Raw genomic sequence first — 127,512 nt, 5'->3', positions numbered from 1 at the left:
ACCGTTAACCCGGTCGATGCCAAACTTTGCACACACACTCCCTGGATGCCAACGATGAACCTCTGCCCCACATTTTCCAGAACGGCCTGTTATAGCGCCACCATGAGGCAGCTTTTTTTTGAGTGGTGTAAACCACTCCTACAACTGGCTTTTGTGTGCAGAAAAAAATGAGCATGGTTGCTATGTTCAAAATAATTTCTGACGTAATTAAATCACACCCGGGTGAACTGGATGACCGTAGCAACCATGGTCATTTTCTCTGCACAAAAAAAGCCAGTTGTGAAATCACATCCAGGTGTGATTTCATTACGTCAGATCAGAGCTGATCAGGCTATATAATACCTTACCTTATATAATACCTCACATCGGACAAAAACTCCAGCTGAATCAACTTCATGGTCACAAATCATCACATCAGAAGACGAGTCTACCTAGCCAAAGATCTTTAACGTCAGACATTACGTCAGACCACAGCTGATCATGCTATATAAAACCTTACACCACTCAGTTCACACGGGTGTGATTTTTTTAAATTACCTGAAACTGCACCGATCTGCGTGAAACGTTGCATGCACACTCCCTAGAGGCCAAGGACAAACCTTTGACCTGCATTTTCAGCATCTGCCTGTTATAGCGCCACCAGGAGGCCGACTTTTGTAAAACACATTTTTTGATATTACTCCTCCAGATTCTGTCCAAAAATCTCACAAATCGTTACACAGTATCTCTATGGTCATGTGCTCAAGTCGGATCTGTCCGATATTTCATATTCCATCCTAATTGGCTATAATTGGCTTTCACAGTTTGCAAGATTGCCCCGTTTTCAACAAAAGCCTCAAATCATGAACGCAGCATGGTGAAAACTTTCACACATTTTCTTACTAGGCTGAGGAATATATCCCACCCTTTTCACATTGGCCTGTTATAGCGCCACCAACAGGTTGATTTTTGCAAAACACATTTTTGGAGCAAAATGCCTCAAATCATCCAATTGCCATCAAAGGCGTATGAAGAAATGGCACCCTTTTCACATTGGCCTATTATAGCGCCACCAGGAGGCCACAACCTGACCTGCCCTGGTGGAGACCTGTGCCCCGAGGGGCACTTTTTCTAGTTTCTATTGTTTTACTTTCTTCCTTTACCAGCAAGAACATCCAAATCAGAAAGTTAATGGAGTCTTATGGAGAGTTGGGTTGGATGAACTGTTGGGCAAGGCACTGATCCCTGACTGACTTGCAAATAACAACCAGTATCATGTTTTTTCACCTCCCCCAGCAAGACCACCCTGCTGTCCCACTGGAGGAGCCCCTCCCTCAGCCTGTCAGTGTCGACCCCCGACCCCCCATCTCCAAATGTGGGGACCTGGTCATCTCCCTGGAGTATCGCCCTGACACAGAGAAACTCCTGGTCACCGTCATCACTGCGAGGGACATCCCTGACAAGGGCCGCAGCGGGATGGACTCGTGGCAGGTGCACGCCGTCCTGCTTCCCGCCAAAAAACAACGGCATAAAACCTCCTTGCAGCGGGGGGCGATGCCCCACTTCAACGAGACGTTCCGCTTCTCACGCCTGGATCCGTCAGATTTGGCCTTGTCGGCACTCAGGTTCCGTCTCTATGCGCTGGGTGGAAGAATGTCCCGCGAACGCATGATGGGGGAGAAGGTGCTCCGACTCGGCGGACTCGACCCCGATGGGGGAACGACAGAGATGATGTTGGTGCTGGAGCCACGCAGCAACCTGAAGGTGAGAGGCTCCACTCTCAGAATAACACTGGACACTCACTGGCTTGTGAGATAGTTAGTCAATTTACAGTTTTTGGCATTTAGCAGATACTCTTATCCAGAGTGTCTTACAACGTGCAAGGTCAGAGTAAGTGCCATCAAGAAGAAGGACTATTTGTCACTCACATGTTCAAGTATATGCTTAAAACACCAAAAGGGGTTCCCGCCCAGAATGTGTTAAAGTCCATCTTTCTGTGTCCATCAGAGTGTGGGCTCCCAGCTGAGCCTGTCTGCGGTGTCCCAGAGCGACAGTGCCTCCTCCACCCAGTCTCTGACCCATGGAGGAGTTCCTGAGCTGCTGGTGGGTCTCTCCTACAACGCCACAACAGGACGTATGTCTGTGGAGATCATAAAGGGAAGCCATTTCCGAAACCTGGCCATCAACAGACCACCAGGTCAGGAAAAAAAAGTACCAGTTGACAACTGACACATGTTTCTGCATCTCTTCTGCAAATGTATACACACAAGCACGTGTATGTGTTTGTGCATGCATTGGTTTGTGTGTGAGTGACCCTCATGAGTAGGGCTGCATGAAATTATATATGAAATGATATGGACAAAATGTCATATATCGGTACTTATGCCAAATATTGCGATATCGACCCCTCACTTCACATACATAGGCTATAGCCCAGACTATATTAATTGCAGACTTTTATTATTATTTATTTATATATTTTTGAGTGGTGCAAACCACTCCAACAACCAGCTTTGTTTGTATCCGTGTTTGTGTGTACCTGTACGTGGGGCCCAAAAGAATGAGCACGGTTACTATGGTCACTGACATTACGTCAGACCACAGCTGATCAGGCTATATAAGACCTTGCACCACTCAGTTCACACGGGTGTGATTTTTTTAATTCTGCATAGATATATTTCGTTTAGATATATTTTTGAGGGGCGCTAGGAGGGTCTGTCTGTCTGTCTGTCTGTCTGTCTGTCCGTTTGAGCACGGAATGTGCTCAGCTGATTGGCTGATCACGGAATGTGATATATGATGATAAGAGCGCCCCTCACTTCACACAAGTGTGTTTTTTTTAATTACAGGGAACAAATGAATTGAGACAGAGCCTTGATGCCAAAATATGCTTATAGATACTTATGCTCAATAAATATTATATTTATATATTTATGCTCAATAAATATATTTATTTCGATCCAAGAGTTGTCTGACTGAACTAGAATTTGTCTTGCTCTTATTTCCCATCCCTGCAGACACCTATGGCAGGCTCACCCTTCTCAACTCCGTGGGCCAGGAGATTTCTCGGTGTAAGACATCAGTGCGTCGGGGCCAGCCCAACCCTGTCTACAAGGAGACCTTCGTCTTCCAGGTGGCTCTGTTCCAGCTCTCAGACGTCACGCTCATGGTGTCCATCTACAACCGGCGCAGTATGAAGCGCAAGGAGATGGTGGGGTGGGTGGCGCTGGGACAGAACAGCAGCGGCGAAGAGGAGCAGCTCCACTGGCAGGACATGAAGGATGGCCGCGGGCAGCAGGTCTGCCGCTGGCACGTCCTCCTGGAGGGTTAGGGGAGGAGCTGGCAGTAATGCATAGGGGGCGGAGAGGTCGGAGGGGTTGTGTCCAGACCTATGATGCTAGAGGATGGAGGGATTGTTGGGATGTTAGTTTTAACGGCGCAGTTGTTCAGAAGTCTGTGGCAAATATTCTTAGAGACAGAGGATCGATTGTTGTGATTGAGTTGATATAACGATGGGGTATTATTATGACTTAATTCGGCCGTAAAAGGGAGGAACAGATCTGAAGTGAATCTTCAAACGGGCCTCTCGAAACAGGCTGTTCTCACTTCCTCTGATGACTTGTCTCCTTTGGCCAGGGTGTGCAGAAGCTGGACCCAAGCCAGATACAGGCTTCTATACTGTCACATGTACGAAATGAAGGCTTTATGTCTCAGACATAGAATAGTAAGTTCAGGATGCTGTTGAACTGTGTACATAAATGTACGTTTGAAAGAACAAAATGTAAGGAATGGGTGATTCCATGACAGTGCTCTATTGAAACTGACTGTTGTCATGTCCTTATATGCCTTGTTTCCTTTTGCCAAAGTCATGCTGTGGCCAGTCTGTGACCAAGATTTTGCCAGGCGCTCTGGGTCAAACCAGTTTCAACCTGGACAGTAGGTTTGGGTGATCACTGATCCTCCAAAATTGGTTGTGTGAAAAATAAAGGATAATGATAACAAATATTGTGGAGCTCCACTCGTCTTCACGTCATGGAGTAATTATTCCGTTATGTCCTATACCAAGACACTTTGCCGTACATTATAGCTTACATATCGGCCCAAGCTTACTGGACGGACCAGGCCAAAGCTGGATACAAGCTAGCCTAAAAGGAAAACTGTTTACTCCAAGTACAAAAAGTCAAGTCAAATTGATTTCTGAAGCACATTTAACAACAACTGTTGTTGACCAAAGTGCTGTAGAGAACAGGAGGTAGTTAAATCACATATAATGGGATTTAATGTGATGGCACAAATAATGTAATATGAACACCCCTGTAAATGCACACGGGCGTTTCAAACTCGGCTCCTGCAGAATGGTGGGTTAGGCTACAGTCAAGTGGTCCCTATGTATTCTACTTACTAGCCGTCTAAAGGCTGTTTACTTGAGCCAGTCAGATGGGCCACTTTTGGAACAATCTGATTGGGTCCATTGTGAATTAATCCTAGACAAGTCAGTAGATCTATGTTAAATAGTAGATATCGTGGCCGGTTTCCTCTCTGTTGGGGGTGTACGTGCTGTTCCACTTCCAATTACAGACCTGTCTCTATCTGCACCAGGTTAGATCAGTCATTTTCATAGCAAAAGATAATTCTGTCTCGTACACTGTAGTCATGAAAGTCACAGCAGGTCACATGATCTGTGTTCTTACAATGCCTGAGAGCTTTTCCCCACCTTGTCCTAATGCAAAAAGACATTGTTTACATTCTCAAGCAGGACAAGAAGTTCATGACACAGCAACAAAATACTAGGAACAAAGTGCTTCTATATGCAAAATCAAAACAGTTATTACTGGAGAAATGCACAGTATTCTATTGTTCTCACCATAAGTCTTTCAAATTTAATTTCTTTGTGAAAGGTATATTCATATCTGAGAAGAACCCAGTAAAGATTTATAATTTTTTACAAGCAACAGTTACATGGTTCTTTCTAGAACCACCTGTGCCAACAAGGTTCTCTAATTTTCGGTTTACACTCTTAAAGCATGCACTTTGACTACGCATTGTGCCTACGGAATGCATATTATTATAAAATCAATATAACTATTACGCTGAAATGTGTCAAGTCATAGCAAAGAGGATTATATTGAACCTGTTTGCATACAGTTTGAAAACAGATGAGCTGGCGGGAAATAGGAAATGTTTGTTTCTTATGTATACTGTACCAGCTCCAGCATTTTGTGAAAAATGTATTGTAATGATCATCCAGGGATATTGCCACTTGTTTCACTTTCTGTAGGATTCATGGTGCATCTGAGCACAGTTTCATACTCTCTGTAAATTAAGTTTTTTCAATGAGCTAAATCAACACCTACTAAGTCCCATATCAACACACACACCTATGTGGAAACGAGGCTTTTTAAACGATAGCTTTTAGAAAACAAACAAAACATGATTAGAAGGTTAGTCTAGACGAGGGACCTCATCATCACCATCACATTATCATCATCATCACTGCAGTCATCCCCTTAAGGAATTATGACTCACTTCACAGAACCGAGCGACAGCCCCTTGAGCAAATTCCACTAATCAGCTCGGTTACACATATTTCATATCTCTTCGTAACGAATATTACATTGAAAGTTAATATAGCTTTCTCGGAAGCCGAGAATGGTCCCCTTGGAACTGAAACGACGTGGACAGCATAAGAGTTAAACGTTTACAGTTTGTATAGTAACATGTTGACCTCGGAACCAGTTACAGAGAATTATAATGAACAAGGTTGTTAATGGAAGATTCAGGGAAGTGTGCACATGGCATGGCACAGCACTAACTTGAACCAAATCAAAGATGAATTATATGCTACACACATAAAGGAAGATGTTGTATACTATATGTATTTTGGCCAATGCAAATACATTTTCTCCCACACATTATTGAATATATTTTTGGCCTTTATTTGTATAGATAGATAGCCTATTGTATAAATTTCTTTTCATTATCTGATGATAGGATGAAGTGATGCTTTTAGCTGATCTGTGGAAGAAGCCTGGGAAACAGGTGGATGTAACATGTTGTGTATTTCTCATGTTTATATTGCAAATAATGTAAAGAGTTAAGTTCAAGTATTTATGAAGTTATTATGTGAGGAATAAGAATGTTGATTAGTTGTGAAATAATATAACTGCTATCATCCTATGAAGATGCTTTTTCTACCGCTATTTTAATTTTTGAGTTACGGACACTCAAGATGGGAATAAGGTTTTCCTCTTACATGGAGGAATGGCTGATAGAAATCTTTAAATGTATTCATGTACTGGCATTATACATAAGGAATTAAGAAATATATATAACACAAGTAGCCTATATTAAAAACAACATTAAATATACAGTATATCCCATTTATGAGATGACGGAAACTCATAAAAATAGATTGCAACCCATGGCATGATTGGATGTTTACCTCCTTGACACCTGAAAGACATGCAGGACTCAGTCAATGCTCCCATTCTACAAACTATACTTATGGCACCACGCACCAGACTATTATGTTTTCCTTCCCTTGCACAGTTTGTGATATAGTATTTTATGCATGTCTAGAGAGTCACTGTACATAATCTATAATATCTACTCTATATTTTTTAAAGATTATAAATGGTTAGTTTGACATCTAATAACTTAGTTCTATATACTTCTATGGTTGCATGCTCAATTAATTGTTCTGGGTTGCAATTTCTCTGACAAAGTGCCTGTAATGTACTGTATTGCCTCTACTGGGGAACAAGACGCACCTGCGTGAATAAAGTTTCCCAAATTGCATGAATCTATCAGATGTACTTGTGAATACAGTTGTAGGACTTAATTGTATGCATGTAGTGCAGTAATATCCTCAGTGGTCATCTATCCATTTGTAACCAAATGTGTCAATACATGTGTATACTGTACATTTGGTTACATTTTGTACATTCTCGGAGTGAAAATAACTGTGTAGCCCATGTCAGGCTGTTCAACTGTCAGTGTAAGCCATGCATGCTATAACACCATGGCATCAACGGAGCACTTTTTGTACCAAGTTTTGTCCTTGCCAATAAAAAAAGAAAAGAAATACAGGCCCCTGTTGTGTTTACGTCTGTCTGCCATCTGTTTTCCTCAGCCTTCCCTCGTGGGCTGCCTGTACACAACGTTAAGATATCTTAATTTCTGAGGTTGGGGAGGCCCCCGATACGAACATTCAGCTACAACAAAGAACAGCAACAACACAGCTTGTCCTCTGTGGCAGATCTAGATTTTTAATACCTTGGCCAACATACTCTTAGGAAATCATGCTGTGTAGATTAGAATGGATTAGAGAGTGTATCAGTGTTTGGGGATGGGATTGCACTTTGGAGACATTATTGAGTGAGTTGGTGAGGTGTTTTAGTTGGAACTAAATGTGAATTCTAGATTGCTCTCTTTGGCCTGCAGAGTACACCTTCGAGGTGTCACTTATAGTGATCACATGACCCTAGGTTCTAGACCTCCAGTTCTAGGCTAAACAGAAGGTGGGGTGACTTTTTATTATTTCCATACAACAACTCAGACTCTATTAATGACATAGTTCAATGTTGAAAATGAGTGGTATTCCCCTTTAATGTCCTGATGTCTTATCAATATGCAATTGATACAACTCAAAGCAAATAGAGCAGTGGGTGTGGTTTTCTGGACCCATTGAAAAATATGCCATTCATTTTTCCCATAGAGATTTACAAAAATATCTATATCAATTATTTTAATTTTTAGCCTAGAATCCAGCCATCCAGGATCCTGGTGAATCATGGCCATAGAACCTTTGATTCTGTGTAATATAAATGTTTGAATACTAATTTATATGACATGCCAGTAAGATGCCCATGAGGGCGAGAAGCGACGCACACATCCGCCTGGGTGACGGCGGATTGCTGGGCGAGCGCTGGTGCTTCGGCATGGGGGGTCAGATCAACATATGGAATGAATTCTGTACTGGCCATATATGGAGCGTGTCTTGAGTGTACAGGGTTTGATGAGGTCAGATTAACATATGGAATGTCAACAGATCAGCTCCATATATGGAGATCTAAGGGTGGCAGCGGGTGCAGTGTCTTGAGTGTACATGGTTTGATGAGGTCTGGCCATATATGGAGTGTGTCTTGAGTGTACAGGGTTTGATGAGGTAAGATCAACATATGGAATGTCAGAACAAGTCAGCTCCATATTTGGAGATCTAAGGGTGGCAGTGGGGGCAGTGTCTGTTTTGAGTATATACACGATTTGATGAGAGCCTGTTGAGAACTCTAGTTTTTGCCGGCTGCCAGGCACGTCTAGAGTTTGAATCGATGCAGGTATTAGTCAAAAGGGAGACATCGAAGAGGAAGGACGGATGGGGAAGGATCAAGTTCAACATATGGAATGTCAGAACAGGTCAGCTCCATGTATGAAGATCTAAGGGTTTGAGGTCAGATAGTTGCTGGCCGGCTCCATATGCAGATCTAGGTGATGATCCAGTCTTCTCCATGTAGCCTATGACTATCCAGGGTTTGATGAGGTCCGTGTCGTGATCTTCATATATGGAGACGGCCATATATGGATCATGTCACGAGGCGTGATGGACTGACGGTCATATATGGTGGCGTTATGTGTCACGAGGCGTGATGACTGATGTGGTAGGCGTGATAATATGGTAATATGCGACCTAGCCCCTCCTATAGGTTTAATGTTTGTCTTTAGTTCAAAGTTTGTTTAGTAAACGCATTGACAATGAAGGGAACATTTACTCATATGTGTCGTTTATGTCATATTGTCTCTTTATTGTTAATGGCGTTTAATGTTTGTGTTTGCATCGTTTGTTTTAAATTACCATTACATCACCTAATCAACATGAGTTAGACTTTAATATATTATAGCGCCCCTCACTTCACACAGGTGTGATTTTTTTATATCCAATTATATCAATTTTACTGTTGTGAATTTAGTTGACCGTCTAGTCTCCCTCAGGGGGGGCACGGACATCATGCAGCCTATCACATTATTATCATACAAGTTCTAAAGTGTAATTTTTATAGAGCAGCCTATAGGCTATCCATGTATAGATATGAGAAATGGAAAAGAGTTGGAATTATAAAACAACACATGCGTCTGATAAAGCAGTTGATTGATGCCATGTGGCACAAGTGTATTCTCAGCATGTACCAGAGCAGCACCATGGCCGTGCTGCTCAGTGCTCTATCCCGTAGCAGATAAGAGTGAATAAACAATAGTGTTTACTGTTTAGTGGTCAAGGTGTCAAGCAGATAAATGTCAGTCTGACACAGTCCTACTCCTAATCATAACACTTGCTGTTATTTACAGTAAATAGTTGACTTGACCCAGACAGAGTACGGATTATAGCAGGTGGTCTAGATGGAAAGCAGGCAGCAGTGCAGCACCATCCAGGGGGGCAGGACCAGGCAGGAGAAAAAGAATGAGAGCGTTGAGGAGAGTGATGGAGCGTCATCATCGTCGCTTAGTGACTCTCCTAGCAACAGGAAACATCTGCTTCTGGCGAAGACCAATGAGGTCGGACTGAGAACGATGTTTGTTGCTTGTTGCACTGAAAGGGATATTTTAAGACCCGGGGAGGAGTGTGTGTGGGGTGTAGCCTACTCCGAACGGATTATTGTAAACGGTGATACGGCGTCTGGGTGGGTGTGAACTCAAGTGTGGATCGCATCATCGCAAATAGTAAAACTTCACGGTCAAGCAACCAGTAACAGGGTGGATCGGCACAGACGGTACATGTTGCACGGAGATACTGTCAATATATTCGGAATATTAGCCTACTAGATGCATGCATCGCGACTTCACTCCAAGAGCATTTGGGAAGCGTTCCAACTCCTGGACGTTGTCATCAGGTAAGATAAGTTGATGCAGTACATTTTAACTAACATTATAACAAAAAACACCGCATGGATGCACCTGGGACGTATCCTCAGTGATATTTAGACCATTCATTGCATCTTAAATAGCCTAACACCCATTGCACTTTTTATTTTTATTATTATATGGTAAGTGTAAAAATAGCAAGACACCGACATCTTCTTCTTCTTCTTCTTCTTCTTCTATTTTTTCATAAATCAGTGCTGCGTTGTGCAAGGATTGCAAACACAATCTCGCTCCAACACAAACCAGGCACGGCAGGCAGCACGCATAAACACATCTTACAGATAGCCTGTACTTGCGTCCCACGCACCTAGGCTACTCAAATCAAATTCAATATGCGATGCATCATCTTCCCACAGAACGAGCGCTGCAGTTAAATCAAGTCAGTCAAGTCAGAGTGGACTGGAGCACAATTAAAGCCACTTTATTTATGCTTTTAGTGGTTGAGCTATATGTTTGTGATTCAATTTTATTCTTATTATTATTTTCCTCTTTACCATTACATATTTTTTTCTTTATTTTTCTTTCACCACTTCCTCTCTTTATGTTCCTTTCTCCCTCCCTCGAATGGGAATTAATTCATTCTCTCTCTCTCTCTCATTCACTCACTCACTCACTCACTCACACTCTGTCTCTCTCTCTCTCTCTCTCTCTCTCTCCTTTTTTTCCCTGTCTTTCTTGGTGCTTCTATTTCTACCTCACCGCCTCTCTTTTCTTGCAATGCCCCCTACGCTCGGCTCATTCATTTTCCTTCATCTTTCTCCATCTGTCTCTCTCCTCCTCTGTACTTCATTCTTCCCTGCTGTCTCCCTCATCTTGATGATCCAGCAGAGAGCCCTGAGGGTGATGTGTGAGGCTGGGAACAGAGTCGACCCACTAATCAACAGCCTGGTCAGAGAGCTCATTGGCCGTTGTGGGCTGACAGCATCAGGTAATACACTTCTAAGCTCTGTTTACAAGGCCAGTGCTGTCTCATTTTGAGCTCTTATGTAATTTACTGTCACCCAACTTTGTGGGTGCTCCAATATCTTTCCACACCTACCGGTATATCATAGAGCAGGGCTGGGATGAGGTTCTCTTGTAATTCAACGGAAGCACCTGCACAGAAACTGCAGTGATTGCTATATTCAGAGTCACAGTCTTGTCTGAATCAGACAGCTGTTTCTTAATGGCAGCTCATTCATTCTGACTCACATAATACACAATCTTCTGAGACCAGAGTTTTCACTGTAACGGAAATGTGAAGGGAATTGATTTCCTGAATTGACTGGATCGAAGACAATTGATCCTGTTTTTTGCGTAACCATGGGTTCTTGTCAATATACCATAGACACTTTTACCAATTACATTTTAAAATAGCCTAGTACATTGATAATAGAAGCTATAACAATTCCTTCATATTTAAATATAATAATGTGTGGGTGTTGTTTTATTATTATTATTTTTTTTAAATGTTTTTATTTTATTATTTTTTGGTTTGATTGTTGGTTTGGTTATACTCAATTTATGATTCAAAACAAACACAACTTTTTCCTGATTTGGTTTTCAGCGCTTGCTTCCCTGTGAGCGCAGATCAACCCATTCAACAACGTCGAAAGTTGCTTACTTCAAGAGGAAGTATGCGGAAGAGGAGGATTTACATGGACACCGATATTTTCAAAAAGTAAAACAACAAAAGCTTGCATTTCCATTTTGTGCATGTGTTCCATCCACCCCATAAATTCACTTGTTTGTTTATCTGCCATCTATCCATCATCAATTCTTTGCACCCACCATAGGAAATTCTAGTCTAATTTGCGCTTTGATGACTAAAGCTTAGCCAGTGATTATTCAGCTGTGGACCAGGTTCTAATACGCAACCTCTTCCACTTATACGATTAGATGTACAGTATTCTATCGATCTCAATGATATATTCATATTAATATTTAGTGAATGTCCTCTGCAGCTCTCAATATTATTTATTCACAAATGGGTGACCACTTAATTTCCTTTGCAGATTTTTCATCATCAGTATTTCCACCTCTTTCTGTCCTCTCTGTGCTGCCACTTTCTCTTCACCTACTCCCTGTCCCATCTCATCCCGCAAATGTTACATTATCTCAGAGTTACAAATGCATAACAATTTTACTGTTTATTTTGCATTCCCTCAATTCCCCTGGGCCCCTTCCCTACTTCCTTCACAGGTGTTACCGATGATACTATAGGCTCTGTTCCATTCTGTCAAACAGAGGGTGTGCTGCTATTGTGCATGTCGGCTCACTGGAAACACTCTGCTAACCAGTGTGTTTCAAAGTGTTCTTGAATGGGTTCCAAATGGCCCTGTGCGGACGTGTAACTCTGAGAGTGTACAAATGGAACTAAATGGACCCGTAAGGATGGACCCGTAAGGGTAGATAGACTCTTATTTTTGTGTCATGCACCAGAGGTGCCCAGCCCACATGGACTTATAGGACATATAAATCACTGCATCAGCATAGTTGCACAATAAAATAAAATAAAACTGTTTTTCAAACTCCATTTCAACAAACAGAACATTCTGCCTTTTTTCCCATGCCCTACCTAGGAAATCTGCTAAAGCGAAAGTACCTTTACTGAAACATAATTCAGTTTTTCATAATCATCTAACGAAATTTTACAAAATAATAGCACAGTGGACAGTAAAACAAAAAATGAATTTCATTTTCGATTTCTTCCAAATCACACAATGAACAAATTCTGTCCTCCTTGGGAATCTGTATACCTGTTTCTAAAGCTAATGGTAAGGTCCCAGAATGCATCTGTGCACAAAAAAATCTTTGACTTGGATACATTTTGTGTGACATAAGGTTCAGGGCCATAATTATTAAGACTGTATGTTCTTATTTTTGGTTTGTGCCATAAGTCAACAGCCCACAGCTCCCTTTATATATTAGAAACATATGATTCTGCATTTCACGAATATTACAGCATAATCAATTAAAATAAATTATGAATTATTCATAAAAAATTTAGATTTTACTTCATTGGCCCATGGGTAACCATTAGAAATGTCCCAGTTAAAAATGTTTTTGGTTAGTCTGTCATCGGTCATACTAACAAGCCTATTCCAAAGTCTCAACATCTCACCTTTGTGTCTGATATTTATGGGCATCCATCCCATATCTCCAGACTGTCCGCCCTGAGACTGGGAGGTCGGGTGTTCGATCCCCAACCGGGTCATACCAAAGACTTTAAAAATGGGACCCAATGCCTCCCTGCTTGGCACTCAGCATCAAGGGTTGGATTGGGGGTAAGTCCCTGCGACATACTAGCGCCATGTCCAGGGGGTGTACTTGTGCATCAAAGCTGCCTCACGCTACAGAAACAGGAGATAGGCTCCTGCCCTATGGGCCTCATGGCTCGACCGGGCCTCATGACATCATGGCTTGGCAAGGCTTACTTACTTACATCCCATATCTCCACTAATAGCCAAAATTGACGTAAGCTTATTCTCTTATCTTATGGACTCTCAGAGTTATGGGGGTCCTTGAAATTAAAAACGTTTGAGAACCACTGTACACTAAATGGAACAGAGCCTTAATTAGTATCATTGGTAACACCTGTGAAGGAAGTATAGGGAAGCAGCCCGGAAGTAAGAAGAGTTATTCTGTGTGCATATAGCCCATTGTAATTGTGTGACTGTTAAAGTCTGTCTCTCTCAGCACCTGATCCTGCAGGAGGACCGTAGCTGCATCCTGAAGCTGTCCCTGGAGAAACTGAGGTTCCTGGAGGACCCCGAGGCCTACCTCCGCCGCTCTGTCCTCATCAACAACTTGCTGAGGAAGATACACCATGAGGAAGAGGAGGAGCCAGAAGCAGAGGAGCGGGAAGAAGAAGAAGAGGAAGAAGAGCTGGATTTGGAGGAAGAGGGTGGCAGGAGGCAGATAGGGAGAGGAGGAGGAGGAGGAGGGACAAGGGGAACTGTGGTGGTGAGAAGGGGTTCATCATCTGGGGGACGACCGCAGAGGCTGATTTACTCGGACCGGAAGCGGGTGAAGGTGTTGGTTGCGGACTGTTGCTCACAGCCGTTTGGACTGGAGGAGTTGCCACGCTACCGCCTGGTGCCCTACTACCCTTCAACCACCTGCCTCTACAGCCTGGGCTCCTGCCCTGGCCTACCTCCCAATCACACACACCAGGTCCTGCTTTATAACCTTGATGACAATGGCTGACTGCGGGACGTCTCGAGTGTCTTTCGTCAAAGAACCGGTGAAAAGGATATTTGATGCACAGGCATGTGGATCAAGTATAGTGTCTGAAACTTGTCTGTTCAGGCCAGGGGAGGTAACGTTTTTTTTTTTTTCTTAACCTTCACTTCTTGATTCAAAACCGACGTTGGAAATGCATTATTTTTCTGTAAGAGGCGGGATCCTTTTTCCATCCCAGCCTCAGTGCTAAGATGTGTCAGTGCAGCTGAGCAGTATAGAAACTTCTTTCATAGCTGAAGGACATAATGACTGAGTCCTGGGCAATGGGTCAAAGTCAGGGTCAAATGGCACCTCTGTTGAAGCCTCACTGCCTTTACCAGTTTACTGTATGCTAACATGAGCGGCTCCAGCTATAGGATCTTTGTTTTCATAATGTTGTTTTTATTGTTATTGTCACTCATGGGAACTTTGAGTGCATTCAGGGATACAGACAGACTGTAGGCTATTATTGTGATTATCATCATCATCATTGATGCACATTGCCTTGTGTGGACAGGTCTGGAATGAATTTATGTTGTTGTTTGGTACCTATGCTTCTGTTCTCTTCTACTTAACAAGCTACTGTGTATTATGTGAATTGATAATGTCCATCGCAAGACCTGTTTTAAAACATACTCATTTGGACGTACATGATGCAGACACAGGGGTCGCTTTTATTTTTTCATTTCGTGAAATTAGATGCTGACCATTTGAAAAGGTGACAGCTATGCTGACAAAATGATTGTTAATACAGGAGTTAAATCCAATTTTGATTAGGAAAGTCCCTGGCTGAGAAAATGATGACATTTTTACGTTATATAGATGCACTATATTTAGATCCATTTTTCTGATTTGTTTTTTCCACCCCAAAATTGATATTTAGCATTTTGGAACAGTACTATTGAAAATTGTTTATTTTCCCATTGAACATTGTTTATTTTCCTCTTGGCTGCATTTGATGAGTCAATCTCATCTGTTGTCGCTTTCACTGTCCACAGTACTTTGCTGCCCCCTGTTGGATAGGTTTGAAAATAACAATTGACCTTTGACAAAACCCTGCCCCAAAACGTATGTCCAGTCCAAAGGATGACTACAGAGAGATGATATTGGTCGCATTTTAGAGTGTGTGAGCTTTCTCATTCTTATAGAGCTCTACAAACCTCTACAATCTCCCTCTGAACGACTACTACACAACCAGATGGCTATAGAGTGATACTGATAACACACACTTTGTTCACTGTTTCCGTCGTCAGAAATGGGAAATCTCTGACACCATTTATGTCAAAGCATGTTGATGTAAACAGCTGAGATCTGTGGTAAAAATCACCATTCCAGCACCGTGGGTGGGTTTAAACATGCAGAACTCAAAGCGGAGCTGCATCAGTCCTCTGAGAGAAAAGGTTAAATAAAACGATATTGTTCCACTCTTGTGTATTCTCAAACCACAACCAGTCATCCCCAAAACCCCAGAGTTACATCTATTGACCTCCCCTCAGAGAGAAACGCGATCCGGGTCACTACACCAATGTAACACCCATGATTCGATCTGGGTCTCTCGCGTGGGAAACCAAACGTATTACAGCTACACTTCAGGGCAGGCTAAACTTACACAGGAGCGCTCGTTTTGCTTCTCGTGATAACCTAATCCATCCACTACGTCTTGCCAACTTTGATGACATGCCTGCAGGACATTGAGTGAACCAAAATGAGCGCTCCCTAAAAGAAAATCTGGCTTGGGAATTAACTCCCATTAAACAAATCTGCAGTTTGATGGCCATAGCAGCAGTAACTAAGGTGGATGGGGCTTTTGCAAAAGGTCAATTTGAGAACATACAAGTGGTGTAGTTCTGTAGTGCTGAGTTGGAGAATTAGGCCTCTACAGCATAGGCCATTTTCTGGTTCCACCTTACCCCATACATTTTTCCCATAGAGATTTAAAAAGAATATGTATTATTTTAAGCCTAGAATCAACAGATATTTTTCTTGTGGCCATGCCGCACTCTGATTTATGGTGTGTTACCGTTACCCGTTCAAATCAACATTGTCATAAAGGTGATGGGTCGCACACATCAAGACTACATTTTAGTTTTTATTCTTTACAACATTGAATGACACACGTTTCGGCTATCCAGCCTTCTCAGTGTGTGAACACTGATGAAGGCTAGATAGCCGAAACGTCGATGTAAAAAATAAATACTACAATGCAGTCTTGGTGTGTGTGACACATCACCTTTTTTTTTTACAAGCCTAGAATCAAGCCGTCCAGCCTCTTGGTGAATCATGACCATAATAAAACATCTGATTCTGTGAATATTTGTTTTGGATATAATTATATGATAGCCTACATAAATAGGCCTACCTTTCGTTTTATGGGTTGATTCTATGCTTAAAATAATTGTTTTGTTTTTGGAAATCTCTATGGGACAAATTGATGTGGTCTGGATCGGTTCTGGATCTGTTTTTAAGGAATTTCAAAGCGGTTTTCACTTTCAGACATGAGCCAAATTGTAGTTAAAATAATTAATTAATTTTATAGGGAATATTTAATGTCAGACTGCCCTATAAAGACAACTGACTCATAAATTGTATGTAGGCTATGTCAGGTCTAAATAATGGCTTATCCTTTTATATGGATGTTTGTGTCTTTCTGTATTTGATTGCTCTGTAACTGTAAAGATTTATTTCCTGTGTTGAAACATGTGTATTGATAACAATCACTGTAATGGTTAGAACAACAAACGTGGAAAGAGATAGCTCTAAGCTAAATATTTTACAAGAATTTATATTTTGATGAAAATGGATATTCCCATATTTAAGATGAGCTATTTTGACCATTAACCTTTTTCAGGTGATTGATTATCAAATAAAATGTGAGAATGTTGTCAAGTGTTTTGTAACTTTTGTATAGCATCTATCTATCTATCTATCTATCTATCTATCTATCTATCTATCTATCTATCTATCTATCTATCATGCCTCCATATATGGTCATGCCTCGTGACATTATGTGACATCATGAAGACCCTTAGATCTCCATATATGGTGCCATCCATATATGAAGATCACGACACTGACCTCATCTAACCATGGATAACCATACATGGAGAAGACTGGATCATCACCTAGATCTGCATATATGGAGCCGGCCAGCAACTCTATCAGACCTCAAACCCTTAGATCTCCATATATGGAGCAGACCTGTTCTGACATTCCATATGTTGATCCTACCACACCTGTCCTTCCTGTTCTGACATTCCATATATTGATCTGACCCCATCAAACCCTGTACACTCAAGACACGCTTATATGGCCAGTACCAAATTCATTCCATATGTTGATCTGACCCCCATCCCCATGCCAAAGTGCCAGCGCTCGCCCAGCAGTCTGCCGTCTGCCGTCACGCAGGCGGATGCGTGCACTCAAGGCGTCTTACTGGTAATAATAATAATATTTGTTTGTTTGAAAATTGTATTAGCAGTTTGTAGAATTGATACAGTTCAATGAAAGTACAGGTCAATCTGCTAAGAGGATAAAACCAGGGTCCTCCAGTTTCAATTCATCAGAAAATAATAATAATAATAGTAATAATAATAATAATAATAATAATAATAATAATAATAATAATAATAATAATAATAGCGACCGTATAGGTTGCAATTATTATTATATTATTAGGTCGCAATCAGTACGTCTGCAGTCAGTCTGTCACGCCTTGCCGTGACAAGCTCCATATATGGCTGTCTCCATATATGAAGATCACGACACTGACCTCATCAAACCCTGGATAGTCATACATGGAGAAGACTGGATCATCTAGATCTGCATGGAGCCGGCCAGCAACTCTACATCTGACCTCAAACCTTAAAACCCTTAGATCGCATATGGAGCTGACCAGTTCTGACATTAATGTGACCTCACCTCAGGGCCCTTTACTGATGATGATGATAATAATAGCCTAATAATAATAATAATAATAATAATAGCCTAATAATAATAATAATAATAATAATAATAATAATAATAATAATAATAATAATAATAATAAAGTATGTAAGTAAAACAAATATTAATAGTGATCATGTTCAATAATCGTTTACACAAATGTTATGTACCGGTAAACAGCAAAATTATGTAACTTTATTTATGGAAATAATTTCCTCCTGAAAATCCAAAATATTTCAACCCTCTACGAGTGGTGCGCGACCCCGACTCTAGTCTCCAGTGCGCGTTCCTGCTATCTGTCAGTTTATAACAGAACAGGATACAACCACTACTAGACGACGTAGCGGTTCTGCTGCTGCTGCACGCCTCAACAGTTCTGCCTTTTTGTTCATATTTAAGCAGCAATATATATCATAATATATACCTGGTGGACGGTCTGTGAGCAATACCTTTAAGGAGCGCTGTTTAAATGGGAAATACTGCCATGATGAATGATGATACACTGGTTAGCTATAGCTAACGTTAGCTGGGCTAGCTGGCTTTTCATAGCGTTTTGGGGCAAATAGTGGTTTCGCGTTGCTTGATCGCCGCGAGTCGTGAATCCAATTCCAAACATGGAAAAAACAAGCAGGATTGGAGAAGTGTTCCACTGCCTGCAGGACCCGCACCTCGTCGCTCGCTTTCAGCACATTTGCGGAATACGCGGGACATTTGCGAGTTCGCCAACGGGGAGCAGCGGAGACGGAGACCGGACTCACTCGCACAACAACGGGGCTGCCTGCAACCACCTCACCGGGGAAAGTGACGATGACGGAGGCTGCGGAGATCCGAGTGCAAAAACAACAACCACAGAGCTTCGGCAGAGGACCGTCGCCTCCCCGACATCTATAAGCGATACTCTGAACACGGCCGAGGAAATTAAGGGTCTCCCTCAGAACGGGGCAACGGGCACCACCGCGGCCGCCGGGGGAGCAAAGGTTGACCGCTATGGCATGCCTCGGAACCGGCTCGCCGACGAGACCGGACCGGCGGGGGTAGGTGCCGTGCCCGTTGGGGCCGTTTTGACCAAAGTCAAACCCCTCCGTAAAAACTCCCTGACGGGCGACGCCGGGCAGGAGTTCCTGATAGATAACAGGTTCCTCTACTACCTGTTCACCCTCGGAACCGAGCTGGGCAACGAGATGTTCTACATCTCCTTCTTCCCGTTCGTCACGTGGAACGTGGACCAGTTCGTGGGCAGGAGGCTGATCATGGTGTGGGTGTGGGTCATGTACCTGGGCCAGTGCACCAAGGACATCCTCGGCTGGTCGCGGCCGGCTTCTCCGCCCGTGGTCAAGGTGGAGATGTTTTACAACTCCGAGTACAGCATGCCCTCCACACACGCCATGTCTGGCACCGCCATCCCCGTCTCCCTGTTCTTCCTGACCTATGGTCGTTGGGAGGTAAACTCTTAACTTTTCTACTGAATTTCATGGTTAAAATATATTTTTCGTACATCGTTATATGCACGTAGTGCAAGTGCAACTGCAAACAACTGCGAAATGAAATATTTGCTTGTGTGTTTTAACAATGTACAATACAAATAAGACGCACAAAAGGTCAACACGCAAATTAAGATGATATGACAGTGTACATGTAATCACCATGTATCTGTATCTTAAAATACATCATCCAGACTAGAAGTGCAATATGACATGGCAACAATTAGCCCTAGAATGGCTCTGTTGTTACATACAGTATATACAGTATTTCACATACAGAGCCATAGAACGGTCGCGGTTACTTTCATGTCGGACGTTAACTGGGCGGCCTTAATGTGATAAATGCTCTGTTTGTACTCACCCATTAAATAATTCCAAAGACGTGGAATGAAATATGGTCCTCTAGTTTTATATCCATGTGAAAGTTCTGGCACAAAACGTGTATTTAGTAAATTATCTCCACTTTTTCAAGAGATGCACACGGACTTCTTTCTCTCCGGCGAGGGGGGACTGGAATGATCGATGAACTGATTTTAGACGTCATCACCAATTGACAAGGGAAACACAAAAAGTTTGGGTCACACAATTGGCAGGTGGTGTGATTAATTACCCAGCACCTATCGCAAGGCACCTGCCAATTGTGTGACCCAAACTTTTTGTGTTTCCCTTGTCAATTGGTGATGACGTCTAAAATCAGTTCATCGATCATTCCAGTCCCCCCTCGCCGGAGAGAAAGAAGTCCGTGTGCATCTCTTGAAAAAGTGTAGATAATTTACTAAATACACGTTTTGTGCCAGAACTTTCACATGGATATAAAACTAGAGGACCATATTTCCCTCCACGTTTTTGGAATTATTTAATGGGTGAGTACAAACGGAGCATTTATCACATTCAGGCCGCACACAATTGAAATCTACCAGGGACAGTAGCGACCGTTCTATGCCTATGATACATGAAAATTTACGAAGTTAATTAAATGATCACAGGCATTCTAGGTCTAGGCAACAATATATTGTTTAGGAGAAGTGTGATGGCCTTGAGGGATAGCTCTAAATGTGTTCCTTTGAAATTACTTTGTTGGTCAAAGTTGACAGATGGTGTTTTGATATTTTCTGCGAAACAGGGAAGTGAACAGCTTCCTCCTTTTTTTTTTCTGAGAATGAAGCAGGAAAGTACCTTGAGGGAAATTTCAATTCACTGCTTGCCATGGTAACCGGCATAACCGGAATAGTGGGCACCTGACCTGAGAACTCTGGGCAGTGGGCACCATTTTTCATTTTCAGAAGAACATGGTGCCTGGTAATCCGGAACCTGTATTCCTTGCCATTATCAATTGTGATTTAGCTTGTTTAGTAGTGGCAGTGATTACTCATAACCTTCTGTCCATCGGCTCATCAGTCCTGGAGCTCGTACTGTACATAAACATTCCTATATTGACATGAGCAATTTGGGCATGTGTCTTAACCACTAACCAGTTCATATTGTGTTGAGATCAAATTGTATTTAACCTGGCCACACGTTATTCGGACCAGTTCCTTTCTCCTCCATCAGGCGCCCTGGCCTGATGGAGGTCAGTCAGGTCGGTCAGAGTGTAGCGCCCAGGATTATTATAGGATTATTAGATCATTGACATTGGGTGAAAAAATGGGTTACAAAATCGTGGGATAAAAAAAAAAATCCCAAATAATCCGTAACAGAGCTGTTAAAAGGTAGTGAAATAGAGCCAAAAGAAGATTATGAGTCCTTTCTTACTCATGTTGACCACACGCTACAATATTGGAGTTTTGGCAGTGTCTGTTATGTTGGGGCATGTTTGTACAGTGTGGCCAGCCCAGTGCCACCCATGTTGCGCTCTTCTGCTACTGCTGTAGGTCAAAACCAAGTCAGCTGACGTAGGTCTTAGTTTTTACTCAATTCAACTTGCAAGGTGGATAATAATGAATTTATCTTTTTTGTGTCACACAGTGTGACACAATCTAGTTCCTACAGTGATACTGAGCAAAATAATTAAATCAGTCAAGGAATTCTATTGTCACATGCAGTTACAATACAGCGGTCACTGTGGCAGGCAGTGATAGTCTTATACTTAAAGCCAAGTCTCAAAGTCAAAATAGAAACGACAACAAAAGTACAAATACCAATTGCATCTATAAAATATATATTAAAACATTGGCTTTTTTCTTTTTTTTCCTTTACAAAAATAGTGGTAATGGGAGATTATATCCAAAACAAATTGAGGTAAAGAGTGTAGGCATTCTCATCGTTTTCTGTATTCAGGCCAATGACGATGATGAACTTTGGTTCTAGAACTGGTTCACTTTTAGATTCTTGGAACCTTGGTGCTTTCACAATCATTTTTTGGTTCCAGTTCCGAACCAACTTTTAGTGTTCTGATTCTGAACCAATTCCTTTTCAGTGGAAACACTCTGAAGTCTGAACTGGTTCAATATTAGGTGGACCGAACCGGTTTAACCCTGGGCTTGGTGACAAGATTGGAGAGCGCAATGGTGTTGAATGCTGAACCGTATACAATGAAAGTGTCTGTGCGTGTAATGATAGTGCCGGCTCAACTGGAACTTTAATTACCGTAGAGGAAATAACCTTCTGATTTGAGATTTGTCTGTTTTGTCATCTGTCTAAAAGGTGGAACAAAAAAAAAAAGTACTTCCTTGGCAGTATCAACTATCAAGAAGGAAGTGTACCAGGCAGAGCAGGACAACATAATTATGTGTTGTCCAGTTAAACAAATTTGCACCTAGGGTGCAAACCCTGCTTGTTGCACAATAATCTTATCATCAAAACCTTGTCTTTTGGGCAGCCTACTGATTTGATTGATCCACATAGTTTTGTCAAAGTCTTCCCACCCATTCTCGATTTTGACCTTGTTTGATTGTGACCTTTACTTTTGACCTTTTTACCTCAATGGTTAATAATAATCTCTTGGGGGCAGCATACTGATCATTCTCCCTCCCAAGTTTCATGATCCGTTGTCAAGTTCTCTAACAGACCAGACTGATTCCAAATACCCTAGTGCCACACATTACTGCTGTGGTTAGGTTAATACTACTATAGTAGTTTGGTAAGTAAGTCAGTCAGTTACGCAATGTATTCAGTATTGTAATATTTTATGTATAATGACTGGTGCGTACGCATATACTAATATATAGGTAGGTGCTGCTAATACAGGAACAGTACAGTACAGTACTTTTGAGCCAACTCCTGTGATGTTGCTGAGGTAGTTATTTTTGTCTGTTGGCCAAGTCAGAAACAAGATGGCACAGACTTTGATCTATGCTATGCACAGACTTTGATCCTACCGGTATGCTATGATATCACCAGAAGTCATTGCTGGATGTTAATAATGTAGTCATGGCTACATTAATAACAATCGTTGAATGGAAGAGTCACTCTGGCTCAGTGACAAAGCCAAGGCAATATATTGCGAACAGCGATGTTGACCTATTAAAGACCATAACAATTAGTGTTTGGAAGAAATTAAGCTTGTTTAGATGCCTTTTAATTTCACTGTACTGGGATTTAACTAACTACTGCAGACAAGATGCAGTAGTACATTTTCCAGTTCATGTAACAAAAGTACAGGAGCAAAGCCCGACCTTGCGTGAGATCGGGGGTTTTGTCGACGAGCTCCAAAAAAGGTCCACAATCGAACCAAATATCTTGACGTGTGTAGTAGCCCTTTAAATGACTTGAGGAGTGCAGAAGTGAGATTGATTTAACACATCATGCTGTCTCCCTCTGACCACATATCAGTCCATGGCCAGAAGAAGTGATAAGAGTGCAACCAAATCCCTGAACACAAGATAACCGAGTGACTCGTCTACACTCTCACCCACTTTCTCTCATGCTCACGTTCTCTCCTTTATTTCCCTTGTTCTGTCCCTATCACTTTAGTTTTTCTTTTTAAAATTATATATAAAATGATAAAATTAAATGTAAGAAAAGAAAATAGTATTTTTTTTACTCTAGTCTTGACCCATAAGAAATGGTCTGTGACCTGACCCACAAATGGCTCTTGACCCACTGTTTGGGAAACGGTGCTCTAGTCCAGGGGTTCTCAACGTTTTTGGCCGGGGACCCCCGGAAATGCTTTGGCAATGTCTCGGGACCCCCGCCCCGCCCCCTCCCGCCCCCCAATATAAATTGACTGCTACAATAACCTTAATAATAGAGACGATACACCATTAATAAATACTGAAACCAGATATACATTAGGGAAGGTGTATGCATGTACTATATGTAAACTCTTCATTTCTTTTTTCCAGCCATTCATTTTTTTTTTTTTTTAATAATTTGGGGACCCCCCAAAATAATTTGGCGACCCCCCCCGAGGGGTCGCGACCCACGGGTTGAGAACCCCTGCAGTCTATCTCTCGCGACCCACGGGTTGAGAACCCCTGCAGTCTATCTCTCGCGACCCACGGGTTGAGAACCCCTGCAGTCTATCTCTCTGTCTCCGCCCTCCTGTCGCAGCTTGACACAAGTGGCCGGCAGTGGCATTCATCTACTTGTCAGTGTCACCCTGTCTCATACAGGTTATGGCCTCGGAATTCAGAACCTTTCTTACGCAGTCAGACATATAACAGGTTGTGTCACTCGGGTCACCTCTTGCTTGCCATAGCTTGCAGTCTTGTAAGGGTTGGATGCTTGGATTTGGACTTGGCTGACTCGTCTGAGCAGGCAATAATGTTTAGTTTGGCTGCAATCGGGAATGGTAAGTGTTAAGAGAAGCAACATTTCTCTTAACACTTCCCTCCCTCCTACCTTTCTTTCTCTCTCCCTCCCACCTTCCATCTCCTCCTTCCCATGTTCTACACCTTTTTACAGTCATCTCTCTCTCTCTCTCTCTCTACTCCCACATTTCTTGTTCTCCCAGTATTGCATCACCCTCTTCTGCATCCTAATCCCTCCCAATTCCTCAGTCACCTCACCCAGGCCTCCTGCCTCCTACCTCCTCACCCAGTCCTAACTCCTAACCCACACCAACTCTCTGGAACAGTATCTAGTAGTAGAGACACATTTCTCTCCCGAGGCCCGAGGGGATACTGACAAAAAGAGGAGCGGATAATAGTGGAACAGGAACGATTAGGAAAGGGAGAAAACAGATACAAGGAAATGGGTCTGGACAGCATTGGGAGAAATGTGAAAATGGAGTGGAATGGAGAGAAGGGAGGTTATGAAATAGTGGAGGACGAGGGAGGCAAATGAGTATGACTGTCACAATTATATATACCTAATGTCGTGTTGTAAGCTTGTAGATCTGCTATTTCTGCTTTTTTTTTAAATCTTTTTTCAACATGGACACAATTATGACAAAATAATTGTGACTATTGTGCTATTGGATGATTATGTAATAATTGTGACAACCCTAGTAGGTGATTTAGAGATGATGTAATAGTAGGTAAAGGAGATTACCTTTTATAGTAGATGGAGAGAGGAAGTGGAGAGGATATTAACTTGAACGGGTCAAGAATGAGTGTACAGGAGACGTCGTTAAGGAGCGAAGGAGAAAAGGGTAGGGAAGAGCGTAGGATGAGGGAAATATAAGAAGATATCAAAGCAAGAGGATAAAACGTAGTGACTTAGGGGGAGATGGTAAGGAGAGAAAGGCAGAGGAGATGTGGAGGAGGACTGGATAGAGGGAGAGAAGGAATGCGAGGTAAAGTGAACCAAGTCAGGGAAGAGGGTGAGGACATGAAAGGAAGGAAAGAACAATGAAAGAGTTTGTAGTACATTAGAGAGGAAGGAGTTGAAAGGCTGAGGGGAGGAGAGAAGGTGCCAGAGAGCCAGAGACACTGGCACAGCTAGATCTTTACAGTTTATAACTGAACCCAGTTAGACCTGGAAAGCCTATTCATTGTTATACCATTCAAACCGGGAAACCATCTGTGTCATTTTAGATGTAGCCTGGGATCCACCTATGCTTTCTATGGCATAGGCAGCTCCCGGCAGGATCCACCGGGAGAATCTAGACGCAGCTGCGGGACATGAGACTAATTAATTAGAGCGACAGAGAGAGGAGTGTGTGTGTGTGTGTACGGGTGTGCGTGTGTGTGTCAATTTAACAAACTGATGCACACAACATCCTATCAGGCTTTCGTTAACACTTATCCTTCGCGGGAGTTGCATTCGTGGGTGGTGTTCACTTTCCTGCTGGTGCAGCTACCATACGTCATCTAGACGCGTCAATATAATTGACAGACGGTCCCATCCAATCTCCTGCGAAGTAGCTTGAAAAAAATCACACTTGTGTGAAGTGAGGGGTGTTCTTATAATCATACATCACCACACTCCGTGCTCAGCCAATCAAATCATCACATTCCATGTTACAGACACACACACACACACACACACACACACACACACACACACACACAAAGCTGTGTATAGGAGGGGCTAGCGCCCCTCAAAAAGGGACGGCTTTCTTCAGCGATTGGGCTACAGAGATCCCAGGCGGAAGTACGTTGTGAAACAAATGTGATTGTGAAGCAAGCGTCTCTCCCATTAATTCCGTTAATACTGCAGTGCATAATGTGATAGAAGATGATGAGTGGAAGACGAGAAGAGTTGTGGAGAGAAAGTAGAAGTGACAAGAGGAAGAAAACGAGAAGATTGAGGAAGGGGAAGAATGATCAAATCATAGCAGAGAAAAGACTATAAGAAACGGTAGCAAGGGGGAAATGACAAATGGGAGTGAAGAAGAGGAGTAGGAGAGAGAGAGCAGGCCTGGCCCTCGACTTCTCCAGATAAACACCCTATAGAAATATGACATAATGAGCTAGCTATAGCCAGGGGCTTCAACTCCATATATACTTGGTGGGGCACTTTGTTATTTTTTTCTGAACAGCACAGAACAGAGCACAGTATGGTAAACAGACTTTGTGTAAGACTTCCTCTCTGGAAGAGAGAGGACAAAGCTGCCTATAGTGTTCTTCCTCCAAGCATGATTGAGATCTGCAGTCATATTGCACTCCAAACTAGCTCTCTGTTCCAGTTTTGCATTGTGGTAGTGATGATGGCAGGCATACGTTTTAGAACTTCCAGTGATGTAAATAGGTTTTCAATGTAATGGGTCCCGGTACCCAGGGGTGGTCTTTTAGATGGGTCCCAGGGAGTCCTACTTCAACAACATTAAAGTACAGTCCTGACTACAGTATTGCATCCCAAGAACCCCGGAGGGTGACATGATTGTGTGAATTTGCGTCCTTTCTCAATGTAGTGAGTCTTAAGCCCTAACCACACCAAAGGGTCAAGACGGTTTTAGCGTTGTCCCTGCGGTGTGATATGTCTTGTTGCACGTTGACCCTGGTGATTCAATGCATGGAATGCAATGGCCCAAACCACACCAAAGGGTCGAGACGGTTTTAGCGTTTAACCACGTTTAACCGTTTGGACCCAAGGAGTTGCATGGTGACCCTTTGGTGTGGTTAGGGCTGAAGGATGCAGGCAATTGGCATTATTGTAGTACGCATGGAAAATGATGTGTCCTTGTAATGCAATGGGTGAAGGATGTGCACCACACAGCGCAGTAAAATCATGTGTTGGTGGGATGGACTCAAGTGGATCCATGACAGTTGTATTTCCCTCGTGGGATTAATGGGTCTATCTATTTGCCTAGTGTTTGTGTCCCTCTCTTAAAACTGGATTTTGCTTACTGTAAATTGCTCTGGATTAAGAGCGTCTGCTAAATGCCTAAATTGTACTGTGTACAGTGCACACCAGGTAGAGATAGTTTGAGTCTAGCTTTGTGGCCTTTCTTAAAAAGCCTGCATCTTAACAAATGATTTCCAGTAAATATCTTCAAACCTATGCTCAAGACAAGTATACCCTCTCAGTGTGACTGCGTGTGTAATGTGTATCTGTATGTGTGTCTGTCGCTCTTGTGTGCATTTTTTTTGCATGCATGTGGGGGGAAAATCCACCACAAGATGACAGAGCAGGACCTAGAGTGACCAGCCAATGACCAGTGGTCACACACAAACACAGACAGCATCTCCATAAAACTGCATGTGACGGCCGCCGACTACACCACAGTAGGAGAGTTGTGGCAATGGGCGTGAGGCAAACATGGCTGTGGGGCCCCACTACTGACAGACATTCTGTGTGTGCGTTTACACAAAGCAGAGAGGACACTGTTGGGAGGGACAGCGTTCTTCACTGACGGTATTCTCTGTAACCCCCCTCCCACACACACACACACACACACATACAGATTGATGTTTCCCACATGTTGTTGCTTACTTTGTAGCGTGGCTGATTATGTGTGTGAAAGAGATCTGGGCTTTGTAGCTAAACAACCCCACACTGTCCCAGTTCCACTTACAATGGCCTCATTTACCATATACATTTGTGTCACTTAGATGTTATCTTCGATTGTATTAGTCTGTTGGGGTGGGAGGTTTGTGTTCATCTATAGTTCTAATGGGGAGGTTTGACTCCCTAGCCAATGTGTCTATTGGCTAGGGTTGGGTAGCAAATCACAGTGCCAGTATGGTGCTGGTTCGTATAGGTCTGGTACCTACCGAAGTACAGATTGATGGAAAGGAGATATTGATGGATCTATCTATTGCGGTGTGCTTGTCAATCAATCAGATGTCAACAAGATGTGCGGAATGTGGATGTAATCTGACAAGACGTCAGCAGGTGGAAGCAGATATGCTGTAGTTACACAAAATCGTTCTTAAAAAAACTACTTAAAAATATCAGCGTCGTATGGAAATGCTTTGAATATTTCCAACATGTTGGAAACATAATAAAAAAAAAAGACTTTCTTAGTGCTGTCAAACTATCTAGCTACGGCTCCCGCTGGCCTAATGCCACATATAGGCTCTGGCCTGACAGCGCGTTGTGTGTTCGAGTCCCGTTCATGACGACCTTTGCTGCATGTCTCTCTCCTTCTCTCTCTCCCTCTTTCCTGTCCGTCTTCACTGTAACTATGAAGATACTACTTTTAATGGGTGTGCGTGCGTGCGCGAAAGAGTTCGACGGCATGCTTTGCGGACCACCTGCCTGAATATAACATCAATTTTGTGCCCATCTCTACATAATTTGGTGTTCATATATTCGAACAGATAAAAACTAGTATAATAGATGATTTAGGTAAAATAGCATAGGGTTAAGGCCTATTCATACTCCGGTTTTAGGTGATAAGGTGACCACCGAAACGGTGATTAGTAAAAACAGATAGATGTGTTTGGGTGAGCGGTGAGTCTCTCATCACCGCGGTGTGACGTCATGTTGTAGTTTTCGGTGGTCACCTTATCACCTAAAACTGGAGTTATGAATAGGCCTTTATACTGGACGGGGTGCGGCTTTGGCGGTGGCGATGTTGCCAGTCTGCCCGACGTGGGAACTTGCCTGTAGCCTGGTAGGCTGACTGAAGCAGACTGTGACAGTGTAGGCTGTAGGCACCATAACATAACAATTGCACTGTGTTTCTGCACTACTGCTCTGAACTTCTATCTTTCTAACTTCTATGTTTGATGTTGTAGCCTGTAGGTACTGGAGCTCACTTTCTGACTTGTGCTAATTTATTCCAGATAAGGGCATCAGCTACACGCCTCAAGTGTATCATCTAAAATGTGCTTACCGCTGCTTTCCCAAAACCAGTTTGTACGTCACACAACTGCATTTTTCAGGATGAAAGCCATCATAGCCCTCTCGGACGGCTGACAAGGAGTCTGCTACGCTGCATGTTAATTTTCTTTTGGCTTACGCCTTTGATCACTATGTGCTGCTGCGTAATGTGCAGTTACACCCTGTGTTTGAAGTGTGACCGGTGCTAATCCATTGGGTATACTAAGATCGCAGTCTCATTCCAATATAGCTAAAGTACAGTAGGCTTTTGAAATTGGTGGGGGTTCAATGCATACAATGATCCGCACACTGTTTCTCAGCTACCAGGAGCCTTCCTTTCTCATTGTACGCATTTTTGTTCAGTACCTGTAGAATTGTTTGAGATGTGCGTGCTTCCCTTTTCTGAGATGTACGTGCTTCCCTTTGGGTTCAATGCATACACCAGCACAACCACCATAGCCTTCTGCCACTGGTCACTAGCTAGCTCTACCGTAGTGGTTCAGTGGTTGTGTGCCTTGCTCAAGGGCATTTCAGTTGTACTGGTCACGAATTATGTGTACATCCACCACACAGATTTACAGAGCTGAGTCTTGGGATTCGAACGTTGGACTTTCCGTAAAAATCACACTTGTGTGAAGTGAGGGGCGCTCTTATCATACATGCTCATTGCTCATACATCACATTCACTGCTCAGCCAATTAAACCATCACAAATGTAATTCCGGCCAATCACTTTTGGCGTCTTCACTTTTCTGCCCTCATTTTTTCAATATACTTTGCTCAGCCAATCAAATCATCGCTATGGGGTGATCGGCCAATCATCAGCCAATGTTTGTGTTCACACAGACCCACAAAGCTGGGCATAGGAGGTTCTAGCGCCCCTTTAAAAAAAAGGGGGAAAAAAATAAATATCCACTTTCAGGCTTATTGCTCACCTTAATGGAATTATAAAACATTTACAAATGAGGGCCCTAGTTACATGTCACCCCCATGACATCTCTATCCTGCCTTTGTCCTGTTGAAACACGGTGAATGCCCACAAAATAACATTGAAACAGCACTGATCACCAACCAGTTTATACACTGTGGCCACTGTACACACCCTCCCTCTCTCCACAGCAGAAATGCCTAAAAATAAATCTTTAAAAAAATACTCTTAGTCAGCTGCTTAATGTTGATAAATGAGCTGTATCCATAGAGCAGCCTTATCAGTGTTATGTTAGCATTACTCCTCCTGACTCCATTAAACTGCATGGCTGATGTAATTTCCCCCCAGTTTGAGAGCAATCTGATGAGAGGGATGGAGGCTGGGAAAGTGTGTGTGTCGCACGCACGTACGCACACACGCCATATGTGAGACAGGTACTGTAGCTGATATGAGGGAGAGAGTGTAGGAGGGTGTGTGACTCTGTGTGTTGGGGTAATGTTGGGGGTGCAACACAGTGCTGTGAGAGAGAGGAAATTTGAGCCATCTCCAAACAAGAGCGACAATGAACAGCACAAAAGGCTTTTAGTTAGCATGCAAACATCAGCAGCATTCTTATCTCCCTCTTATCTCTCTCTCTCTCTCTCTCTCACTCACTCACTCACACACACACACACACACACACACACACACACACACACTCTCTCTGGATGTCTTTTTCCATATTTCACACACTCATATTTCTTCATCTATTTCTCTCACACACGCATACTCATTCTCTCTTCCCCCCTCTATATGTCCCCCTCTCTAATACAGGCTAAGTACAATACATCAGATAGTGTGGGAAATAACTTAATTGTTGTAATATTTATGAGGTCATGCATACAGTACACATTAGCAGCAGATAACCATATCCTGTCATCTGAGCCTGTTATCGACAGGCTCAGATGACAGGAAGTCTGCCAACCCAGGCAACGCTGTTTTCTGCTGTCTTCTTCTGGTTGCTTAGTAATAGGAAGGTTCATGGTTTGATTCCCAACTCCTCCTGGCTTTGTATCAAAATTCTAAAGTGTGCTTGAGCAAGACTATTATGGCCTAACTATTTTTAACATTTAAAAATTGTTGAAATAGCCGATCTACATTGACATGTTGTGAGCTTTTAAATCAGTTATTTGAACTATTTTAAAATGTTTTTCAAAATAGTAAAAACGACAAGCAGGATGATACCTTGCACGATTGCCTCCGCCTTCAGTGTTTGAACGGTGTAAAGCGCTATGGATTACATTACATAAATGTACCATTTACCATCTGTTTACCATTTATATTTGAATGGAAAATGATTGAATTAGCTTGTCTTGAAAGTGATTGTTGTGGAAATTAAATATTTCCTCGTGAGAATGAAGAATGCCATAGAATACATTTACATACACATTTAGAATACAAAATATCTTTAGTAGGTTTATTTGATACATCAGATGACAACAACAATATAATGATTGGACACACAAATGAGATGAGAAAAAGATGGAGTATTTCAACTCAAAGTTAGAAATGACTAGATACAAAGTTCCAGGAGGATGCAAAACCAATGCCACAGATACAAAAGCGATATAGACGACCCTGATGCAGTATTTTGGCTGAACAGTCTCCTTCCTCAGTAAACATCATCCAGGTGCCTCCCTTATCTGCCTTCTCCTATCCTGTTTACATTCTCGGCCAGGACACTCCAACCAGACATCATAATACACTGTGCACTAATAATGAACTGATTCAGCTTACAGTCATACAGTACAAGTGATGAAATAGTAATAGAAAGAATCAATCACTAATCAATAGGAATAAAATTAGTATCACTGTACGTGTGGAATATTGGCAGCTCTATTACTCTTATTACTCACTTTTGGACTATAGATGAAAATGTCTTTAGGGAACAACACAACCTGTGTGTACCACAGAATTTGTCAAACTTATTTGCTGCCTGAAGCTAAACTAGATAAAGTGCCCCTCGGGGCACAGGTCTCCACAGGTCAGGTTGTGGCCTCCTGCTGGTGCTAATAGGCAGCAGGTCAATGTGAAAAGGGGGCCATTTCTTCTTAGGCCTTGGATGGCAATTGGATGATTTGAGGCATTTTGTTCAAAAAAATGTGTTTTGCAAAACTCCACCTGTTGGTGGCGCTATAACAGGATAATGTGAAAAGGGTGGGATATATTCCTCAGCTTAGTAGGAAAGTCTGTGAAAGATTTCACATTAATTGCATGCTGCGTTCATGATTTGAGGCTTTTTGTTCAAAGCGGGCCAATCCTGCAAACTTTGAGGTTGAGGTTCATCGTTGGCATCCAGGGAGTGTGTGCGCAACATTTGGCATCGACCGGGTTAACGGTGCCGCAGATTAGCTGGTAACAGACGGACGGAGGGACACACAGGCTCACTCTCACACACACGGACGGAGTGCAAAACATACTCTCTCCCCATGCCTTTGGCGGCAGCCTGGTGGAGACAATAAGTGAATATGCAAAAAATATGGCGGCCGTTGTTGTCCCTCTGACTTCAGCGGCTACCAATGCCAGTTTCTGGGGCCCTTTGATCGAGTCTATTTCAGATCAAGATACATTTTTCTGTTTTTTGTTTTTTGTTTTCTTCTTTTTTTTCCCTTTACAGTACCCATTCCTACTAACTGATGGTGTGTGTCTGTTTTCTTTTTACAGTACCCGTACCCACTGGGTGTCGGCCTGGCTCTGTGCTGGTGTCTGCTGGTCTGTGCCAGCCGCATTTACATGGGAATGCACTCCATACTGGTGAGAACACACGCACACACACACACACACACACACACACACACACACACACACACACACACACACACACACACACACACACACACACACACACACACACACACACACACACACACACACACAGTGTCAGTGTTACAAACTAGATTATTGAGCGTGCCATACCGGCACTGCTGGCAGGAGGGAAAACGTGCAGGGACATTAGTGTGTGGGGGGGGTTCCTATAGGGCAGGCTATACAAATCTAACCAAATGGAAAGAGTACTCAAATTGAATTAACTAACTATGTGCACTGAGTGAGGGTATCTACCCTAGCTCTGGATAAAGACCAGATTGTAAATATAACCCTAATGGACCCCTGAAATCGGTTCTGAGATCAGAGTGGAGCTGAGAAAAAAGAAAGACTCACTTGGATGGCACCCAAACCTAAAATGCTGTTCTACCATGTGCAGTAATCCATGATCACACATGTCACGGTGCACTTTGATTCTGGGGAGGTTTGATGCGCTTTGTGCATGCACTCTCGGCTCTCACTTTAACTGACTAACAACTTTGTTCCCCCATATATTGTGCTGCATATGATCCCTGGTCAGCCAGTCTATCATAGCAGCACTTGATTCTAGCAACAAGACGATGTTGTGTGTTAGTTTGTCTGACACCTAGTTGATCGAGGTGAGAGAGCAACTGCACGTAGCCAGTAATAGAATGGTTATATAATTGTGGCGAGAGGCAAGCATGCAGCCAATACACAACAACGATTGCGCAACACAATCAGTGCCGGTCAACAAAAAAAAAGACCAGCGGTAGATGAGATCGACAAGTCGGCGGCTAAATAGCGGGTGGGACATTCAGGCCCTTCTGATCACCCCCTCCGGCGCCCATGTCATAATAGGCAAGTATTTAGCAAAGAGATTTGGTGTAGAGGAGGGAAAAAGAGGGGACCAAATAGAGAGACCCATGGGGGACCCTGGTCAAAGAAAGATAGGGTTTAGTGATTAAAGGAGACATGTCACACTCTGGTGAATGATGTCAGTCTCAGCAGCGTGCTTTGCTTTGGCCGTCTGTCGTAGAGGCAACAGTTGTCCTGGTAACGCCTGTATCGTGTCACAGTGGTTGATTGATAGGTGCCTTAGGTTCCAGAGCGAGTGACTCAATATGGGCCACGTCATGTAAACATTACACCATGTTGACCAGACCTGGCTGTCAGCCCAGACACATTTAGAAGGCAGTTCCACAGCATATTCTTCTGTTAAATGGATGGTCTTTTTTTAATCCAAGAGAGGTCAGGATCTGACCACACAGTACCAGAACCAGTGTCTTTTAACTCGAGTGTCCGACCACTCCAAGTGTAATTTGACTAGAGGCTGACTGCTGAGTGAAACTATTAGGGAGTAAGAAATATATCATTATTAAAGCACAAAGCAACTGTATGTAATGGAGGCAGCTATTTTATACGATATATCAATGAACTAATTGATTTTATAATTTTTATCCCACGATTTTTGCAACCCATTCTTTTCACCCAGTGTCAATTTTCTAATGTAATCCTGGGCGCTACACTTCCTCTGCCAACCTGGGGGGGCAGCGGACTGACCTCATGTTTCCTTCTATGTGTAGTCCAAGCTGCTTCTTTTCACCTGACAGGGGAGAGTTTCCCTGGCCGGACGTAGCGCGTGGAAGGAACACGTTATTCCGACCAGTTCCTTTCCCCTCCATCAGGCGCCCCGGCTGGCCAGGGGGGAGGTAGTTTAGAGACCAGGAAGTTTAGAGACCAGGATTACTGCATGTTTTATTGTGAGGGTATCTACCCTAGGACACGGGGAGAACATGCAAACTCCACACAGAAGGGCCCTTTCACCAACTCCGCCTCGGGTATGGGCACTGACGCGGAGGAGAGAACACGCCCACAGCGTCCCCAGCGGGAATCGAACCCAGGACCTTCTAGCTGTGAGGCGACAGCACTACAGACTGTGCCACCGTGCCCCCCCCTAAATGGAACTATAGAAAAAGTGCCCTTCTGGGCACAGGTCTCCACCAGGAGGATAGGAGTGTGTGTGTGTGATGTTTGGCATGTTTAGGAACTGTGTGTGTGTGTGTGTGTGTGTGTGTGTGTGTGTGTGTGTGTGTGTGTGTGTGTGTGTGTGTGTGTGTGTGTGTGTGTGTGTGTGTGTGTGTGTGTGTGTGTGTGTGTGTGTGTGTGTGTGTGTGTGTGTGTGTGTGTGTGTGTGTGTGTGTGTGTGTGTGTGTGGCGGCTTGGCCTGTTGTAGCGCCACCATGAGGCTGATTTTAAAACGGTCAAGTGGCATTTCTTCCAAAGCCTAGTGGGAATATGCATGCACAGTTTCACCACAATCGGACGCTGCGTTGAGTAGTTGTGGCGATTTGTACAAAACGGGTACAAAGCGGGCTACTCCTGAAAAGTAATATTAGAAAATGTGTTTTACATATGTCGGCCTCCTGGTGGCGCTATAAAGAGCAGATGTGAAAAATTCCAGGCAAAGGTTTTTCCTTGGCCTCTAGGGAGTTGGCATACAAAGTTATCCACAGATCCGTGCAGTTAGAGGTAAAAACACTTTTCGGCCAGTTATAGCGCCACCATGAGGCTGAGTTGAAAATGTTCATGTGGCATTTCTTCCTCGGCCTAGTGGGAATGTGCGTGCACAATTTCACGGAAATCACACGATGTGTTCATGATTTGCAGCATTTTGTTTGAAACTGAGCACTCTTGCAAACTTTGGAAGCCAATCTTAGCCAATCAGGATGGAGTCTGAGAAATTTGAAAGACCCGTTTCGTTGAATGGCTCTAGAGAGACTGTGTACCAATTTGTGTGATGTTTGGACAAAATCTGTAGGTGTACTGTCCAAAAACTTGTTTTGCACAAAGCGGCATCCTGGTGGCGCTATAACAGGCCGTTCTGGAAATTTTGGGGCAGAGGTTCATCGTTGGCATCCAGGGAGTGTGTGTGCAAAAGTTGGCATCGACCGGGTTAACGGTGCCGGAGATTAGCTGTTCACAGACGGACGGACGGACGGACACACGGACGGACGGACACACGGACGGACGGACGGAGTGCAAAACATACTCTCTCCCCATGCCTTCGGCCTGGTGGAGACAATTATTCCCAGCATCATCTTCTGCATTATGTTCTGGTCAGACAGAACGGACAATATATTATACGCTGGTACCGATATATCTGTGCTAGGCCGACAAAATTTGTGGGACTGAGGGGCTTTAAAGTTTAAGCTGAACAAGCGAGCAAAGCATTTTCCCAAGTAGAACTTCTTTGGCACTGAGCAAGACTGCAGCATTAATTCATCATGCTCTTACAAGGGAGGCTTCTGCAGTGGTGATACTATTAAAAGATGTTGCTACAGAAATGTTTGTAATGTGCAGACAGACCTGAGCTTTACTCAAATTCTGATACTGAAACCAGGCTACTGCAGAGTGGTCTATCTTAACTTCAAAGACATGTAAAATGTGGCAGATAAGTTAAACCAAGACCTCCATATATAATTTCTTCCGCTGCTTGGTGTTTCATTGGGAGTCACTCCATCCAAAAAGACTAGGGCAAAGAGAACAATGAAAAGTTTTGAGTAGAAAAGTTTGGTGCTGATACCTCAGCAGCCTGTGTTCACGTGATCCACCTTTTTATCAAGAAAATGTGAGTCTTTTTTCCTAAAGAACGTACAAAGAAAAAGAAGGGGGCAGGGGTGGTGGCATGATTGACTGACACAGTATTCAATGTAACTATGCTTGGACCTTGCCAAATATTGAAAACATTTATTTTTTCAAATCCATACAAAAATTATAATAGTACTGTAGGTCGTGCAGATATGGAGGTGATCAAGGTTGAAGTAATCAAGGTGAAGCTCCGCCCCCACCACTCTGCAGCTCTAGGTCTGGCAAGCAGCGCTGCTCACAGATCACAGATCACAGATTTGTGTGTGTGTGTGAGTGTGAGATGGTTGTGTGTGTGTGTAAGGTTTGATAGTCAGGGAGGTGCTACCATGCCTGCCAGCCTCATAATGTGTTCTGGAAACCATCACAGCTAATCAAACCACTTCCTCCATTGTTGTTCTACAGGAAATGTTTTGGGACACGAGGCTTTTTCCTACCTGGTATTGATATTGATGCTGACATGAAAAAACTATTATTATTATTATTTTTCTTATCTTTGGACTTAACGTGAAGGCTTGCACAGTCTAGGAATGAAAGCTTACTGTCCACTCTGGATAATGGCGTGCCGTAAAGCAAAATCCTCTAGAATTTGATAAGATTATTGATAAGCTTCAATTTGATAGAGCTTCCAGTTGTTTATCCTGTATACTGTATGAGTTAAAATTAGGTAAATAATCGTCTTTAACTGGCCATATATGCATACAGTGGACATTTTGCTTTTACAGTACATCATACTTGGAGGTGGGAAACCCCACTGAGGTGGTGGTGTTGTTGACCCTGTGTGCAGTGGGAACAATGCAAGAAAATTGATAATTTGATAGTTTTTAACTAAGCCTATACTTTATCTGCAACAGTAGCAATACATTAAAGAATAGGCGGTGGCGTTCCTTCTTCTTTGGCCTTTTATGTGTAGCTTATTAGGAGAAATGACACAAACACGTTTCTGTTTAGATTTTATTCTTGAGCCTTCTTTGTCGTCCTTCTCTGTGTTATTCATCCATATCCTCTGTCACAATTGATCTGGACCGTAAGGTACCACAGTGATTTACCCCATAGTGGTGGGTATTGCCTGCAACCTCACGATAGATATGTATCATTCACGATACAGAGGCCACGATATGATATATATATAGCGATTATACGTTGATTCCAAATAATGACCATTAGGGCTGGGTATTGCCAACAACCTCACGATCGATACGTATCACGATACAGATGGACCACAGATTGCTGATGTTTTGACAAAGTTTCCAAAACAAATTGAAAAACATTTAAACTAAAAGCAAGGAGAAATGGATAATTGCCAAAGATTTATATATCGAAACTGGCAGACAGAAATTGTGATGTATGTTTGTTTTAAAGCCGTGTCACACACAGCATTTCCACCCGTATTCATATGGTACGATACAATTATCGGCAAGGAATACGATACGATTATTACCATATCGATTAATTGAACCCACCCCTACCCCATAGATTTAGACTTTATTTTATAGTAGTTGCCCATTCAAAATGTATACTATTAGTAATGTCCAAACCACTCTCCATTCAATTTTGACATGACTGCCAAGGTCAATATGACCTGATTATATACCCAACAGGTCACCAAGACTGTAACTCTTGCACCATTTACTCTTGACACCATATCACTTTGAAATGTAATCTTATCATCTAGCTAAGTCACATTGGATAATGAGGTCAGCTTTAATGTTTTATTTGATAAACATTGACCTATTCAGAATGATGATGGCAGATTTTCTTGAAGTCTCTAGGGTTCCTTTCTTGGCCATATGAAAGAGTATTGTTAATTGGTCTGTCAGGGTCTGTGCCATGAAGTTTATCTACAATCATTGTATCTACTTGTTCTGATATCTGATCTTATTAAGTTGTTAACCATTTGAGATGAACTGTACATCTGAAAGCGTTTGAGTGTGTTTGACCACCATTCTTCAAATGATCCACAAGCTCATTGAAATTGTGCATGGAGACTTGGGGTGGGTTCTTCTAGTGGTCTTTTACAGCAGAAACTGACACTGTCTGCATCAGGGGTTCTATTCTTTTCTTTGTGTAGTTTAAGGGGTTGAGTGTGACACTACACCTATGCTATTAATTCTAGCCATGTTCTCATTGCATTACCAAATGGCACATATACAGTGCCCTCTGGGCCCTGCAATGCCAGCTTGTCTGCTTTCTAGTTCATTGTTTCACAACTCTCTCTGCTTGGCTCAGTGGAGGATATAACCATTGAAACCGAATACATGTATCAATCAATCCACCATGTATCCTAATCATCCAGAGAGGGGATGAAACATTTCAAAGGCAGCAATAAAGTGAGTAATAAATCTTATAGTTGACTCAGGTGGCAACCTTTGGACCAGTGGGGACACGGGGACTTCATTGACTCGGGGGGCAACCTTTGGACCAGTGGGGACACAGGGACTTCATTGACTCAGGTGGCAACCTTTGGACCAGTGGGGACACGGGGACTTCATTGACTCAGGTGGCAACCTTTGGACCAGTGGGGACACGGGGACTTCATTGACTCAGGGGGCAACCTTTGGACCAGTGGGGACACGGGGACTTCATTGACTCAGGTGGCAACCTTTGGACCAGTGGGGACACGGGGACTTCATTGACTCAGGTGGCAACCTTTGGACCAGTGGGGACACGGGGACTTCATTGACTCGGGTGGCAACCTTTGGACCAGTGGGGACACAGGGACTTCATTGACTCAGGTGGCAACCTTTGGACCAGTGGGGACACGGGGACTTCATTGACTCAGGTGGCAACCTTTGGACCAGTGGGGACACAGGGACTTCATTGACTCAGGTGGCAACCTTTGGACCAGCGGGGAGCAGACACAGGGACTTAAAGAACTCCATAGGCATCCCAAAGCATGGGATACTGGTATCAATGTTTCAGCTAGCCGCTATTTACCGCCTCGCTGTCACAGCTTAGTTTGTTACTTAATGGACCCATTTTTTCATGTCAAGGACCCCCCAAATTGCTATGTATATGGCCATGGACCCCTATTTGAAAATGTTTTGTGTTAGGGACCCCCATAAGATAAGATTTGTTAAAATGTTTCGAAAATAGCAGATCTACATACAAGCTCACAATGCATTGCATCACAACTTGTGACTTTGTAGATGGGCTACATTAATTGGATTTGAGGTTACATTGCTGCGTGCCTATCTAGTTGCAACTGTTCATGACCATGAACTTTCCGATGAATGTCTGATTAACTGGCTTCCGCCCTTCCTCAGGGTTGCTATAGTTTTATGTAACAAAATAAAACAAACAAATAGGCTGCAACTGTATTTTTGTGTTAACCAGTTGTTAGCCAGCATTTTACTGGTAAGATGTGAATGAATATTTTCCCATAATTTACTGTAGGCTTGATAAAATTTACCAATGAAATGAATGCAGTTACAGTACAGTACATATCAGATATCTTCTCTCACCAAGATTCCATGCTTATGTGACTAACAGAAGGTTTTTGTCTTCAACCTCCGTATTCACTTACATGTGTGAGTTAGATATGTTAATAAATAGTATATCAATGATCAGTAGCAGCAGTTTCCTGACTTTGACTGGATTCACTCTTTCAGTTCTGATTATTTCCTGGACCTCTTAACCTTTTCCTTTAGTTGAGTACTAAAGTGATGCTGGTTGTAATACTATTTTAGTCATAATCACATCATCTTTAAATTCTCCACAGAGTCAAATGTGTCCATACAACATGTGTTGGACTGCTGTGGTCAGAACATGTGTTCCCAGTTCAAGAGCATGCCAACACATGACTCCACCACTGGAGGGAAAGTGCGTGTGTGCATGCTTTTGAGGACCAATGAGCTCATAAGGCTACAAACATGAGGGAAATACTGGGAAGTGGAGATAGCCAGCTGGTCGTTTCAAGAGACTATCATAGTCTTAGGTTGTTTTTTTTGTGCTGCGCTAGTGGTAAGCTAAAAACTCTCTCAGACATACACAGGCAAACCCAAATCTATATCCAGTGGACTACTGGGAAGGGAACTATGTGTCATTTTCATTATATTAATGTCTGTGAATGACCCCTACTCTCACGGCATTGTCAGTCCAGAGTTCAGTGCCAGTTAAGGCTTTCCTGTTTCCTGACAACGATGGTGAACTTCTTGTTGAACTTAATCGCCACCATAAAATGAACCAATGAAACAGACCTTTGTGCCCAACTGAAAATGTCACCTGGTTGACCCAAAGTGTCAGTGTGTGTGGGAGAAGGTGAGAGAGAATGAGATTTGATATGTTTATGTGTCTTTGCACTTGCTTTTGTTTATGTTTCTGAGGTTGGTGTGCTGCAATACTAAAGTTATACTAATGTATTGTCTGAGAAATGTGTTAAAGAGGTCTAACAATTAGAGGTACCGTAACCAGATGATATGCTACTATAACTTTAACTAAAAGGTTACAGCATCAGTCCTTGTAATGGCAATGTCCCATTATACACACATACTGTAGTATATAATTCTAATTTGTCCTAAATGTCCTGTTGTCTTGCTCTGCGTCTCCCTCCAGGATGTGATGGCCGGTATCCTGTACAGCACCCTGATCCTCCTCGCCCTCCTGCCGGCCCTGGACTTCATTGACAACTTCAACCTCACCTGTGCCTACGCCCCTCTCATCATCGTCACCTTCCCCTTCCTTCTTGGCCTCTTCTCGTTCACCCTGGACGCCTGGAGCACCTCCCGGGGAGACACCGCTCAGATCCTGGGCGTAGGGGCCGGCGTGGCCTTGGCATCTCACATCAACAACCGCCTGAACATTCTGCCCGATACTCCCCTGGATCAGCTCCCTTACTGTACTCCTGTGCTGGGTATAGGCCTGGTGGCAACAGCCACGTTGAAGCTCTTCATTGGTGTTCTTGTTCTGATGATGACACGAGCCATCATGAAGCTGGTCACGATCGTGGTGGTGTGCCGGGTGGCGGGGATTCCCAGCACAGATGTGAGGAAGGCTAGACAGAACATGGAAGTGGAGCTGCCTTACAGATATATTGTCTATGGGGCCGTAGGCTTCAATGTTCAGTTCCTGGTTCCTCTGCTCTTCAGCTACATGTAGCTCCTATGATTGGACAGACTGGACGAGTGACCACTTTCTAGTTTACGGAACGGAGGGGGTTTGACTTCACTCTGTGCGAGCACTAATTTAAATGCTGTAATTACTTATTCTCCCCCCCCCCCCCCCCCCCCACACACACACACACACACACACACACACCTCTGACCTCTGAGGTCGTGATGGTAGCAAGGGGATGTCACTACCTACAGCACTGGTCTATTTCCTGATATGAGACTTTGCCCTCTTTCTCTCTAAGGTTTGGGGTAGTGGAATCTGATCCCTAACACTCATCTCAGGCTTGTTTAAATCTCAGCCAAAGAGGAAGAACTGTTCGTTTCTCTTCATCTGTGTGAGTTTTAGTCTGGCTGCAGGGGCATTACAATCAACACCAGCCAAGTGGCCCAAAACTTGAACATGACTCTATCCCTCCCTTGTTGGAGTGTTCATGCACACGCATTATGCCCGCGTCATTCAAAACCCTGATAGGGTCGTGTGTAAAGACCCACCCCTGCCTGTCTGTACTGTGCACACTCTGTCCGCTGCTGCGCTGCCGTGTCAATACTCGGGGAGTCTAAAAGTTTGGAGCACCCCGAGTTGTAGATATTTCTCTGCGAGTCTGCCTCAGTAGTGATACATTTAGGCATGCTTAAGTTGTAAAAAGAATTATATGAGTATGGGAGCTTGCTTTTTGTAAATGTCTTTTGCTCAGGCACAATCATAATGTAACCATTATTGTTCATGTTTGGTAGGATTAGTTGGGGTTTGTTATTGAGTTAAATTAGGTTTAGTTTGTTTTGCTTGTTTCTTTGTGTTCCCCATATAGCCTTATTTTATTTAATTAAGAGCCAACACAGAGCGATATCTCACACCACAGACTCGTAATAACCTTGCGTCATTGACTGTGTCACTAGATTTTCCACCTCGGAAGACGGTCTGGACTGTCTGGTAACCACAGAGCAAAGAGGCAGGCGGGGCGGGTCTTTATGCAACCCTATCAGGGCTTTCAATGACGCATTATGCCCTCCCGGCAAAACTCCTCCTCCCTGTCACATGAAAAGAACAAAGTGACTTATATCAGAGGAGGTGTGGTTGTCCCCAGCCCCTCCCCACGACCAGCCACTAGGTGTCAGGAGTACCATGGACTACTTGGGGGTGGTGCTTTAAACTACACAGCCATTATTAGCAACAGAAGCTGTGCGTTTGCCTATAAAGGACTGCATTTTGTAGCGTCATACCACTGATGGCGACATGCCATGACCTGTGTCTTAGTAGTATTATTTTCAATGTCATATGAAGCCTTCAGACAAAGATCCATTACACACATTGTTTAAAGGTTTTATTTGAGTTTCTTCTTAACCAAGACCTTTAACCCTGTCACAGCTTCCTACTGTACACTTTTAAGTACATTTTAAGTGCTCGGGTATATGGGAAGATTACACACTTCATTCCTAATGACTAATGTGGTGTGTAAAGGTTTGAGTAAAGTTGTTTATTTTCATTTAATATTCCATTACAAATAACATGCTAGTCCTCAAGCACTGTAAGTGACTTCTGGACTGACTGAAACATACAATTGCAAGTATGTTGGCATTTCTTATTTGGCACTCAGTCTGAAAGCTTCATTGATGATATTGAAAATATTTGAGCTTCCTATTTTCTCTAAAGGCAATAAGATTCTTGTGATTTTAAAGGATTTGTCCGTGGAGTTTTTTTTTTCTTTATCCTCCAACTGGAGAATCCTACAGGAATTGATGTTGTAACCTTGGACTCCGGACATCTTTTCAGGACTCCGGACACCTTTGCAGGAGATGATTAACTGAACGTTAAGTTGTTGCTTTACATCTATCTCCCCCTGGGGAGTGGACAACCTCCTGCAATGAACATTCATTGTCTGTTTTGTCTCATTGTTTTGTGTTCACTCTCCATTTGAGGGTTTCTTTAAATTGCTGATGTACAGTGTTGTTTCCTCCTAAAGGGCTCTTTGTATCCCTGTGGATATCCCATGTTCAACTGATTCTGTCTTTATGTAGATTAGTCACCCTGTTCTCTGAGATGGATTGGTTTTCCTGTGTTGTGAATGGATAAAAAGCCATGACTGGGCACATAATTATTCTGACGTAAGCAAGAAAGGAACGAAGGAAGTGTCACTTAATTTCACTGTGTTAAATGTATAGAGTTCTTAGAGTTTTTCTATTGTAAATATTTCACTACTCCATTCCTAGGAACATGGAATACTGGTAGTTTTATCTTCTAACAGGGAGCAGTTACATTAACCTGGTGTACCTGTTCTACATTTATATCTGATTATAAGTGGTTAAAGGGCAAGACAACAGTACTGGGTCCCAAGGACTGATGTTGATGGTCACTGTTGGCCTGTGTTGAGTACACCAGTGGTGCATTCACACAAAGCACAGCTGACTTCCTGTTGATAGCAGATGCCTCTGACCGCACAATGGAGTATCTCCTTTCAAGAGAAGATAGGCAGTGGAGATACCAATTGGTCTCAGGAGGGAACAAATGCAGATAAAGTCTTATTGATGATGTCAGTCTTGAACTCCATATTTGGGCAAGAAGATTAATCAGCGGATCTGTGGGACGGTGGATTTGAAATTTCAATTTCACAATATGTGAAAAATAGATTTACTATTTACTATATTTACTGTAGGGCCTACAGTGTGCACAGTGATCTGTGTAGTGATTTGCTAGATTAGCCGGGGGTGTGGACACCCACAAACAAACACGTCTCTAGATGGCTCACCACCAAAGATCCATTCTGTTCCTCTGAGCAGAATGCTGATACAGATGGAGAGAGCACAGAGGAAGGAGGAAGGGGAGAAGAAAGATCGTACTGTATTGTCTTCTTAACATCTGAGGCAACACATGCTATAAGAGGATATGTCAAAATGTAGTCTCCCTATTTTTCAAGATATAGAAATGGTATAAATGTTTCTTCTTCCGAAAGGGTACCCCAAATACTATTTATAAATAATTTGTCCTGATAATATTAGGAACAGTTGCAAAATTGTGTCATACTACTATCTGGTTACATTTATAGTGAAATTAACACATAGGATTTTACAGTGCATTTTTAGACTAACTGGACTCTTCTCCTTTACTTTACTTTTCGTCCCTCTCTTCTCCCTGCCCTACTCTCTCTCCAATGTGTGAGTCATTCTCCACTAACTGGACTCTTCTCCTTTACTTTACTTTTCTTCCCTCTCTTCTCCCCGCCCTACTCTCTCTCCAATGTGTGAGTCATTCTCCACTAACTGGACGCATCTCTTCTCCTTTACTTTACTTTTCTTCCCTCTCTTCTCCCGCCCTACTCTCTCTCTCCAATGTGTGAGTCATACTGCAGTAGTAGAACCAGCACAGGGGACTGAAAGCCCTGTGTTTCTCCCTTGTCTCATATATTTTTATAGAAAGTATTCTATGGGATTGGACCAAGTAGTGAAGCTACAACTAGCCCCCAACAGCATCGTCTGCTTTTATATTTTCGCTGTGACCTATATTATTTTGTAGCCATTAAACTGTAGTTGGTAAAATTGCAAATTGGCTGGTGAAGACAGAAATGTTAAGTTTAGTGCACTGAGTGGAATTTTCATTTTGATGGAGAAGAGATTCTCCTGTTAACATTTGTAAAGTAAGTAAAGTTCGAGTCTAGGTTGAAAGAGGTTTCCTTGTTTTTCGTGGATAGATAAATTACTAAAGGTTTTCTAAGCAGGGTGGAGAACCAACACCAGCCAAAAACTGCTATGTTTTGGCTGAATGGTTCTCTACTCTAAACTCCCAACTCCTGTGGCAGGTAGCCTAACCAACCATTGATTAAACCATCTTTTCTGATCAGGTTAAATGGTAAATGGCTTCTGTTGAATCTGTGGACATCACTGTAGCTTTTGTTTTGTATGATTTTGCGTCTTTTCTTGGCATGCATGCATCCTTGTGAAATGTCAACAAACACTGGAGACACTCATTAATGCAGAGACATACTGTGTGTACAATCTGCCACCATCACTCGTTAGGAGTGATCCACTTGGTTAGATTTCCACTGCAGTTCAAAGTAGTGGGACGTGGGAAGTTAAGAAATTCCCTACAGCTACATTGCTCACAATTTCACAAATTAGTTTTGTAACTGTTGGTATGGTTGCTAATTGCATGTTGGCTTTTGAGTACCTTGTCAGTCAGCTAACCAGTTCATTTTGTTTAGCAAATCTGTTTGTCAGTTAAATGACATGTAGCTGTTGAAATTCAGAATCCACCAGTGGATTAAATAGTTATCTCTTACATCTCATTATGGGTGTCTCCATAGTATGGTTCAAAAACACATATGATGCCTTATTTGCATATTGATCCCATGTGTCTTTTCTGTAAAATGCTGTACTGCATATGTTCTACTTTCCACAAAGCAATAATTGCTATTCTTCCTTGACTGAGGCTAAATGGGTTTTCACTTATGAACTAAAGGACCATGTGAAATCCCATTTGAAATTGATAGACCAATGTGAAACTATTTCAGTCTTAATTGGCATTAAGGCTTTGGCTTCATATGGAAGCCAAGGTAACTTGTAAACGGTACTGGACTCCTAATATCGATGCACTAGTCTGTACCCAGAATGCACTGTTTTTTTCAATGCACTGAGTAAAGCCTGATTCATACTTCATTGCACGATGATGTTGGGGCAAAAATAGGCAGCATACAAGCTCTCAATGTGTGCAACACCGTTGTGTGCCGGACCATCATTTAGGCTTCAATCAGGAGGGAGTTTTTTGGCCCTACAGTAGATGCTGATCACAGGCCAGTTTAGCAGTATCCACAATGAGTGGTTATAAGGACTTGCTGTATGACCAAGCTGCAAAGTTTGACACTATCAATCACTATATTAATTTAACAGCTCATCCACCATCTCATAACATCACAGTGTGATACATTGTGAAGATTGGGATACCTGGGTTTAAGTGGCAAAAGATGTGACAATAAGCCCTACCCTTAGCCTCACTCACCTTAAACTTAACTGAAAAAAACTTTTTCTGTGATGTGGTCAGTTTTTACTTTTACACCTTGGTCAGGTAGCGGAAACCTGGATGGCACACAAAAGAACCAACTTCACTCTGGAGAATTCTAGCCTATGATTGGTCAGTTGGTCTCTGTGGCACTGGCATCTGACTGGAGGAGAATGCGGGCCGGACACGCCAGCTGTGTGTCCGCTGCTCGGGTAGCTCAACATCCTGTGGCCTTGCCTTACGCATGTGCATGTACATGTGTTTTGTCTTTGTTCTGTGTTTCAGTGTGTTGTCTGTGGTTAAAGGAAGGTTGCTGTTATTTTAGCATTTTGTTTATTGGACGATGTGATGCGACACATTTATCATGCCATTCGATGGCATTAAAGCACACCACTACGGCAACCACTAAGGGTTAAAATGGTCACATTTTACTTCATAATGGCCTTGTCCTAGTGCATTGAACTCTATGAGAATTGTGTATATACTGTATAAAATAGTGCTATGTTGCTGCAGCAGTGCAGCCCCTTATCACATCTTCCTAGATGCTGGCCACTGCAGGATGTACAACTTTTCACAAAAGGATGTCCCTGCCTGCAAACAACAAGCCAGTGGGATGTTTATCTTTTGCATTCTAATTCACATGATAGAAGATCCCTTCACAGGCCAAACCTGTGGGCGGTGAATTCCCTTTGCGAATCTTAACCACTTTCCCTGTCCATATCACTGTCATTATGGGTGAACATTTTAAAAAATGTTCAAAACTCAACCGTTTTAAACACTTTCGGGACGTGGCGTGAGCTTGTTTAGCTATTTGTCATACAGCAAAGTATACAGGGGTTAAGTGCTAACGGTTCGCAATTTTTAACCTGACACATATGTCGGGAGCCACGGGTGATTTTTAACCTGCAGCACGGGTTTGTCTGACTAATGACTGTTGGTATGTCTAACCAACGTATGCACCCCCTCACAACATAGTTTTACACACTAGAAATACAGCCATTGTAGAATGATACTGTACGTGTGTCTAAGTTGTTGTGTTGTTTAAAGTGCTGGCTGTGATATTTATATCTGGGCATAGGAAGACCCCTGTGCAGATGGGAGATAGATTGGGGAAATGAGATTGATAAAGGCGGATAAAGCCAAACTTCCTGATGTTGATGAGCTATTGTCCTGCTGTGATGGTCCATAGTGTTCAGGAGAGATGTTTTTTATGTATCACTAAATGGATAAATACCATTTTCAAATGACTGATGAGTGATGACCCAGATTGAACTGTAAAAAGGAAGGAAAAAAGTGTTGGATATTTGGAGTTGGAGATTAATTTGTTGTTGTAAAATTGTATTGTGTGCGTTTTTGTTGTTTGCGAACATATATGTTAAGATTTTGATGTTCCTGTTTTTCCCAATGTTGCTTTCTTTCATGTTGAAATGCTGACTCTCAGAGATAAGACTTTTCTAAGTGGGATGGTGGTGAAATGTTTCACGGGCTCCTGTCGACCAAAATGAGAACGGAGTTAAATGTAGCTGTTAGCTTTACGCTGTGTTCCTCATGCCCTTATAGTGCCTTCTCTTGTTCAGGAACACGAGTTGTGAGGTTACTCGTTTTTTAAATAGCCAGTTCATTTGAAAGTAGTTGGCATGTTCAAAATGTGTTAGTCCTAAACATTTGTCATCCTGTCATGCTGTCTTTGCACGTGTAACTGCATTCAATTCTGACGAGGTGGGAAGTAGTCGGTAGAAGAAGAAAAATATAAATGGTTGTTAAGTTTGTCAACTCTACCAGCCACTTTGGCAGGTGCTTTTGAGGCCTAATAAAGGTATGTTTGGCCTTAGAAAGGCAAACTTCACTAGCTGCTTTTGTGTTTTTCTTAAAGTTTATGAGGAGTTGGACTTGACAAAGTTAGGTTAGGTTACACCCAAAAATGCTACAAAATGTAACACTGGATCTGTACCAATAGCATATTATAGGATTTTTGTATTCAAAGACTTTATAGTGAATGTTTATTTGAGTTCACCCTCCCTGTGGCAGGTAAAGCATAGCTTCCCACCTCGTCTCTCAGTTGTCACTGCTTCAGCTAACATTTGCAATATACTCTCAAGTCACAATACATGTAGATGTAGCTCTTTTATATAGGCCTATATATATATATATATATATATATATACGCTATACCTTAAAATGAAAATAATTTGATTACAAGACATTTTCATTTGCATATGATGCATATTTGCATGATAAAGAAAACAAATCATTGAGTATTTGAGATTTGTCTTTTTCCCAAGACCAAATAAATTCCCTGGACCCAAGAGTTCAAATCGCATTTGAGTGGCTTTGGTAGTAGGCTACAAAACCAAAAAAGAGGATTGGGAACACTTTAATATCCAAGCTGTGATCATAGAATTAGTTCAGCAAACATTACATCAATAAGAAAAGTTTGATTAAACGTTTTGAACTCTTGGGCCCAGGTGATTCATCTTTTTTGTTTTTTATTAGAAAGTTACGTTATAGAAAGTTTATTTCTTGACTATTACACTTGACTTGGATAATTACATCCTCTAAAATGCATTTTTCATGCCAGCTGTCTTTTTCAGAACAGGTTTTAAATATATTATGGTTGATAAAATGTTATATTTGAAATTATACTTTTCAACTCAACGGTCTCCTTCAATGCCATTAAGTTGGTTGTATTCATCTCAGTTAACTGTCATCTGGTGTTTGTGATATTGGACCATAGAGGACCATTTATGCAGTTTTACAGTATTTTTTCTATTTACAAATTGTAATGTTGGATTTGATCTATAAATATATTTCACTCACATTATTTTGTGTGAATTAATTGAAATAATACTGATCACAACTGTTCAATCCATGCACCACCCTCTCCAACTCACTCTCTTTGACCTATAAGAGCAAATCATCTTCACCCAAGGACAAGTGTCCAATTCTGTTTTACTTGTGCACGGCTGTTTGGCAGACAAACATTATTCAGGTAAACATTCCTACCTGCAGCCTTCCACAAAAATTCTACCTGAAGAGTGTAAGGCAAAGCTGTTTGAGTGTTTTGGAGTCTTAAGTACACTTGAAAGAACACATAGTTGCAGCAAGGAATGAATGAAGCCGGGGCCTGTATTGTTTAGCTGTGTGTCTGCAAGAATCTCTCTTTTCATTCCCCAGACAAAAATAATTAAAATGTAATACCCATATTGTACATGCATGATAGAGCACCAGGTGATTTTAACTGACTAAAACCATAACTCTTTTGATGGTGCTTGTTACTCCTGATGTTTACATTGCCCCTCCCTTCAAGTTACAGCAAGATACACACAGATGGTGAACTGGTATATGTCACATTAAACTAAACTGAAGTTTCCAGAGAGCAATGCCAAAGCCTGCTTGGTACCAGGGACGTAGCAGAACTAAGAAAACACACACCAGTCCCTGGCCTGGAGATAAAACACATGTTCTACCCTCTTGGCATGTCAGCAAGTATATATTTAAGTCGGCCTTCTTGATGAATGTTTTTGGAAGAGCAAAACACGGCGCCACATTGTTGAGTCAGAGAATGTAACTAGCAGTTAACGTTATTACTGAGCCACCTGTTACCCCAGGATTTGGTATATGCCAGGGGTAGTAATGGTACTGGGAGAGCCTGAAAATGTATAGTACAGCGTTTTCAGGCAGTGGAATGCCCAGCTGACCTGCTCGTCTTTTACAGGTTGCCAGCCACCTTCGTCCAGAGCCAGACTCATAATGTGTAGTAATAACTGAAGGAATGTAGTGGTTACATCATGTTATTTATCACTTGATGATTCCAGTGAATAATTAAAACAGTTCGTTAGAAACATGCTGTAATCACGTAAAGGTCCCCATTAAAGAGACTTTTTTCTTCTAGACAGAATAGTCTACTTATGGAGAGCTTTGTCTATGGTAGAATGACATGCACGGTGATGCACCTAAAGCTCAATATCAGCCAAACCAGACCGTATCCAACCAACAGTGAAAGTATTATTAATAATAATAATAATAAATCACTGAACGGAAATGTAATACAAGGTATTAATGCAAAAAGTAAGTAAAGTTTGTCACAAAAAGACTGTTTGAGGTGTTCAGTGGCTGGCAACAGCTGGAGTTGCCAGCCACCCCCCCCCCCCCCCCCCCCCCCCCCCCGAGTATTACCAAAACCACAGCTGGAAAAATAAATAAAAATATTTCACCACTAGTCTCCCATTATCCCATACATGCACCACAACCCTCTGTCTCTTTCTTTCACATGCATGCAATCATGCGCACACACACGCACGTACACACACACGCACACACACACACACACACACACATGATGAATTCATGATCTGTTCTGTTCTTTGACTATATTTGTACGTCTCTAAATGTTTTGATGAATTGAACATGGTGGACCCTCTTGTAAACAAGTGTAATGCTTAATTGGGTCGTCCACTCACAGTTAACAGTCTTTGTATTGAGTTTGTGCTTGAAATGTACTGTAATTCTGCAAACTGTTAATAAATATTTCAATCAATCAAAACACACACACACGCGCGCGCAAATTGCAGACAGCAGGTGCTTTGAAAAGGGTAGGCCGCAGTAAAAGGCTACGTGTGTGCAATTCATTCAAAATGTATGTAGACTGGCTTCTCTACTCTCTGAAAATGAAGGGGACGTGGTTGGTTTGTGTGGTTTTGTTTCCAATCCAACGCAGTACGAATTAAGTAGTCTACTCCCACCTGGCGGCGATTGAACAGAACACACTACACACATACATTTTCGTTGTTAACTTCCATATATTGTGCCCCAATATAGCTACGTGTCAGCATCGGAGGTGATAATGAAGCTGAAGTGTATGCGTGTTACCCATTTAGTTATTTTATAATCGTAATGTATTTGACGTGCGCGAGAGTTATGGCTCGTGTTCTTCTCCTGTCCAGCGGAACTATCGAGCGGAAAGATGGGTTCCGAGGGGACTGTAAACACGGTGACGCGGCTGATTTCATCAACGTGCTCAGTTGCTCACTCAGTCAGCGTGATCTAGGGTAAGTGTTGTGTGAGGATTTTGTTTACCGTTACTGGGAGCACATTACCAATATATTAGCAGCGTAGTACAATATTTAGCGTCCCAGCTCGGCCGTGGTTGTTGAGATATCTCGCAAATAGGTCTACGACTCGGTGAGAAGAGAGTGTAATGTTTGTTAAATGTTGAATATTAATTTTCTCCACACAGTCCACCACGAACACCGAGGCTCCAACTTCCGTTAAACTGTTAAATCGAGAACATTGGAAGTTTTAGTCTATGGTTTTAGTTGAGCGTCAGTGTGATATGCTGTCCAACACGTGCATTAGTTCTGTATGCGCACACGAACGAACACGAACGAACACGCAGTGTTTCTAAAAGAAAGAAAAAACTAAACCAACTACTAATATACTTGCCCTTAATTTTCACATTTCCTGAGAATTATATACGCAAAGACGGAAATCTGGCAACAGTACGGATTAGCATGCAGAAAATGTATTTGACAGCCCCAGTCCCCACCTATCTACAGTCTTGTTGTTTTCACAGTGCTGCCATGGAGATGGTGGAGGAGAAACTCAGTGCTCTGTCCATTGCTCGGCGGTCCTGTCCAGAAGAGCCCTCCTACATGCTTGATCTCTCCATGCAGCCCTCTCGTTCTGGCTCAGCCCAAGGCCACCTTCTTGCTGTCTCCTGCTCTGACTTCTCCATCCACCTTCATGACAAGGACACTCTGAAGCTTCTGGGCGATTATAAGGGCCACAGTGGGGCATTGTGTGGTGTCACATTTGCCCACACCTACCCTGACCTGCTCTACTCTGCTTCGGCTGATGGGACAGTGAGGACGTGGGATGTCCGTCGGCCAGATACAGAGGCAGTGCAGGTGTTTAAAAGTGATCCATCGCACCATTACTGTAGCTTTGATTTGAACTGTAGTGATTTGGTGCTGTGTGCCGGTACAGAGCAGGTCAGTGACGAAGACAGTTTCCTGGTGTTCTGGGATTCCCGTGTGAGTGGTAAAATGGGAGCCAGTGGAGGCAGCAGTGATGGTACCCTCCTTGGGGTGTACTCCGAGTCTCACAGTGATGATATCACACAGGTATGTATCATCATTTTTTCTGTTTTCTTTTGAGTTCCCAGTGTATAGCGTATTGGATTTTCTTATTACCAGTGTATGTATATATATATATATATATATTTTGTATGCATATACACGACCACATTTATACATAAAAAAAACCTCACACTTATTCCCATTGTGGTACTTATTACTTAAGAGCTTGTTTCCATTGTGGTCCGTTCAATTTGATTCTTACCTGTATCCTATCCAATTGCTTCCAACATGATCAAATCTTAATCAAATAAGGTTTCTTTACTTAACAAAATAAAAATAAATCACACCCGTGTGGGCGCTCTTATCATCATACATCATCTCATTCTGGCCAATCACAATTTGCGTCCTCACTTTTGTCTTCAATTTTTGTGTTTACACACCCAGCACCCCTCAAAACATTATCAAATGTCCAAGGTTCTATTTGTGTAACAAGACACGTCTTTCTGTCTCCTCAGTCCACAATACTATCCAATAGAATAGAAACACCTTAAAAATAACCATATCAATCAATATAAATGTTTACATGTAATCTGTTCATGTATATACAATTTTCTTTATGCACTAAAAATAATAAATCGAACATCTCAACCAAAGGTACACTTCCACCCACGTGACAAGGACCGCCTGGCATCGGGCTCTACAGATGGCCTAGTGAACGTGTTTGACTTGAGTCTGGGAGGAGAGGATGAAGCCCTGCTGGCGACCTGCAACAGTGGCTCTTCAGTCAGCTCTGTCTGCTGGTCTGGGAAGGACTACACCCAGCTGCTCTGCCTCAGCCACGATGAGGGGCTTCAGCTCTGGGACCTAAGCCAGCTGGACACTGACGAGCCCCTTACCATCTATAGCACTGTAGACGCCCGCAGTCTGAGGCTGTTCTCTGGCAGTGAGGAGTCTGTGGATTACCTGGTAGGGGGGCAGTGGATGGAGGAGGCCCAGAGACTGGTGGTGGTGGCGGGGACAAACAGCGGGGACCTCCACCTATTGGATTGCGATGGTAGGGGGCTCCGTCTGTTGAGGTCCCTGCGGGGGGGCCACACAACCACAGTGCGCTGTTTCCTGTGGGACACCAGCTCAGCAGGAGAAGATAACTTGGTTACCGGAGGAGAGGATGGCCAGCTGCTCCTATGGAAACCTGGAGGGGAGGAGCTTATGCCAGGGAAGACGGAGAGCATGAAGTGTGACTCTGTGCTGAAAGTAAAATCGAGGCTCCACAAAAAACATGACTACCACAGGGATAAGAAAACAACATAGTTTAACATGGAGTTACATTTGTTTTAAAAATAACATAATGAAAATGAACAATACTAGAGTGACAGCTATTGTGCTACAAGAGTCTGCCTGGACTATTCATAAATTAGCCTTCTATAAATGTATCTATTTAATATAAAACCCTGCTTTTTGTAGCCTGTATTTTTTCATGTCAGCATAACTTGCTAATATTGATTTAAGCACTTTTCTTTTTTCGGAATAGAGAAAGCCAATATTAATAATGATCCATTAATTAAGTAGTAGAGAGGTCTTTGCTTAAATTAAGATTGATGATCATTTTAAGCTGGTGTTTTATTCAGCTGAAGACCTGTGGTAAGTTACTCTATAGCCTATTTAGTAGGCTATACATGCCGGGAGGGTTACTACTATATTCCTCTCAGTGGAATAACGGGATTGGCAGTTAAAAGTGTTTGCAGTGAATGGATTTTTTTAATGTTAATTAAATACAAAAAAAAGGTTTTATATTTCGAAAAAACATTTAATCACTTTCCAAGGGTTTGACAGGTAACTGCACTGACAGTACACTGAGTGAGTATATATTCACAATGAATAGCAGGCCTACATGGCAGTTATGTAACTCTGGTGCTACTTCCTGCAAAACGGTAAATTGCCGTGTAAATAAAGCCTAGATACTTGCATACTGGAAAACAGCGTTTCTTTTACATATTAATGCTTTGATTGATGATAAAACAATACGAAAAATGTTGAAACCCCGCGATTTTACCATCTAGACGCGGTTTAAACTGCAAAAGCCAGGGTTGGACCTGGCTCAGGCAGGTTGAGCCTCATTCCACACGGGGATGTTCCATTTGTGTATCCCATAGCCCGGATGGACGACCGGTCGTGCTTTGATTGGTAAATGGTTGTCGAGCAACCGGCATTGTATTTATTTATATTTGACAGTCTATGGTTTAAAGTTTAAAACAACTCAATACAAAACTGTTAACTGTGGATGACACCATAAAGCATTACACTTATGGTCCACCACCATGTTCAATTCATCATACCATTTAGATTTAGAGACTTACAAAAATACACTTCAATCTGGATGAAGTAGCAGCTATAGACTGCTAGCCTATCACCCAACAATCTTTGAGGAAAGTAAAGTATACTTTTATTTTGTCTGAACCGTCTATGGGCTCAACCTATCTGAACAAAATACTCTCATTATTGTAGCCAGTGCTGAGTGCACGCATATTGCACATTTGAGCAGTGTATTAATCAACCGTAATAGTGTTTTGTTTCCTTTCCCCCCTATATTTATGATCATAATTTAATAACCAAATCATGTTTTGGTTGAGGTTGCCTGACAACCAACCAGCCAATCACAGCACCACCATCTCCTCGGACTATGGGAACCAGACTCTACCATTCCACATCGCTTTCTGCCCAATCTCTTTCCTTGTGCCTTTTCCCTCACAACCTATCCCAATGCATTCGTCTCTGGGAAAGCCTCCTCTTGCTTCGTCGGTGATCGACGTGCTTTAGAGTCCAATCATGTGCTGCACAGCCCACTCGGCAACCAATCACCATCGCGTGTTGATCCAAACCCACGAGCAGGTTAGGTGCATCTCTGTTATGTGTGCCATGGTCTCAACCCAGTAATATTGACAATAGGGCAAAAAAAGATATATCCCCAATCAAACACGGTCCAAGGAAAATATACAAATATAAGTGTTTGGATAACGGAAGCAATCGAATCGATATCGGGAATGTAACTGAGTTACCGTAATCGTTTTATACCGTACTTTGTTCTTAATGGGTGTCGGAGGATTATATCGTTAGAAGGTAAAAGGTACTCGTGGGTTTGGCTGTAATAAGGCCAAGATTTTCCTGCTGTCTGGCCGCTGCTTGGGAGGCTCTTTGCAACGAGCTGGAAGTAGCCTAGCTTATACATTTCCTATCATAGGATAAACTCCTTGCCGCCGTCTTCGTTGCTCAGCAGCACACAGAGGATCCAGGTAAAGTAAAACCATAGCAGAGCAGAGCTGCAGCCGCGGCTCGTTCGGGACTCGGGACGGTGTGTCTGTCACAGTGTGTGAAGTGAACGAACGGTAGTTTAGCTCTAGCAGCATTAGCAGTGCCGTTGTATTTACATCTTGGATGATGGGTGATCGGCCAAGCCCGCCCAGGTAACGTTATCTTATTAGCACATATCACGTACAATTAGACATTTACCTGTGCCATGCTGTGATATGACGCTCATCTGTTTTCATTTTCATATGTCCACAGCTAGCTGGCGCTAGCCAGTTAGCCAGACCACTGAACTTGAGCTAACCCGCGCTAGCCGTAGCACTGTCGTTAGCTGGCTGTGTAAAATGTCATTTTATCCAGTGCCTCCTATCAGGTTATATAAAGCATAGCTGTTTCTGTATTAAAATAATATCACGGTGTATTGTGCACTGAAATTTGGTAGCTAACTATCAGTTTACTCTTAAATTCAAGTGTTTTTGTCTCGGCAGATCGGCTAACTAACGCGGCTAGCTGGCTAATGTTAGCGGGTTAGCTTTGACTTGTCAAGTTTTGAATATGTGTTGCTTACTGCCGCCAGGCCCAACATAGATGATCATGATGAAACACAATTTCTATTTGATTGCTGGATTTTAAATCCGTACAGCTAAATTGGCTTCCTAATACGCAGATATAAAAACGTAATAATGAAATAATGGTTACTTTGTTAAATCTGTGGCTTTGGCTTTCTAATAGCTTAGATTCTTCTTGATGCTCATGTTTTATTGGAGTCTGTTCGAGCTGTGATTCAGGTAAATGCTTGTCAAAGCAACGTTATCACAGTTTTGGGTCAGAAAAAGCATTGTCCAAGTCTTATGGAAAAAGTATTGGTTGACAGGGCCTGTGAATCCGGCCACATAGTTACACATACAACTGAATGAGTGGTGATACTCAGATATGAACTTTGACTTGCTTTGCAGCACATTTCTGCAATGTCCAAACGTCTTACTCTAACATGTCATTTGGCCCATTAACTGTTATGTTGGCCAGAATTATTACAGCCCTGTGGAAAAATGCATGAATCTTAATGTTCCTGAAAAAAAAATAGTTATCAGTTATTTTGTATACGTTACAGTAATAAATTGTGACATGATGGGTAGAAAGAAACGGTATGTAAAACAGGGATGCTAAGAAATGCAGCTAGGACTATAGTAACCTTCAGTCATCACTCATCAGTTGTCAATGTTTCAACTATGAGTATTGTCTACTGTCAGTGTATATAGTGTCTAACGTAATGTCTCAAGATATGTTGCCCTGAGCGATTGCGAGTCTGTGTACTTGTCAAATTACGATGACAACTTTTGGTTTTAAAAGGATTTGTTCTTGACTACAGTGTAATTGTGTAGTAATTACTGTGCTGTGCACTGAAATGGAGCAGCCTTTTGCAAACGATATAGAACTAGCTCTTTGGAGGTTTTGAACTTCTTAAACGTATGCACTATGCACAATAGAACTGTATTAATCACAGAGGAATTGATACACATGAATGTAGACAGACAGGTTTTTCCCCCCAAAATCTGTCAGGAGTATGGATAATCTTTGCTGTTGGAACATCTACCCTATCTTTGTGTCCATGCTCCAACATTGCATTGATCTTCATATGACTGTCTAAATTTGGTGGCACAAGGATGCTCAGAATTGTTGCAGAGAATGTTATCAAAGCTATCAAAACACAAGAACAACATTATTGTTATAACATTATTTGCTTGTATACAGTACTACAGTAGTATCGATGACTTTTATAATCGACAAAAGATTGTTCATTAATCATAATCAAGGCAAAGGTTTGAAATAATCGTGATATTCATTTGAAGTGATATCGCTAAGAAGCCTCTCCACTAGAGTCAGTTGAGTGAGTACCTCACCTCTCAATGAGTTTGTTCATCTCACCGAGAGTTCAGTGTTATGTCCCAGGCAGCATCCAAAGTCTCCTGGCGTTTATGATGAGGGTGTGAGGAGGAGGTGCAGCCCGGCTCTCTGATCTCTTTATCAGTACACACAGTGAAATCCTGAGTGTCAATTTAACTCGTGAGTTGCAAATGGAATAAATGAACACTCAGGATTTTACTTTGAAGTGTCTGTTTAGATCCATCAGCTTTTTGTTTGCGTTTGCCTTTATTGATCCAGCTTGGGAAATTCAGTCAATTAGAGTACAATCACCACAGTGTCATTACAGTGTCATCGCAGCATCATAGAGTAACTAATATCAATCGATTGTTTTGTTTAACTTCTCAAGAGTACATTTAGTTTCCATAAAAGTTTAGAACACAATATGCACAAATATTATTTTGTACTTTTAAACACATTGACAAGTAATTATGTGAATGTTTACAGTAGGACTGGGCAATATATTGATATTCGACAGGTATCATGCTGGGAGACTAGATATCATATGTGATTTTTTTGATATCATGAATGATATAGTATGGCATCTTTTCCTGTTTTTAACCACTTTAGCCCTAATCAAAAATAATGTCTGTTGAGGTACTTGGTAAGAAAATATAATGCCATTTGATTTTTTTTTCACCCCATATTGCCTGTCGAGTGCAGAAAATTACCCAGGAAGAGGTTGGTAGAGACTAGAGAGAGTGTACCTGTCATGAGGTTTGTTCAATATAAACTAAGGAGACCATAACTATGAGATACAATGTATTGGAACATTCCTAGGATAATTGAAATATTTGATAAGTTATTAGCTATCATTTGCTCTGTTGGGATTTTTTTTTAATATCAACAGATGTGCTGGCACTATCATACAAGTCAAAGGGTATCACCTATTTGAACCTATTTATTAAAGTAAGTAGGTCGGGAGTGGCTTATTATCGGTATTAGTAGGTATAGTCTGTCCCCGTTACAATGCACTAGACCCTGAGGTGGAGTGTCACACCTACCATCAGTTCCCACTCCCAGTACTTACCGCACAACTTGTGGCACCGTGCTACTCACACGCTGAGTAGGCACTGCTTGGGATCGTACCCATGACTGTGTGGTCCAAAGGCGAGAGCTCTACCGACTGAGCTACCTGGACACAATATTTTATTAGGAATGTTTTATTGTTTTGTTGGTAATCATCAGTCATTGGTCTAATATCACAATCTGCACAGGGGTTGACAGTTGACACTAACGGTTGCCCGACTGCCTGTGGCAATTAAATGAAACATTTGGGCAAGTTAACTAGTTAAGTTTACTTTCAGGTTGCTCGAGAAGGCTTCAGTAAATATTATTGGCTATTCATGAAGAACAATGCAACCTTTTTACAACTATCAGTTGCCCTCATTCTGGTTTTTCAAAGTGACAGAGTTACAACTCTGCAGTTATCCATTGGATTTAACACTCATTTGCCAAAATTCTAATCATTTTATAATGGACAATTTACTTTTCGGGAAAGTAAGCATGGCCTTTGAGTAGAACATGACCTGTGTCGCAAGTGCCTAGGCTCTGAGATCTTAATGCCAACCCCTGAAACAAATCTCATACCAGAGACTATAGTATAGATGTATTTTGAATTCAGACTTTGCCATGTTGGAACACAGACTAGATCCCTGAGCTTTTCCTCTGCCTGCCTCCCTTTCATCTTGTGTATGTGTGTGTGTGTGTGTGTGTGTGTGTGTGTGTGTGTGTGTGGCCTTGTTTTTCCCCGTTTGTTGACTTCCTGTAGAGCGCTCTCTTCCTCCCTTTCCTCTCTTTCTGTTGCCCTCCCTGTTTCTCTCCCCCTCCTCCTGACTTTGCTCTTCTTATGGTTCTCTACCCCCCATTTCTTTACATCCCCCTCTCTCAGACCGTTTCCTATGTTTCTCCTCATTGCTCCCTTTTCTCTATCTTTGTCCTCCCCTTCTTCTCCTTCTCTAATCCTCTGTGTGGATGTCGTCTGTTCTCTTATGTAAGAGAGACTCAGGGAGGGTAATGTGTTTGTGCTGTGTGCCGTATGCCCGGCGAGCCGACAAGCAACCGCGGTGGAACATAGTCGAGCCTCTCACCATTAGCCTGCCTGTCTGTTTGGTCAGCCTGTCAGATTGGCGGAGATAGAGACAGAGAGTCAGAGAGAGCAAGAAAGAGAGAAGTACCAATGGTAATTCTTGGGGATTCCACTCATTCCAGTGCCCCTGTGCACAGGTAAGTGCTGTTGTCACTGTCTGTGTTATCGAGGGAGACGCTTTCCGGAAATGAACATTTTGTATACAGTTACATTTTATATATACATGTATTTAGGGAATGTGTTTGTTGGATGGTATTAGGCTGTCTGTCTGGTAGTGTTAGGCTCTTTCTGTTTGTAGGTGTTAGGCTGTTTGTCTATTGGGTGGTGTTGAGCTGTGTTTTTGCCAGTTGACCGCTGACATTCGTAATGGTGTGAAAAGCACAGAATGCTCCTTGCTAGCATGGTCAAGGTTGCCATTGGCAATGCAGCTATGGCAACGCTGTTGAGGGTGCTGCTATCTATGAATTATTTTCTTTTTTCTTTTCTCTGCTTACTGAGACGAGAACTGCACAGTGCACACAAGCTCTCTTAAGACGTATAGAGAGATTTGCAAGCAGTTGAGCCTAAAACTCAGAAGATACATTTTCTCTGGGACTAGTTTGAGATTGTTTGTGCTTGTGTGTGCAGAAGAATGTGATGGAGAGGACAGTGTTTCAAGATATATGAAGTAAAGGGCTTTGGTCTTCAACAGTACAGCTTTACAGTGGGCGAGGTCTCTGAGGGAAGAGAACAAGTGTTAGTTGTGGTGAGGACATGGTGCCGTTTACAACAAACATGTGGTCCCTCAGGGAGCATTTTAAGTCCTCTTCTATTTATTATACACAAATTCAGCCTGCTATTCAGCCTTCTATCTGGAGAGAGTATGGCCAGATAGAGTATGGCATTAAAAGTTATAAAACGAAAAGTAAAATATCTTGCTAAAATGTCAACATCAATAGACAGAATTGCTCTTGCAATACTGGCAGAGGCACTGGTCATTTTGACTATTCCTGCACAATTAACAGTTTGACTGCGGACCATTTACGGCCGTCTTTCAGGCTAGACTGCCTATGTTTAAAGTTACCTTTGAACAGCCACTGCACCGCTGAGTTGCTTGTCATGAAAATCCACTTTAACCCATTTAGGCCTGACGTCGAAATAAAATAAAGTCTTCTGAAAGAATATATATTCAAAGATTTGTGCTGCATTTTCACGATTTTTCTAAAAATAGCAGACCTACAAGCTCGTAGCGCGTCACTCGGTGGCACGCTATGAGCTTGAGAAAGTGTTCTACAATTGATTAACTCGAGCAACTTGTGTTTAGAAGTCAGTGTTAAATAAATATGCTGTACATACCTCAACTAGAGCACGTTTCACTGACTGAACTGTGCCGATTCGAATGCTGTAAAGGTCTGAATTTGTTTTCATACCAGAATACCAGCAGTTATGTAGAATGGGCTACCTGCAAGAGTAAAGTCCATCCTTACATCAATAGGACCACCTTGAAATGAAGGCTTGAAATGAAAGCTTTTTTTTGCCATTCTTTTGACTTTTGTGTGCAACTTTTTTGTACGTCATTCTATTGTCAATAAGTAAATCAATCAATCAGGGTATCACATGGTCTAAATGTTTAGCTGCCTGGTTCTTCACCTACTGTATGCACCTGTCGTCAGCTTGCATTCATTTGTGCAAAATGTTTGAGGATAGCATTTCTGAAACCTGTTGGCAGTGAGTGTACTACACATGTCTGCCACTAAAACCAGGATGCAAATTATCAATTCAAAATGTACAGTATGTGCCAGGGTCAGACCGTAGAAACTAGTAGAAAGTAACTGTCTTGGTTACTAGAAAGGGTTATAAAAACATTGTTTTTAAGAGTAGAGACTAGGCTCGAAACTGTCTAGTTAGACTGATATAATGTGAGCTGAAATGTTTTTGAACTCTTTGTATTGTGCTGATAGAAGTATTCGGCAGACACGGGGACAGGTGTTGATGTGGCCATACGTTGTGCTTGCTGGTAAGGTTGTTTGTTGGTGTGGAGAACTTCTTTTATGTTGTATTTATTTACTAGTCCTGTTGCAACAGGCTTGAATGACAAAACTGTTAACTCTTGTACAGCATTCTTTTAAATTCGTTTTTGAGGAGAGATGTGGGTGATACTTGAAATCCTCTCGGCCTGTTTAGGTTCACTACTGTAGCAGTGACTTTAGAAATTAAATTACTTTGAATACTACAGTACAATTTACAATTTATTTCTAAGCTCCTGGCCTGGGTGAGTTTTGGCAAGTTGTTGCTACAGTACCATGCAGAGATCGTTATGAAATGAATGATTAGGCTACTAAGAAAAGTGCAGAGGTGGTAAAGCTGTCACTCACCTGTACTTAAGTCCTGTGATCAAAGTTTTCCAATAACACTCAGGGATTTCCTTTGCATAGAATTTTGAATGGCAAGATTTATTTTGTGCTTCACTACAAATAACAGGAGTACTCGTCTTCAACTACCCACAGTTGAGTATGAGTACCAATAATGGAAGGAAAAGGAGGGCTTCAGTGCCGGTGTGTTGCTCAAAGAGTGAGTGGTTGTCATTCAGCGAAAACATTGATGGTTGCAAAATGAATGTGTCTTATGGCACTTGGACTACCTGGAGGGAAGAGTCATAAATAAGCCTTGCATCCTGAACAGTATTTCAGATCAGACTCGGAGAGATTAAAAGGCCCTTCACTCTGAGCTGCGTCCATCCATCTCCCCCAGGCAGCAGGGCCATGACGCCACTCTAACATTCACTAATCTGTGTCCCTGTCTGACTTGTCTCCATCTCTATCTGTCTGTGCTTGTATGGCTGTCTTACTGGCAAAGGCAAGTATAGTGAGGAGGCTAGATGCTATCATGGACAACCAGCTCACACCCCACACATGGACAGATTGTGCAGCGGTTGAGCAAGAGGGGAAATGATAGATTAATCTACCCCAAGGGGAAACACAATAGACTTGGACTGTGTCTTTTGTGTCGGTAGCCATTAATATCTTTAATGGGACACATTATGGTTGCTCTGCTCGTTCAATAGTCTAATTAACTCTGAAGTAACAACCAGTGTTGGGAAAGTTACTTTTAAAAAGTAACTGGTCACTGTTCTCTTTATAAATTATAAAGTTAATAACTAGTTACTTTATTTAAAATAAATCACACTCGTGTGAAGTGAGGGGTCCAGCGAGGGCAGTATTTGTATCACCTCAATTACGTTGTCATTTACTAAACTAAACAAACATTAAAGTCCATAGACTTGGCTGGAAAAAATTACATCATAACTACCCTGAACAAACTTTAAATTTCATAGACTGGCTGCCACATGACGTAAGTTTGGAAAGCCATGCATTGTAGGGGCTAGCACCCCTCAAAAATAAAAGTATTTCTCTACCATCCCTGCAGTGGTAGAGAGATATTCTAACTCTGGTGTCTTCAGCAGGAGGTCCTATACACAGGTTTAATGTTTGTCTTTAGTTAAATGTTTGTTTTGTAAACGCATTGACAATGAAGGGAAAACTTACGTCATAATGTGTCATTTACGTCATATTGTCTCTTTATTGTTAATGGCGTTTAATGTTTGTTTGCACCGTTTGTTATACATCACCTAATCAACATGAGCTAGACTTTAATATATTGGCACCCCTCACTTCACACAGGTGTGATTTTTGAGTGGTGCAAACCACTCCAACAACCAGCTTTGTCTGTATCTGTGTATGTGTGTACCTGTACGTGGGGCCACGTACAGATGAGCACGGTTGCTATGGTTAGTGTGTGACGTCACTGCACCACTCAGTTCACACGGGTGTGATTTTTATTTACATCAACCACATAACACCCTAGCATCCCTATACTTTAGCCAAAAATAACAGATCTACAAGCTCACAATGCCTCACACCGCAAGGTGAGATTGTAGAAAGGCTAATTTCTGCAAAGAGGAAAAAAAAGCAAACCAACTACAGAGAGCCATAGGTCAAGTCTACTAAGTATTGAGGGTTTAAATGCTTAAATGTCTGAAAATACACACAAACATGAATTTACACAACACTGACAGTAAGTATAGCTATCTATGAAAAGTTTAATCTGCAACACAATTGTATACAATATGCAGTGGGGGTCCCTGCTTCATCTCTCTCAGGGTCCTTGGCCTGAAAAACGTTGAAGACCTCATCTTCAATTTGAGCATATTCAATGTCCAGGTAGTTTAAAACATCTTTCTACACTGTGGCCCTGCTTTCACCGGCATTTTTCTGACTAGTTCTCTGAAGGCAACAGACTAAACCGTTGTGATGGGAAGCATGTCCTCAACAATATACCTGGCAATCAATCTGTTTTGTTGAGTCTGGGTGACATGCTGTGGCGATTAAAAATACAGTATATATTTTTGAGGGGCTGTTTAGATGGAGTAGCTCATCTGGGTCACTGCTGGTGGTACTAGAGACCCAAGGTGGGGTCTTTGGCGACTAGTTGAATGTATAGCCCCGGCATGCACTTGTTGTTAGGTGCTTCAGGAGATGGCTGTTACTCATGTTTTCATTTGACTACCATATTTTAGCGTCCTTTATATCCACAAATTCAAAATAATTGTTCGGTTTTGGTGGCGTGTTGTGTTTGTGTATATTTTCCCCATAAGGCAAAACCCGCCTGACTCTGTCTCTGATTGGCGTACCCTGAAATTGTACCCTACGTTAACCAATCATCGTGCTTTGGCTCATGTTAGTGTGAGAGTACATCACCGGTAGGTTTAGGTGGCAGACTCTGCAGGTGGGGGTTCAGCTGGATCACTTAACGTAACGCATGCATTTAAATCACAGTAACTATAACGGCATTACTGAATGGGAAAAGCTAACTAGTTAACGTTATTACTATTAGTTACCACAAAATTAGTTGTTACAGTAATGCGGTACTTTGTCCAACACTGGTAACAAGTTCATTACTGTAAGGACACTATAATCTGACAGACTGACAATCTTGTATTCGTATTTTTTGTACTGCATAATGCAAGCTTTGTTGAGGTTGAGGGTGTATACTGTTGTATACCTTTCTTCCTTATTGTCTCCACCAGGCCGAAGGCATGGGGAGAGAGTATGTTTTGCACTCCGTCCGTGTGTGTGTGTGTGTGTGTGTGTGTGTGTGTGTGTGTGTGTGTGTGTGTGTGTGTGTGTGTGTGTGTGTGTGTGTGTGTGTGTGTGTGTGTGTGTGTGTGTGTGTGTGTGTGTGTGTGTGTGTGTGTGTGTGTGTGTGTGTGTGTGTGTGTGTGTGTGTGTGTGTGTGTGTGTGTGTGTGTGTGTGTGTCCTTCCTTCCTTCCTTCCTTCCTTCCTTCCTTCCTTCCTTCCTTCCTTCCTTCCGTCCGTCCGTTATCAGCTAATCTCCGGCACCGTTGGCCCGATCCATGCCAAACTTTGTACACACACTCCCTGGATGCCAACAACGAACCTCTGCCCCAAATATTCTTCAATGGCCTGTTATAGCGCCACCATGAGGCCGATTTAGGCAAAACACATTTCTGTACATTACTCGTACACATTTTATGCATACATCACACAATTCGGTATACACTATCTTCATAGTCATGTGATCAACACGGATCTGCACCATTTCCCATCTTCCATCCTGATTGGCTAAGATTGGCTTCCAAAGCTCACATGGTCCGTTTCGAACAAAATGTCGCAAATCACAAACACAGTGTGCAATTTCCGTGAAATTATACACGCACATTTCCACTAGGCCGAGGACGACATGCCACTCATTCTTTTCCAAATCAGCCTCATGGTGGCGCTATAACAGGCCAATTCCTGTTTTTAGCTATAACTGCATCGATCTGTATACAACTTATGTATGCGCACTCCCTAGAGGCCATGGAAAAACATTGTCTCTGCATCCCTCCACATCTACCGGTTATAGCGCCACCATGAGGCCGATTTCTGCAAAACACATTGCTTATGTTAGTCGCACAGATTTCATCCAAATCTCACGCAAATCGGTACACATGATCTCTGTAGTCATGTGAACAAGACAGTCTCAGATTCTACACTGATTGGCTAACATTGCCTTCCAAAGTTTTCAGGAGTGGCCTGTTTTGTTCAAAATGCTGCACATGTCCTGCTCATCCAGAATTCTATCCTCAGAGATGCTATGAGTGATCTGGCTCTGCATTTCCTCAACAAAAGAACATTGTTGCAAAAAACAAACAAACAAACATGTTTATATTACTCCTAAACATTTTGCCAAACATCTCACACAGTCCTATCCTCCTGGTGGAGACCTGTGCCCGGAAGGGCACTTTTTCTAGTTGATGGTGTTTCTTGTGTGTGATGTCTGTATCAACTGCTAGTCCAGAACCAACCACATAAATGTTTTTTTTTTTACACATCATATAGTGGTTACAGTATGATTGAGTAATGCAGAAATATGTATTACACACACAGATGAGCAGACTCAGACTTTCTCTTAACGCAACCGCACCGCAGCAGCCTCCACACAAGAATTATCTTTCGAGTTGTTTTTAATACTTACAATTTTTAATTCTTAAGCCTCTAAATGTTTTTGTAACCAATTTCGCGAATATTTGTCAAACACAGGACCATAGCTGAATGTGTAGAGAGTCCGTCTGCTACACAGAAAGTCCCGGGTTGGCTTCCCCGGCCCCAGTCTGTGTCCCTAAGCAAGACAATTAACCCTGAACTGCTCCCTGAGCACTGCCCCCATAGCGCCTAGGCCACTGCTCCTAATAGGACGGGTGAAAGCAGAGGACAAATTTAATCTAAATGAAAATGTACAGCGAAAAATACCCCAAATGAGTATGGTCCATGTAATGCTCTCCTGTCTGGCTTACCCAAAAAAACTATTGGTCGGTTACAACTTGCAGCTGCCCGCGTGCTGACAAAGACCAAACGTAGAGCACACATTACACCGATTTAAAGTCCCTGCATTGGTTGCCTATACATTCTAGAATAGATTTTAAATTTCTTTTACTTGTTTTTAAAACATTGAATGGAAATGCACCTGTCTTATTTCTCAGAAATGCTTCCTAAATATGTGCCCAGCAGACCCCTTAGATCCTCTAGTGCTGGTCTCCTAGAGATTCCACTAACACAAAAAAATATATGGAGAAGCCGCCTTTAGCTACTATGCCCCTGTGCTGTGGAACAGCCTGCCAAGGGATCTACGGTTCTCTGAATCTGTGGACATTTTTAAACAAAATCTTAAGACACACCTTTTTAGCATTGCTTTTACCTAGATCATTGCAATGATTGCATGTCCGTTTCCTGTTTTAGTCGCTCCTTTTTGTTATTACTATGTAGTTGATGCTCTCTTGTATGTTTTTTTGCTCTTTCTTGTTATATTTTTGCTCTTTCCGTGAAGCACTTTGAACTGCACTCGCTATATAAATAAAGATTGATTGATATTATTATTAAGGCAACTCTGTGAACACAGGCTACAGAGCATGTGGGTGGGACTGATAGACATTGTAGTTGTTTGAAGTAGAGGTTAGAGGTTTGTCAGTAGATTTTTGTTTATGTATAAGATTTGTCCTTCACAGTGTATTTCAGATGTGGAGTTCTGAATGGTTATTATGACCAAGTCTCTTGGCAAAATCTGATTTTCATTGATGTGTTGCATTGTTAGGTTGAAATAAACATATATCTATGACAGTGACAGTGTGACACTAGTGTGTGAGTGTAAATTGCTGCTATGGCCTGCAGGGTCTCATTCATGTCATATTACATAACTATGGGAGCTAAGCATGAATTCACTGCTAGTATGGAACACAGCTTTGGACCAGGCTCAATGCAGTTCTGTGGTAACGGATCATTTTTATTTAACTTTTATCTTATGAAGCTAGACGAGTAGTATTACAAATGCCACATTTTAAATATAAAAAGCCCTAGCTGTGACCTGTGACTTTTCAAACCACACACGTCACACGATAGTTTGGTCTGTTTGGCTTTGTTTTTGGAAAATGTCCAAGACTCAATCTATAAGTTTACTATAGAAGTAGATGTTTCTTTCTCTCTAACAATACCTGCCTCATTTTGTCTGTTCTGTCTTCATCGCACAACTTGTCGCTCAGCGGACATAATTGAGCTACGAGCTCACAATGCAACATTATTGTGAGCTTGTTCACTGTTTTCAGTGAACGGGTGAATGCTGTGAATTATAATGGGCTTTAATTGCTCACTAACGTCGTAGTAGCTCTGCACAGCAGCCTCAATGCCATGTGGATGCACCCTGTAAGTAGGTCTAGGACGAGGCCAGAGCATCAAGCTAGCTAGTAGCTACTTTGGCTGGGTGTGATACTATGCTTTTTGTATTATATTTCTGCAAAAAAACAAGACAGTGCATTGCTTTGTGGTAGGCATGTAACGATATATCGATATTAATCCCAACGATATGAATCGATTTAATGAAATAAAAAACCTGATTTTCAATGGGTTTTTTTTTAGGGGGCTAGTGAATTGTGGTGTGTGTGTGATATGAATTGTGAGCTTTAATCATTCCATCACATGCAAGTGCTTTTGGAGAGAAATGAGACACTTTCAGTAGTAGAGCACTGTAGAGGGGAGCTGTGTGTGTCTGACTGCCCAGGTGGTGATGGTCGTTGATGCTCATTAATACATCAAGGAAGGCAATTATGTTTCTGCACTGTCAAAAGTAATGCTACTTCTTTTGCAATGTAGTTAAAATATTGTTTTGTTTAAAATATCGTAAAAAATCGTATCGTGAACCTCATATCGTGATACGAATCGTATCGTGAGTTGAGTGAATCGTCACATGCCTACTTTGTGGTGTTGCTCATATACGAAAAATGTAATGTGTGATTTCCTGTTTTGTCTTGTCACTGAATTTCTCTTCCAAATGTGTGCAACACTAATGTTTTGCTCCATGTTCCCCTCATCCCTCTATCTGTCTGTATTCCTCTTCACTGTCCTTTCTCTCCTCTCTCTATCTGTCTGTATCCCTCTTCACTGTCCTTTCTCTCCTCTCTCTGCCCCTTTTCTTCTCTTTCATTCCATCCATCATTATCACTTCTCTCCCTCACTTCCTCCGCCCATCTCTCTTTCCCTTTCCTTCCCAACATATCTCTACATCTCTCCTCCCCACCCTTCCTCCTCTGTTTTTCTCTCCTTTCTCTGCACTCCTCTATGCTACCCCCCCCCCCCATTCCCTCACTCCTCCTATCCCCACTTCCTCTCCTCTTCCTCTTTGTCCGTCTCTCCCAGCAGGGCTATGTCCTCGGCAGCCACCACGCCTCCGTCTGTGGACAAAGTGGACGGGTTCTCACGGAAGTCAGTCAGGAAAGCTAAGCAGAAGCGCTCCCAGAGCTCCTCCCAGTTCCGCTCTCAGGGCAAACCCATCGAGCTCACGCCCCTGCCCCTGCTCAAGGGTAAGGAGGAACTCTAACGGCAACCCATAACATGCTTAACACACTTAATACAGAGTTTGTTGTTGTTGATGAGAAGTCAAGACACTGCTGCAGTGTCGTGACTCGTGACTTATGAATATATTACATTAAATGGTATATATTTTATAATGGTATATTGCTCAAGCTACTGAAATCATACACATGACCTACAATAAAACATATTTTTATGTTCATTATGCAGTAGGGAAATACCACAGTTAGAGTAGGTGTAGTATTTAGCCAAAATATTATGTTTCGGCCGGGCTGGCGCAGGTGTAAAGCTCTTGCCCACCGCTCACTGTGGAGACTGTGGTTCGATTCCTCCACGGCTGCTCCAACGAACACAATTGTGTTTGTGGGTGAGAAGCTGGTTGTGGAGGGCTCTTGTTACACTACAGGTTGGTTGGCTGTTCAGCTAGGAGAGGACCTGGGAAGAATAGCATGCGTTCTCGCTGTCAGGTGAACAGAAGTGGCTGGGGAGTGGTTATCTATACCGCCCTCAAGACCCAACTGGGGGCAGCAGTCACAGCGACTACATGCTGGAATTGACAGTGATGTAAATACTAAATAGCCTGCATCCTTAGACTCACTAAATTGAGAAAGGAGTGGACGCAATCATGTCACCCTCTGGGGGTTCTGGAATGCAATACTGTACTCGGTACTGTACTCTAACGTTGTTGAAGTGGGACTCATAAAATGTCCCTGGAGCCATCTAAATGACCACCCCTGGGTCCTGGTGGTGTGATATACTGAAATATTTCCTTTCCCTCACCTTTGTTATTTCACCTTTTTTTTGCACTTACACAACTTATTTAACTTCTTTCACATTCAAGTTCAGTCCATGAGCCATGGTCTGAGTTAAACTGCAAAACCTGAGAGCCTCCCTTTAAGACCAGATGTCATGTATTTTTTGTTAAATAGAAATATCACTTTTAATGGTGTGAGTGACATCATATTCGGCTCAATTGTAATTTCCACATTGATATTATCCTGCAATAAATGGTGAAGTTGGAAGAATGCTGTCTGTCTCTTGTGGACTGTGGAGGTCTGCAAGAAGCAGACAGACAAGAAGCTGTAACTTTTCATTTCGTACTTCTATTTTCACTTACAAAGTATCAGCATTGTGAAATGCTGGACACATCTGTTCATTGATTGTTCTTAATCTCGTTCCACACTGCTTTGGTTTCTTATGTCAAAGCAGACCACATCATTCTCAATTGCGGTCTATCTTGTGGCTAGGGGAGCCGATATGTTACACTGGCCAGTGAATGTGCGTGCGTGAGTGAGCACATGTTTGTGTGTGTTGGCTACATGTCCAGGCAGGTTGATATATGGCCAGGTCAGTCTAGTTGTCAGAATGAAGGGAGAGGTACACCTTATGGGAAATGACCTGGCTTCAATAGCTACATAACATCCACGAGGAATTTATTTTTGAGTGTACTAGAAAATCAATGCTTCTACTCTACTGCATCCAAATTGTCCTTTGAACTTACTGTCAGAACTCATATTCCTCTACCAATGTCTGATGGTGCATCTCACAGAAAGCCTGTGGGTTATGACACACTGGTTGAGAAACACTGAAGGTTGTTCAGAGTTCACATATCTGAACAGAACCCAGGTCACATCCATATTCTAAATGTAGCCTCACTTTAAAGTTCTATATTACAAAATGAAATTGTTTGAAATACAGGAAAGCTCTTGGTCTGAAGAACCAGGTGTGAGTCATGGCTTTGATGAAGCACTGTTCTCCCACCAGTACAGATGGAGACATTGAGTGGTGAGCTTGAGAGCACAGGAATGCAGCCTGACAGAAACCAGACAGAGACGGGGAGAAAGAGAGAGAAAGAGTTGGTAATGGACATAAAGACAGACCAAGGAAGATGGAGAGAGAGTGAGAGATTAATTTCCTTTTTTTAAATAAAAAATCAGGTTGATAAAGGCAAGGTGTGGTTCCAGAAAGTGTTTCCTATCCTATCCTGTGTGTGTGTGTGTGTGTGTGTGTGTGTGTGTGTGTGTGTGTCTGTCTGTCGGTCTGTCTGTCTTGGCCACACTGTCAGGGTTGAACATTGCTGTTATATCCTTTTTGCTATAATGGGGACGGAAATGCTGTCATCTCCCTGGTTAGACAACATGACGGCAGCAACAGTCCAAATGTACAAATTGTGTTTGTGTATTGTGGTAACTAAGGACATTTTCACTTTTCATAGCTGGTTGATGTATACATGCACACGCACACATGCACAGTTTTGCGCACACGTGCGTCTGTGCGCGCGCACACGCACGCACACACACACACCCTTGAAATTACAGTCTGTCCAGCCTGTACATGCTTGTAAATACTGCAGTTAATACAATTTATATGATGGGCAATATCATGGTTTTATATGTAACTTAAAAAATGTGCACTCACCCAACCTGCCAATTAATTTTATGAATGCAGTAGTTTTCACATTTGGTAATTGCAGCATGTTGGCAAAAGGTTAACATTTTTAATTAGATAACCGTTCAAATTTGTAACTAATTGTACAGTAATGTGAGACTTAAGTCATCTACATTATTGAGATGTTTATTCACTATGTTACAATGCACTGTGATACGATATTTTTCATCCACTCCCATTTGAGATATTAATCCACTGTAATATGAAATTTTAATCCATTGTAATATGACATTTTGATCCACTGTTATGTCATTTTAATCACTGTGCTTTGAGATTCTAATCCACTGTAACATTACAGCATAATTGTGTTCCCTTGTGTGTACCGAAACTAATAATGTTAATTCATTATAAAGACTGCTCGCCTCTTATTGCGTTCCTCCAACAAGCCATGTAAGGCAGAGGGGTGTGGTATATGAATGAAATCTCATATTAGAACCAATCTGGTTCCACATGCATGAACAATTGCAGGTATGCTTGGTTTATTTCAAAAGAACGATGCCAGTCTACTTTGAGCACTGTTTTGCAGTTCATCATCATCATCTCATGGCCAATCAGAATTTGCGTCCTCACCTTCGTCTTCAATGTTTGTGTTACGCGAACACTCAACATTTTCCATGGGATTTAATGTTTGTGTAGGACAAAGTTTGTGTTAGCACATACACCAAAAGCTGGACATAGGAGGGGCTATTGCCCCTCAAAAATATATTATTTTTGTTCTGGGAGCCCTCTAAACAAACTCACATGGGTTCTCCTGGTGTTCTCCTGGATGCTTAATTCAGCCACTGTACTAGGCAGCTGGCGTCATAGGTTCAGGAAAGACACGTATTAGTTTTACACATGGAGGCGCAAGGGTTGCGTCTTCAGATTTATTCCCTCTGGGGCCCGTTTTAAAACATGAGCGTATTCGGTCACCCAAAACGCCGGATCCGTGTGGACGAAACGGCAATACGATTAAAAACATTTGCATATACACCTTAAAAACGTCTTTGTCTGGATGGCACATTAATGTGTCCTCACTGAAATGAAATTGACTCCATCAATCAAATATAGCCATCCACTGCCAAACAACGTAATGTTGATGTGTGTGTGTGGACTGGAGGTTCTGCCATTGAGGGGGCCAGGCCAAGTTGAGAATGTCCCTGGGTATGGACTAGTTGAGTTCGGTATTTATGACTAACGGTTAATTAACCGAACACTAGGTAGATTGCAATACTATATTTTAGTAACATCCGTAGTCTGTAGCATGCCGTTTTATCCATTATTTTTCTTTCTTTTTTGTTATTTTAGTATCTATTACTACTAGTTGTAGAGAGGCAGTATTAATAGAATTAGATGGATTGTTTTAGGGGATTGTCCTTTGCCATTATAATCAAGGTATCTGTTTCCCATCATGTCTCTGTTTGTGTGTTCTACCTTCATGGTTTCCATAGCAGCACCAGTGGTGGGTGTGTACTGTATCTGGACAGCTGTGTCCTTTACTGCCAACCAGACTGTATCTGTCTGTGAAAAGACCAATCCTCCTCCTCACCTCTCCTCCCACTGACTGGTTAGTCAGCATTATGTACTATATTTATATAGGATTTTACACATGCAGTCTTAACTTAAGTAGGGCTGGGGCCAATAACCGCAATACCGCATTTGTGTAAGGCATACCGTGGAGTTCATAACTGCGATTATTATTATTTCTTTTCAAAACAACCATCTTGTATCATGGGTTGCCGCCATACCGTTGGTAAGCGGTGATTTATTACAGCTGTAACTAAATATCCACACCGCCACAGCCCTAGTCTTGAGTTAAACAATGGTACATAACAAATCCTCACAATTGTTGATGGGCAGCAGTGGCCCAGCAAGTCCGTCCCCGGTCCAACCCTTGGCTCCTCTAGGCTTCACGTTGTAGTGTCCCTGAGACATTTAATCCCTAATGCTTGTTTTATACTTGGTTGCACCAAAAAGAGCTGATCTACAAGCTCACAACACATTGTGCTGCTCTGCATGCTCATCTGAGCAGCTGGGTAAATGCAGAAAAGTAATTTCCCCATGGACATCAGTAAATGATACCTTTTATCATAGAACCTCAGTGTAGATGAATAGGTTGTGTGTGCCTGTGTCTATCTCACATCAGATACTTGCAGAGAAGCACAGACGGTGGAATGAGCGTGCTGCAAGGACTGTCCAACCAGGTTCAACAAACACCTGCCCCACGTGTGGGAAAGTGCGCGGATCAGCAATTGGTCTAAACAGCCACATGAGGTGGCATGAGCGCACCAAGCGTTGAAAACCCCCCTTTCCCCCCAGTCATCACCAACGATGGACTGCCATAAGCATATATGGATTTGTGTGTGCATTTCAAATGTCTCTGGCAGCATGCTAGATGCCAAAACCTAAGTGCCATTGATATGTAATTATTAATTTGAATAACTAACGCTTGGGGGGCACGGTGGCGCAGTTTGTAGTGCTGTCGCCTCACAGCTTGAAGGTCCTGGGTTTCATTCCCGCTGGGCATGTTCTCTCCTCCGCGTCATCAGTGCCCATATCGTAGGTGGGGTTGGCAAAAGGGCCTTTCTGTGTGGAGTGTGCATGTTCTCCCCATGTCCCCAGGGTAGGTAACTAGGTACCCTCACAAAAACATGCAGTATTAATCTTGGTCTATACTGCATCCCCCTGGCCAGCCGTAGCGCCTGATGGAGGGGAAAAGGAACTGGTTGGAATGACGTGTTCCTTCCACGTGCTACGTCCAACCGGGAAGACTCTCCCTGTCAGGTGAAAAGAAGCAGCTTTGACGACTCATGCATTGAAGGAAGCAGGTCCGTTGCTCTCCCCAGGTTGGCAGAGGGAGTGTAGCCCCCAGGATTACATTATATAATTGACACTGGGTGAAAAAAATGGGTTACAAAAATGTTGGGATAAAAATGTAGAAAAAAAAACAAAAAACCTCTGTCATCTCCTACAGATGTCCAAACATCACGCAAATCAGTACACATAATCTCTATTGTAATCAAGTTTGAACAAAAGGCCTCAAATCATGAGCAGCGTCTGATTGCTGTGAAACATTGCTGTCCCACAATTTGCTACCTGCCCTGGTGGAGAACCTGTGCTTCGTGGAGCACATTTTTCTAGTTTCACTGTAATTGCTATTCAGCCACAATTAGAAATACTGTTGTTACTGCAGAGATAGAACACACTGTAACACATTTTATTTTAAGGGATTGTTGGCTATATGGCTACAGTTGCTTCACTCTTACACAAGGGCGCTGTGGAATGCTCTCTTCTGGTTGGCTGAGAGGCAGATGGTGACGGTGCTATATGTGGGCGGTCTCCCATTCGCCTCCATCAATCACCAGCTGACCGAGAGTGGATTGACCTTTGACCCTTTCACAGCGTGGTGTGTGTGTGTAGTCAGGGAGAAAGATTTGGTCACCTACAACACAACCAAATGTAAAACTTATTTTCCTGGAACATTCATGATCATTCTAACTTTATTCTTCCCCTTATTTTTGAGTGGTGCAACCACTCCTATACGGAGCTTTGTGTGTCTCTGGGTCCCTGGCTGGCTGGGTCCGTCCCTGGCTGGCTGTGTCCGTCCGAGCCTGAAAATTGCGTTTGGTTGGTTTTTCATTACCAAGTGTCACTGTTGTGCAGCCTAACACACACACACACCACACACATTAACTATATATGATGATTTCGGGTGTGACAGTACAGTAGAGGGACCCCCTGGGGACCCCCACACGATAACTGTCATTTCTCAACCGTTTCAGACGTGGGGCGGCTCGCCGGAACCGGGCCGGCACCCTGGGTGCTTTCCTGTGGGCCTGGAAGTTCCGGGGACCCCCTGGGGACCCGCACACGAAGTTGCACCACTCACTTCACAAGGGGTGTGATTTTTTTTTAACTGTGTAATACAGATTTATTCTAGGTAGTAAAAAAGCTAGTTAAAATGCTCCGTTCTGACAGTAGACCCCACCGCACATCAAAGAGCATGATTAGCTGTCATCAGCAGTATAGTTTCAGTGTAGGATGTAAGAAGCGATCATGTGATGTGAGGCTTCTGTAAAGAGATGGCCTGGTAGCCTCCAGGCTATCCTGCTGCCCCAAATGACCGTCCTGAAAGCCTGCAAAGAAAGGGGGGAAAGGCTTGCATTTGAAGCCTGCATGGAAAAATGCAGTCTATTCTCTCTCTCCTCTCCAACAGCTGTGCCTGTGAGTTTTAAAATCTTTATCTGGGGGCAAAAATATATTTCTAGAACTATGAATATGTTTTCATGATGAGGCAACATTCCAAGTTATCCATTTACTCTCTAAATCAAGTACACACTGTGCTCATGCTATGACTATTATCACTACTATTACTATTAGATTTATTTGTTCTACTACTACTACTGTGACTACTTCTGATAAATATTACTATTGCATTGCATTTCCTACATTATTAGTAATGCTGCCCAAAGTGAATTATATTACAGCTTTTTCTAGAACTTGGTACTTAACAATTTACAGAGCAGGATTTTCCGACGTGAAGAAGCACATAGAAGTATCCTGAAATTACGTTACTAGATAATTACTTATTGGTAATTTGATGGTGTTTGTGTCTGCATTTGGTGTTTGCAGTTTGGACAGACATGATTGCCACAGTTGGGAGAGATAAGAGATATTTGGCTGGGATTCTCCTTTCAGTGTGCCAAAATAAATACATAAATCTGGGGTTTACTTTTCTCCTGTTGGCAAGAATTTAGAGGATGGGGATGAAGAGTGACTCCGATGCAGGCTTATTTCTGTTGTTTCTAGTTGCGTTTACAAGCGTGACAATGCTACTCGGTAATCAGTATAAAATCCAACAAGTCACTGAAGTACAACTGTTTCTACTATGATGATGATAATGAGAGCAGGAGGCATATTGGAGGATGAACCACATTAGTGGACTTGAGAAATCATCTTTCACTAAAATGTTTTTAGTCTGTGGTAAAAATAACCTTCAGCTAGCATCCCAGGCCCAGCACGGCCAGCAGGTCCCTGGTCAGACAGCTTTAAGGACGAGGTGAATAATGCATTCTGAGCCGCTAGTTTTAAGTCACTGGAAGTCAAAATTGTATTATTGCCCCCCCCACACAGTGTTGAAATATGCTGTTGCCTTGTTGTCAATAGACTCATAATGAAATCTCACAGCTCAGAAGACATCCCCTCTGAGATGTATGAATGGAGGGATGAAAATGGAGCGCAGGCAGAGAGAAAATAAACCGCGGAAGGGAGGAGAGTGGAGACTGAGATGGATGGAACAGAGGAAAAGAGTTGATTACTTGTTGGAGATGTAAAGAGTAGTGTGGAGAGAGAGAAGGTGCGATTAGGGAAAATAGGTATAGGGAGATGGCTGGGGAGAGGAGAGGAGTAGCAAAGAGTGGAGGAGGAGTGGAAGGCTGGCAAGGAGCCTGCAGGGTGGATTTGATTGCTCAATGGCTGAGGATGATGAGTGCAAAGAGTTAGTTCTAGCCTTATGCAGGGTAAATGAGGACATACCTTCCTTCAACACTGTCTGTCTCTTTCCCCTCTGGGTCTCAGCATCTCTGCCTCTAACCCTCTTTAGGCTCTTTTCCTCAAATGGGGCTTTTTAGATGCGGTTACGGTAGCTCTGAGTGCAAATCATTCTTTTGTGGTGGAGTAGGGTTGTGATTGTGAACTCTATGCCATCATTACCACACGGATCACTCGTTCAGCTTGACCTAAATTTTCATTTCCAATCAATTACAGTGACATTGTGACTCCTGTCCATGCATCCAGTGCAGCTGCCCAGGGCCACATGAAAACTGGCCAGGCAGACAGCTGTGGTGGTGCTGATTTTATTTTATTTTTTCCCCACACCATTGAATACCCATTTTCAGACATCAAATGTAATTTTGATTATGTAATTTAATTATTATATATCAAATTTGGAATGTTCTTTCGTTGATGGCTCTGCCCTGCTGTTCAGTGTTTGGTTGTGGTTTCTCTACCAGACACTTGGACAGCACACCAGCAAATGCTGTTTCTCTTCTAAAGCCAGTTTTGGAAATGGTGCTCTACACCTATTTCTCTACCTCTTCTGTTTATCTCTTTCCCCCTTTTCTTTGTCTCCAGTCACTTCTAATGTATGTTTGGCCAATATCTCCCCTCATCTCACCCTCCCACCCCTCCTATGCACCCCCTCCCCCCAGGGGTAATCTGATCTGTGAGGTGTCTCTTTACACTGTTCCAACCCCGCTCGCTCCAAACAAGCCGCAAAGAAAGGGCAGAACCTGGGCCCACACAAACTTTCATCTTCCCTCCGTGCGCTCCAACTGAACCGGGCCAAAAAAACTTTTTCTTTTCTCTGTTTCCCTAACTGGAGTCTGCAGCGCAACAAGAAACCTAATTGAGTGAGTGACAGAGTGCATGTCTGTTTGTTTGCTATTGCCAGCTAGCGCAAGGGGGGCACAGAGTTATAGTTAGCCCCTTTCACTGTCAAAGGCCGTCTGTAGCTAGCTAGCCAGCTAGCCTGGTCTGTGCGGTTGGTATGTGTGCATGAGCAGTGAGCAGTGCACCCAGTGGAAAGGTACATATGCATGTATATAAATGGACTGGAGACGGTAAGGTAAGACATGTTCTGTACTAGGGCCAAGGAACGGACAGGAGAGAGAATGGAAAGTTTAGTGAAAGTAGTGGATGATTCTGGGTCCGAGGAGTGTCAGAGGAATGCTGTTAGTTCTGTAGAAGTGTTGATGTCACCATTGACAGGAATGAATTGGGACTTTTGTTAAGACAACTAGATGAGTTTGTTTTTGTTAGTTTACTCTGTTACTTGCATGCCCGCCCACAGAGAGACACTGACAGTCGTACACACACACACACACACACACACCCCCAATACGCACACGCGCACACCCATACGTGCACACACAAATACACAGCAAGTCAACTGTTGACACACAGACCTTGCCAGTGTGTATTACATAATGTGAATGCAGCAGGTGAATTGCGTGGTGAGGTTAAGAGGACAGGTGTGGTGTCTGTGGTGTGTTGTTTTAGCGGCTGGAGGAATGTCTGCTATGCTAGTGAGAAGCCAGGACACTCACCTGTTCCAGGGAACACACTGCCTTTGTCTGGCGCGACCCACATTACCAGTTAAAAGAACAGACTCTGGAAATTCACCTTCCAGGATTTCTAAGAAGACACTAAAGAATGCTAGGGGAACCATTGTGCTTGTTTCAGTGTAGTCGCCGATAGTGTGATAGATCCCATTGGTGAAGTCTCTCGCTTCTTGCTGTGTGCTTTCCACGTGGCAACACCTATAGAACACTGGTGGTGCTGGAGAACAGTTTACCAAGTCTGGTGAAGTCCCAACAGGAAATTACATTGAATGTTGCACAACAGACGCTCCCAGCCTGTGGATCGATGCGATCGGTTTTGATATCAATAAATCTCCGTCCTGAGCGCTGGGCATTACTATTTGATAGGACGGAGAACTCTGTTTATGCCGCTCTGGGTTTTTGTATAAATAACTTGCCATTGGAGTCATGAGTGTGCAGCATCTGCCTTGCTTCTGTTCCAGTTCATAGCCAGTAGTACCTTACCAATCAGATATAGGTGTGCATTTCCATGCTTTACGTTAGCACCCTGCCTAGGCTGCTAGCTGGCATCATGTGGTAACAGCTGTTGTTGGCAGCGGCCCCGATCCAGTCATCCCTTGCCGGAGAGGGAGTTTACGCCAAATACAAGGAAGATTAAACCCCTTCCTTTGTAATAACCACTTAAAACAACGTTGTGCATTCCATGAGGTGTAACCGTTTTTGTGCCTTTTTCTTTGGATTTCACACTTTCAGTTCTGAGCCGGACTAGACTTGCCAAGTGCCCAAAAGTCAACAACGACTTTACATTGGCAGATGTGTCCGATATCATAAATGCACAATGTCATTGACCATTAGCACAGCCCAATTCACTGAAAGACAATAACCTGTTTTCTGCTGAGATTGTGATTCCATTTCAAATAAACTTAGAGTCAAGACTGAGAGAGAACAATGTTGTTGCAGCCCTGCAGATTGGGCCTTTAACTGTACTCAAATTAATGTGAATGTGTATGGGTAATAGTATTGTGTAGCTACTGTACTGAGGAGCAAAGTTTACCCTGGGAGATTAGAAATGTTAATGACTGACAGTCACAGCAGCCTGTCATCCTGCTATAGAACGCGCACACATAAGGATAGACTGGATCTCGATCACACCCACACTCGCACGTTTGAGATCATGCATGTATTGTCAACCGTGTGTGTGTGTGTGTGTGTGTGTGTGTGTGTGTGTGTGTACACAAACAGGCATGTCTGCGTGTGATTTTCTCTCTTTGACTCACATGACTCCTCACTAGCTTATTCTCCTTTGTTGCCCATTACACTGAAAGACAATTTGAAACCACACCGTCTGTCTATATTCCTGTATTTCTGTCTGTCCTTCCTTCCATGTCTGTCACTGTCCTCGTTTGTCTGCATAGTTTGACCAGTATGTGCAGTCTGCCTGTATCGACTCGGCTATAATAGAGGGTATGCGCGTGACATCATCATCAAACCCGGAAGTTACGCAGGAATGCCTACTGAGTGGGGGAAAAACTATTTTCTGGCCTTGACAACCCATGCATCCAAACAGAAAAGTCCTATCTGATTGCATTAAACAATGTTAAACTCACTTTGCATGTTGCTTTGCCACTCGATTTGCCACTCGATGTGCCATTCACTTTAAGCATGCGCATACCCTCTATACTGTATGTAATGTTTAACTTCATCCTACCATAGGGAGGCAGAGCACTGACTGCTCAATAGAGAATTGGTCATACATGCATATCCTCCAGTTAACAGTTAACTGCGTTAAAAGCAGAGATTTGAATAAGAAGGTAGGTGGTATCATATTTTGCTGCCGTGTTCCAGTTCTCCCACGCAGATAAAAACACTGTTAGTCACACAGAAAGATGTGACATCCATGCAGAGATGTGTGGGGTTGGGTGCGGGGCGCGGGGCCATAGCCACAAATGGAGATGGTTTCCGTTAAAACTAAAGTGGATCATTTCTCTTTTTTTTTTAAGATATTTTTTTTGCGGCTTACGCCTTTTTATTGGTTTTTGAAGGGACAGACAGTAGGCTGACAGGAAACGGGAGAGAGATGGGGGAAGACATGCAGTAAAGGCCGTGTCGGGCTCGGGAGTCGAACCCGCGGCACACTGCGACTGGATTACCAGTCGGGTGCCCAGACGGTTACGCCACCGCCTGGGCAAGTGGATCATTTCTATTGAAGCCATGTAGACCATTGGAAAAAGATGGAGACTGTTCACATAGAACCCATGGATGGAGACAGTTTCCCATTCAAGCCTTCCTGTTTACCCCTTGGATGCCCTGTTCAGTTCATTGCTCTGCATTCTGCCTTGGCATTGCCTGGTGTGTGTGTATGTGTGTTAGACTTGTCAAAAAGGATGTTTCTATTACCTTTTTTTGTGCTTTTCTGCCTTTATTGATAGTATCAAGTGAAGACTAACAGGATAGAGGGAGGGAGAGACATGCAGCAAACGTCATCATGAACGGGACTCATGCCAGGCATCTAGCCTACAAACATTATTTTTAATATAAAATATTGTTTATATTTATATAAACAATATTTTTAATATAAAATATTGTATGCAGTAAAAGTTAATTCAAACTTACAGACCGCACAAGACTTAATTTATCGCTATGCTCCGGACGCAGAGTTGGAGCTCCCTCTGGCCTCTCTTGCTATATCAAATGAAGAATTCAAACTTATATACGGTACTTAATATCTTATATAGCCTAATTTTAAAAAAGTGTATCTACTGTAATAATGGTTTAGATGCCATTTAAGACACGCTTTGCTCCGGGAAATTATATACATGAGAATCTTTCAGATGTTTGTTTAAATAAAATTGAGGTACATGGGAAATAGGACAAGAAGAAAGTTGTACAGCGAGGGACAATCCAAACATGGTTTTACCGTTATTTTGGCGGAGTATGGTTGTAAGCCGTCTGCAATCGCTACCAAATGGATCGCCCGTTTCAACTTGACGTATGTTATCATTTTGAATCAATTGAAGTGACGTGTGATTAAACGTGTTTATATTCAGTACAGCGCTGCCTTTCTACCATAGAAAGTCTGGTTACTCTGTGTCTGCGGTGCTGAGTCTTTGTGTTTACAGCAAGGGAGGGGTGTACAGATTTATGCATCATGTACGAGGGTGACCCTTGGCAAACACAGCCGATCTGCAAGCCCACTACGTGTTGCATTCGTGACGCGTCGTTGGCTTGTAGATTGGCTGCGAAGCAGTCGTTCCTACACTAGCCCGGGCAGCGCACCCCCCGCTCCTCCGTCTCTAATTCCATTCAAATTGCATTATCTATTTTTTTCAAAGATAGATAGACATATACTGTGTAGCGAATATTAGAGCCTATACGCCCCCCCCCCCCCCCCCATAGGCTACATGCACCTAATTCCATTAAAATAGCAATATCTATTTCTCTGTTGTTGTTGTTTTCTTTCTTTCTTCAAAGATAGATAGAAATGTACTGTGTAGCTAATATTAGAGCCTATATCCCCCCAATGTTACAGCACAATAGGCAACAACATGCACAAATACGTTCAAGCCGGATCTGTCCGATATTTCATATTCCATCCTAATTGGCTAACATTAGCTTTCAAAGTTTGCAGGATTGGCCCGTTTTGAACAAAAAGCCTCAGATCATGAACGCAGTGTGCAATTGATGTGAAATCTTTCACAGACTTTCCTACTAGGCTGAGGAATATATCCCACCCTTTTCACATTAGCCTGTTATAGCACCACCAACAGGTGGATCTTTGCAGAACACATTTTTAAATGTTTTTTTTGTGGCTTTCGCCTTTATTTTATATGAGCAATAATGACAATAACTATCGATAGACTCTCATTAAGGAAGGAATAGAGTACAAAAATAAGAGGAAAAATATATAAAGTTATCATAGGCACAAAAACATTACAGTGACGAGTAGGCCTATGCAAACTCCACCCAAAAGCAGAGCACCCACTAGGAAAGAATGCTGGCATTGAAATCTAAGGTTGGCATGGAAAACCTCCGAGCACTGTAGCAGACAATGTAGGTTCAATATGATCTAAATGTAATAAGGATCCCAGATTTTGTAGAAAGTGTCCAATTTAGAATGCAACATGTAATGTATTCACAAGGGATACATGGCCAAAGCATTTCCGGGGGTCCCCAGCCAAAAACGTTGGGAACCCCTGCTGGCCTGCTCTAGAGAGAGGGAGATGCCGTGCCCCCTAGAGAGTTTAAATTGAATCAGCAGCCAGGTGTGGTAACAATAAATCAATGGCCATTTACTCTACTGTAGTATTAGCTTATGTTATTGTAGCTAACTAGCTTAAACCCATTCATTTAAAAATAAATAAATACAAAATGTTAAATATGTAAATAAAATGTAGAGACTGACTGCCACGGAAATTCAAACTTTCTTGCACATCCCTAGTAATCTACATGCGCTGCATGCAAGGTGTGTGTGTGTGTGTGTGTGTGGGTACCGTTTGTGATGACGTGAACCGTGCATGTGTGTGTGTTGTGTGTACATACAGTACATAACGGCTTCCATACTGACCTTCAAGCTCTGGCAGAGTTGAGGTCCAGTCACCTGTCTGGCCCATCTGTTGGAACCGTAACCCAAGACTACACATATACACACGCACGCACACACAGCTTTTTACAGAGCTGGGGTTTTCCCCTTACACGGCAAACTGGCACCATGGCTGACTGTGTGTGTGTATACTGTACGTGTGTGGGTGTTAATTTAACTCATGGGTGTACAAATGTAACCAAATGGACCCGACGGATCTATTTGATTAAATTACTACACTCTTGAAGTTACAAATGGATAAATGAATACTGAGGATTTTACAGTATATATATATATATACAGTATATGTATACTGTATAGTATATAATGTCTGTGTGCATCAGACACAACAACACATTCTCCCGTCACCCTACACCTACGTAAACTCCATGCTTCCCTTCCAAGACTTGTCTTTCCAGTGAAAGCTCCACGACGGCCGTTGCAGAGCAGTTTTATCTAAGAATAGTCTTGAACGGTCTTAACGCAGATTCCACACACACACACACACACACACACACTCACATGCAGTATGTACTATGTACATGCTAGTGTTTACTCCGCTGTAGGGATGTTAATAGTTAATCAATTAAACGTAACGGTTAATAATTAATAGAAAGTTCTGCGGTTCTATCATTGGGTGGTTTTTCTGTGCTGTTTGCACGTGCACATGGCCGAGGAACGCACATGTGGGCTGGTAAAAAAAAAACAGCCCCCCCCCCCCCCCCCCACACACACACACCTTGGTAGCCACAGAAACGTCTATGCTTTTGCATGTGATGTGACGGACAAGACAGTGCACTTTACATTTCATTTTATTCCCCATACAAAGATGCCATTGCCTGGCCCTGTATCGCAAATGGTCAAATAAATATTTTATTAAGGAATATAATATGCATTTTGTATTCATTCTGTATTTGAGCAAAGTGTAGATTTTTATCTTAGACATTGAGGGAAATTAAGATTCCCAGATTTATAAAAAAAATACGGCGCTTATCAACTAACCAGTTAATTGATCGATAAGGTTATCACAACTTATCAATTAATGACTTAATCAATAATTCCCATCCATACTCCACTGACATTTTTAACTCATGCAGGTTAGGCAATGTTACTGTCTAATCGCAATTATGCAGAGATAATCGGTCAAATCATTATTTTGCATTATCATAATTGTTTCCATGTTGAAAAGTTTAAAAAAAATACATTTAAAAAAATATTAAATATGTGTTATTTGTCATATCTGCCCTCTGTCTATTTTGTTTCTTTTTCAAAACCTAAAAGACAAACAGAAATACATTGTTCCAATGTTCAATTCCCCCAAAACATTGGGTTGTTGCTCTGTGTAGATGACCCTGCAAGCTAAACACTGATCTGGTCTGTATTTGTGCAGTCAGTGTAGCCGCTGTGTCTTTGGGGTGATGTGGCTGAGAAAGAAAGATGCATGGAGTGAGTTCGGGCAACTTTAGCTGAGTGGTTATAGAGGCCGTTTGGGAAGAGAGAGAGACTTCTCTTGTCCTCTTCCAACAGTGGCTGGGTAGTACACTATATCCCCAAATCCATCACATACTTAACTTTACCAACCCGTCTAGCCGAGTAGACAGAATTTCCTGCCTCAGTCAGACACCTCGCAGTAGCATTTGGCCCATAGTGTTAATGCCCAACACAGCAAAGTTCCCAGTTTTGATTTAACTCTGATGGACAGTTTATGGACCATTTGGGTTCACCGCTGTATATCACTATATACAGAGTAAGGTAGCAGATGTATTAATTGATTGCCTGAGTCCCGTGATGAGAGTTCTGGTCTGGTTTTGGTGAATAGTAAGTAGTTTGTCATTTGGTAGGGGGCACTGATGGCCACTCATTCAAAATAAATTAATCAACAAAACTAGCATAATTTGTATTGTTGACCTATTTCTAACATATAGTGCAACTTTCATTCAACTTTGACCCCTCTGTCACATGCAAAAAAATCCCATCCCGTCCCACTCCCGGTAGAGTGACTCCCCATCCCATCCCGCTCCCACTCAATTTGACTCTCGCTCGTGTTTCATGCTGTTTTAATTCAAAGGATATGGTACCAGGAACAGTTAATCTGTGGTAATATAATGAGGCCAATTGATGTTATTCCTGCTCCCGTTGATTTTTCATTCCCATCCCAATCCCGGGATTAATACAAAATGTAATCCCATCCCGCGGGAATGCCACAGGACCTGCAGGAACCCCTAAAAAAGTCAGCCTCTAGTTCACACCACTGTCCCACCCTACGTGACAGAAAAGTTCCAGAGCAGCTGCAATGCTGACCTCCTAATGGAGGGTCTGACTCTACTATGGAATTAGACTATCTATCTTAGAGAACTTCCTGTGGTGATGTATCACCACATCTAAGTTCTTTGACACACAGAGAGAGAGAGAAAAGTCAGTCACACACACATTCATACACAGTTCTTTCTCCATCTCACACTCTCTTAGCTCTCCGTCTTGCATTTCGGCTTGTGCTTCATCTCTCACCCTCTCTTTCTGTCTTTCTCTGTTTCCCTCGCTCTCTTTACACACAATCCAAATCTCTCTCTCCCCTCTCCATACCTTTGAGATTCGAGTCTAAGCTGTTTTCTATCATTAATTAAAATGTGATGTCTCTTGCCTTTTTCTGCCAAGAGTCCCTCTGCTGCCCAAAAAACACTACAGGGAGACAAGAGGGAAGTATGGAGGGGGGCAGGAAGGAGTGAGACAGGTGGGGAGGAAAGTGTGCAGAGTGTTTAAAAATAAATAAAAACAAAAGTTTATTTACTGCGTTTTAATATAGACTGTTTCATCCAAACACTCATGTTGCTGGGGAACGAGCCAAAACCATTGGACACATCTGCTCAGTTGGATGATATGATCTGGTAGTTTTCGTAGGCTAACTGGCTATTATCAGTACGTTATTGTGTTGGCCACTAATGGAAGAGGTTGGGGGAATAATTGTGTGGGCTTCTCTGAAAACCTGGTGATATATACAGTACTTAGTTGCATGCCAGTGTCGCACACCAAACCTAACCGATCTACAAGCGATGGCTTGATTTGCTATTTTTGGTGTGTGGCACAGCACGCAACAAAGTATAGATAAAGCATTACAGGTTGCACAAGAGTCCTCCTAAAACCAAGAATCACAGCAAGAATGGAAAGGACAGAGGGCGAGAGGCTGAAAAGAAAGGACGGACGAAAGAGAAAGCCAGTGGACAGTAGAAAGGGAGGAATGAATCAAAGACTAAGGAAGGAGGGAGAGGGAATAAATGAGTGTGTGAAGAGTTACGGATCGAGAACTGGATCTTAATCTTGTTCTTAATCTTGTCTTGATGAGCCTGTACTGCACATACACAATAAACATGTCCACGTTTGCTGATGTGTACCACACGCACCTATGCACAGCCACACACACCTATGCACAGCCACACACACCTATGCACAGCCACACACCAATTGTGTATCGTCCTGTATATTGCACACATCATCACTTCTACTAGACTTACATAATCCCAAGAGGCACAGTTTACAATGGAAAGAAATGTGATCTAGTTGTTATCAGCCTGATTCTGCAGTTTAAAACTGGGCTAACGGCTAAAGCTGGGTTTTTATTGACAGCAGACCTTTGAATGACTACTGTTGAAACAAACTCCTGGACATATTAATGTACATGTCTCACCACAACATTTTAAAAACACTGATGGACTGATTAATTACCTTTCAACTGATCTAAAAATCACTCTAGTTGAAAACTAGCATAGCATCATTCCACAAGCTTCTGTTCTGTTCTAGCCACTGCAGGGCGGCAGTGGCTCAGGGGTGGAGTGGCTGATAAAGCAGCCGGATGGATCCCGGGCTCCCCCAGAGTTAGTGTCGATTGTCGAAGTGTTCTTGAGCAAGACACTGAACCCTTCATTTCTCTCGATGTGCAGGTATATAATGGGTGAATGATGTAATGCACAATCTATGTAAAGCGCTTTGGATAAAAGCGATATATAAAGGCACCATTTACCTTTTGATTTATGGAAGAGCTGTCCTGCTTAAGGTGTGTTTGTGTTTGGGCTGTCTCTCTCACACACACACACACACACACACACACACCACCATGCTCTGGATCTGGATCTGTTGCGGCCTCTCTTTCTGTGTCTCATTCACTCGTGCTCTCTCTGACCATTCTGTAGGTCTGTGGTTGACCGTGTGTGTGTGTGTGTGTGTGTGTGTGTGTGTGTGTGGCGTGTGGCGGGATTACTGTGTCCTGTGTGATTATCTGTCTATTAATAGCTTCCTTTAAGGCCTTCACAAGCAGCCTATAAAGAACAACAGCCACAGGCTTAGAGAACACCAGTACAGCACATCATATCACTGGCGGTGACTAGCCTCTGTCTCTCTCTCTGTCACTCACTCACTCACTCACACACAGACTATCACTGTCACTGACCAACCTTCCATCAGCCATGCACAACCACAGAGCGCGGCACGGAATATATCAACCTTTTTGATTGATCAATTGTGAGGAATTGTAATATGTTTATAATCCAAGGATGTTCCATTTTGCACGCAAGCACGCACACACACGCGTCATATGTACAAAGTCTACAAACACAATAAACACTCGTCACCCTACAATTATACTGTCATGCATGCAATGCATACTTGTACGCAACATTGACCTCCCTCCCACAGCCACACAATATTCATAGGCGAGAATCTGCCTCAATTGCATGTTTAACCACACGTCACATGGTCACCTGCTGCATCGTTCATTTTGACACACACAAGACAAGTGTGCATGCATACACAAACAAATAGAGCATGCATTCAGACAGACTAGAGGAGTTTAGCAGAGGCATTGTAGCGGTCAACAGACTCGACCCTCAACAGTGATCTGTCCAATGCATTTAGATTGGTTTCAAATCACTGTCACAGTGACCTGTCAGCTGATGGGAAGTTGGGAACAATGGTTCACTGGTGTTTTTCTAATGCATAAACGGCAGTGTGTGGGTTAGTGTTGATTTTGACAGCAAATTTTTATTTTAGTTTAGTCATGGTCTTCGCAATGAAACTTCATTTGGTTTTATTCATATATTAGTCATCTTAAATGTTGTTTTAGTCGACTAAATCTACAGCTGATTTAGTCCACTAAATTGTATTTTGGCAGGCCTTGATGGCGTCGTAATGGCCGACACTTGGTTACATAGCTGGTCTACAAGCTTGTAGATCTGCTATTTTCAGTATGCAAGCATAAAATGACTTGTCTTTAAGTTCTACTGGATCTCTTCTCAATTCTCCATTAATTAGACATTTTAGTCTTAATTTGTTGGTGAAATTGTCAGTATAACTATATTTAGTTTTAGTCTTCATAGCTTATTTTTTATTTTGTTTTTATTTTGTTTTCCTCATGAAAATAGGTAGTCGACGGACATTTTTCGTCATAGTTTTAGTCGACGAAATCAACACTAGTATGGGTTGTGTGCCCTTGAGCAAGACACTGACTGAACTGCAAAAGGACAGTGCGTATGTGCATCATATCATGGCTTGCAGTACACAAATGTGAACAGATGGCAGTTTAACACAAGTACACTAGTTAGCATCTGTCCTACCTGTTGAAATCTACATTTTGCACATGTGTGCTGCAACAGCCTGCAAGTACTTGAATATGCTCGAGCTTGGATGTTATTTTTAAGATCACAAATTGTGCTCAGATTTTGAATAAAGTGCTGGGATAAGCTAATGAATTGGCAAAACCTGCCATGATGTTAGTTGAATATAGTACGTTTCGTGCAGCACACCACACAGTATAATCTCAGAGCGAACCAAGTTCGCCTCTCGTTTCATTCTTCTTCTCTTGTGGTCAGTGGACAGTACCAGGACAGTACCGAATGACAGGAAAGACGAGGTACAGGGAATGGGATGGAGGCCGTGAACCGGATTCCAACTAATGACATCAGGAAACGGGTCTCTGCCAACGTGGTATGAATACTACTGACTGCCTGGATGACTCCACCATCAGTTTGAATTTGATTAGAACAACATTCTTCCTCTTTGTGGTTATGCGGTTTAACCCATTTTGGGCGGGAACCCCTTTTGGTGTTTTAAGCATTATGTTATACTTTAGCTATTAAACAAACAGGAAGGTAGGAGCGCACACCAGTAGTGGGGAGGTGCTGACCGCAGGAGATAACTTCCCTGAAGAAGGCAACTTGTTGCCGAAACGTTGGAAAAATAAAGATTTTGATGGCATCGTGACTACGAGCTGTGCAGCCTCTCTCCTTTTTCAGTCATACTTTAGCTATTAAAAAATAGCAGATCTACAAGCTCATAGCGCGGCACCGAGTGCCGCGCTACGAGCTTGTAGTTCTGCTATTTTTGAAAAATCGTGAAAATGTGTTGCAAATATTTGAATGTATTCTTTCAGAGCAAACGTTTTTACTCAAATCGTTGCTTCTGGGGGCGTCCCTGGAACAACATATTTTCAGATGGGGGTCCACGGCCAAATACAGATAATTATGGGGATCCTTGACATAAAATATTGAGCACCACTGATATAGAAACATAGGTATGATTTAGAAGACTTTTTCTAAATTTCGATGTCAGGTTTAATTGGATTAAACCATGTTTCAGCCTGGGGAAGAAGACAAAAAACATCCAAACACTGACTGGCAGTCATCCTGAGCTCTTACCAGTAATGTGTGGGGGGGGGGTGGTGGAAGGACCCAGTATAGCACTCGATGCTAAAATAGTAATTTGCTTAAGTTTAAAAATCATGATGTTTCTGTGTTTATGACATTGAATGACCAGGCATGATGAGGAACATGACGTAAGTGTGAAGTGACTGGTGGTGAATGAGCGAAACGGACATCACTGCTCTGTATGCTACCATGGAAAAGTGGCATCCACTGCGTGGACATGATGACGCATGCTTGCTCGCTCACTCACATGCACGTTCACTTATTCAACACGCTCACTCGTGCATACATTCATTCAGGGACGTAAACATACAGACATTTCTACACATGGACATGTAGACTAGACACAGATGCATAGAACAGGGGTTCTCAACGTTTTTGGCTGGGGACCCCCGGAAATGCTTTGGCCATGTCTCGTAACCCCCCCTGCTCTGCCCCCTTCCACACCTCCAATAAAAATTGACTGCTACAATAACCTTAATAATAGAGAAAATACATCATAAATAAATACTGAAACCAGATATAATCATTAAGGAAGGTTTATACATATACTATGTAAACTTAGTTTCCATTTTCCAGCTATCCAGTTGCCAAAAAAAACTAAACTTTCTTTTTTTTAATGTGGGACCCCCAAAATAATTTGGCGACCCCCTGAGGGGTCGCGACCCCCAGGTTGAGAACCCCTGGCATAGAAGACAGCGACACACATACAGTACCTGTTCATGCTTCTCTCTCTCTCTCTCTCTCTCTCTCTCTCTCTCTGGTACATTGCTTCCATAGCAGCTTACCTCTTACATAATACTGGTCTCCTCTCCTCTCACTCCTGGCCTGTTACTGTAACAGAACCACTGTGCCTGTGTGTGCCCCCCATTAAACCTAAACTCAGTTAAATCTGCAGCTTTGTCTACATTTTGCACGTGTGCAAACTGGTGTAAGTAGCCTTGCCGAGCCATGAGGCCCATAGGGCAGGAGCCTATCTCCTGTTTCTGTAGCGTGAGGCAGCTTGATGTACAAGTACACCCCCTGGACATGATGTACAAGTACACCCCCTGGACATGACGCTAGTATGTCACAGGGACTTACCCCCAATCCAACCCTTGATGCTGAGTGTCAAGCAGGGTGGCACTGGGTCCCATTTTTAGAGTCTTTTGTATGACCCGGCCGGGGATTGAACACCGACCTCCCAGTCTCAGAGCGGACACTCTAACCACAAGGCCACTGTGGTTGGAGTGTCTAGTACTGTGGTTGTGTATAAAGATGCAGTCAGAGTGTATGACATGCTGCATACATGACCAGGTCATCCAACTTTGAATAACTTTAGCATGTGGAACACATGGGCACAGCCCTTCGCAATGTCACAGTTTGAAGCCCCTTTCATGACCCGTGTGGCATCACTGGCATGTCATCTCCTGTCTCTGTGTACTGCTTTACTTCCCTTTTCTCTCCATCGATGCTGAACTAATCTTTAACAGACCTATAATGATGTGGCATCCATATATTTAGCTATAGACTGCAAGCCACTAGGTGTACAGTGCACTGTGGAGGTTGTGAACAAAGCCACAGTTAAGTTGTGATGCAGTGCTATACACTGAAAATCTGTATGGCTTCATCCTTGCATGTCTTGTCTATTTTTTATACCTTTATGCTCTAAGGCACTTTTGTCAACACTGGTTGTTTTTTAATGTGATTTATGAATAGAATTGACTTGACTGACAAACTGGCCGCTCTTCGGAGACGTGTTTGTTGTTTGCGAGTAGACCTTACTAGTTCAGAGATTGCAGATATTGCTTTGTGTTCTAGTATTCACACATTGTCTTTTGTTTGCCTATTTGCCTCAGCAGAGGTGAGAAAAATGGTTCCATTGTTCTCAGAACAGCACTTCAGTGTCCAGGAAGACTCTTTCATCTACTGTTGTTTGGAGACGTAAATGCCCGACATTCATTATTCATTGTATTATTCATTCACAAATTGTCACTGAATTAAACTTGGGTCTTATCAGACTTCCTCTGTGTGAGGAGATAATTCAGTAAGTTTATGTAAACCTTAGTAAAGTTATGTTCTTCACCTCTGCTGACATATTTTATGGCAGAAAACTAACTTTTACTTACTGTGTTTTGTTTTACCTGCAAACAGGACAACATCAAATTGGACCTTTTTAGATTGTGGCTGGGTTGCCTGTCCATGTAGTATTTTACCAGTGTCTGGCAGAGAAATATGAGAGTCGTTTACTTTACACCCTCTCCTTGTTCAAAAAGCATAGACTTCTCTCTCAGATTCTCTTTCACATGACTTGTGACATCAGCGTCATTGTGTCATCAGCCAGCATATGCTCACAAGAAAGACCCATGATGTTGCAAGCTCAAAAGGGTGCTCCATGTCTCTCTGAACCTACAAAGAGGGACATTTTCTTGCCACTTTTTAAATGAATGCAAATCTGTTTTGTTGACTTCAGCTACAGCTTTTCATGAAGTCAGTCATCTTTACTGATGTTCCCTGAGCCCTCTGTGTGCCTGCATCTGTCAACTACACTGACCAAAATCTTTTTCTCTCCTGCATTTGTTTCATGTTTCAGACGTACCGGCACCGGAGCAGCCAGAGCTGTTCCTGAAGAAGCTGCAGCAGTGCTGTACAGTGTTTGACTTCATGGACACGCTGTCAGACCTCAAGATGAAGGAGTACAAGCGCTCCACGCTCAACGAGCTGGTGGACTACGTCACTGTCAGCAGGGGCTACCTGACGGAGCAGGCCTACCCTGAGGTGGTCAAAATGGTATGACACACGCACGCGCTCGCACACACACACACACACACACACACCAGAGGATACGACCGGAGTGGAGTGGGGAATGGAGTGGGGGGATTTTGAATTGTGTGCTGAGCGGGTTTTAAAATACGTCAGAGCTTGTTTCGGCGTGAGGACCGCCCTCCGCTCCAAGCTACTCCGGTCGGGGGCCGTGCACCAGACATTGGAGCAGGCAGGGTCGCTGCAGACAGACAGAGAGACACGTGCTGCACAGCATGCTCTCCATACAACAGTGCTGTGTGTGTTTGCTCCGTGTTTCAGACACGCTGATACAAATACTTTAATGGTTTTTTTTGTGCTGTTGAGCGACGTATCTGAGCGGATCGCAGATCGCCCAGTACGCAAATGAATGTGAGCGAGTGGGGTGGGTGGGAATCAACACGAGTGAAATGCGCGAGCGGGACAAAGGCCGTCTGGAGTGAAGAGCTCATATGCTCTGACACACACACACACACACACACACTAAAATCTGTGCACAAATCCTCTGTTCATTTAACTTAGTAATAGTAACAAATGGACTTATAATCAAAGTTAATGATGACATGTGCATGTCTGCCATGTTGCTGACTCCATCGTAGCCTCACGGAACCATCTGGATATAGAAGGGCATAGCCCCTTTAAAGTCCTCTTAGTCACATATATATATATTTGAGAGGCCATTTGTATTATTATGAAATGTGAGAAACCGCCATGTTATCTGACTATAATTATGAACCTCTGTAAGATAATTAATTGCATGTAATAGACGTATCTGGGAAGTATTAGGTTGATAATGCAAATCATACTGTAATGGTGATAATCAAAGTGTTCTGTTCTTATATGGGTGTAAAAGGATAAAAGGATCAAGCCCGTCTGTCTGTCTCCCAGGTGTCTTACAACATATTCCGAACCCTTCCGCCCAGTGACAGCAACGAGTTTGACCCAGAGGAAGATGAACCCACACTTGAGGCCTCCTGGCCACACTTACAGGTAACCATTGCTGACAACGAGAGAGTGTGTGAATGCGTTCATGGTCAAACAATTTAATTTCTTTCGATTTATAACTTCTGATGAGCATATACCATCATTGTGTACTTTATTTCTTTATTTATCCACTTAAACTTAAACACTTATTTGCCAAATTTTGCTCACCTTTTATGGTGTGCCCTGAATTAGGGATGATGTGGTTCATGTGGTTAGCACATTGTATTGTCTTCATTAAACACGTAGATTAACCAAAATTAATGGTCAACATTATAAAATTAATTATTAGTTGTTAAACCCGGATCCATGGGTGTGTGAGTGAACGAATTAATTTGGTATCATTATATATCATCATATCATTGTTTGCGTGGGCCCCCATGAGGAATTGGACCTCCATGAGGATTATGAAAACTATTCATCCCTGCCCCAAGGCACTATAGTTTAAGTGTGTTGGTTTTAATATTACACTGAAGATTTAGACCTTAATTCTCCAGGCAGGGGTTCTTGACACCCAAAGGGGAAATGGGGTCCTATTTCTACCAATAATTAGGTTTTATATTGGTCAGCAAAGACTCGCCTTCCCTTTTTAAACACCCTACCTTGGAGGGTAATATCATGGTGGTTGTGGCGGTCCAGGCCTAGAGTCTAGAGTCGCCTTCTCTGTGTGTCTGCTGCCCGGCTTCCCTCCTCTGTGTGTCTGCTGCCCGGCTTCCCTCCTCTCCCTCCTCTGACTCCTCTGTGTGTCTGCTGCCCGGCTTCCCTCCTCTCCCTCCTCTGACTCCTTCTCTGTGTGTCTGCTGCCCGGCTTCCCTCCTCTCCCTCCTCTGACTCCTTCTCTGTGTGTCTGCTGCCCGGCTTCCCAGGACTTTAGAAATGAGATGCAAATCTCAAGGAGGAGCATCCTGGTAAAATCTTTACTTTTAATTTTTTTGCCTTTTCTCCATATTTTTTACACAGTTGTCATAATAACCTTTTGATGACCAACAACTCCCTTTTTTTACCTTGGCGGCCTTAATAAATAATCTCTTTTCTGTATCCTTTTCGTGACCTTTCACCCCCTGTGAAGTTGTCCTGTCCTCAGATCCAGCCATCACTGTCTCACCTGAGGAGGCTTTGAGGGCTGCTGTGTCTTCAACTGACACAACCTTTAGGCAAATTTCGCTCTTGGTTAAATTAATTAATTGGACATTAACCCATTTTGACCTGAGATCAGATTCTAAAAATGTCTTCTACATCCTGACAGTTTTCTGAAAAAGCTATGTTTCTATGTCAGTCGTTCTTCGATTGAAAGAAAATAGCAGACCTACTAGCTCGTAGCGCGCCACTCGGTGGCGCGGTATGAGCTTGTAGATCTGCTATTTTTCAATAGCTAAAGCATAACATAATGTTAACAACACCAAAAGGGGTTCCCGCCAAAAATGGGTTAATAGCCGTTTGTGTGTTATAGCATTGTGGCTCTTACTAGCCACACATTATGTTTACTGGACAACATCACTGATGCTACATAGTATTGCCACCACTGTTACCAGTTTGACACATACCAGACCACTGTTGGCAGTCTGACACACAGCTGTACAGTGTACAGAAATGCGTAATACACCCCTGTCCAATGTCATTTTAATGTCAACATTATTCAAAATGGTATCACCTCTCAATAGTTGCTTTACTCCTAAGTTGAGCTGTAGTAGGGTGATTGCTGTGTTCTTCGGATATTTATCATTCTGGAATGGTATTCTTTTGCCATGTCTCTGGAGACTGGGATTAATTTCGTCAGCACGTAATTTGGTATATTTTGGTGTTCACTGTTCAGTAGGTCATTCTATAACTTGATACAGTGGTCAGTGGTGTATTCACTTTTGTTGCATTGAATGTGTATTTGAGACCTATATTTACAATATAGTATTTCTAAAGTATTTGTTTTTCATTGAGATGTGGTACAATTTTGAATAATTTGGTATTGAAGTAATATTGCACAGTGGAGTACTCACTTCTGGTGCTACAAGATCTGCCTAAAGGCTTTCTTTCAACTTTACTCTCTTGGTCCGTCTTGGCCCCTTGTCTCCCTTTTTTTTGAGTGGTGCAAACCACTCCAACAACTGGCTTTGTACCCGTGTACCCGTGTTTGTTCGTACCAAAAAAACGAGCATGGTTGCTATGGTTAGTATGTGACGTCACTGACTAATGTACAGTAACTATAACAATAAATGTGTAGTTGCACCACTCAGTTCACACGGGTGTGATTTTTTCATTATTCTCACTCTATCTCCCTCCTCTACCCCCCCAACCCCTCCACCCCTCTCTCTCTCTCTCTCTCTCGTTGTAGCTGGTGTATGAGTTCTTCATACGGTTCTTGGAGAGTCAGGAATTCCAGCCCAGCATTGCCAAAAAGTACATAGACCAGAAATTTGTCCTACAGGTGGGTCAGCCATTTACTTCTATCACGTTGAGTCAAATATTAAATAACATACTGCAGCATTCACAATGTCACATTTGTTTTGGGTATTTTTCATCTAAATTGATTCTCTTCTCTCCTGTATGTTTTGCTCTCTTCTCTCCTCGTTCCCTCTCGGTCACTCTGCGTCTCTGTCAGCTGTTGGAGTTGTTCGACAGCGAGGATCCAAGGGAGAGGGACTATCTAAAGACAGTCTTACACAGAATCTACGGCAAATTCCTGGGACTGAGGGCTTTTATACGAAAACAGATAAATAATATTTTTCTACGGTAAGAGAACATCATCATTCTCCCCACACACACTGCCTTCTCATCTACACGTGCACACACACACACACACACACACACTGCCTTCTCTGATGGTTAAGTGGTTATCTAATGTACTCTCTCTCATAGTTTTGTTTATGAGACGGAGCACTTCAATGGGGTGGCAGAGCTGCTGGAGATCCTGGGAAGGTATGTGAGCTCATTGGATATCATTTCAAATATTAAGAAATATACTCTATATACATTGTTGACACTGTTGACAGGGAGTAATGTGCATTAACTAGGGATGTATTTATGTCGAGGACCCCCAAATTAATGGCTGCAGACCCCATCTGAAAATATTTTGTGCCATGGACCCCCATACAAGATTTTTGTTGCTAAAACATTTTTCAAGATTATTGTTAAACATCTGCATTACTTAATTAAGAAGTTTATATAATTAGGGAATAAGAATTGTAACTTTTTGTAGCTTTTTATTATCTCTCCTTTGTTATCTCTACCACATCACTACAGCATTTATGGAATTGTGGAGATACCGGTAATCTTATCCAACAATAACAAAATATGTTTTGGGTGTGAGAGGGTAAATCTCATCAAATGGTGGTCCGTGGCTCAAATGCCAACTAAATAATGGTCCTTGATTTGAAAGAGTTGAAAACCACTGGTCTAATGTGAATGTTTATGTGTTTGTGAATTAATTTATGTTCATATATTGTCTTTCTCTCAATATCCCCCTCTCTGTTTGTCTTTCATCTCCTGCCATTCTTCTCTCTGTCTCTCGCTCTCCCACCTTCGCTATCTGTCCCCCCCTTCTTTCCTTCTTCGCTCCCTCCCTCTCTCTTATTTTCTCCCGCTGTCTTCTCTCTCTCGCTCTCTCTCTCTCTCTCTCTCTCTCTCTCTCTGTTCCAGTATAATCAATGGTTTCGCTCTGCCGCTGAAAGCGGAGCATAAACAGTTTCTGGTCAAAGTGTTGATTCCCCTTCACACTGTCAGGAGCCTGTCTCTCTTCCACGCACAGGTAACACACCTGGGTGTATATGTATTTCTGTTTGTGCATTTGTTATTCATAACGTGTTTATATATTTTATAACATGAGTTTATAGTTTTCTTTTAGCACTCTTTGCTCAGAATACAAATCGTATGTATTGTGAGGCCACACAGTACAATCCTGAGTGCTAATTCAACAAGTTAACTGCCACCATGTGGCCATCATTGGTAGTTCGCTGTGCCAGCTGGAATTGGGCAGATTACAATTCATTCACTTGCATTTTCCCAGCTCGCAGACCTCCACTGTATGAAGTGGCTTATGTTAGCATTAGCACACAATGTTTATCTTTCACCAGAAGCGTTAATATTTCAATCGCGATGCGAACATCACAAATAAGATCCGAACGTCGGATTGATGATCATCACCATGGACTGTAGCGCTGTATTTTTCAGAGAAAAGAGCCAAAGAAAATCTTACGTTCTATGGGATGAGCGCGCCCGTTTCCTGGGCCTGGGGGTATGCAAGGCGTTGCCTAGCAACCGGGCCAGTGTTAAAAGTTGAGTTTCAGCGAAACCGTTTCATATCGATAAAGTACATTCATTGACGGAGAATTTCGACAAAGGCAGACAATGGTTGGATTTTAATTGAGGGAGCACAAATCATGTTTACATTTGTACTGTGTGTGTGTGTGTGTGTGTGTGTGTGTGTGTGTGTGTGTGTGTGTGTGTGTGTGTGTGTGTGTGTGTGTGTGTGTGTGTGTGTGTGTGTGTGTGTGTGTGTGTGTGTGTGTGTGTGTGTGTGTGTGTGTGTGTGTGTGTGTGTGTGTGTGTGTTAATGTAACCTCTATTCTGTCTCTTATTCACCTGCAGTTGGCGTATTGCATTGTACAGTTCCTAGAGAAAGACCCAGCACTAACAGAACCAGTAAGTGTTTACTATGGAAATACAGTTTCTGATGTGTAACTCGATTTGTATGGATTCTAGGCAGTTTCAGTCAGTCTTGTCAACAACCCCAGCGTCTCAATTCTGTGTATGTCATAATAGGTAGACAATAGAAATTCAGCAAAAATATCCATTCTACAGGCTTGCAAAGAGATTTATTGTAGAGGGGGAAAATGGAGGGGACCAAATACAGACCCCCTGTAACACTGTAACAGAAGCTGTTTAGATACAGTTCTGATAATCCCAGGCTCTGTCTTGTTCAGACCTAAACCGTCTCTGAACGGATGGTCTGCAACTCTGAATGAACTCACCCATCTCGTCTCTCCTCTCAGGTCATCAGAGGCTTACTGAAGTTCTGGCCAAAAACCTGCAGTCAAAAAGAGGTAAATCTGGTCCCAGCTGTAGTCCTTATACAGTATGTGCTGTTCTTTATTTTTGATGATTACATTCCACAATATTGTAAGAGTCCCTGCGCAAAAGTACAGGAGAGAAATGAATAGACCCTTTTATTGACATATGGTGCTTATTTGCAAACGTGCATAACTCTGAACAAGGACTGTTGAGAATGTTGGCATGCACAGTGTATGATCTGATAAATAGTGTTTATTTCAATACATTGATCTTCCTATGGATGGAATAGCATGCTTTAATTGATAACAAACCCAACAATAATGATTTAAGAAAGTGCAACTCAAGAGCCAGAGTTCATATACATATGTTGGTGTGTGTAATGACTCTCTTGTGGTCTTGTCCAGGTGATGTACCTTGGCGAACTGGAGGAGATCCTGGATGTCATTGAGCCCACACAGTTTGTAAAGATCCAGGAACCGCTCTTCAAACAGATCTCCAGATGTGTCTCCAGCCCTCACTTCCAGGTCAGGACTCAGCCTCACAAACTACAGCTTCAATTAACAAACTAAATGTTTGGTGGACCAACTACTTGTTTTGTGTACCACACGTTACTTTTCCTACCCTCGTTGTAAAAGCTTCAGTGTTCATTTAGAGTTCAATTAACACTGACGATGTCTCTGTACGATGTGGTCTAAACGGTATTACTACGGTGTATTGGTCTAAAAAGGGTACGACTATGGTGTACTGATTACCTGTTTGTGTGTGTGTGTGTAGGTGGCAGAGCGAGCTCTGTACTACTGGAACAATGAGTACATCATGAGTCTGATTGAGGAGAACTCCAGCGTTATCCTGCCCATCATGTTCTCCAGCCTGTACAGGATCTCCAAAGAGCACTGGAACCCGTGAGTACATTGATCACATGACGCCACTAAAGGCCTAAGTATACTTGCCGCATCCACGTAGCCACAAATGTACGTTAGCTTCTATCTATGACGTACATTTCGGCAACAGCTCATGTTCACACAGACATCGGCATGCTTCTCAAATTTAATGACATGCATACTTGATGGACATAGAGGTATGCTGACAGCATCAGCATGTGCGTTAGAGCAGAAACATGGATGGCCTGTTTGAGAAAGGGTTGTTTGAGGCTCCCTCTTTATAACTTCAATTACATTGAAAACCTATTTATTCACTGCATGCAGGACGAAGTGTATCTGTGACGCAGTTTCTTTTTACTCACACTTTTTTCTCTACACTATAGTGCACATTTGTAGACAGATACAAAATGGTATGTATATAAAGTAAACAGAACTGCGTGTGTGGTCTGTGGACCCTCAAGCAATCAATTAAGTACATATACAAGTATAATCAAGCCATAACAAACTGTCTATGATGAGTCCGGTAGAGCCAGAGGTAGAGCCAGTGTTTTTGTATCTTGTAAGTAGAAGATGGTACAGTATGTGACCATCGGTTAGTAGGACAGTTAGAACATAGAAGAGCTCTGGAACCATATGAACCGTCTCTCCTTCCCTCAAGGCACCGACGGGACTCTGCATGGCAGGGGCGACCTCCTCCCTGAGCCAATGGTGTCTTGACCTGGTCTAGGACAGGGGTTCTCAACCTTTTTTGACTGGGGATGCTTTGGCCATGTCTCGCGACCCCTTGCCCAAATTGACCGCTACAATAACCTTAACAATAGAGAAAATTGAGACGTATTTGACTCCTGAATATATAATGTTAATTAGTGCGAATTGTCAGTATATAAGTTCAATGACAGGGAATCCAGACACTCCATGATTGGTCCATTGCACTCTCTCTCTCTTGATGTTGGGAACAGTAGGTAAACTAGCTGAGGTGCTGATATTGTGGTTTCCTGTGCACAGGGCGATAGTGGCGCTGGTCTACAATGTACTGAAAGCCTTCATGGAGATGAACAGCACCCTGTTTGATGAACTCACGGCCACATACAAGTCAGACCGCCAACGGTAAGGACCCCTTTGCCTTGACAGGAGATGAATCTGTGCAAAACAGTGTTTTTGGCATCATCAAATTTTAGTTTTAGTCAGTCTCTTCAATTGTTTTTAATTTAGTTTCAGTCACATTTTAGTCACCTGGAATGTTTGTGTTAGTCTAGTTTTAGTCGACTAAATCTACAGTTGATTTAGTCGACTAAAATGTATTTTGGTGGGCGTTGATGCTGTCGTGATGGCTGTTTTTACACTCTCTGAAAAGAGCCGATCTACAAGCTCACAACGTGTGAGCTTGTAGAGCTGATATTTTCAGCATGCAACCAATTGTAAAATGACGTATAGTGGATCTCTTGTCCACTAGTCCTTATTTAGTTTTTATTTGTTGACAAAATTGTCAGTATATTTAGTCATCATAGCTTAGTTTTCATTTAGTTTCCATTTCATTTTTGTCAGTGAAAAAAGGTAGTCGAACATTTTTCGTCTTAGTTTTAGTCGACGAAATCAACACTGGTGCAAAATACTAGTATAATAGTACTATACTCATACCTGACACAATGTGACACATGCATATTCTCATACACACAGTCACACACGTGTGGTTCTTGCATGTGTGAGTGTGATTTTAACTACGTCATGATCTGTACAGCACTTTGGTCAATGAGTCATTTTAAGTGCGCTTTATACATTTTGGACTTTGATACACACCCTGACCCATACACTGTACGCGGTACATTTGGTTACACTTTGCACACTTAAAAATGGATAAATGAACACTAGAGATTTTACTGTGTACAGAAACATGCCCATTTAAATGGGCATGTGGGCACAGTCTGTCTAATGCATAGACTGTGATAAGGAGTTATTTACAGTCAAGGTACTATTAAAGGTTATCATGTCAAAGCCTGGATTGGTGTTATCAGCAGGTTCAGAGCAGTAGTACATAATGGTGTTTATGAGGGTGGTAAATATAGTTTTTGAACCACCGTCAATATTATCAGTCAATTTTGAACACTTTTCAAATGTGTGTAACATGCTGAATAATTAATGCATTGTTATCTTTTCCAAACAATCATCTTAGTTTTGTATATCAGGGCAATTCTCTTGGATTTATACAATATTATGTTCTGTTGTTTCAAGATTTTAATTTCATGGTGATCTAGCATTTTATATAGACACATAAAAGTGGTGTGCTCAGCTGCTCACATTCACATTCCTGACTCAATCACACACACTTATGTGCACTGTGGCTTGCTCACTCACGCTCATAGAATACATTCTGTGTGTGTGTGTGTGTGGTTCCCCAGTGAGAAGAAGAAGGAGAAAGAGCGAGAGGAGCTGTGGAAGAAGTTGGAGGACCTGGAGTTGAAGAGGGGCCTTAGGAGCGATGGGATCATCCCCACTTAACGAACCAAGCCCTCCCTCCCTTCCCCCTCCTCGCCTCCAACCTCCCATCCCTCTCGTCCCTCCCTCTATCCATCCATCCATCCATCTCTCCTTCACAAGCAGCCATGTCTGCCCCACCCCGGATTCGGGGAAAAAATGGAAAGAACCCCAATCCACACGTGAAAATGGCCATCGTGTTCTCCTCCTCCTTTGTGCTCTCCTCCCCTCTTCATCCTCAGTTGGTTGTTTGGTTTATTTTTGTTTTTTAAAAGAAATGTCCCCTTTTTTCTGTACTGTGCGACTTACTTTACGATAGCACTCACCACCTCTCTCTTCTCATCATTATTTCAACAGCACTGTAAATAACTGTTTTTTCTTTCATTTTTGTTTTGTTTTTCCCCTTAAGCTGATATTACTGCGAACGGAAAAACAAAAAATAAATAAGAAGAATAAAAAAAGAAAAAAAAGAAAAAGAAAAAAATAGAAAATGACTTGTGTGGGGGGGAGGGGGTTAATAAAAGACTCTGGACTTTCTCTCTCTTTCTCTCTAGGACATGAAAAACAAATCTTGAAAATGTATAGAAAATAATTGACGGCAAAAAAAGGAGATTTTTAAGTCCCGCCCCGAACCACTTGCCCTCCAAAATCAACACTGCTCCTCTATCTCCATCTCTCTCTCTCTCTCCCTCCCTCTCCAACTGTGGTGCATCATAACAAGTGCATCACAATTTGTATGCCCATATATGGGACATCCTGACTATGTGTAGTACCTGCACACCTCATCTTGGAGGTCTCTGTGGGAGACAAGGGAGACCCTCCCCCATCGCCTTGGGAGAAGAGGAAAGCCCCTCCCCGTCCCCAAGCTCCACAAGGACCACCCCCTGTCTCATCTTCTGCCTGTCTCCATGCTGAAGCGCCAATGGTAGTGCTGGACCCGGTGGCAGCGAGGAAGTCGAACTGAAGCGCCCATCTCTGTAGCCCCTCCTCTAAATGGACACCAAAGGCCCTGTTTGTACAGGAAGGGTCTCCATGCACACCTCAAGTGTTTGTCTCAGTGAGTGCGTCTACATGCACGTACGTTATCCAGTAGCATTCAGGATATTGACGTATTCTGTTTCCTGGACGAGTATAAATGTCCTATCCCCATTCATTAAGAGCCGGGATAAGATCATGTCGTAATTTTTGTTTGGGGTTTGTTTTCTGTTTAGAAATCTGACCATGATAGTTGACGCCCGGGCAGTTGCTTGTCACAAACTGTGCCCCCAGTTATTTTAGGATTTGTTTCTTATATATATATCATATATATATATACATACATACATAGGTGTATATATTTTGGATCAGGGGATACTGTATAAACATGTAGATGTCACCAATTTGACCCAAATTGAATCCAGGATATGTGCCACTATGGGGAATACTCCACAATGTAAAATCACACTACACAGTAAAATCCTTAGTATTTATTCAATGGAATACAATCCATATCCTTAAGGGTCCAGTTGTTTCCATTTGTACACTCTTTGTAGTTGACTAACACTGTGGTTTTTGTTGTGTAGTTTAACCACTTAAACCCTATATACTTAGGCCTTGTTCAGACTGCAGTCAAATCAGACCCCCCCCCCCTCAAATCTTTAGGACTGTCTACACTATTCATTTCAAGTATCACGTTTGTTTTTGTGTATTCAGACCGCACCAAAAAATAGATCTACAAGCTCAACGCTTTGCAATGTGACATGTTGTGAACTTCTATTTTTGGCGCGCAACCTAAGAATGTGGTTCAAATCTGACTAACAAAAAAATAAAAAGTTTCCATGTGGTTTTATTGCTGTTGAGACTTGTTGAAAAACAATCTGGGTAGGCCAAAGATCCCGTTTGGGCTGCCAGTATGAACATTGCCTTTGTTGACCGGAGTCCCCCAGGGGTCTATACTAGGCCCCCCTCCTTTTTCTCCCACTGTACACTAAATAATGTTGCCGAAAATAGGCAATCTACAAACGACACCTTGTGAGTTTGTAGATCTGCCGTTTTTGCAGAATGTTCACTCCAGAATAGGGACGCCAGGGTTCATGTGGTTTATTCTCCATCTTTCTCTTACGGTTTCTGTCTGTATTGTTTGTACACCTAGCTTTCCCTCCACACCCTCCATATGATGGACAGCTCTCGTCAGTCAACCTCTCCCCCACTGCCGCCTCCCCTCATACCTCCCCTGCCTTCCTACCACTCTACCGTACCACCAGGCAGGCCCCGCCCCCTCCCACCTGGGTATCAGTCTGGCACTGGTATCACCCCTTCCGGCCAAAAACCTGCAGACAAAAAAAAAAAAAGACAAAAACATTTGAATATAAAAAAAATAAAAAAAAGAATGAAAGAAGCAAGCTCTTCAGGAGGAACGCACCAAAAACAACAATGGAGAAACTTTCCTATTGTGAAATGGGAGCGCCACTCCCCTCCTCTCCCATCACGACTCTGCCAGCCTCCTCTCCTCTCCTGGCCGGAGTCCGTCGGTGCTCCTCACAGTATTACAACAATGACACAAAAAAAAAAGATGAAAAACCCTGTATATTGTTATTGAATGCAGTACACTGATAAAAACCTTGTATCTTGTAGTAATTTAGCCTATATTTTTGCTTAGGCAAAACAACATGGAGGAGTATCCAGTATGTACAAGTCAGAGGTATTAAGGAACAGACTTCCTGGTCTTTTGAAAATAGTGTTTTTCACAGCTTTATGTTCTTTTTCTCTCTCACACTCTTTCGCTTTTCCCCTCCTCTTGGTTTTATCTCGTTTATTTAGTTTTTGGACATTTTGATTACATTTTTTCAATCATGGGGTATATTATTTTTCCTTTTTTTTTGTTAGGGAGGGCAGGGGATGGGTGGGATGGAATGGATGGATTGGGGGATGAAGGGGAGGGAGGGAGAGAGGGAAAGGCATGGAGCAGAACTGATAGATTTTCTTTTCCTTTTCACCCGGTTTTTGGATATTTTGGACAGTCAATTTCTTCGATGTTGTTGACCCGGCCCCACTATCCCCACCTGACCCCCTTCGCTGAATTAATGTGTGCTTTAGAATGGCCCAGATGTAATATGATTTAAGAAGAAAAAAAAGGGTTGGAGAAATACAAATGTTTAATTATTTTAAAAAATAAAGAGATATTAAATTAAACCAGTTTTGTGATAAAGCCCAGATGCTGGATGGATTTATTTTAGGTTGACACTGATGCAGTGTGGATGCTCGCACATCCATTCATTTTTTCCCCCGTTCTATTTCTATTTCCGTTCTATTTCTTTTGCTTTGCTTTGAACAGAAGTTTACATTTCTGTTCAATGTCTACTGTTAACTTGAAAGTTGGGAGCAGTGTTGCTTGATGCCTCTTCTAGAGAAGATAAGCATTTCTCTGTCTTCCTGTACCTCACTTTCTCTCTGATATCCTCCACCACCACCCTCCTCTCAGTATCTTCTTCCTCTACTCGTTTCTGTGTATTCTGATTCGACTCAGTATACATTTATCATTACACTTGAAGCTGTACACATGGTGGTAAAAAGAAAAATCATGTGGATGGCGGATGCTTGGAAAGCCATTTTTACAACTGCATGTGTACTGCACAGAAAACCTTAGTCTACATATTATGGATATAAAGCTTCTTACATCATACATCTATACTGTTTAGAAATGTGACATTTACTCTTAGAGTAAACAGAAAAAAGAAATGATAGGATGGTAATTACGGGCATTGCCTTGGGCTGAGAAGTGTTCCGCTGTAATGCTGCTCCATCTATATTTTACTGCTGCATTTACTAATTAGTGGGCCAAGACTTAAAGTTGGTTGCAATATGTGAGATGTTCTGACAGGTGGACAAAAACTTTACATGAAGAATTTTTCATGATTTAGATTTTACTTTTCTTTAATTAGTGCTCAGTTGGTTGGATATGCAAACTCCACAGTTACAAATGAGGTTTCTCAGTGCTGAAAAATGTATGAACAAAAAACCTTCCTTTCTTTAGTTTGAGTTGAGACCAGATTTTTAACCTAAAATTACACAATGGCCGACATTCTCTGCGCTACTACAGTTAGCCACAAGAGGGAAGCACAACCTTATCTTGTATCTGTATGTCTCTGGTGCCCTGCTGTTACAACAGGTACATTGTTCAAATGTATTAATGCAAGGGGGCCAGGAGTGTGAATCTTCACATTAGATGTAATTAATACACCCTGCCCTTTTCATGAATTGTGTCTTCTGCCTACAAAAATACACAGTATTTTTCCTAATTTCATCATAATTGCTCACGAACTTTGGCTTGAGGTCAAGAGAAATGACACTGAATTTTGTTGTGGGGTCTCGTGGCTCAGTGACCACAGCTAAACAATTACATTATTGATTGGTGATGATGGCGGGAAATTATTGACTCGAGAATCAATCTCGGAACAAATGTGATCATTAATTCTAAATTAGGCCTATACCATGCACATTGCATTGAGGTCTGGGACGCAAAACAAAGAGAAAGGCAGTACAAAACCTCAAAAAGACTATCAAAGGTCTCCTTGTTTAAGCACCTTGTTTTTCCCCCATGGAGACTGTTGCGAGGGCGTTTGATTTTTAGTTTTAGGAGGCAGCCATAGCCATTTATCTCATTAAAACCACTCACCTATCGAGTAAAATAACTGACAGGCTGCAGGGTAAGTTTCTTAAAGGCTCAGCCACATTAACCCTCATTCCATCAAAGTAATTACTAGAAAGTTGATTCTCCGGTTCGTAATACTTGAGTGCTCTCCTGGCCTCAAACACGGAGTGCGTTGTCATTATCAATTAGCCCGCTGAGGCGCCGATAATTTTACACATTAGCTGTCTCATCCCTGCTCCTTTTCCCTGCATTTAGTTTATTAGACTGCCTCATTGGCCATGCGATAATATAATGTCGGACTCGGAATGCGAGTAAACGGAAGACGCATGCATAGCTCTCATCAACAAACCACCCTTTGTAAGACAAGTAGCCTATTCATTGAGACATTCACTGATATACCTCCAAGTTTGGATTTCTGTTGGCTGATACCAGGTTGCAGTAGCATAGAATCTTCAACAGGGGGAGACATAGGCTACTGCCGCTTAGCAGAACAGTTGGGGTTGAGATTTGGCACCACCTTGTTAAAGTACATCCATTCATCGACGTCGTTCATAAAACATTGAGCCGTCATTTACCCGTCAGTGGGTATTATTTTTTAATAATTGTCATTCATGTACATTTTCTTCAGTCATTAAAACCTTACCAAACTCACCTGAATACTTGAGCCAACACTGGCTAAACATTGTTCAGTGAATAAATCATTGAATTTATTTTGTTTTTGTTTTTTTGTCACTATCTTCAGCTAGACTTCAAATCAATCTGCACTTTAAAATGGTCTGCATTTTATGTCAAGTACAGTGCATACCGGTAGTTGTAGGCTAGTCGATGAATGGGCTAAACATGCCTGACCCCAGTATGGTCCTTTAATGCTTGTTTGCAAAGTACATGAGCTGTAGGCTGAATGAATTTGTTCTGGTGGAACTCACACTGCACTTCTAATACAGTGGAGAAGTGCAGTACATTAATATTCACCTCAACTGATGACACTAGTATCACTAGTAAGACGCGAACGCGGGAAGCGAACGCAGCTCGTAAATTGCAATAACAACAATTAGAATAAATTACTTACTTTTTAAAGTTTTTTTTAAGTTCTCTTTTTTTTCCTTTTTTTAATGTTTTTTTTCAAGATTTTATTTTTTAAGTTACGTTTTTTTAGTTACGTTTTTTTTATAAGTTCTTTTTTTTAGTGTGTGTATGTGTGCGTGCGTGTGTTTTTTTTTTTAAGTTAAGTTTTTTTAAAGTTAAGTTTTGTGTGTGCGTGTGTGTGTGGGTGTGTGTGTGTGTGTGTGTGTGTGTGTGTTTTGTGTGTGATACAGCTGCGCCCTCTGGTGGCGGGCGGGTGGTGTTACAGCGTGACACACAGACAGACAGACATGTTCTGCTAGGTCTCATAGTTAGTGCTCAGGCTTCGTACACACCTTTCGGACACACAGATCTGTCCGACCGACCACTGATTACATTTTTATGATTTGATGCCTCCATGTCCCACAATGCTTTGCGCGATTTGGGCGGTGCTACGACACGCGGAAATAGATGCACATATGTTCAGTGTAGTTTTCTTGACTGCAGCAGCAGCTAGCAGTAGTTTGTCGAGGCCGTTTTTCACACTCAAAGTTCACTTAGAAGGTCCGGATCAAGGACCAAGGACCAAATATTTGCATTTTGATTTTGGTCCGTTTGGTGTTCACACTGGACTTTGTAAAGCGTACCAAATATGTAAACAAATGACACGTGGACATGTTAAGCGAACCAAATAGTGAAAAAAAGAAAAGAGGTAATTTTGCTACGGAGGGAAAAATAACATGAGTGGGTGCGGGAAATCACTGTACAATTTTTGGGCGCAAACTTCAGTCACACAGAGAGAAGAGAACAGCAACACGAATCATGATTGCAGCAACAACTTGAAATTGCATGAATTCTTAATAAGTATTTTATTAGCCAAATAAGACAACAGATGAACAGAGGAGCAGGTGTTTGAACAATAATGTGCTTGCTGCTGGTGCATACAATTCACCGGAGACGTATAGCCTACAACAAAGTATCCCCGAATCCCGATAAAAAGGACTTTTCTTCCATGTGCACCTTAACCTGATTCGATATAGGCCTATGTTATTTCTGCGCATCAAATCGACGGGCATTTCCATGTCATCTTATGGTTTAAACTTGAAGCCGTACTGGTCAGTTAAGCTTCAAGTCAGAACAGCTCCGCTGCAGTTGGAGTTGACTATATCACGTCTTTTGCTATAGTGATGTAATCAATTAATCATTTAGGACCACCTGTGTAGCTTATTTAACATTTGCTCCATTGGCTCTTTATGCGTGCGGCCGTGCGCTAGAGCGAGACAGGATGATTTTAAATATTTCTCTGTCTGCGTCTCTCCCATAGAGCTATAAAATATATCGGGTCTCTCCCCCCACATGTGCGCGCGTCATAACTTTGCGTGGTGGCGGTGGCGCATGCTTAAAATAAACAGATCTACAAGCTTACATCGTGTACCAGACCGTAAGTACCATTCGTGTCGATAACTTGTACATCTGTTATATTTGCGCATGTGAACCTCATACGCTGCCATTACATTTCTACTCTAGGCTACTCATAGACATATATGCGTCTACTATTAAAATCAATAGTGATCCCCGTAAAAAAGACATGCTTTTAGAACTAATTATTAATGCAGCCTCACAACTGCCGAGGCCCGACGGCTATTTTGGCTATCGTCCTGTATTTCTGTATATAGAATAGAACTTAGTACCAGACTGGACTCACTCACTGGAGAGAGCCGTGCGCAACTTGGACTCTCCAAGTTACGCACGGCCGTAGCCAAAAGAAGACATACAAACAAGCGATATAATAGTCTGTGTCACGTAACTCAGAAAACTACAGCCTAAACCCCACCCAGTGCTGTCAAGAACGGAAGTTCTCTCCTATTAGTTGGCGGTTAAAAACCACCCTTCTGTCCGATCTGAAGTCCCACCCTGTTCGTTGGCTGTTTTGACTACAAGGTGTCCGATGTGTTTGTTGTGCCCTCCGCCCCCACATCGGACAGGTTTGTCCGATCAAACGACGTGACTCCCATTGAAAATGAATTGGAGCAGCAATCAAATAGCAATCAGGCATCGCACACGGACCAAACATTTGTTCTTTAGGTGTGTACGCAGCCTCAGTGTGTTCGCAATCACTGCGTTCGCATTTACTGTAATCACAATAGTAAAACGTTTAAAACAGCCATATGGTATGACAGAGACTGAACAGTAAGTATAGTACAAGTTGAAGTACTAATCAACCGTGGCCTGATGCAAAAAAAAAAAGTGTGAAGTTGCTCTTATCATCGTACAACATATATGACATAAATTCTCCATTCGTTGTCAATGGGAATTTAATCTTTGTGTAGGACGAAAATAGCTGACTTATCATCGTACATCATGACGTAACATGTCGATTTGCTGAGACAAATGTGACGTAAATGACGTAAATTCTCCATTCATTATCAACGGGAATTTGACAAAATAGCCGATTTGCTCATCCTCAGATGACATAAATTCTCCATTCATTGTCAATGGCATTTAATGTTTGTGTTGTTAGCCGATTAGCAGATTTGCTCAGACACATATGACGTAAATTCTCCATTCATTGTCAATGGTAATTGATGTTTGTGTTAGGACAAAAATCTATAGCTGTACTGAGGGGCTAGTGCACCGTAAAAATGTAATAATGTACATGCTGGACAGTGGACACTTTACTGAAACCTATGCAGAGTGAGTTGCAATGAGAGCAGGAGGGGTGCAGTATTTTACTCATGGGCTTGTTTATTGTTGATTGACACATAGGGTACTGGTATGCACCTTGTTTGGTATAAGGGCCCATGACAAAAATTACACTGAATCCCCCATATACATAAAACAACAATTATAGAATTACATACGTAACTTCGCAACCACTCCACTCCCACCCCCTTGTGTTGTACCCCCGCCTACACACAGCTTCTCTTTAGAGAAACACTTTTTACACTGATTGGCAAAGGCTACTTATAGATGTTCTTATTCTACAGTTGAAGTTAGTCCAAGCAAGTCCTTTAACAAGCAAGTTCAGACAGACAACACCTCTCTCTTCTGGTGTACTTGAGACTTCAAATATCTCTCTCAGCACCACTCTGACTCGGTCTCACTTTCTAAATCTGTCTCTCTCAATCTCTGTCTCACTCTATCTGTCACACGGTCACATGCTCTCTCTCTCTCTCTCTCTCTCTCTCTCTCTCTCTCTCTCTTTCTCTCTCTCATTACTTTGAGGTGTAAAAGTAGGAAGGATGCTGACACTTCTTTATTTCTCTCCCTCTCTGCTTATGTTGCTTTCTCTCCCTCTGTTTCAGCAGTGAACTGTTGCCCAAAACATAATAGTTCCTCCCCCGCCTCCTCTCTCGGCTGTCAGGTGTCTTTCTCCATCTCTCCTCTCATCTCTTCTCATCTTTCTCTGGATGCTGCAGCACCCTCAACCCTCCATTTACCCCCTCCTCCTCTGTGCCTCTTTGTCAGCGTCTGTATTCTTGCCAGATCATTATCTACTCTCTCTCTCTTTCTATAAATGTTATCCCTGACTCTGCATCTTAATCCCTGTATACTAGTCATCTGATTCTTCGCCAATCTCTTCTCTATCTGTCTCTATACCTCCATCTCACCTAACCCCAATAACTTAATCTCTATACCGCCACCTCACTCGCCCCCCCACCTACAACTATCTACGTCCACCTCCCCTCTCTACGTCCATCTCTAACTCCCTCTCTCCTATTATGTCCTTCTCTCAATCTATCGCTACCTCCCACTCCCCATCTACCATTCTCCGTCTATAACCTTCCACCCTTCTCACACCTCACACCTCACACCTCTCTCTCTCTCTCTCTCTCTCTCTCTCTCTCTCTCTCTCTCTCTCTCTCTCTTTCTCTCTCTCTCTCTCTCTCTCTCTCTCGCATGCACGCTTGTCTGTCTGTCTCTGCCTGTCTCTGCCAAATTTATCACCCAGTTAATTTCCTATATCCTTTTTCTTTTCCTCCATTTCTTTACTTCTTTCCATCCCTCCATCCATCCCTGCAATCTCTCGCATCTGTATTATACATATCTCCATCTCTCTCTAATCTTTTCTACCTTTCTCTCCATCTTTTTCTCCTTCCCCTTCTCTGCTTTCTCTGTTGCTGACAATTCATTATCTCGCCCCATCCACCCCTCCTTTATCTAAGAATCTCGTCCCGGCCTCTGCACCATAAGCGTGCGTGTGTGCGTGCGTGCGTGCGCCTATTTCTGCCAAATCACTGCTCTCCTCTCGTGTTTTCATCTGGGAATCCATTCCTTATTGCTACATCTGAATCTTCATGTGAAGTAGCATACTTCAATGTATGCATAGTATTAGAATTGATCTCTTGATCCCCATAACAAAATCAAAATAGGAATTTTGAGTTTGTTCCATCGTCTGTCTGTCTGTCTGTCTGTCTGTCTGTCTGTCTGTCTGTCTGTCTGTCTGTCTGTCTGTCTGTCTGCCTGCCTGCCTGCCTGCCTGCCTGCCTGCCTGCCTGCCTGCCTGCCTGCCTGCCTGCCTGCCTGCCTGATCTTCTCTGTTTCTTACTCTAATGTACTTTTCCCTCAGTAAGCTCATACTCTGTCCCTGCCAACACATTTTCAGCTTTCATTCTTTCTCTCTGAAAATCTTCTCCCTGTAGCTGCACCTTAATCCCCATGTATCATAATGTATGGACATTAATATAATCTCCGTAATCCCATATTGCTTCAGGCTAATCTCTGCCATATTGTGATGATATGGGAAAAGGGAAAAAGCCAGTTCAATCCCCAATATTTATTACAAACATACTGTACCTGGAATGAGCTTATAATGTCCACAGGGACTTCTTAGGTAGAATGTATGTTCATATGCATACACTTCTACATGCATACATGTTTTTTATGTAAAACTCAGCAACAAAAGTTCGGAAACGTAACTTTGGTCCATTATTTCTCCACACCAATTTGTACTGTATTTTATATAATTTTAATCGTTGATTAGTCACCTTTACAACAAGGTATAGCTTGTAAGGATCGGGTGTTCGTGGAATGAGCAAGCTAAACGTGTGGGTAGCGCCTCCAAAGAATTTGCCAAAATGGCAAGTGGTTGGTATTGACCCTTGCTTTGAGTTGCTTAGTGGATTGGATGATTGCACTCTCCCACAGTAATAAGGAAAAAAAACATTTTTACACGTTATTAATTTTACACTCAGTGTTAGGGAACTCAGTAGCGAGTGGAAGATCCAAATGCATCCGCAACAGCTTAGCACCTCCTCATGCTGGTCATGCACCAACCTATAGCCACGTTTTGCTGTGAAATGGCATCCCATTCCTCAACCAGATTTAGTCAGCCAATGTTGTTCTGTTGGTCACGTCTAGTACGTACAGCATGCCCAAGCTGACCCCACAAGTGTTCAATTGGGTTGAGGTCTTGTGTCATGGCAGGCCATATTCCATCCTCTCCACTCCCAAATTCTGGAGGTACTCTGTGATGATCCTGGCTCTGTGGGGGCTGTGAGTGTTGGTGTGAGGATGGTGTTAGGTCCTAGATTCTGAAGATATGGGATCGCCACTGGCTCCAGAATCTCATCCCGATATCTCACTGCAATGAGATTGCCTTCAATGATGACAAGTTCTGTCTTGCCTGTGAGAGAGATACTGCCCCTTACCATGGTAAGGGGCAGTATCTCTTGGTATGCTATACTCTTGGTATAATCTTGGTATGCATACCAAGCTATTGCGGCTGCGATATGGATCTTTCAGACGCTACTGAGTTCCCTAACACTAAGTGTAAAATTAATAAAGTGTAAAAATGTCCAATATGTGTTATTTTATTTCCTTATTACTGTGTGAGAATGCAATCATCCAATCCACTAAGCAACTCAAAGCAATGAATACAACCACTTGCCATTTTGGTAAATGTTTTGGAGGCGCAACCCACACGTTTAGCTGTGTTTCTCATTCCACGAACACCCGATCATTACAAGCTATACCTCGTTGTAAAGGTGACTAATCAACGATTAAAATTATATAATAATATATACAGTATACAATACAATATAATACAAATTGGTTTTATTAAAGTGGAGAAATAATGGGCCAAAGTAAATTTTCTTACTTACTTTATTATTTTCTTATTGGTGTTGCTGAGTTTAGTTATGGCTTTTCTTTTTAATTTAAAGTTCTTTCGATATATATTATTTTGGAAACCACTAGTAATTAGATGTTGGAGAGTACATTTTGTGACTTGGTTACTTTATTTTAAGTCTCTGTGTTGTGATTTAATTATATCCCTAGGACAGAACAGGCAGCAATATAAGTTTCCAGCTTCCGTCTACAAAGAGAATTATTGTGAAGTACTCAACAAGCTGCCCACTTAGCTTCCATAAATAATACTAGGAGTGAACACGCACGCACGCACGCACGCACGCACGCACGCACACACACACATATACATTTCACTCAACACGTTTCTGTCTGATTTATGACTGGTGTGTGTGTGTGTGTGTGTGTGTGTGTGTGTGTGTGTGTGTGTGTGTGTGTGTGTGTGTGTGTGTGTGTGTGTGTGTGTGTGTGTGTGTGTGTGTGTGTGTGTGTGTGTGTGTGTGTGTGTGTGTGTGTGTGTGTGTGTGTGTGTGTGTGTGTTAATTACTGTAACTTGTAAACAGAAAACATATTATGGATACAACAGGTGGTCTCAGATTGATGGATTGATTGAATATTATATTGACGAAATGTACAACAGTATAACAAGTAAAAAATCACACCTGTGTGAAGTGAGGGCGCTCTTATCATCGTACATCATCATCGCCGACTTATTACTGACAGTTGAGAGTTGAAAGTTTGTGTTATGAAATGTTTGCGTTTACACTATGGCGTAAAATTGTCCATTCATTGTCAATGGGAATTTAATGTTTGTGTAGGACAAACTTTGTGCAGACACACTAAAAGCTGGACATAGGAGGGAATAGCGCCCCTCAAAAACGGATGGATAATGACTAGGGTTTCTTCTCGGCCTGTGTCCTGGGGAACGTCATGTCTATGGAGGACTGACCCGGAGGCTGAGATACACATCTACAAGCTGGACACGACCACAATGGTCTGGACTTTAATTAACAACAGAGGAACTCTGCCTCCTGGTTCATCAGTATCCAAGGGGGGGGGGGGGGGGGGGGGGGGGGGTCAAGGGAGAACTCTGACAACATCAGTGTGTTTGACACAGAGACCAACTCTGGCTGAACATGCCTTCTTCTTCCTGAAGAAAGTTAGTGGCATTCAACCTTTGCCTACAACTGAGAGTTGGTGGTGGTGAGAACTGGGGTGATGATATTGATGAGAAGTTATAGTTATAGTTATAGTAGTCATGATGATCTTGGTAGTGAAATTGCAAGAATTCAGTCCAGAGGAGGTTAATCCCAAGGAGATTGACCCGTTTTGGATTGACGGCTGCTGCTGCATGGTAGGAGATCGACTCTGACAGACTGTCTGTCTGTCTGTCTGTCTGTCTGTCTGTCTGTCTGTCTGTCTGTCTGTCTGTCTGTCGGTACACTTTATCTCTGTGATCACTTAATCAAGATCATGTACAGTTACAGTAGGTTAGCCAGATTCCATTCCAGGTGGGCCCGTTTTGCACAAAATGGCACAAATCATAAACACAGAGTCTGATTGCTGTGAACCTTTGCATGCACACTCCTAGTAGGAGTAGAAAGTAGGGTTGTCACGATCGGATCGGGTGATCGGAAATCGGCTCCGATCTCATGATTTTCAAAAGATCGGAATCGGGGAGAAAAGGTCGGATTTGTAATTGTCTAATGTAAATCTCAAAGAAAGATGTATACGCATTTTGTAAAAACTGTTGTGTTTATGCTAGTTGTTTTCCTTCTGGTCCCAGTCAGAGATTATCAAAACACGTGAAAGACACATATGATGAAAACAAAGGAAATGCTATGCATGATGGCATCTGAATGAGAGAGATACTCTTTAAGAGTTTTAACTTGACTTCAGTTCTATAAGCTGTAGAACTGTATTCACTCTAATTAACCAATACATAATTATTTTGCTATGATTCCATGCTTTCATAGAAAGAATAAAAATCACAATGATAAAAGTATAGTCAAATTTTGCCTTTCAATAATTGAAAGGCAACACAACAGACTACACTAGATTGACATACATTAGGATATTTGCTATTGTGACAGTACTATGGCAGTATAAATCGGCAGAAGTATAAATCGGATCGGGAAAGATCGGTATGTCTCAAAATCAAATGATTGGAATCGGAGCAAAAATCTGAGCAAAAACTTGGAGCACTAGTAGAAAGTGTTAATAGGTTTAATTACATTTAGGTAGGTTAGGCTTTGTTATAGGTTACATTTAGGCATGGGTTTTGGGTGATTAAGGTAAGGAAGGATAAGAATCTAGTACTAAACATTGAATAAGCAAATTCACCAAGCTAATCCAAGAGACCCATAGGTATAGTACTGGTATAGTACGGCTGTGATGCCTACTGGCTCCCTCATTAAGAGTCACTGGATAATAGAAGACCATCAGCGAAAAAGGAATCTAGATGAAGCAGCTGTACTTTTCTATCCTTTTTGAAGATAATCACTTAGAGCAGTTCACGCCGGTGGAGCTGATCTGCTTTAATGCCACTTCTGTTTTTCGTCTCACACTGCAGCTTGTCTTTGGATGCGCTTAGATGCTGATTGGCTGTGACTCACCGATGTCTGACATCTTTTTTATTGTGCATATCTTTTTCATGCAAGTTTTTCCTTCTCAAATTTGTCAGCCTCGATCTGCAGAGGGGGAAATGGGTGAGCATATGTATGTCTGCAGGGCAGGCATGGCTGTACTAGATTGATCAGTGCCAAACTTTGTATGCACGCTGCCAGTAAGCCACAGAGAAGTACCTCAATCCCAAAAGAAAAATCATGTATATTTTTTGCTTGATGAAAATGTAATGATTTTTTATCAAATATATTGTGCTGAAGCCTTGTCCAAATTTGGAGTCACTAGAATTCAAGCCGCTATGCAGCCCTCTGCATTTGCCCTCACACCTATGTGGTCTGTTGGCCGGCGGCGGCCGGTGCCATATTTGGTCATGAATAATAATTGAATATCAACCCCAAACTCCAAATATGACAGTGATTGTTGTAGAGCTCCATATATGGAGTTGACTGATTTGTTTGCCTTGTGCCATGACGTTGACAATAGGCTACACTCTATATTTGGGCGTAGCTGCATTGGGAACGCCTTCTATGGTTATGGCGGAGTCATGGTGACATGAGTGTGTGATGATGTCAGCCCGCCCGCACTATACTAGCCAATTTTATAGAATATGTCATAGATACGTCAATGGTGGAAAGTAGTTAAGTACATTGACGGAAGTACTGAATGAGTGATGTGTATATACATAACTGGACCACATCTATCACAAGGACAAACATTGACAAGCTGAATACTAGAATTCACCACAGGGGGTATCGTCAGGTGTTAATTTGCACATTTCAACACTGATCTTTGGGTAAATGTGTACATGGATAGAAGATGGTGATAGTGATCTCAAATGTATTAAAAAATTAGCATCCTTGAATTCGTTTGAAATGACACTGTTTTTCTACACTGTTTGGTTCCCAAATTAATGAATTTATGTGTTAACAGTTATATTATGTGTTACTGTATGTGGGCCTTCTTCAGTGGTGGTTCCAGACAATTTTTAATGGGGGTGCTGGAAGCTGGAGCTTGACTATTAATAGAGGTGCTAATGAGTTATATATGCATATATAAATACATTGCCGGTACATGAGTCATTTACTCAGTATTACTTTGTAACTTTTCATTTTCAATTAAACTGGGTTCACTCACTGACACAATCTTTATTGCCAGCTGAGTCCAAATTAAGATGTCAGGCACTCCAGCAGTGCTATTGAAATGTTTTTTTTAAACTTATTTGTTGCCATGGCATGAAATGCTGGGAAACAGGAGCTAGAAGCTTAGGTCAGGGGTCTACTAAGAATTCTAAACATGGGCTTTGGCTGGTGAAGCTGCGGAGCACCATATAAATAATTAATGCCACTTAATGCACCATGTCCGAAGAAACAGTCTTCTCACCCAGGCTCTCTCCTGTGTTGTGTTGTCTTTTCTCCTCTCTCCTCCTCCTCATTTCATTCCCTCTCTTTTCATCTTCCTCTTGCTGCTTCTAATCTCTCTCTCCTATTTTCTCTTTTCTATCATGGTCCCTGGGCCAGGGTGTCCTGAAAGGCTCATTTCAACTTTCCTAAAATAGTCTGATTATTCCCCTTCACTGCTGTTGCTTAGTAGTTGAAAGAACGCTGACACAAAAAAATACTTGACCTACAACTGATGCTGTTTTTACCCAGTTGCACTAACTCAAACATCATGGAAAGCCTATTTTATTTATTACAGTAGGTTTCTTTCTTTCCTGGTTTTAAAGGTGTTCAGTGTCATGGTTGTATAAAGGTGTTCAGTGTGGTGCTGCGACCATAGGATGCAGATTACTATGAAAACTTCAAAACCTTGTCTGTCAGTCCCTCACGCCTCATGATGTCACGCCACCATATATGGCCATCTCAGTCCCTCACGCCTCATGAGACGCTCCATATATGGCCGTCTCCATATATGAAGATCACGACACTGACAGCCAGCAACTCTACATCTGACCTCAAACCTCAAACCCTTAGATCTACATATATGGAGCTGACCTGTTCTGACATTCCATATGTTGATCTATCCCCACCCGTCCTTCCTCTTCGATGTCTCCCTTTTGACTGATACCTGTCCATTCAAACTCTAGACGGGCCTGCCCCAAAGTTATTAGTTCAGCCGTGCCCGGCAGCTGAAGAAAACTAGAGTTCTTAACAGGCCCGAAAATTAAGGCCCGGCCCTACCTGGGCCCTCATCAAACCCTGTACACTCAAGACACTGCCTCGCTGCCACCCTTAGATCTCCATACAGTATATGGAGCGGACCCATGTTCTGACATTCCATATGTTGATCTGACCTCATCAAACCCTGTACACTCAAGACACGCTCCATATATGGACAGTACAGAATTCATTCCATATGTTGATCTGACCCCCCCCATGCCAAAGCGCCAGCACTCGCCCAGCAGTCTGCCGTCACCCAGGCGGATGAGTGCATGCAACCTCGCCCTCAGGGCATCTTACTGGTATAAAGGTGTTCAGTGTTGTGGTTGTATAAAGGTGTTCAGTGTCGTGGTTGTATAAAGGTGTTCAGTGTCGTGGTTGTATAAAGATGTTCAGTGTGGTTGTGGTGTTCAGTGTGTTATAATCAGCGTTTTCCTCTCTCTTGTTCTTAAGCTGTAATATATGAGTTTCCCCTGGGGCTTTAATAAAGTTCTCATCGCCCCTTCTTGCCTCTCCTCCATTCTCGTCTTCTCTTTGCTCCTCTACTCTTCTGTAATCGTGTTTATAGAACTTTAACTTCACATTTTCATCTTCTTATCTTTCCTCTCTGCTCCTTTCCTTTCAGCTCTGCCCCCCACCATTAACTCTTCTCTACAGAATGAACATATTGTAGTGGAAAGATTGATTGATTGAAAACTTTATTAGCAGGATTGTTAACAGCAGGTAGTACGGTCATTGGTCAAAGGTTATGCTAAAAATCACACCTGTGTGAACTGAGTGGTGCAACTCCCCTCTCCCCCTGTCTCTCTCTCTCTCTCTCTCTCTCTCTCTCTCTTTCTCTCTCTCTCTCTCTCTCTCTGTAATTAGCAGGCAATTGTGTCTATTGTGGTCCATTGTACTCAATTCATGAATTGAATGAGCATCCTCTCACCACCATGTTAATTTGATGCACCTAACCTAGCCTGGCTAGCCAACATTAACGTTGGCATGGAAACCGTAGCCGGTTACGCTTATAACTTCACCCCTGCGACATGATGATTCATCGCATGACTTCCTTCAAAACTTCTATTCCAGTAATGACAGTGACATTCACTTGCTGTTGTGTTGTTCTGTAGCCTGCGTGGGCTGCGATGGAGGCTTCTTCCCCAGCAGCTGCACACCGCATCAGATGTCTGTATTTTTTCAGTAGTGTTCGGTTTTAAAATGCTATTTTAAGATAAAGTGGTTAGGTTTATTTTTTTTCTTTCATTTGCCCTGCATTGTATTTAAATTGCATGCAATCTACCGTATAGTCCCTGTCACTGCTAACACTGAATGATGAACTCTCAGAATTTTACAGTGTAGGCTAGCCTTAGCCTATAGTTTCAAAATACAGCCTTTTTTGAACGTCCAGAAACAAACTCATGTTCATTTTGAGCATTTGGCACTCAGTCCAAAGTTTAATGGAACTACCTGGTATCGACCCACATAGCAATTTAGAGGTTCCCACTCTCAGGCTGGAGCCGGGCTGGTACAGGCCTGACAGACATCACTGTGGCCTGCAGAAACCAAGGAAGCTCTGAGAAGGAAGGGAAGTGGTCACGTGACTGGGCTGCGCCATGACACTTTCATGGACACTTTCATGGGAGCCAAACTCACACCGGAAGTGCAATGAATACATGGCAGTGAATGGAGACGGCTGGACAAGCTCATAACAAACATTATCATGAACAATTGAGACCTTTTGTAAAGTAATCACTTCTGGAAAATAACAGAAGACATATCACAGGTTGTTTTCTAATCAATTACTTTTCGATGTGCACAGAGTGCACAGTATATCATTTTATCTGAGGATCTAAACAGCAGCAGGTATCGTTTCTGGCTCCGAAGTATCGCGAGATTTGGCTGCCAGACAGGAAACGGTGGGAAGTCTCGCGATACTTGGTGCGTTCAGAAATGTACTTTGTGCTCTTTAGATACCATACCTCTATAAAAATTACACAGTGTACACATCGAATAACAACACAGCAGACAATAATGTGTTACATGTCTTCAGTTATTTTCCAGAAGTGATTACTTTACAAAAGGTCTCAATTGTTCATAAATAATGTTTGTTCATGAGCTGGTCACTGAGCTCTCATTGACTTAAGTGCATTCTACCAAACTTTCGGGTAGTTTGGCTCCCAAGAAAGTGTCCATGAAAGTGTCATGGCGCAGCCCAGTCACGTGACCACTTCACTTCCTTCTCAGAGCTTCCTTGGCAGAAACCAGGAGACAATTTACCATCACAACCCCACCCCCTGACTCTGCGCTCTCCACTGGCTTCTCCCAAGATCCCACTTGCTTATTCCCATGGTATTCCTGAATCTACACAGATACTGACTATTGGTCCACAGTCCACACACCCTCATAGGCCTACATAACCCTCACATACCCCACCACACACACACACGCACGCACGCACGCACGCACGCACGCACGCACGCACGCACGCACGCACGCACACAACGCACACAACGCACACAACGCACGCACGCACGCACGCACGCACGCACGCACACACACACACACACACACGCACGCACACACGAGTTTTCCTACCTTAGTCTTTGATAGACCCACTAGTTCTCCTACTCAGAGAGAGAGAGAGAGAGAGACAGAGAGAGAGAGTGTGTGTGTGTGTGTGTGTGTGTGTGTGTGTGTGTGTGTGTGTGTGTGTGTGTGTGTGTGTGTGTGTGTGTGTGTGTGTGTGTGTGTGTGTGTGTGTGTGTGTGTGTGTGTGTGTGTGTGTGTGTGTGTGTGTGTGAAAGAGAGAGGAGAAACTAATGAGTTGTGAGATCAATGAGAGATTGGCTGCTCCAGATGTTCAAGAAACATTGATTGGACTGAGAAGAGAACTGTTCAATACCCTCCTCCTACTGCTCGCACGCACGCACGCACGCACGCACACACACACGCACGCACGCACGCACGCACGTCTGCATGCACGCACGCACGTCTGCACGCACGTCTGCACGCACGTATGCATGCACACACACCACCCCAAATGAGGCATCAATGTCATCCCTCCACATCTGTTTGATCTATATGTGTGATACTCTCTCTCTCTCTCTCTCTCTCTCTCTCTCTCTCTCTTGCAGCTTCTACAGCTGCATTTATTTAAGTTTTATTTAAGCATTTATTTATTCAGCGGTAGTGAACCACACAATGTTATTATTTTGCTCATTAGTGAGAGAAGTGCTTTGTTCTCTCAATGAAGTGATTTGTTGTTCTCTCCTGTCGTTGCCTGTCTCTATAACTATCCCCCTCGTTCTCTCCTCGGGAAGTGCATAAATAATGGAAATGGACCCTTGGCTTGCCTTAGAGGTACCAGATCACCACTTTTTTGTTTTTTTGCTCACATTGTGAACTTGTAGAGTAGATCACATGATGTTTTCACTGTGTGACAAGATTGTACGACAAAGTACAATTCAGGCTTAAGTGAGTTTTTTGATTGATTGATTGAAATATTTATTAACAGTTTGCAGAATTACAGTACATTTCAAGCACAAACTCAATACAAAGACTGTTAACTGTGAGTGGACGACCCAATTAAGCATTACACTTGTTTACAAGAGGGTCCACCATGTTCAATTCATCAAAACATTTAGAGACGTACAAATAGACACTTCTATATAGTCAAAGAACAGAACAGATCATGAATTCATCATAAAGGAGGTAAAAAGGGAAAAGAAACATATACAGTGAGGGGAAAAGGGGAGTTAATTTACGCAAGCTTTATATGTATGTTTGTACAGTGTACAAATTGAACCAGGGTCCATTTGGTTACATTTCTACGCTCCCTGAGTTAAATTAAAACTGGGGATACTTTGTACCATTTTGTACAGCAAAATAAGTTTCTTTACTTTCAAAACTCATGGAAAGACTTTTTCTCTGCTTCACATAATATATGTTGTACAAAATACTTTGCATTATACTGTTTACTATACTGTATTCTTTATATCCCAGATGCTAAATTATTCTCTCGCCCTATTCTGTGCACTCTTTATTGCTGCTAAAGTTGTTACTTTTTACTTGTTTTCTTGAAAAAGGAAATAAAGGGAAAGTCTGGTGTGTGATTACATCTTGTTATAGACAATATTGGCACAGTCTGCGGGGGATGTTACACCAGCATTACACTGCAGCACATACTTCTATTAGTAAATAAACCTCTTTGAATCTTTTCAATCTCCTGTTCAGCTCAGCATTGTTCATAATATCGCTGCTGTCACCTTGTCAGGTGGTGTAAGGTTAAAACTTTTCAGGGAATGGAATAAAAGAACCACATGTGTTCCAATGGACCCAATGTAGTTATTATTTAGTCACAAGCTCTTGTTCGTCGTTAAACATTTATAAAACCTACAGACAAACGTATAACCGTTTTCACTTAGCGAGAGACTTGCAAGAGAGAACTACTTTTGCTCTTTTGCACTCTTGTAGGATGAAGTAGGACCAGCTCAGTGGCCTTGTGGTTAGAGTGTCCAGTACCCTGAGACTGGGAGGTCGGGGTTCGATCCCCGGCCAGGGGTCATACCAAAGACTAAAAATGGGACCCAGTGCCTCCCTGCTTGACACTCAGCATCAAGGGTTGGATCGGGGGTAAGTCCCTGCGACATACTAGCGTCATGTCCAGGGGTGTACTTGTACATCAAGCTGCCTCACGCTACAGAAACAGGAGATAGGCTCCTGCCCTATGGGCCTCATGGCTCGGCAAGGCTACTTACTTATGATGAAGTAGGGCCACCCAAAAGATAGACACACACAGGAGAAAACATGGGAAAAAAAGTATCCTGTGTCTGTCTTAGGGGCTGTATCGTAAAAGAGAAACGTTGTCATAAATCTAATAAACTATTAGTCACACACACACAAAAATAAATAAATATGGAGATACAAGGTTTCTGCTCGACAGCAATGATAAGTCAAAGTATGTGCTGCCCCCGCTGAATGCTGATTGGGTGTAATTGTTGGAAGGAGGGTGAAAATCAGAATGATTACATTCATCAGGTCTCTGCAGGAACCTGGCTGCTTAGTTGCCGCACAAGTATGAGGGCCAGGGGCCACATGCTACATGTTAGTAACAGATGGGGAAAACACACATTCTTTTCCATTTGGAATTAGGCCAAGAGATGCAGATGATTTGTTTTACTGTCTTGAGCACAATCTTGCTAGTTCTTATGGGCATGCATGTTATATATCTCCACTTTATATTTGGAGACTATTATGCGTGTCTTAAGTACCAGGTCTTATTACTTTAACTTAAGACCTGGAGGCGTGATCAATGCCATTTGGCTATTCTGAGTGGCCAAACAGCATTGACCACGCCTCCAGGTCTTAAGTTAAGTCATAAGACCTGGTACTTAAGACACGCATAATACTGCCCTATAGAGTCATCAGTGGTTTATTCTCTGTTACTGTATCTAATATAATATAATATCAATGTCCTCGCAAACCGACCTCTACCACTGTCTGAAGAAATACTCCCAGATTTTCATTGTGGCTTCTGCCTTTCCACAGGCACAGCCGGCATGATATTCACAGCACGTTAACTACAAGAAAAATGCTGGGAACAAAGCCAATCATTGTACATGGCCTTCATAGACCTAACATAGAGCCACAGCGACACAGCGGACCGCCAGGGTCTGTGGAGCATACTATCAATGTATTACTGCCATGATAAAACCCATCAGAATCTTGAGGCTCCTGCATGACGGCAAGTCAGCCTCAGTGAGTGCTCACTGCTCAGTAACAGTGGCTTTGAATCTGAGCCCTTTATTGTAGAGGGGTCAAACAGAGATGAGTCGCACCTGCCCTGTTCACTGTCTTTACTGCTGCTACACTCCACCTCATTGGTGAGGAGCTGCCACAGGGAATTATAATCATGTACAGAGCTGATGGCAGGCTCTTCAACATTTAAGGTCCAAGATCCAAAGTCAGAGCTGTAATATGTAGACACCATCAGAGCACACTCCGTGGAAGACCTCCAGGACATCCAGAATGTCTTTGCCAGGTAATAAAGAGGCCTGATAACCTTAAACATAAAGAAGACCCATACAGGTCCTGACCTACATCAACATCCACCCAATCCTCCATAAAAGGGACCTTTGGGGTGCCTATAGCTGAATGGTTATGCCCGCCAAGGACTCCCGGGCAGCCGGCGTGGTGGATGCCAGTATGACGGTGTGTTGCGGGTTCGAATCCCGATACTGACGACCTTTGCTGTGTGTCACTCCCAATCTCTCTCCCAATTTCCTGTCAGTCTACTGTCCTATCAATAAATGAAAAAATACAATATATCTGGTCTGTGGAGTTGTGGACTTTGCTGGAGTGTATTAGGTTGGAAAGACACAGGCTGTATTCACAGCTTTGGATACCAGCTGTGGGCGAGAGTAGATGACAAGATTTAATCGGAGTTCCCAGAAGTTATTTTCAGCTCTCAAAGCTTAAGGATGCTGTGTTGATGCAAATGATGTGGTGCCTGAGGCATATTGCAAGAAGTTTTGATCAATAGCTGGTAGAAAATGAATTAAGCTTACAATAGAGCCCAAATAAAGGCTTTTCACACGCACGCACGCACGCACGCACGCACGCACGCACGCACGCACGCACGCACGCACGCACGCACGCACGCACGCACGCACGCACACACACACACACACACACACACACACACACACACACACACACACACACACACACACACACACACACACACACATTGCTATTTTTATCCCTAACCCTAAAGCCTCAGCCTGCGTGAGTTTAAATGCGTGCCGCTGTCACGGACCCAAAATAGCCTATCTACAAGTTCACAATACATGTGAGCATGCAGCTATTTTGGGTGCACAACAACAGTAGGCTGAAGTATAAATCAAAATCTAAAAAATCTTTTAACCATAAAACAACCATTTATTTTTGGAGGACCTGCAGAAAAATTGTCACAATGTTTATTTCCTCAAAATATTGGCAATAAGTACACACGCACACACGCACGCTCGCACACACACACACACACACACACACACACACACACACACACACACACACACACACACACACACACACACACACACACACACACACACACACACACTCACTCACTCACTCACTCACTCACTCACTCACTCACTCACTCACTCTCTTTCTCTCCGTCTCATCATGCTCACACATTAAGACTGAGGTTGTGCTGACAGACTATCTGACAGATTGACTCAGAATCAGTGGTTGTTAACATGACCAACCTACACTGTTAAAATATGTTTTCAAAGCAATGTCTTCAGCAGATGGAGGCAACACAGTCAAATAACTCAATGGATAATTTACTCTAAGGATTTTTACTGTGTATTCCACTGGTTATCAAACATTTTCATGTCAAAGATCCCTAAGGTGATACATACAGTAAGCCCCCCATTTGAAAGGATTTGGTGCCTGCATGTATGTAGGGATCCCCATAAAATCAGATCTATAGTTTTTAGATTAATTAGTAGAGAATACTGCATGTCTCGGTGCAGAGAGAGAGAATATTATTCTCTCTCTCTGCACCTATGATCTAATTCTAATAGTCATCATACCCTATAGGTTCCCTCATTGGATTACCTCAGCCGGTGAGCTTCCCTTTGTGCATGGCTGCATGCCACTTGAAATAGTGCTCAAGTGGTTGCTGGGGACGTCCTGGAACTCCCCCTCCCAGGACCATTGGGGGTCCCTGGACCCCACTTTGAGAAGCACTGTGGTATTCAACTCATGGTGTCTACAGGCAATGTGAAACAATAACTCGATAGAAAGTATTAACGAAGCGCAGGAAATGTATGCTTTATTGCTATAAATAGGCTGGCATTGGCTCCCCTGTACTCTTTAGATTAATTATTTAGTATTATGCTGCTGGCTTAGGGACAGGGCAGTTAACTGTAGGGAGAGCCCCACCCTCCCCATAATATACATTTCACATATCCTAATTTCATATCATATTCAGTTTATGTTAAGAATGAGTAAGTGGCCAAAATAATTTGAAAATATATCATTAAATAGGCCTATGCTTTTGACCATGGCAGAAATTTCAAGGACGCCATTAAAACTATCAGCTATGGCCTCAGTTTGGCCTTCTGCCCATGAGGATGTGCCCAGGGCATAGCAGTGGTGGCCATTTTGTGGTTCCTCCGATCCAAAACACACTATTTATATCAATTATTTTAAGACTAGAATCAAGCCATTGGGGCTCCTGGTGATTTTTTTTTCTTCTTATTTTGTTTCTTTTTTTTTTTTTTTTTTTATACCTATGATGATATTGAATCTTGTTGTTATTGTTCATGTCATGTCTATGAATTGATTGGGCCTAAATGGAAACAAGACCGCAAGTGAGTGTTTGACTGTACTCTGTTGCTGTTTATACTATTCAATCAATCAATCAATCAATCAATCAATCAATCAAAAACCTGTGTATTGTATTGAGATTCTGAATTCTTAATTCCCCTCCCCATCTCCAAATGTGTTGCATGAACGTTTCACTCAAGAGTTTCTCGTAAATACAATTAAATAATAACAAATGATTTTGTGAAATAAATTAAATAAATTATTTCCGTGGACTGAAAATCATTGTTTATGGCGTTTTCCAAACCTGGTCTTTATGCC

General features: G+C 42.4%; 4 protein-coding genes across 11 annotated transcripts in view; all 4 read left to right on the top strand.

The window, feature by feature from the left end:
• Positions 1-3,310, top strand: part of syt16 (synaptotagmin XVI) — a gene marked incomplete at its 3' end in the record, with an annotated part of 28,221 nt that extends 24,911 nt beyond the window's left edge. The window contains exons 5-7 of the mRNA XM_079528017.1: positions 1,276-1,743; positions 1,987-2,176; positions 2,997-3,310. Of these exons, the coding sequence (XP_079384143.1) occupies positions 1,276-1,743; positions 1,987-2,176; positions 2,997-3,310 (972 nt within the window). The remainder of the gene's footprint in view (positions 1-1,275; positions 1,744-1,986; positions 2,177-2,996) is intronic.
• A 15,052-nt stretch (positions 3,311-18,362) lies between these two features.
• On the top strand, positions 18,363-49,425 carry LOC306942795 (sphingosine-1-phosphate phosphatase 1-like). The gene is made up of 3 exons (XM_079528887.1): positions 18,363-19,481; positions 32,745-32,834; positions 41,064-49,425. Exons 1-3 carry the CDS (start codon positions 18,654-18,656, stop codon positions 41,604-41,606), a joined length of 1,461 nt encoding a protein of 486 aa, XP_079385013.1. The 5' UTR covers positions 18,363-18,653; the 3' UTR covers positions 41,607-49,425.
• A 2,102-nt stretch (positions 49,426-51,527) lies between these two features.
• wdr89 (WD repeat domain 89) lies at positions 51,528-54,647 on the top strand. 3 transcript variants are annotated; one of them, XM_079527283.1, is made up of 3 exons: positions 51,528-51,655; positions 52,180-52,729; positions 53,339-54,647. In XM_079527283.1, exons 2-3 carry the CDS (start codon positions 52,187-52,189, stop codon positions 53,993-53,995), a joined length of 1,200 nt encoding a protein of 399 aa, XP_079383409.1. In that variant the 5' UTR covers positions 51,528-51,655; positions 52,180-52,186; the 3' UTR covers positions 53,996-54,647. The 3 variants fall into 3 exon arrangements, with proteins under 3 accessions (XP_079383409.1, XP_079383410.1, XP_079383411.1); XM_079527284.1 differs by lacking the exon at positions 51,528-51,655 and adding an exon at positions 51,668-51,776; XM_079527285.1 differs by lacking the exon at positions 51,528-51,655 and adding an exon at positions 51,688-51,788.
• Positions 54,648-55,554: 907 nt separating this feature from the next.
• Positions 55,555-104,647, top strand: ppp2r5eb (protein phosphatase 2, regulatory subunit B', epsilon isoform b). 6 transcript variants are annotated; one of them, XM_079528725.1, is made up of 14 exons: positions 55,555-55,573; positions 69,225-69,388; positions 92,766-92,962; positions 93,863-93,964; positions 96,282-96,374; positions 96,549-96,679; positions 96,806-96,865; positions 97,586-97,694; positions 98,534-98,587; positions 98,938-98,988; positions 99,361-99,480; positions 99,731-99,858; positions 100,843-100,944; positions 102,234-104,647. In XM_079528725.1, exons 2-14 carry the CDS (start codon positions 69,232-69,234, stop codon positions 102,331-102,333), a joined length of 1,404 nt encoding a protein of 467 aa, XP_079384851.1. In that variant the 5' UTR covers positions 55,555-55,573; positions 69,225-69,231; the 3' UTR covers positions 102,334-104,647. The 6 variants fall into 6 exon arrangements, with proteins under 6 accessions (XP_079384851.1, XP_079384850.1, XP_079384849.1 ...); XM_079528724.1 differs by lacking the exon at positions 55,555-55,573 and adding an exon at positions 55,585-55,974 and having other exon boundaries at positions 69,228-69,388; XM_079528723.1 differs by lacking the exon at positions 55,555-55,573 and adding an exon at positions 55,585-55,974.
• The last annotated feature ends 22,865 nt before the right edge of the window (positions 104,648-127,512 follow it).

Source organism: Electrona antarctica, assembly GCF_951216825.1.
Source record: "Electrona antarctica genome assembly, chromosome: 18".
NCBI lineage: Eukaryota > Metazoa > Chordata > Actinopteri > Myctophiformes > Myctophidae > Electrona > Electrona antarctica.
This window is presented reverse-complemented; position numbering and strand designations above follow the sequence as displayed.

What these genes read in the sequence shown, in the direction of transcription:
- ppp2r5eb (XM_079528721.1), top strand. Translation starts at nt 56,117, where the DNA reads ATGATGGGTGATCGGCCAAGCCCGCCCAG. An exon ending in ATAAATAATATTTTTCTACG is followed by an intron (nt 96,680 to 96,805) that starts GTAAGAGAACAT and finishes TCTCTCTCATAG; the next exon opens with TTTTGTTTATGAGACGGAGC. An exon ending in TCCAAAGAGCACTGGAACCC is followed by an intron (nt 99,859 to 100,842) that starts GTGAGTACATTG and finishes TCCTGTGCACAG; the next exon opens with GGCGATAGTGGCGCTGGTCT.
- wdr89 (XM_079527283.1), top strand. Translation starts at nt 52,187, where the DNA reads ATGGAGATGGTGGAGGAGAAACTCAGTGCTCTGTCCATTGCTCGGCGG. An exon ending in ACAGTGATGATATCACACAG is followed by an intron (nt 52,730 to 53,338) that starts GTATGTATCATC and finishes TCTCAACCAAAG; the next exon opens with GTACACTTCCACCCACGTGA.
- LOC306942795 (XM_079528887.1), top strand. Translation starts at nt 18,654, where the DNA reads ATGGAAAAAACAAGCAGGATTGGAGAAGTGTTCCACTGCCTGCAGGAC. An exon ending in TGACCTATGGTCGTTGGGAG is followed by an intron (nt 19,482 to 32,744) that starts GTAAACTCTTAA and finishes TTCTTTTTACAG; the next exon opens with TACCCGTACCCACTGGGTGT. An exon ending in TGGGAATGCACTCCATACTG is followed by an intron (nt 32,835 to 41,063) that starts GTGAGAACACAC and finishes GTCTCCCTCCAG; the next exon opens with GATGTGATGGCCGGTATCCT.